This window comes from Pholcus phalangioides, unplaced genomic scaffold (assembly GCF_987345545.1).
Source record: "Pholcus phalangioides strain wild (caught in Gottingen) unplaced genomic scaffold, Ppha-v1.0 ptg000017l_1, whole genome shotgun sequence".
Classification (NCBI taxonomy): domain Eukaryota; kingdom Metazoa; phylum Arthropoda; class Arachnida; order Araneae; family Pholcidae; genus Pholcus; species Pholcus phalangioides.
In genome coordinates, this window is record NW_028301610.1 from 34,171,885 (window position 1) to 34,316,063 (window position 144,179).

A 144,179-nucleotide genomic window follows, 5' to 3' on the forward strand; every position below is an offset into this window, starting at 1 on the left:
CAGAATAGAACAGGTCCCTCCCCCTCCAGTAAACGGCATCTGCTGTTGATGTCCTCAAAATGGATATTGCGGTTTCCTTCCTTCAGAGCTGTTTTTTTCATGTTATCCTGGGGCAAGCTGGGCCATCGTTAGAATAGCACCTGCCCTGCTTGGAAGCAACCAAGATTAGTAGTATACGGAGCGCTTTGGCATAATTTTTAGGCACTCTCACTAGTGTTGGACCTTCCGGTCTTATCACTTCCCCTCCTTCTACCTCTTCGAGGGGGATTTTCTTTGTGATGATAATGTTGCTTTGCCCCTTTTCTTTTCCTTAGGTTGATGATGCTTTCTCGTTACCCACTAGTGTTCAAATAGTAAATTATACTGCTTCGCGATCTATGCTACGAGAACTCAGAGAAGAGCCTCTACTAATTTTATAAACAAATATTTATAAGTTATTTATGAAACGATCCAAAAAAAAAACGCTCACTTCCGTCCGCCTTAGTGAAATGGCGTTATTCTTCTTGGTCATCGTCTTCGGATCTTTAAGAGATTAAATACCAAAAATAAGAGAATGTGATCATACACACACATTTCCTCTCTCTCTCTCTCTCTCTTTTCTCTCCAATGATGTGTGTTTTGATGACGAAACAGTGATGGCAACCTCGTCTAGAACCCCTTAATAACGTTTTTATCACAGTTTTAATGTATTTATCCCTTTTTTTAAATAAAAGTATTATTTTATAGAATATACACTTTTACGATGCTTCTGACAAAAATAGGCACGAGAAGTCACGCACAGAATGTCGTGAAGAGTAACCACTCTTAAAATTTTATTGACACACATGATATCGGAAAATGTAGCTTATTTATTATTATTTTTTTTTAGCTTTTCTTATTCTCATCAGTAATCGAAAAATTCTGCTTCTCCTGGAAACAATGTCTTCAAAGAAAGTGTTTGGTGAACGGTAGCAGTTGGCGGCGTGAATTTAAATGTTTGTGCATGTGTATGGTATGAAATAGCGATGTATCTAAGGGAATGGGTACTCTGCCAGAATATAATCATCGAAATCTTTCTTAAAATCAGTAGTATAGGAAAAACGAATGCTTACTTATAGAGTGATAAAGAAACTCTCTTCTAAAATTTTCTCTACGCAGTTATATTGATATTATTGTATACAGTAAGAGTGCTTAGTGAGAAATATTTGAACAACTATATCTCATATTTAATTATTTTTATCTTTTAGTTGTTTTATCTTTTATCCATTCTTTTTTGTTAGTATTTATGCGTTCAATTCTATTATCATCGTATTTTTATTTATTTCGTCTTTCATTTCATTAATAATTTAATGTTTCAATTAATTTTTACACATTTACTAATACTATTTCATTTCCATTGTTAGTTACTTTTGAATTTTTTTTACCGTTATTATTTTATCTATTTGATTTTTATTATCTTTTGTAATTCTGTTTGCGTTATCCTTTTATTTTTCGTTTCATTCATTATTAATCATTCAAAATGTTTATTTTCTTTCATTTATTGTATTATTCTATTTATATTGTTAGTTTTTTCATTTATTTAGTTATTTTTAATCATTCAAAACTATTTATTTTTTTAAATAATTATTCCTCATTTTTATTATTTTAAAAACATTTTTACATTATTTTTTTTAAATTTATTTAAAATTTGCTTCAAATCATTATTTTAATTCTCAATTTTTCTTTAATGTTTCTTTTTTTAAAACGATTCAGCGTTAATGGAAATATAGTAGGTTGTAGAGGAACGGCAGCAAATGGTATGGAGTTGGAAAAAAAGTTAAAACGACTGACAACGCAAACTAATTACTAAGGCAGCGGTTCCCAACCAGGGGTACGCGAAAAGAAAATGGCAATGGCTGCCATCCATCTAAAAAAGAACAAAATAATTAAAAAACATTAAAAAGAATTTTTAAAAGTAGGTAGAGGTTTTTACTAATATTGTGAGTTGTAATATATTGACCTCCCTATCAATAAAATCTTCTATAGCAGAGGGGTTTTGTCCGCTGGAAGATTCGGCCTTCCCTGCTCCCGCCCAAACTATGATCGGGATTCGTGAACTCCATCCTCTCGACTCACTTTTCTTCGGTGATTGAGATTTGATTGTTGACACATGCGGGGCTGTGCATAAAAGCGAAGAATTAATTCAGGTTGTGTTTAACTTTTGTTGTGGACGTTTGTATTACGGCGTGCGCGTGTCATTCCCACAATTTTCCGCGTCAACTTTTCTACCAAGCACCTACTACTCATGCGATTTGCGCTATGGATCAGTGGCTAAAAACTAGATCTGCGCGGAAGTTGGCTGAAACACCAAAATGAAATACCGAGCACCTGTAAACGTGAAAACAGTTTGAATCTTCCAAAAGTGATTCTACCAAAGCCTCCTACTACATTAGCTATCGTATTGCGAGACGGGGAAAAAAATCACACTATTGGTAAAAATATGATGTCAGATGCATGTTTGCAGAGAAAAGTGCTCTTATAATGAGTTTAATACCTCTTTCACATAATAGGGTGTCTCGAAGAATGCAGGACATGTCAGACGGTGTTGAGAGCACAGTCATAAGTCACGTCAAAGGTTGTGAATTTTTTGTCTATCCAAGTCGACGAAAGTATCGGCGTTTCGCGCAATATTCTGTGCTACTTGTAATTGCTAAACACTTGAAAGAGAATTCGAAGTAAATCTTTTTGTCACCCATTGACGGGGTCGCACGACTGTTAAAGACTTATTTGAAGCAATTAATCATTATTTCGTTGAAAAATAATTCAATGGTCAAAATGCATTGGGCTCACAACAGATGGAGGAAAATCCACGGAAGGTTGCTGCTACTCAGGCCGTCGTGCACGCGTGTCAGAAGTCGCCCCCAAAACGAAATGGACTCACTGATATATTCACGGCCCTGCAACGAAACCGTTGCCTCCAAATTTGCGAAACGTTCTTGATGAAGCGATCAAGGTTTTCAACTTTGTCAAGGTGAATCCTGTCAACTACAAGTTGTTTAAATTGTTGTGGGCAGTCTCGTGTTAACGCACGGTCTAGGGGCCTCAAGAGAAGAGGGGCCTCACAAAAATGAGATCTGGTTGAAATTTTCCAGAATTTACCTGGTAGGGCCTCAGAAAAACCACTTGGCCCGGGGGCCCATGATGCTCTTAAGACGGCCCTGGTTGTGGGAAGACACGGACATCCTTCACAACGCTTTGCTTTTTGTACACGGAAGTTATGTGGCTGTCTCGGGATTAAGTCCTGATGTTGCTGTTCGAACTTCGGAACGAGGTTTAGCCCTTTTTTTAGGAAGTGTTTAAAACACTTCACGATTTCTTGTCACAAGCCGAGCTAAATTTAACAGTCGGCCACTTGGACGGATTAAAATCCTCGTTTTAAAAATATTTTTCAGAGCCGGAAATGGGTGATCGGTGGATATCTAATCTTTTCAAAGAAGACTATTTCGAACTGGCTTCACATTGTCGATTCCAGAAAAGGATAAATTGCTAGAGCTCGCATCAGATACCTCTCTGAACATCCTCTTCAATGACGGGATGGTGTACCTAGTCAGTTTTTGGGCTTGTCGCGGTGACGAATACGTTGAACTTTCTAGAAAAGTCATAATGTTTTTGTTGCCGTTTGTTAGCACAGAGCTTGTTGAACGGGCGTTTTCTTCATATAACTTTTACATGAGTTTGTATTTATCCTCTTTTGAGCTTAATTTTTCAAAACTTCGTAATTCAATACAGTCCCAAACACCACATTAATTTTTCCCCCAATCTTTGTGTTACTTTGTTTGCTTACTTGAAAAATAAAAAAAGCTAAATAATGAAAAATAGACCATTTAATTTAATTCAACGTGTACCTTTTTTTTACGTTTTCCGAAAACTGTAATGGGTGAAACAGATTGGGGGTGGGGGGGAGTCCGGAGGATTCGGGGTTGGGGGTACGCGGAAAGGAACCGAGCCAGCTGGGGGTACGCGGACTGAAAAAGGTTGGGAACTACTGTACTAAGGCAATCCGAGATCAATAGAAATTTAAGTTGTAAATAAATTTGATTCTTAAACTGTATTTTTCTTTTTGAGATACACTGTTTTAGGGTGCGTTTGAAATAATATTATGTACTTTAAAAAAAAGGGATTTTCGGATCCTTTCTTTGTATGGATGATCACGTGTTTGGCAAAAATAATTCTTAAAACAAGGAAAATAAGCACAGAAAACATCTAAAATCTATGAGGTTGAACACTATCAACTGGAGGGACTAAAGTAAAGGAATATGAATATATCGGCGAACCACAGTGATTGCGGGGGGAAAATAATGTATGTAGAGACATGCTTTAAAGTCGTCATAACATACATCATTGAGAAAAAAGAGAGACAGTAAGTGCCGAAACAGGAAAAAGGTGAGAATTCGGACAAAAACCGGGAATTGACACATAAAACACTTTCGTAGTGTATACAGTCAAACATCGTTAGTGCGTCACCCGTTTAACACGTCATTCCGCTTAACGGGTCACGTTTTGGAAGTCCCAATTGTCCTCAGTCAGGAATTGGCACAGCTATGGCTTACTCCGTTTAACGAGTCCCTCCGCTTACTAAGTCATATTTTTGTTCTCCCAAGAGTGACTCATTAACGAGGTTTGACTGTATATAGTAATACTTATAGTATTATCTATAGATATTTTAGGAAACTCAAGTTCTAATGAATTTAAAAATCTTTCATTTCCACAGAATGTGGTATCGAAAACAATGTAAATAGCAAAACTAAAAAGAAATTAATCAAATTGCTACTGTTACTTAGGGTGACCATACGTCCCGTATTTCCCGGGGCAGTCCCGGTATTTCCTGTTTTTTTCGCCGTCCCGACTTTTTGGCAAAAGTGTCCTGGTTTTTCCCGTATTTTACACGAAGCTTACTTGAATTTTTATTCTTTATTGAAGTCAAAGATTGACATTATTCTTCAACTCATAAATTATTTTATAATAATTACAACTGTTATGAGAATATTAATCTCTCACATTTGCCTTGGTGAACTTTTTTTTTTTTTCGTGGAATACATTTTAATCCACTGCAATTCGCAGTAATGCACCATTTCCCGCCATTGTGATTTTTCGCAATTTCAACAATATTTGGCAACTTTGTTTGGTTTTGGCGTCGTTTTTGACGATAATTGACGATGTCCCATATTTCCCCGTATTAGGAATCCCAATGTCCCGTATTTCTCTCGAAGAAATATGGTCAGCCCACTGTTACTTGAAAAGTCCAACTATTGATCGTGGTCCACCCCCGTTCTTTTCGAAGAAAGAAAAAGAAAGTCTAGGTACCATAAAAATGTAACCCATTGTCCACGGACCGAATGTGGCCCGGAGTCAACTGTTGTGGCTCACAACTTCAAATCTTATTTTGTAAAAATGAACCACGCGACACTTCCAGATCGTTCAAGAGACCCTGCGGCACAGATTCAGGTCATTCAAGTGGCTCGCGTCACATTCGCAGATCACCGCAGTACAGTTCCGTAGCCGGTCAATTTGTCGCGCCTCAATTCGTCGCGGTACAAGTTTGTCGCAGTGTCAATTCGTCGCGGTACAAATTTGTCGCAGCTCCAATTCGTAGCTGTACAAGTTTACCGCCGTGACGTCAATTTATATATTACAGCGCAGAATCAATTCGTCGATTCTTCACTGTACATGTTCCACGCCAGCTTGTATGTAGGTTTTTGTCTTACACGTGAAATAAGAACATGAACAAAAGTGTACACGCAGTTAACTGAAAATAATTATTTTTGTCAATGCAGAAAGGCCATCGAAATTAAAATTACAATATCAATTACATTTAAAACTGCATATAAAAGTTTTAATTATATTTGAAAATTCAGTTATAAAAATTTGACATGTTAAATAATTGATTTTTGCTGTGATAAAATTTCAATATCATGTGGAAAAATTTCGGTTTCTATGATACTCCCCAAATTACAGTGAACCTTTTAACCGTAAATTTCTATCCGCCCCATGGGCTCGAGAGTTTCTCCCCCCCCCCTTCGAGAGTCACCAACATTTACCATTACAGTATCTCCATAAGAACCTGAAATACGGGGTGATTATAAAACAACTATCCCGACATATGGGCCCCTAACTATCATACCATTCACAGAAACTGAATGAAATTTTGGCATAAGGTATTTTGAGGTATGCACTCAAGAATGATATGGAAAACAACAGTGTCACTCTAACAGTTACGGTTACAGTGAGAAAATTTCGAAAATATCAAATGGCAACACCAAGTTTTTTGTATTGGAATGCGATCTCCATACTGAAAAACACCAAATAGCGTTGGAATGGCACCTGTAGCACGAAAATCCCCGGAGCTAGGCAAGGACAAAGTAAAAAGGACTTTGCCGTGCACCAGAGCATTAATGTTCGTTTCATTCGTCACACCGTTTCTTCGGCTGAGATTCCAGCCTGATTAGTCCTCCACAAGGTCATGTGGAAAATTTGTGAAACATTATTTTATGCTGCTTCTCTGTCCTTATTGGTTGTCCTCACTTTTAGCCTATCTACCGCCGGGGATTTTCATGCTACAGTTGCCGTTCGAACGCTATTTAGGGTTTTTCACAATGGAGATCACATTCCAATACAAAAAACTTGTTGTTGCCATTTGATAATTTCGAAATTTTCTCACTGTAACCGTAACTGTTATAGTGACACTGTTGTTTTCCATATCATTCTTGAGCGCATACATCAAAATACCTTATGCCAAAATTTCATTCAGTTTCTGTGAATGGTATGATAGTTAGGGGCCCATATGTCGGGATAGTTTTTTTTATAATCACCCTGTATTTAATTAATTAATAATTCAATTAAATTAATATTTAATTTTCACTGTATAAGCCGCACTTCCCGCTTTTGTTGGGATTTCTATTTCTCACAGCAAAGGGAGTTGAACGCAGATCAAGGATAGAAATGTACAGTGCTTATGAATGACGATTCGATGAAGCTTTCATATTTCCCACAGGATGATCACCGACAAAAAGACTATATAATCACCAATAAGAAAGATGACTATGGGTCAGTCGCATAGATATAATATAACCATTAATCTTATGTTTATAATCAGTCGCATATCTTTGGCTGGCTTGTTTGAATATTTTCAAATAGTTTTCATTAGCGTCTAAGCTTTTGGTACAAGGTTGGTGCGCTTTCTACATATTTTTGTTGGCAAAAACATGAAATATTGCAAAACCGAACGTGGAAATATGTTGGTTTGCGTGTGTGTTTAAAAGTTTTTCCCCCATAATTCATGTTCCGAAATTAGAAAAACTTTTAATGCAATAGAATGAATTAGCCTATTATTAATTTTCTTTATTTGAGTCTTTTATTGTATCATAAAATAGAGATACAGATTATATGGATGACACAAAATTAATAATGTAGTACTTTTTAAATTAAATTGTTTGAATTCAATTTAAATTGCAATAAATTGAAATCTTCTCCTACGTATCTTAAAAAAAATAAATAAAATTATGGTAGTTCAAAATACCATCACTTATCATTCTTTAAATCATCATCGGGTTTTCACTGCGATATTCACATTATATAAGTGTTTATATAAAAATGATACTCAAAGCACTGAAAATAAATAATGGTTTAGATATTGTGGAGTGTTTATATATGTACGATACGAATTGTTTTTAAAATTATCCTAATAAATGTAGGCTATAATCAGAGGTGGATTTATAGTTTTCCCACCTGTGGGCTATTCAAACCTTTCCTCCCTTCTTCCTTTCTAATTCATGTTCTTGATCACCAATTACTTAATTTTGGTCACGCCCTTTCACTTGAACTTGTCATCTTGGGATAAAGCCCGCATACACCCTCCCCACCTAGGAAATATACCTCTGAACATAATCTTACATTGTCTGTTAATGTTAATTCACTTGTATTGTAAGAAGAAATTTCTACTAATCGTTGACTGGAGCCGTATGAGTGTCATGTACATGAAGTTACATAGAATCGGCTAATTAAAAGTCCGATTTCATTCTTTTTACTCGAGAGTTGTTACTTTAGAGTTGAAAAAAAAAATCAAAAATCGATTGACATTTGCAGTGGTGTCAGAGACAGAGATGCTGTTGGTGCCCAGGGTAATTTATGGAATGGGTATGAGCACCCAGAGAAATGATTCAGAAATCAAAATTTCCTACTTCAAGATCAATACAAGAACCCACAAGTTCCAAAACTTCCGGCATCCTTGGTCAGTCAAAGGTGCCAGAAATGGAAATCCCGACAAAAATGCAGCTTATATGGTAAAAATTAAATTTTAAAAATTTATTGGATCCCAATTTATTATCTTCGTGTACGTTCCAATGTCCCTTGATGACTTCAATGAATACTTTCCTTCATTTGTTAAAAATTAAAACAAAGATGGGAAGGACACGACGAATTGTCCCGCGACAAATTGACCTAGACCCGTACAGTTCCAGATCATCCAAGTTACCCCAGCTGCTGTTCCACTTCACTTAAATAACCTGTGGCACATTCCTAGATCACTTAAGTGACTCACAGCAGGGCTCCAGACCACTCAAGTACCCGCGGCACATTTACACGTCATTCAAGTGACCCGCGGCACATTCCTTGATCAGTAAATATGTCGCAAAATATTTACAGATCGTCACGGCACAGTTCCAGAGCACTCAATTGACCCATGGAACTTTTAAAAGATCACTCAAGTAACCTGCGTCACAGTTTCACATTCTCTAAGTATACTACTACTACTAAACCAGACATGTACCTCGTCCATATTCCTCTGCGGAACCTCTAACGAATTGGTACATGTTGGAGTGTACGTGTAGTGAAACCTGGCGTGAAGTTTGTTTTTGTGTAATGCTTGTTATATGTGTATTGCTGCCATCTGCCACCGGCTCTTCTTTAAGTATACTGCGGCACATTCCCAGATCATTTAGATGACCCGCGGAAAATTTACAGATCACTGCGGCACACTTCCAGAGTACTCAATTGACCCAGACATATTTACAGGTCAGCTTAAGTGACCCGCGACACATTTCAATGAAATGGCCCACACTCTACTGAATGTTGAACACCCTTGATGTAACACCTCCTGGAGTTACATTATACCCGAAGGATACAACGACTAGAATGGCCTGCATATTATGTTCATGAATGTTTTTTTTTTTTCATAGACAATGGCAGTCGTCAATAGCATACACATGAACCTAGTTATGCCTTAAAATACACATGCTAACCAATGGCACCTCGGAGTTATCTTATGTGGCCCAGGACGAATAACAAAACCACACAAGTGGCTCACGAACGACCATCAAATCATTTAAGTAGGACTCATTTCCAGATTACTTCAGTGGCCAGCGTCACATTTCCAGATCATTTACGCTTTGCCAACAGCATATATACAGATCACCTAAGCGACCCCAAGCACATTTTCAAATCACTTGAGCGATCCGCGGCAAACCCCCAGTTCACTTAAGTGGCTCGTAGCTTAGTTGCAGATTACTGTAAGTGTCTGGAGGCACATTAACATATCATTTGAGTGGCCCGCGGCACGCTTCGAGATCATTTGAGTGGCTCGCAGCACACAGATCCCCAAATGGTCTGCAATACATTAACACTTTAAGTGGCTCGATGCATTTTTTATAGATTATTTTAGTGGCACTCTTGACACATTTTTAGACCACTAAAGTGGCCCACTGCACACTTTCTGATCATCCAAGTGACTTGTGGCACATTTCCAGATGACTCAAGCGGCCCGCGGCACACTACAACTTAACTCAACCTTTTGCAGTGTGGGGCCCAACTTCATTGATTTGAAAACGTGTCGCGGGCCACTTAATTAAGTGATCTAGAACAACGCCGCAGATAATGTGTGATCTGTAAATGTGCCGCGGGTCACTCAAGTAATCTGGAAATATGCCGCGGGTCATTTAAATGAGGTAGGAATGCGCCGCGAGCCACTTAATTTATCTGCAAGTGTACCGAGGCACGCCATATTTAGGCCATGGATTGAGCACATGCTTAAAATAAGGGGCCGCTCAAGTATTACGTCAGAAAATTTTTAGCGATTTTGACCCCTTCTCCCGTTGTTAGGAAAAGTCAGCAAAACTCTGATTCTCCCGCTTTCAGCAAAATTTCGTCAGCGCTCTGCCCCCACCTCCTAACGCATAGTGGTGGGATCAGAGATGTACGTGGGGCTCGTGGTCTTCCCCCCCCCCCCAGACGATCAAAAATATATTTTTTAGTAATTAAAATTTCGAAAGAAAATATCTTATTACAATGAATTTCAGTTAATTTCAATATTATTTGAAGGCCAAGAACTCCAAATTTTTAAGAAATTTATTGTGACCCTACCTTTAAGTCCATAGGTAATCCTTGACCCGCGGTAAACACTTGGGCTGTGCGGCCCAAATGTGGCCTGTCCCTTTCAAACCTAATTTTGTAAAAATGAACCAAGCGGCACATTCACAGATCGCTTAAGTGACCCGTGACATAATTCCGGACCATTTAAGCGATCCGTGGCACATTTATAGATCCCTTGAGTGACATGTGGCACAGTTTTAGAGCACTGGCGCGGCCACAAGTGCGGTTCTATATCACTCAAGTTATCCTCGGCCCATTTTCAAATTACTTAAGTGATCCGCGGCATAATCACGGATCACTTGTATGACGCGCGGCACAGGACCAGAGCACTTGGATCCGCTAATTATTTAGAGATCACTAAAGTGGCTCTGTAGGGGACTCAATAGGGAGAATGTCAGTTCAGGTGCCCACAAACTAGCGAAAAGTTTTACTCGTTTTTGGCGCACCGAGTAAGATCACCACCGCCTAGAGATAGAAGGCCTCTGCAGTGTTTGCCATAAACGTCATTCAGACTACCTAGCAAGTTTGCCACATTTTGAACCACAGCATCCTATTTCGTTTCTTCTTATTTTGGCGTAGAATATACCTGATTGACTCACAAATATCGCATAGTGATTGGATGTGGGGCATAGAAATCGCCAATTCTGAGCCCGATCATTTCTTTTCCTCGCAACGATGATACTGGCACGAGCAGGGAATTTTTTTCCCCTGAATATTCTGAGGGAAAATGGAAAATGGACTACTTTTACTTGACGTCACAAGCAGAGTGCGAAGGCCTTCTATCTCTAGGTGGTGATGGTAAGATGCCATTAAGAATATTTCATATTTGTATAAAGGGTGGGTGCTGAAGTAAACATCCTAACACCTCTCTCCGTCGTCAAAGTCAGCAAATCGGAACACCCCCTCCCCCACCATCGATGCTGACGTAATACTTTAATGACTCCGAAGATAAAGAAACCCAAAGTTATTTCTGAAAGTTAAAAAAACTGGGTTTAGCAAGCGGCTAAACGGCTCGTCCCCCTCCCCCCCCCGTAACGTAAAACCAGACGGGGGATCGGGCTCTGTCCGTGACCTTCGAAAGTAACACTCACGTAGAAAGTGTCACTCACGTAGGTCACGATCGGAAAGACCCCTAGTCAAAGCTGTATTAAGAAGCTTTGCCCCTAGTAGAAACAGGTTCTTCTGCCATAATGTTAAGGAAACTCCATTACTCTGTACATTTTCCTTCTAGTTCTACGACACAAAGCATGTTGAGGAACATTTTTTTCCCATGAATTTCCAGTTTAAACATCAAATTAATAGTTGTTATATATGTTGTGAAATATGCCACAAACTTGTTCAGTAGTAAATTGTAGGGGAAACTACAAAAACGGCCCCAAAGTAAAGGTGTTCGGTTTTCCGAAAGAAGAGCAACTAAAAGGCAAGTGGTTGAATGCTATAAAGAGGAAAGACTTTACTCCAACAAAAAACAGCAAGGTGAGCTATGTATTTTTTTCTTCACGTGAAAAAAAATTATTACGCGCATGTTTTTTTTCTTTTAAATTGATTACGTATTTTATATTCTATCTCTATATTCTGATGTGATGTCCTAGCAGTAAGGGAGGATCTTCTGGGACCGGTATATAGTAAATTTATAGTGTAAAAAAATTTACACAGGCCTATTTAACACTGGCAATAGTGAAATATAATAATTACAATTTTGTATGCATTTACTTAATGATACGATTATATTAGTTGACATAGGCGTACGCAGAATTTTCTCGGGGTGGGGGGGTTTAAATTTTTTCTTACAAAATAACGCTATAATCTCGGCCCCCTTTGCGTATGCCAATGTTAGTTGATAATTATTGTTGATTTAATGATAACTCTACAATATATTTTCATTTTAAACGTATAGGTATGTGAGAAACATTTCAAAGAAGACGATATAATCAGTGAAGTGACGGAATATGATCCTAAATCAGGAAAGGAAATCACAGTGAAGCTTCAAGTGTCACGACCAAGAGCAGGAGCGATTCCCACAATTTTTCCTGATTGTCCGAGCTATATGTCTTCCTACAGTCGCAGTAGAGAAGCACCAGAAAAAAAGAAAAAAAGAAGAGAGTTTCAAAATTTCAATAAAGCTATAGAAGACAGCAGAAAAGAAAAAGAAAGGTTTGAGAAAGAACAATTTTTGAATACTTTAGATGATTTGAAATCAAAATTAAGTGTTATTGATAGTAAAGAGTGGAGCACAATAGTTAAAGAAAATAGTGTTATGTTTTTACTGATTGAGCAATCACCTGCTCCTCAGATTAGCTCATCAGTTGTAATTGACAATGAGTTAAATGTTTCTGCATATATTAGAAATGTGCCTGTACCAAAAATTGCAAATATAAATTTACCGGTGAAAATTAGTAGCTGCCAAACATTGAGTGAAATTTTGATAGCCTTAATTGCTGTGTGTAGCATTTCAAAATCTGATACTGGCAGTGATAATATCATTCTTCTTTTGAAAAATTTATTGGAATATTTTCTCAAAGAAAATTCTAAAGATGAGTTCTTAAATTTTTTTTATGATCAGATAGTTTTGAAATCGTCTAAAAAACCAATTTATTCCCCAGAAATGATAATATTCAGTACCTTGATTCACACCCTGTCACCTCATACATATAAATTCATTAGACAATCAAACAAACTAATTTTTCCCCATACATCAACTATTCAAAGGTTATGCTCAGACTCCAGCTTGAGTCCTCATAGTGAACAAAATGATTCTGACTTTCTTAACTATCTAAAACAAAAAGTACCACATTTAAAACCACCTGATCTAAACATAATCCTAATGATAGATGAAATTCATTTAAAATCATATTTGGACTATAAAGGAGGAAGTATTGTTGGCATGTCTCATGATTCATCAAAACTAGCATCCAGTGCTCAAGTGTTTATGATAGCCAGTGTTACTTCTTCCTATAAAGATGTTGCTCATGTGCTCCCCGTGAAAACAATAACTTTTGATAAATTACATAATTTCATTAAAAAGCTAATTCTTAACTTAGAAAATATTGGATTTCATGTGTTTTGTGTTATAACAGACAATAATGCCATTAACAGAAAATCTATGTCTCAGTTTGTTAATCCACCAAATTTTCAATGCATTTACCCACACCCTGTTGATCATGGAAGACCATTATTTTTTTTAATTGATCCTGTTCATCTTCTAAAAAGTATAAGAAATAATTGGATAAACCAAAAGAACCATCAAAAATGTATGTATTTTCCATCCTTTGATGGCATGACAGACGCTCAAAATTTTCACACTGCATCCTTTAATTCTCTCAGAAAATTGTATGAGTGTGAAATGAACGGCTTGATCAAATACGGCTATAACTTAACGTTAAAAGCTCTTTTCCCATCATGTCTTGAACGCCAAAATGTAAATTTAGTCCTAAAAATTTTCAATGAAAGTATCATTAATGCCCTTTTAGAAATTGGTGAAAAGAAAGAAATTCCACACTTCAAAGACACTGCAAACTATATAAATATTCATTTAAATTGGTGGAAAATAATGAATGTCAAATCCAAATACATTGGAATTCGATTAAATGATCAGCTCAAAACCCCATTAACTTATTCAGCTGATGATGAAAAGTTGATATTTTTGCATAACTTTTTGAATTGGTTGGAGGAATGGGAAAAGATGAAATGCACTACAGGCATGTTAACAAAAGAAACACACACTGCACTAAAAGTAACCACATATGCTATAATTGAAATAACATCATATTGTAAAAATGAGCTCAATATGGATTACATCCTTCCAGGAAAATTTCAGACTGACAATCTCGAGCTCAGATTCAGCTTATATCGACAAATGGCAGGCAGTCATTATCATATAACTATTCGTCAATTGTTTGAATCTGAAAACAAGCTGAGAATTCGAGCAAATATGAAACTAGGCATCATTTCAAAAAAATATACAATCCCTGTGAATGACATAATTTTAAATGATAATTTTGGAGATATAAATTCAATTGATGAAAGATCTGAAATAACCAATTTTGAAGTAGATGAAGTAAGAGAAAATGAAATTGAACAAGCACATGAATATTTACCTGTTTTGGCATACATAGCTGGGTACTGTGTATTCTCAGTTTTGAAAAACAGTAAATGCGATAGCTGTAAAACTATATTAACAGTCGATAAAGAATTTGATTTTGAAGAAATTCACAGTTTAATTATGAAATTCGATCGTGGTAAACTTCTTTTTCCATCATCTGCAGTAGTGAATGTGGTGTTATATAGTTATCTGATTATTGATAAATTACTTAGCAATAAAGAAAATGAATTATTGAAAAACAAAAACCATCGAAACCTTCTATTCAAGGTTTCAAAGAAATACATAACTGATGAAAATCTGTTTGTGTTTGATGAGTTTTGTTCTTTTGGACACAATGCAACAGAAATTTTAAGTAAAATTTTGTGGTCATCTACAAACATATTTTTGAACAACTTCTGTAAGCAAAGAAACGATTCTTCAGTCGAAAGAAAAAGTCAGAAGCGAAAATTAAATACTTTAATTTCGCAATAAGATGCTCTAGATGGATTCTTTAATCATTGGTGCTGTTACGTAATCGGTTATAAATACTTGTATTTTTTGCTTGTAATTAATGTGATTTTTGTGCATATTGTATATATAATATTTTATTTGTGTGTGTGTAACAGTAAATAAATTTCTAAATTTGAAATTTCAGATGTGCCAAACATTTGCTTTTATTATCTTGAAATAAAAAGTTTGTTATATCTGATCATTGATGTGTTTTAGTTTACTTACTCAAACATAATTTAGAGAGCTTTAAAATGCATATTGTTTTTTCAAAAACTGATATAATATTCTGACTATTGTTTTAATGTTCGCATTTATACACTTCTCAATCCTCTATAGCAGCGATTCTCAACCTTTTCTGACTCGCTTTTCAGTGTATACTTTCTATGGCGGAGCCCTGTTTAGTATATTATTTATTGGCGGTACCTTTTTAGGCCTCTTTTTTTTGTTAGTTTATCAAATTTACTGATTTATTTTATTATCGTCGAGTGGTCGCGGAGCCCGCACCGGTTGAGAACCGCTGTTTGGTGTATATCTGAATATACTTGGCAAATATATAGTCGGAAAAAGAAAACTCATTATACCAATTTATTTTAACGTATACGCAAATACAATACTTTTCATCCAGAAACAGTGGATCCCGTGTTGGCACATTTTTTGAGATTTTGCTGGTTGCTAAGCAAGATTTTATCGATTGAAAGATAACACGGTAAAATAAAGGCAAACTGTACGTTTCATCCTCAAAGCCATTGTAACTAATTAAAATGCCCATTAAACTTAATTAAATTCCTGTGTTGATGCAAGGTTTAAATTGGAAATATGCTATCACAAATTTCATCCGTATTTGAAGAAATATTCACTATGTTTTTATGGAAGTGAGCCACACACATCGAGGTTAATATTCCGTCAAAAACACAACCTTAAAAAGAAAAATCCAACAGCTAAAGAGAGAATTTTTCCCTGTCCAGCGACGCGATGCCCCACGAGTGCTGACGTCATTTTCGATTGAGGGGGCCTTGTTACTTTCGAAGGTCACGTTCCGATCGTGACCTTCGAAAGTAACAAGGCCCCCTCAATCGAAAATGACGTCAGCACTCGTGGGGCATCGCGTCGCTGGACAGGGAAAAATTCTCTCTTTAGCTGTTGGATTTTTCTTTTTAAGGTTGTGTTTTTGACGGAATATTAACCTCGATGTGTGTGGCTCACTTCCATAAAAACATAGTGAATATTTCTTCAAATACGGATGAAATTTGTGATAGCATATTTCCAATTTAAACCTTGCATCAACACAGGAATTTAATTAAGTTTAATGGGCATTTTAATTAGTTACAATGGCTTTGAGGATGAAACGTACAGTTTGCCTTTATTTTACCGTGTTATCTTTCAATCGATAAAATCTTGCTTAGCAACCAGCAAAATCTCAAAAAATGTGCCAACACGGGATCCACTGTTTCTGGATGAAAAGTATTGTATTTGCGTATACGTTAAAATAAATTGGTATAATGAGTTTTCTTTTTCCGACTATATATTTGCCAAGTATATTCAGATATACACCAAACAGCGGTTCTCAACCGGTGCGGGCTCCGCGACCACTCGACGATAATAAAATAAATCAGTAAATTTGATAAACTAACAAAAAAAAGAGGCCTAAAAAGGTACCGCCAATAAATAATATACTAAACAGGGCTCCGCCATAGAAAGTATACACTGAAAAGCGAGTCAGAAAAGGTTGAGAATCGCTGCTATAGAGGATTGAGAAGTGTATAAATGCGAACATTAAAACAATAGTCAGAATATTATATCAGTTTTTGAAAAAACAATATGCATTTTAAAGCTCTCTAAATTATGTTTGAGTAAGTAAACTAAAACACATCAATGATCAGATATAACAAACTTTTTATTTCAAGATAATAAAAGCAAATGTTTGGCACATCTGAAATTTCAAATTTAGAAATTTATTTACTGTTACACACACACAAATAAAATATTATATATACAATATGCACAAAAATCACATTAATTACAAGCAAAAAATACAAGTATTTATAACCGATTACGTAACAGCACCAATGATTAAAGAATCCATCTAGAGCATCTTATTGCGAAATTAAAGTATTTAATTTTCGCTTCTGACTTTTTCTTTCGACTGAAGAATCGTTTCTTTGCTTACAGAAGTTGTTCAAAAATATGTTTGTAGATGACCACAAAATTTTACTTAAAATTTCTGTTGCATTGTGTCCAAAAGAACAAAACTCATCAAACACAAACAGATTTTCATCAGTTATGTATTTCTTTGAAACCTTGAATAGAAGGTTTCGATGGTTTTTGTTTTTCAATAATTCATTTTCTTTATTGCTAAGTAATTTATCAATAATCAGATAACTATATAACACCACATTCACTACTGCAGATGATGGAAAAAGAAGTTTACCACGATCGAATTTCATAATTAAACTGTGAATTTCTTCAAAATCAAATTCTTTATCGACTGTTAATATAGTTTTACAGCTATCGCATTTACTGTTTTTCAAAACTGAGAATACACAGTACCCAGCTATGTATGCCAAAACAGGTAAATATTCATGTGCTTGTTCAATTTCATTTTCTCTTACTTCATCTACTTCAAAATTGGTTATTTCAGATCTTTCATCAATTGAATTTATATCTCCAAAATTATCATTTAAAATTATGTCATTCACAGGGATTGTATATTTTTTTGAAATGATGCCTAGTTTCATATTTGCTCGAATTCTCAGCTTGTTTTCAGATTCAAACAATTGACGAATAGTTATATGATAATGACTGCCTGCCATTTGTCGATATAAGCTGAATCTGAGCTCGAGATTGTCAGTCTGAAATTTTCCTGGAAGGATGTAATCCATATTGAGCTCATTTTTACAATATGATGTTATTTCAATTATAGCATATGTGGTTACTTTTAGTGCAGTGTGTGTTTCTTTTGTTAACATGCCTGTAGTGCATTTCATCTTTTCCCATTCCTCCAACCAATTCAAAAAGTTATGCAAAAATATCAACTTTTCATCATCAGCTGAATAAGTTAATGGGGTTTTGAGCTGATCATTTAATCGAATTCCAATGTATTTGGATTTGACATTCATTATTTTCCACCAATTTAAATGAATATTTATATAGTTTGCAGTGTCTTTGAAGTGTGGAATTTCTTTCTTTTCACCAATTTCTAAAAGGGCATTAATGATACTTTCATTGAAAATTTTTAGGACTAAATTTACATTTTGGCGTTCAAGACATGATGGGAAAAGAGCTTTTAACGTTAAGTTATAGCCGTATTTGATCAAGCCGTTCATTTCACACTCATACAATTTTCTGAGAGAATTAAAGGATGCAGTGTGAAAATTTTGAGCGTCTGTCATGCCATCAAAGGATGGAAAATACATACATTTTTGATGGTTCTTTTGGTTTATCCAATTATTTCTTATACTTTTTAGAAGATGAACAGGATCAATTAAAAAAAATAATGGTCTTCCATGATCAACAGGGTGTGGGTAAATGCATTGAAAATTTGGTGGATTAACAAACTGAGACATAGATTTTCTGTTAATGGCATTATTGTCTGTTATAACACAAAACACATGAAATCCAATATTTTCTAAGTTAAGAATTAGCTTTTTAATGAAATTATGTAATTTATCAAAAGTTATTGTTTTCACGGGGAGCACATGAGCAACATCTTTATAGGAAGAAGTAACACTGGCTATCATAAACACTTGAGCACTGGATGCTAGTTTTGATGAATCATGAGACATGCCAACAATACTTCCTCCTTTATAGTCCAAATATGATTTTAAATGAATTTCATCTATCATTAGGATTATGTTTAGATCAGGTGGTTTTAAATGTGGTACTTTTTGTTTTAGATAGTTAAGAAAGTCAGAATCATTTTGTTCACTATGAGGACTCAAGCTGGAGTCTGAGCATAACCTTTGAATAGTTGATGTATGGGGAAAAATTAGTTTGTTTGATTGTCTAATGAATTTATATGTATGAGGTGACAGGGTGTGAATCAAGGTACTGAATATTATCATTTCTGGGGAATAAATTGGTTTTTTAGACGATTTCAAAACTATCTGATCATAAAAAAAATTTAAGAACTCATCTTTAGAATTTTCTTTGAGAAAATATTCCAATAAATTTTTCAAAAGAAGAATGATATTATCACTGCCAGTATCAGATTTTGAAATGCTACACACAGCAATTAAGGCTATCAAAATTTCACTCAATGTTTGGCAGCTACTAATTTTCACCGGTAAATTTATATTTGCAATTTTTGGTACAGGCACATTTCTAATATATGCAGAAACATTTAACTCATTGTCAATTACAACTGATGAGCTAATCTGAGGAGCAGGTGATTGCTCAATCAGTAAAAACATAACACTATTTTCTTTAACTATTGTGCTCCACTCTTTACTATCAATAACACTTAATTTTGATTTCAAATCATCTAAAGTATTCAAAAATTGTTCTTTCTCAAACCTTTCTTTTTCTTTTCTGCTGTCTTCTATAGCTTTATTGAAATTTTGAAACTCTCTTCTTTTTTTCTTTTTTTCTGGTGCTTCTCTACTGCGACTGTAGGAAGACATATAGCTCGGACAATCAGGAAAAATTGTGGGAATCGCTCCTGCTCTTGGTCGTGACACTTGAAGCTTCACTGTGATTTCCTTTCCTGATTTAGGATCATATTCCGTCACTTCACTGATTATATCGTCTTCTTTGAAATGTTTCTCACATACCTATACGTTTAAAATGAAAATATATTGTAGAGTTATCATTAAATCAACAATAATTATCAACTAACATTGGCATACGCAAAGGGGGCCGAGATTATAGCGTTATTTTGTAAGAAAAAATTTAAACCCCCCCACCCCGAGAAAATTCTGCGTACGCCTATGTCAACTAATATAATCGTATCATTAAGTAAATGCATACAAAATTGTAATTATTATATTTCACTATTGCCAGTGTTAAATAGGCCTGTGTAAATTTTTTTACACTATAAATTTACTATATACCGGTCCCAGAAGATCCTCCCTTACTGCTAGGACATCACATCAGAATATAGAGATAGAATATAAAATACGTAATCAATTTAAAAGAAAAAAAACATGCGCGTAATAATTTTTTTTCACGTGAAGAAAAAAATACATAGCTCACCTTGCTGTTTTTTGTTGGAGTAAAGTCTTTCCTCTTTATAGCATTCAACCACTTGCCTTTTAGTTGCTCTTCTTTCGGAAAACCGAACACCTTTACTTTGGGGCCGTTTTTGTAGTTTCCCCTACAATTTACTACTGAACAAGTTTGTGGCATATTTCACAACATATATAACAACTATTAATTTGATGTTTAAACTGGAAATTCATGGGAAAAAAATGTTCCTCAACATGCTTTGTGTCGTAGAACTAGAAGGAAAATGTACAGAGTAATGGAGTTTCCTTAACATTATGGCAGAAGAACCTGTTTCTACTAGGGGCAAAGCTTCTTAATACAGCTTTGACTAGGGGTCTTTCCGATCCGGTTAGCCCCAAGGTTGGTGACGTCAGAGGTATGTTGATGGGGATTGAGTTGGCCTTGTCACTCACGTAGGTCACGTTCCGATCCGGTTAGCCCCAAGGTTGGTGACGTCAGAGGTATGTTGATGGGGATTGAGTTGGCCTTGTCACTCACGTAGGTCACGCTCTGTCCCGTAAAGCCGGGTTTTCTTAGAAGCAGGTTTTCCATGCCGAGCGCAACGTGAATCACCCAGCGCGACACGCCGTCCACTCACCAATAAGAAACGCACTGTTTCCTACGGAGCGCAATACGGCTCACGACAACGCTTTACGTCGGGCGTGATTGGCGGATTGCTTCTGGAGGAGTTGAATGCATCGTGTGCCGCGCGTTTCACCGACCTTCTCTTCATTTTTTTTTGTTGTTGTGTTCTCTTTCCCTTCCCTTCAAACCGGAGCATACAGCCGATGGAATAGCTGACCCCAGGGCCATATACTAAATATAGCCGCCCTGATCTGATGCGCCACGCTTGGAAAACACAAATGCGCGGCGTGATTATGCAACACATTTCTGCTGAAGCGAAATGATCCAGTTCGGTTTACGTGGCGCGAAACGCCTGCTAGGAAAACCCGGCTTTGAACGATCGTACGAGATACCGGGAGAGAAACCTATAACCTAAACCTATTATAGTCTCTCATGGAATGTCGTGTGTGGACAGAGCCTCCCCCCCCCCCCTTTTTTTGCCTTATTTACAGCAACCGATCTCCCAAACAGATTCGCTTTCCCCACTGGACATCAGTTTTTAGCACTTTGACTATATAGCGCGGGGGTGAAAAGATACAGCTGTTGTCATTCCCTGCTCCGGTGGAACTGAACATTTTCTTTTCCCCTCTCTTTTTCAGTAGCGAGTTGTGATGTGAATAAAGCACGTCAAAAAGGGATGGAAAGCAGTGACATTTTGCGGTTTCTCGGAATTTTCGTAGCGAGATATTGGCCGTAAACAACAGGAAGGGATAAAATAGGAATAGTAGGAGAGAATTGGAATAAAATAGGGCAACTGCGATGAAAGTAGGAAAATAGGAGGATATTTCTAAAAAATAGGAAAAATAGGAGGACATTTCTAAAAAATAGGAAAAATAGGAGGACATTTCTAAAAAATAGGAAAAATAGGAGGACATTTCTAAAAAATAGGAAAAATAGGAGGACATTTCTAAAAAATAGGAAAAATAGGAGCGCTGCGAGGTCTGCACATTGCACATCTGCAAATTCTAATTGTAGCTCTGGTGGAATATTTTCTATATCGACCGAGAATGGTGAGGAAAATATTTTCATTGAAATTTCGCTCTCGCGAAAGTCGGAAAATCTGCTTCTGGATTCCATTCTCAAATTTGAAATGCACTCTACATAATCGTCCGGTTTCCAAGTTGTAGATCTATTTACCAACTCCAACAATTTAGGAAAATACATGCAGTTTTTGTTTTGCAATTGGTGTTCCCAAAGGACCAATTTAGTTTCGAACTCTTTCGCGTTGTCATAAAGATTATGGACAAGTAGGTCTTTTCCCAGTAAGCGGTAGTTTAGATCAGTGGTTCTCAACCTTTTTTTTGTCTATGGCCCCCTTTCAACCATTTCTCATTCCTGTGGCACCCCTCGCAAACATGAATAATTTTCTACCCCCCCCCCGTTTTCCCATTAGATATCTTCTAATGGGAAAACGGGGGGGGGGTAGAAAATTATTATTATTATAACTATCTGTTATTCAAAAATTGTCTGAACTGTAAATACGTATGTTTGAATTTAATTTGATTAATTTTTAATTTATGAAAATAACGAAAAAGCAAAATAAACATAATAGAATACAGTAAAAAAAATAGAATACATTATTTCAATCAATGTAAACTCTGCGCTTGAAGACGTCATAATGTCATCAAGTTACTGTACTGGATGAAATTTGTATTATTTCCAAATTAGTTTTTTTTTGTGTAAAAGATTATGGTTTCATTGAGAAATGCCAGTTGTAGTTTCCAAAATACGCATTCTTATAGTGATAAAAATCGAAAAAAGTGGTAGCAAGCAGTTTTATTAATTCTCTTCATGCGGATAAAAGTAGTATATAATTAGGGAGTAGCCACACAAATGAATCACAATTGAAAAGTTCAATCTTTCACATCGTTTTCAACAATAATACATGTATCAAGGATATAGGTTCATGTTGTATGAATGGTTACTATGAATTTAAAAAAATGAACTAAAATATGTGTGAAAATTTTTTAAATATTTGGTTGAACCATTCATTCCAGAGAAATCATGTACGCAGTGACAAAACTGTTCATGTGAACATAATAATGATTCATTATCAGGATTTCAAGCCCACCGGAAAATATAAATAATCAGATTTTCAAATAAGAAAATTATCAGTTTGTTGATTTCGATACGGTGAAAATCTGACATTTTGTTGGATGACAAGCTATCTTCAGGTGGCTTTTTGGTTCATAATGTGGCCGCTCTCTCGGAGGCGAACGAAGCAACGTGCGAGTTGGTTTAAACACAGCACAATATTTGTTTTTTAAACACAACACAATATTTGTTTTTTAAACACAGCACAATATTTGTTTTTCAAACACAGCACAATATTTGTTTTTTAAACACAGCACAATATTTCACATAACAGTCCGCACTATATTTAATATACAGAGCGCATTGGTAACGGGGCATATGACATTTTACTGGCGAACCATTGGTCCTAGAGGAATACTTCCAGTTGGAAAAATTACACGAATAATGTGTAGTACCTCAGATATTGATTCATGTTGCCAGGGGTTGCATAATTATCAAAATAAAAAAGTTAACTTTTTATGCGGACACCCTGTACCGCAAAACCCAATTGGAAAGTTGTTTCCCTATCTCCAACAAAAAAATTCAACGTTTCTAAGTGTAATATTCATTGAGATATTCGAAGAAAGGTGGAAAAAAACCAGCATTAAATGCGGGGAAACCATTTTATCAGCATTTACTGCTGTTTTTAGCCAAATTTCCTCAATTTTTTGATTTTTTGAAGTCGCATATCTCGGTGAATATTGCATTTAGAAACGTGAAAATATTTTATTTGGCATCGGGAAAGACAGAGCAATAACTTAATTGGGTTCTTTGGTACACGGGGACGGTATAAAAAGTTGTTTTTTTATTTTATAACTATACAACCCCTTACAACATGAATGACATATCTGAGTTGGACACGTGATCTGAATACTTTTTCTAGCTGGAAGTATGTCTCTAAGACTAACGGCTCGCCAGTAAAGTGCCATACGCCCTGTTACCCATGCAGCCTGCATATACACGTAAAAAAATAATTTGAGACGATATACAGTCGACACGTATTTTAAAGAATACCGTTATAACGGGAAAAAAATCGTTTTCACGAAAACTTTTCTATATAATCCCCCGGATAAGTTTGACTGTATTTCCCCCAGAAAAAATCTGATAATTTTTGCACTAAAGTAATTGAACTTCGGCAATTTGATCTGAAAACAGTCCTTTTCACTTTTATAAATTTAGGAAGGAAACAAAAGGAAGAAAGGGTGGGTCGAAAAAAAGAAAAATTTCCAAGAGGGGCTCGGTTGTGCGTAAATGCCTCGATATTCCACTTGTGTTGCGCCTCACTCCCAGTTCCATGACAAAATTCCACATTTATGAGACGCTTGACTACGGTCACGATTAATCTCTATATATAGCTTTCAATATTAAAATATTTCATTTATACGAAGTACAATTTCAATAATTTGACATTTTAATTTTTACTCGAACTCCAAATCTTTGGCATTTAGACATCATTTCCAACTATCAAATCCACGCAGGTTTTTTTAGATTGTGAAAATACGTCGCTGAATTGGTTTTGCATGCGTATTATCAACACTAAAAACCATAAATTTTAGGTTGACAGATACAAAGAGACCATTGAGCGGGTTATGGACATTTCAAAGTGAAGACTTGTGTGAGAATTTATTTCACTTTTCTGAGAAATCAGCAGACACAATGAGTCACAAATTAACGGATTTAAATTGCTTTAAATGTGGTCATACGCCCTGTTAGAATTTTTTTTCTAATGTCCACAACATTGTTCTTGCAGGGTAGGAAAATTGCATTGAAATTATTTGGAATGTTGCAGGCCAGCAGCAGGCTTAAGTAGTAGGCTAGTTAATAGGAAGCATTACAGTACCAATTAAAAAAACTTTGAAGGTGTGGTGTCAATATTAGAGGAAGTCCCAATATATTATCTGCTTGGATTGCTTATAGAAACCAATCAGCAAAAATTACGTTTTTCCTGTAAAATTGAAAGGAATGGCATATGAACACTTGCGATTGAAACAACAGTAATTTTATGCAATTATAGTTTAAGTTATACAGCAATGTAGTTTTAAAAAATTAAATTTCGTGGGTATTATTCCCAGGGGTGGCTCGAAGTTACCTGCCGCCCGGGTGCGAAGAATCAAATGACGCCCCTAATGGCGACCCGAGCGGGAGGCTGACAGGGGACAGTGAAGGGGACCTCGAGATAAACCTGAGTGGCTTTCTTCTCAAAATAAAAAATCATCAGTTTACCGTGCAAAATGCGCTTGACCATACGTCCCGCTTTTAAAGGTCAAAAATTTCAGTTCAGAGAAAATTTTTTTTGTTAAGAATTGTTTGGATAAATTGTGAGGGAGGGGCATGCTCCCCCCCCCCCACCAAAGGTAGGGCTGACAGGGGTTCCGGCTTGGGGCCCGGGACTAAATCCTTAACTGTCAAAGGGCTCCATGGGAAATCTGGCTTTGGTCTCGCGAAAGATTCCAGCATTGGGGCCCTGACGCAGAATATAGGGGCTACGGGTAGGGGGGGGGGAAATAGGCAAGAGGCCCAAAAAATAAGTCCCGCATGGGTACAGATTTTGTCTCGAGCCGCCTCGATAGCTAACATTCTAGTTCCTGGTATTACGGTCATAGGATCTGTCTATTTTCTCAATGTTTCGTTGACGAGGTGTGTTCCATTGTCGAGGTGTGACTCAAAAGCGTGATGTCATGTGAATTTTTACAGTGTTAAATTTTGGGGTCTTAACTAAAGTCTACGCTGCCGCCCTCGCTTAAGCCGCCCCTGATTATTCCTCCTGTATGATTTTGTCTCTCGGAGTTCGTTATAACTGGATTCGACTTTATTTCATTTCAGCAGATTCGATGAATTGGTACGCCCCCCTCAAAATTCATTAAAAAAAACCCCAGAGCAAAATCATTCTTTATTCGATTTTTATAAATATATTCCCCATCAGACCACCCAGTGCCGGCTGAAGATAGCTTTGTACTAAACAAAATGGCTATCCGTCTGTAATTGCATGAAAACGATGGGTTTTTTACAAGCTTTCACTTTCCACCCGTCTACTTCTTGGATTACATTTACTACCAGCACTCAAAAGAATGTCAATGAATGGTCAACAAATCTTTGTCTGCTTTCTTTCTGGCAGTCCTCTTTGAATGAAAAGTCTTCAAACACACAATTTTCCGTCTTTACAGTTACTACATTTTGCTTAAACCTCTTCTATAGTTTGTGTCAGGGCCTACTGTCACCCCCCAAGTCGTAAAACCACCGAGATTACGTGAACCACTTTTTTATTTCCTTCCTCATGTTAATGTTACTCGAATAGCGGAAAACTTGCGAAAAATATATTCCATGCTTTTTTTTTTAAATTAAATTTTTTTAGTCAGAGTGACTAAAAAAAATTTAATTTCACAAACTTTTTTTTTCTTCGTGGCCCCCGTATCAGCAGCCGTGGCTCCCCTTTCGCGAGATTTTCATCCTTGGCCCCCCTGGAATATCCTAGGGCCCCCTTTTGAGAACCACTGGTTTAGATCATTCAGATGACCAGCGATATCGACAAGAAATGCGAAATCTCTCACCCCCTTTTTATCTTGAAACTCTCCAATAAGTTTTCCTTTGGGTTTTATGAATTCATCAACTTCCTCCTTCAAGGAAAACAGGCGCTGATGCATTAATTTTTCGGCATCTGACAATGAGATTACCCCTGTCTCTTCTGACCGGTCATAGAGGGAGTACCATCTGCAGTTATGGCAGATATGTTCCCTAAGTCCAACTCACATTTGGCTAATGTTTTTTCCAAACTTGAATATAAGTCGGAACTTCGTGTGGTATGCTTAAGTGCAACGACACTGCTTAACTCCTCGACAATTTTGAAGTTTTTGTCAATACCACGAATGAAAATGGCTGCTTGTGCGGTATCTGTTGCATCCGTCGATTCATCCATAGCTAGTGATTAAAGCAGAAAAATTCCTCATATTTGGATTTAAAGGTCTTGAATACATCTGCTGACAGATCCTCCACGCGTCTTGCTACTGTCACACCAGACAAACAATGTTCGAAACAGCTTGAGCCTGTGATGGGCAAAGCACATCAAGACTGAAGACATTCTTTAACGAATTCTCCACCAACGAAGGGCTTCCCACGTTTCGCAATTTTTTCTGCTATTATATAACTAACACGAACACAATTTTCAGACTATTCATTTCTTCCGAAGAATAGTGACTGTTGACAGTTCAGCTGCGATTTCAGTTCATCGAATTTTTCACTTCGAAAATGTCGTTTCAATCCATAATATTTATCACTATGCTTGGTATCGTAATGTCTCTTAATATTGTATTCTTTCATCATGGCTACGATCTCATTGTAAACAAACTGCTTCAGCCTTTTGTTCGACGAAAAAATAAAAGAATGACCACTTTTCTTGAAAAAATCTCACTTTTTCTTCAACTTTCCTTTTTTGCTATTACGGTTCGTCATTGTGCACTCGTTTAAAAACTAAAATACTTCAAAGACCAAAAACAGAAGTAAACTAACTGTACCACAATATTGTACAAATCCTTCTTTCAACCAATCAAGATGTATACATCCACCTGCTCACCCTTTCCCAACCATGCTCCCAAGAAATACGATACCATGGAAATTCCCTCCCACTCAAGGTGGATAGGATGTACTCGAAGTTATTTATGGTGAAGTGGTGTATGGTGTGGTTTTTTTTGCGTTAATGGCTTTATTAAAAAGCTAAATACTGTATACTGATCAGTCTGTCTTTGTTATAAGTCTATATGAAGCTGGGTGACTTTTTTTTTGTTGAAATCTGCATTTTACCCTATTTTTGAATGATATTGCGTCAATCGATCCAAATGTTTTGGCAGGCCACGTGTTGAAGACCCCTATTCTAGATTATTATAAAAAAATAATAGCGCTCTGTTGCTATGACGTCACAATTTGAGTTGTAGAATTTTTCTTTTTTTAAATATACATTAATAGCGGTGCATTGCATACAAAAAAATGTCCCGTTTTAAATTACGGTCACCATGCAAATGAAGAATAACGCCCCCTTGCGTTAACTCAAAAATGGCATTGATGAAAAAAAATAAAGTCCGTCAGGAGACAGCAAGTCTGGCTCGAAAAGTATGAAAATCGGGGGAGGGGGAACGACACTGCCGGTGGCGCCATGTAGCGGCGGAAATATCCTCAGTTATAGTGCTTCCTTGATCATGCATAGTTTTTAAATGTAATCGGGTATCTACAAATCTCAGCGAAAATCACGCGTTCAGAACCAACGTCTGCTATTGGTTGAAAACTTACCCCCTTCCCCTCCCACCAAGGGTGTTAGTACATGATGCATTTGTCGGTATCTAGAGGTGGAAAATAATATATTTTATAAACAGGAAAATATCACTTTTTTTGTACTCACTGAAGGAAAGAGTAGCAAATAACACTTTTCTATAAACAAGGTTATCACGTGATCCCAAATGTGAAAAAAAGAGTCGAACATAATTCAGTATATATAAGAAAGGATGACGACGTCATTCTGACAACTAGAGGGGCTAAGGCGACTGTATAAGGACCCTTATTCTAGTGGCTATAAGAGGGGGAAAAGGAATATATCGGCGAACCACAGTGATGGCAGGAGTGTAGGGGGGGGGGGCAATGCATGTAGAGACATGCTTTCGTCATCAAAACACACATCATTGGAGAGAAAAAGACAGGAAAGGGGTCATTCAAGTATTACGTCAGCATCGAGGGAAGGAGGGGTTTCGGATTTGCTGACTTTTGATGACAAGGGGGGGGGGGGAAGGGGGTTTTGAAGGTTGCTTACGTCATCAACCGCCCTTTTTGACGATATTAAATATTCAAAGCTGCTGACGAAATTTTACTGACGGGGGGGGGGGGTGTCAGTGTTTTGCTGACTTTTGCTGACAAGGGGGGTGGGGTCAAAAATGGCTAAAAATCTGCTTACGTAATACTTGAAAGGCCCCAAATGTGTGCGTGTGAGCATATTCTCTTATTTTCGGTATTTATTCTCTTAAAGATCCGAAGACGATGACCAAAAAGAATAACGCCATTTCACTAAGGCGGACGGAATTGCGCGGTTTTTTTTTTGGTTCGTTTCATAAATAACTTATATTTGTTTATAAAATTAATAGAGGCTCTTCTCTGAGTTCTCGTAGCATAGATCGAAGCAGCAAAATTTACTATTTGAACACTAGTGGGTAACCAGAAAGCATCATCAACCGAAGGAAAAGACAAGTGGCAAAGCAACATTATCATCACAAAGAAAATCCCCCGGAAGAGGTAGAGTGAGGGGAAGTGATAAGACCGGAAGGAGGGCCCATCACTATTGAGCATGCCGAAAAATTACGCGGAAGCGCCCCGTATACTACTAAGGTTTCTAGAATATATAAGCGGGCAACTTGGACTCGTGTGGGAATTTCGAGGGCGGTGGTCAAAGCGTGTAAAAATGTGTGGGAAAAAATACACACAAACACACACTCATACCAATGAATGAAAACATACAAAGTGATTCAGAAAATATGGGAAAAACCTTAAGAGGTGATAGTATACACCAATACAAACAATTGTCATCAAAGAATGCATGGTCCAACATGAAATGCAATCGCGCTAGCGCGTTTCAAAACGGAAGCTCCAGAAATGTTAAAATAGCATTCCTGTTGAAATTTATCGGGAGAAAAAGAACACCAAGCATGCAAATGTAACCTGGGGAAGAAGAAACCGTATGCAAATCTGCGTCACACTGAATAAAAGGCACCGACGCCAGCCCTGTGAAGTTATTCCAGCCTCCAACCGTTCTAACAGTTGTAACGCACGGGATATTGGCGCACTTTAGTAATACTGAAAAAGCAGACATGCCATTTCATTGACGGAGCTGCAAACGGAAGTACTACAGAGGCGGCACGAATGTACGGTGACCGTTTTCCCCACAGGCGGCTGCCCAATCCGAAAACATTTTTGTTACAACTGTTAGGACGGTGCACGCTGGAATAAGGGGCTGGCATCCGTGCCTTTCATTCACAGTGACGCAGATTTGCATACGGTTTCTTCCTTCCCAGGCTACATTTGCATACGTGGTGTCCTTTTTCTCCCGATAAATTTCAACAGGAATGCCGTTTTAACGTTTACGGAGTGGCCGTTTCGAAACGCGCGAGCGCGTTTGCGTTTCATGTTAGACCGAAAAGAATCCAGTCATCGGAACCGTGAACACGTGTGTTTGTGCTCCATAGTAAATTGATTTTTTAATATTTTCGAGGGATTTTTAAGTATCGCGTGATATGTCCGCGCATATAGGAATGTTTTCTGAACATATGGGAAGTTACGGCGAGTGAATCGAAAGCGGGGTTCGTGTGTTACGATCGTTAAAGGCTTCGTGGAAATAGCACGTGGTTTCCTTATAATGATAGGCCTAAGGAGCACTCCTGCTAAGTGGTTTCTACGCGGGAAAAGTCGCGTCTAACCAATCTGACGGAGAAAATCTTGATGGAATAGTGACAAGACGCAGGTAAAGCATCAACTTGTGTCACGCTGCGTTGTCAACAAAAAGGATTGTTTGTCATTACCGCAAACGCTGTTTCAAGTGAATAGTGGTGGTGGCTGGAAGCGAAATCAGAGACGTTCTGATTCTTACTGCTGCTGGAGGCTTCGGCGTTACCGACTACCGACAGACTGAATCCAGGAGAGGTTTTGATCGTGTGCTTGGACAACACAGGCGTGTGGAGAATATCCAGGACTTTATATTCCGGAACTTTAGTGAGAGTGATCAGGAATACCGGACGCTGGCGGCTGTGGGCAATTGAACAAGTCATCGGTAAAGAAAGTGTCAAGATCTCGTGAGGGCCGGCGGTCGATGATTATTCAGCGTAGTTACTTTTTGGTGGCCGAAAACTCCGGCGATGGTTTCTTCATAGCTGATAGCTGGAAAAGGGTGAGCAATTGTTATGGAGCGCCATTTCTGTTTTTTGGGGGTCTAGATAGTAGTTAATTTTCTGTACACGAACTTTGTTTTTGGGGGGGAATTGATTTTTCGGTGTCTCTAAAATTTCTAGAACATAAAATTTTTTGAGTGTTTTTCAGGGAATCTATAAATTTCTTTTTTGTGACGTATAATTTCGTAGGAGACATTAAAATTTAAAATGGAACGAGATTTCCATTGTGCTCTTGGCCATACGCCATCGGTCAATATCAAAGCAGCGTGGGCGGCGTTAATTTCTGTAACCAGATACGCTAACCCAACAGCAGATACTTTTGAGGAAAATGTTTTTGATAAGTTTCAAACATTGGTGGTAGAGATCAACAGACAATATGATGATAATTTGCCGATTGGTAGTACGGTGTGTAGGGATGCCGTTAGACTTAGAAAACTCATAGATCTATATCATAAATGTAATAGTGCTAAGAGTACTAAGGTGATGATCAAAAGACAGGTTGAACTAGTGGAAAAGGTCGTTGCATTCTTTCAAAATGAATGTAGTCATTTGCCTCAAAGTAAGGTAAACAGACGAAAATCAAAGGTAAATGCAAGAAGTGCGGCAAACTCAGAGGTTCATTTCTTTAGTTCTGAATCTGCATCAGATTGTGAGGGTATTTCTAGTGGTATTTTAAACTTAAAGGGATTCACATACACTACTACACAAACAAATACCCCAGAAAGTAAAAATGCTGATCTAACGGAGGAGAGAATTAATGAGTTAAGATCAGAAAATGTGGGCAAAGTTATAGCAAAAATAAGGGACAACAAGGGTCTGAATAGTGAAAACGAAGGAGTTTTAAATGATGATTCATCTATTATTGATGCTGTGCCTATGAAATCTGATCCCCCGATTATCGGTACGTTATTTGATGATACTGAAGAAAGATTAAGTGATACAGTGAAGGAGAAAGAACCTTCGACAGAAAAAAACATGGTGAATATGAAGATAGTGGCAAGTACATCTGGGAAACAGGACAATAATGCTAGAGCCCCCTCAGCTAAGGGTTTCTCCCAAAAGGGTATTGATGATTCAGACATAGAAAATACCGATGATGACGAAATTCCTCTAGACACCAATACAATTCAAGATGATGGTGAAAACAATTTTCAGACAGTAATTAATAAAGACACTAAAAAAGCAATAAAGAATAATTTCAAAACGCCTGATATATTTCTTACTGACTTCTTAAGACGACTGGACGGTTCTTAGGAATAAAGTAAATGAAGTCTGTGAAGGAGAATTCAAATGTTTGCAAAAAAGGGATACGTGGGTTCTTCAGATAGAATCAATACACGATTGGGCAAAAGTAAAAATTTTCCTTAGTGCAAATAACTATGAATATCACAGTTTCAGGATTAAAGACCAAGATGAATTAAAAATCGTCATAAAAAATGTACATGAATCCTGTAGCACAGAAATTATAAAAGAGAATCAGGAAAAATTGGGTTATGAAATATCCTCAATAAGCAAGTTGATAAGCTTCAGGAACAAGAAAACACTTCCAATGGTTTTAGTTGGTATGCCAAAGAAAAGTGAAAATGAAAAAATCTTTCAAATGGACAGTTTTTTTAATATGGCTGTAAGAGTTGAGTCTTATAAAAGAAGAGGATGGCCTATTCAATGTTATCGATGCCAGAGATATTTTCACAGTCAATCTTCGTGTAATAATTCCCCTAGATGCATGAAATGTAGCCAAGGTCATTTAACAAGGGACTGTTTGAAGAAAAGGGAAGATAGACCTGGTGTGTGTGTTAATTGTGCAGGAAATCATATCAGCTCCTGGTCGGGCTGTAAAATGAATCCGAGAAACAGAGGTTTTGGGATCCCTCAGAACCAAAATAGTGGCAAACATCAAGAAAATCCAAAAAAGACAAATCATGACTAAAATCCCAGTAAGGTATGGATCAGATTTGCCAATAAGTGAAGAAAGGAAAAAACTGGGTAATGGAAAGGCTATGGAGAATTATGAAGAAAAACAAGGGAAAAATATATAAAAATGAGTTATAATGATAGAACCTGGATAAATCCAAATTTGAAAGGAAAATGGAAAAATGGACTCAAAAATTCAAATTGGACAAATTCATCAAAAGAACAAGAAAATAAGAAAATTAATGGGTCTGATGGTGATAATTTTTGGAAAAAACAGCAGGAAGAGAGAAAAGAAGGTGAAGCTCTGAAATTCAATGAAAAAAACAAGACACAAGAGGTTCCATTCTCGAAAAACAGTGGTGGGAGACTGTTAGAACAAATTAAGGAGAATATAAGACCAAAAAATGGTGTACAAGGAAAATCAATTTAATGAAGACAGAAGAGCTTTTCCAACAAATGAAAGAATTTTTTGGCAGCAGAGAAAGGGTTTTGAACGAAATAATGATAAATTCCAAATAAAAGATCTGTCTTCAAATCAACACACAAAATGGGAAAATAGTGATAATAATGAAGAAAAAAGAAGTGAATCTAAATGGGATTTCTCACATATAATGGAAAAATTCATGAGAATAGTGATGGAATTTGGTTGGAGATTCATGGCAGCTTCAAATATAGAAATCAAGATAAATTTGTTAAAAGAAGCATTCAATAAATTCATACAAGAATTATTACAATGAATACAGAGGTAAGACCATTGGAAATTATCCATTGGAATGCAGATGGTGTAATCAACAAAATGGCAGAATTAAAAGAACTCCTAATTGGCAGGAAAACAGATATATGCTGTATCAGGGAGACACATTTAAAAGCTGGTTGGCAAGCTAAAATACAAAATTATAATTGTTTAAGAAAAGACAGGACTGATGGAAGAAATGGAGGAGTGGCAATTTATATAAAAAACAAATTCAATTATAGATTAGTGGACATAAATCCATCAAGTACAATGGAAACTATAGTGGCTGATATTCAAATTAATAATCGTAAACTTATCAGAGTAACTTCAATTTATAAACCACCAGGCAATACAGTTGACTTACAACATCTGAAACATATTTTCGACTGCAACCACACCTGCTTGATTATGGGTGATATGAACTGTAAAGACTATTCCTTCGGATGTAAAAAACACAATAGACAGGGGAGAACGCTAAAAAAAATTTGTGAAGAACAAAGAATTCAAGTGCGTCAGGGGAACCAACATTTCATCACAGAATCACCAGACATGATCCGGATATTTTAGACATTATTTGTTGTCAAAAAGACTGAACATATACGTCGAGCCAAAAGTGATAAATGCTTTGGACTCCAATACTATGGAGCACAAACACACGTGTTCACGGTTCCGATGACTGGATTCTTTTCGGTCTAACATGAAACGCAAACGCGCTCGCGCGTTTCAAAACGGCCACTCCGTAAACGTTAAAACGGCATTCCTGTTGAAATTTATCGGGAGAAAAAGAACACCACGCATGCAAATGTAGCCTGGGAAGGAAGAAACCGTATGCAAATCTGCGTCACTGTGAATGAAAGGCACGGATGCCAGCTCCTTATTCCAGCGTGCACCGTCCTAACAGTTGTAACAAAAATGTTTTCGGATTGGGCAGCCGCCTGTGGGGAAAACGCTCACCGTACATTCGTGCCGCCTCTGTAGTACTTCCGTTTGCAGCTCCGTCAATGAAATGGCATGTCTGCTTTTTCAGTATTACTAAAGTGCGCCAATATCCCGTGCGTTACAACTGTTAGAACGGTTGCACGCTGGAGTGTTGGATCACTTACCGGTTGAGATTAAAATGGACTTTGATATTCTTCATAAAGTGGTTAAAATCAGGAAAACAAATTGGAACGTATATCAGGATAAATTACAAGAATATCCTATCTTGGCTACAAATACCTGCTCAAGAGAAAATGCTGATGACATGCTAAATGAATTAACCAGATCTATTAAAGATTCTATAAACGATGCAACAACTGAAAAAACGGCAAATCCAAATCCATTGGGATTACCTAAATGGCTAAAAGAGGAGATACAAATCAAAAATAGACTTCGCAAGGTTTGGCAGAGAACAAGGGACCCTTTCTACAGAACACAATATAACAGAAAAGCGAGAACAGTCAAAACTGAAATTAGTAAATTACTAAATGGTCGCTTTTCTCAATGGTTAGAAGAGGCAAAACCAGAAGATGGCAGTTTATACAAAATATACTACAAGTTAAAATACAAAAAAAGACAAAAACTATTAGAGATTCTGCGGGAAGTCTCCTTTTCAACGATTCTGACAAAGTGGAGGAATTTGTGGACATTTATGAAAGACAATTTTCCCCCAACAATACCGTATCCCAAAATTTTATTGATGGTACGCATTCTGATGTTCAATACTTCTTATCTCAAAATATACCATTTGATAATTCAATATTTTATCCGGTAACAGCGCAAGAAATCCAGGATAATATCGCTGGAATAAAACCCAGAAAAGCTCCAGGATATGATGGATTAACATCTAAGGCATTAAAACTCATTACGCCGAACATCATTACATCAGTGGTCAATATTTTCAATTTACTAATGAAACTGCTTTATTTCCCGAATATATGGAAAAAAAGCTATCATAAAGGTTTTATTGAAAGAGGGGAAATCTGGCGGTTGAGAAACACTGGGGTGGGGGGCCCAATTATGGCCTATGTTCCTAATATCACCTCTACCACTGTTTCTCTTGATTAATGCTGGTAGCCGGTGGCCACTACCGGAACTACGAAGCTTTCTCCTTCAGTTGTTTGTGGAAACTAGACGCACCTGTGTTATTTTTTATTTTCTCTGGGAATTTTTTCTTATTTTCGTGTACGATGAGTTAATAAACACGTTTCATTACTTTTAGTATAATCAATAAAGTTCAAGTGATAGCGACCGTAACAGGGTACATTTTAGAGTAGTTTGTTTCTTGGTTTGCTATTCAATTCCGAGGGTGGAGGCCGCCACATTTGAGAGTTAGGTTGTTCCCAATATCGCCCATTTGAGTTCCAATTATCGCCCTAGGTAATATTACGAACACTTTCGAAGTAGGGTTTTTTTTCCAGGTGTCACATAGAAAGACGTGGAACAAGATTAAAATGAAAGAGATGCAATATAGCGGTAAAAACAATAGAGATGGGACTATTGAAAGCATCAGAAGCTTTTCAAGTACTTGGATCTACATTGAAAGACTACGTAAAAACCTGAAGATGAAGTCCAAAAATTACTTGATGTGCGACTAGGACGGAGCTCCTTTTTTTTTTTATCTCCTTATGTAGAAAATCAATTTGTTGAGCATTATTTATAAATGGATAAACTTATTATGGACTTACGACAAAGGATGGAACTTCAAAAAACTTGCCATTAGAAATAATTTACTCCACCCATTTTCTTAATAAAAAGTTCAGGTAGGAAATGTCCCCCTCCCCCCCTCTTTTTTTCAACAGATACCCTGACTTGTCTACGAAAAAGAAAAAAAAAAGGGAAAAGCACTATCACTTGAAAGTTTGTCAACTTCTGGCAAGACACTGGCAAAAACATCAGGCAAAGCTGTAAAGGAACCAGTTCCGAAAAAACGCAAATCGGAAAAATGGAAGGATGAAGAACCTCCATATGTGTCAACTGACGACAACGACAGTTGTGGCGAAGAAGATAATGATGCCCAAGGCTCAATTTGTGGAGGACTATACTCAAACGATTGTAATGGAGACATATGGTTAAAATGTTTGATATGTAACAGATGGTCCTACGAAAAATGCAATATGAGAAAGTAAAGAAAACAAAATGTTATGTAGAATGCTCTTAAGTTTTTTGTTTCAACATTTCTTTGATGTTGTATTTAGGAAAAGTTGTTAAAAGGGTACGTTAATTATATTTCTAAAAGTACAAAAAACTGTCTTGTATTATTTTCAGTTTTTTGTCTTAATTTCCACGTTTAATAAAGAAAGTATAATCATAACATAAATTTAACTTTATTGCAACCCATTTTAGACGTGGGCGATACTGAGAACACTTTTTTAATAAGAAAAATTTAGAGGTCACAAAAAATTTTTTTTTGGGTGTGTTAAAATTATCTGTTAGAGTTGTAATTCATTTAATTTTTAGATAACAGTCTAGACCAGCGGTTCTCAACCTTTTCTGACTCGCGGAGCCCTGTTTAACTCGAGGAGCCCTTTTTAGTATATTATTTATATGGCGGTACCCTTCAGGCCTCTTTTTTTGTTTATCAAATTTATGGATTTATTTTATTTTCCTCGAGTGGCCACGGAGCCGCTGGGAAGTGCACACGGAGCCCTTGGGGCTCCGCGGAGCACCGGTTGAGAACCGCTGGTCTAGACAATAGAATAGAACAATTTATACACAAATTGCACATGAATTAGTCTTGTAATTAAAATAATGGCTTAAGTGGGCGATATTTGGACCCCCTACCCTACATAAAATAACGTCCTGACTGACTGATTCATCATCGCCGAGCCAAAACCGCTGAAACTATAAATATGAAATTTGGTCAATAGTTTCATTTCATGATGAAGGGACTCACCAAGAAGTTTTTCAAAATTCGATCCCTAAGAGGGTTCAAATGTTAGAGAAATCATGCCGACCCGGAACCGCAGAAACTATAAATATGAAATTTCATCAGTTGTTTCATTTCATGATGTAAAGACTCAGTAAAAAGAGGTTCTGTGAAACTCGACCCGTAATGGGGAGGCTCATAAGGGGGTTAAAAGTTTATATGAGGCAATTAGAAAACACATTATGATCGTTCAATGAAGGCATCGCAGTATTTTCCTACACCAGTATTGGGTGTGTGACCTCAGGGTGTGTACAAGTCATAATGTCTGGATGAAATGAACAAATGTGTGGTGCAGACATCTGTGGGTGCCGATAAAGTATGTGACCCTTATCCCCTACATCCTGGAACAGGGGCCCCTAGGCTGCGATCTTCAGCGGACCCTCTCTATAGTGAATTAATAGTGTGAAAAAACAAAAAATGATGAGAATGGTCCAGGCCCCAGGGCTGGAGCTCCGTCAGCCACACCCTCATGGGCTGACCATGATAAAGCGACAGCTTTGCTGCAAGCTTTCGTATACAATACAGTGGATCTTACTATAACGATTTACTGCTCAGTACTACTTACTTTCCTATGGAGCCAGCTTTTATTACTAACACTCATCTTGATATTTCTCATTTGAAGCGTTTTCCCGTAAAAAATATGGTACGAAATGGTTGTTGAATGCCGTGTGTACTGAATACTGAACCACGCGATTTCGCTCTCTCCTCCAGTCCAAAAAAATTAGGGGGTTTCTTTTCCTTGCTTTTGAAAAAAGGCTACATTCTGCATCTGCCTTTTTTAAGGCGCTTACTGTCTTGAGGACACATCTCCTCGCAAAACTTCTATTCAGAGACGACATTGTTAGACTGGTTGGACCGAAAAATATTTATGATTCACATCTGACGAAATGCAGTTATTAGATTGTTATCTTTTAGTTAGTTAGTTGGACGTGGAGTGCGTACATAAAGGATTAAATTTTCGTCCACGTAAATGAATCCTCAAGATGGTTTCTTCTAGCCCGGAAGAACGGTAAGCAACACTAAAAATGTGCATTTTTATTTTGAGCAAGTTAACTATAGTAGTTAGTTAAAGTTAACTATAATAAATCTACGACCGAAAAGTTATGGCTCTGCCTTTAGGCCAGTTGCGATGTTTGATGCGGTGTTTCCAGGGCCGTAACTGTGTGTAAAATACGTTAGAAAGTATAGAGAATAGCGAGTTCGTTATATGTAGTTATTCTACAGTAGTTTTATACGTTGTTGTATGAGTTAGAGTTTCTCTCCCGGGATCCCACACCTAAAATGTAACCGGGAAATTCCCGGGAATCTACACTCCTTTCCCGGGATCCCGGAAAAAGAATACGGTTGAATCAGATCACATTTCTGTACTGAACTAAATATACCTAAGTAATGTATGCATTTTAAAAGCTGCAATCAGTATATTTTGAATAAAATTAATCGCATTAATAATAGATAAATTATTAAATTAATAAATTACGCACAGTGTAGTGACCCTTTTTGTCATTGACGAGATATCTAGTCAATCTTGCTTGCCTCTTATTTAAGAATTGACAAGCCCAGACATTTTGTTATGTTGAAAAAATTTCCAGTAATTTGACGGACAGTGAGAATTTGGAATAAATAAGTAACTTGAATACGATCTTTATTTTTCATTCATTTATCACACAACTAGTAGTCTGATAGGTTGCTGTAAGTTCAGGACAAGAAACCTTTTTGCAAAGGCAAATCTCGTTTTAAAACTAAGTGAATGAAATATTTTGTTTTTTTTAAAACATAAAATGTACATTGATCTCTCACTTAAGCGTCGGTGCAAGGGAACGAGAAGAAAAAAAACAAAAAAAAACAACGCATAAGTGAGAGAAGCATATAAGTGTATAGCATTACACAATCGAATCCCTTTATAACGAACTTCAAGACACCAGAGAAATCATCTTCGTTATAATGCAATTTCGTTATAAAGGAAATCGAGGTTTTTTTGTATTTTCCTACGTAAATTTATCTGGGGGATTAGGAAAGTTTTCGTTAAAACGGGATTTGACCAGGGCCAGTCTTAGACCTGGTGGCGCCCGGTGCAAAAACAATAGTCAGCGTCCCCCCCCCCCCCAGGTGCGAATCCAGAGTGATGTGTCAGAGGCATTTTTTGCTAGTTATTACTGTCCCGTATTTTACGGGACAGATTCATTCCACCATATTATCAGACTCTTGGTGTAGTGATTGTCCCCATCCCCCCCACACCTCTTGGTTGGATATTAAGGGACGAAGAATTCGGAAAACTTCTAGAATGGTATTACTGCTATTTAACTTGTAAACAAGCATAAAAACCCAACTTGATTGACTTAATTAAGAGATTTAAAAACATTAAAAAAAGGAAAACGTCATACATTTCTGCAGGGTACTCATCACATCTATGTACATATCTATCATGCATATCTACACTGCTCAAAACAATTAGGGGAGCACATGGTTTTAACAAAATTACGCAAAGATGTATACCGATAAGTAACATAAAATGAATCATCCATAATTTAAAGCCTAGCAGGAAACGGAAGAAGAAAACTTCATATGCAAATCAAAGTTCATGACGTCAAAAACCAGAAAAAGGAGATAAGGGCAGAAATCGGGATGTTGCAGAAACGTCTGTTTTACTGCCGTACCTGTGAAATTCGATTGCGCAGTATTGTTTTTTGAGACAAGGTGACTTGAGGATGTCTCAACAACGTGATTTACCGGAATCCATGGCATGGCGTGTTATAGGCAGACTGGAATCCGGGCAAACACAACGTAGTGTCGCGGACGCTGTTGGAGTCGCCAGAAGTGTTGTTGCAAGGCTGTGGAATCGATTCCAAGAAACAGGAAATGTTAGACGTCGACCAGGGCAAGGTCGGCCACGCGCCACTACAGCAACTGATGACCGGTATGTACGGTTAACAGCCCGTCGAAACAGAACAGAGAATGCTACGCAGCTGCAAAGACGGTTGCTCTTGGCAACAGGACGAAGGGTGTCCAGCCAAACAGTACGTAATCGGCTTCATGAGGGAGGGCTCTATGCACGTAGGCCAATGGTCTGCATTCCGTTGACCCCACGCCGCCGTGCGGCCCGAAGAAGAAGGGGCTGCTGAACATCGAGATTGGGAGCAACATGATTGGAGCCAAGTGCTGTTTACAGACGAGTCCCGATTCAGTCTGGAGTGTGACGTGTTCTGGTATGGAGGGACAGGGGCACTCGAAATAACCCCGCATTCGTTCGTGAAAGGTCACAGTACAGACGAGCTGGTTGGATGGTATGGGGTGGAATCAGCATAGGCGGACGTACGGACCTGCATATCATTCGGAATGGCACTTTGACGGCCCGAAGGTATGCAGACGAGATACTGCGACCTCATGTCATCCCTTACGCTGGAGCCATTGGAGATTCCTTTGTTTTCCAGGATGATAATGCCCGACCGCATAGAGCTCGTCTAGTGGAGAACATACTTGAAGCTGAAACAATACAGCGTATGGAATGGTCAGCGTGCTCTCCTGACCTGAATCCGAGCATGTCCCAAACATGCTCGGACGACGCATTGCTGCGTGACCAAGGCCGCCTGTTACTGTCCGAGACTTGCAGATTGCACTTCTTGAGGAGTGGAACAGTATTCCCCAAAGTCTGATCGATAACCTCATCGCATCCATGGCAAACAGGTGTGCAGCAGTCTTAGCTGTTCGAGGAGACCACGCGCCCTATTAAAACTCATGCATCATGTCTAAACAGTACTTTTTTTTATCGTTTACATGTAACCAAATTGTTGCCCTAAATCATGTTTTTTCCATATTTTCAAAGAATTAAAGCTTAATTCCAAATTTTTTTACGTCTTTTTTCTGTATTGCGCATTGATACGCGTGTACTATCCATTGTATGACAATACGTGGCTTTCTCGCACGGTTTTCTTCACTTTTTTGCTTGCTCCCCTAATTGTTTTGAGCAGTGTATATACATCTATCTTCTTCATGCTTATTTTGATTGAGTTTCATGGTAAAATTCGTGTAGTGCACGCATCACGCACGGGCTAGGATGATAAAAGTGGTTAAAGTGATATTTCTGATTTTTTCTTTCATATTTATAAAAACTCATGTACTTCATTTGAAATTATCCCTTTTAGACAGAGTACTAAGAAACAGAAGGGGCAGGCAAACACCAGCTTAAGCACCGGGCCTTGCAACTTGGGCAGGCCCGTAACTAATCCGAGGCAACTTGGGCAGTGCAACGAGCCGAATGGGGGGCGCTTGCAACTCCTCCTTTTTCTGAGCATAATCATTTCAAGGAGAAACCAAGAAAAGACTGGCCCCGAAAAAGCACGCTATGGCCCTTAGGAAGGAGCACGGCCGTCTTAAGAGCATCATAAGGCCCCCCCCCCCGGGCCAAGTAGTTTTTCTGAGTGGTTTTTCCAGTCATCTCTCATCTCGTGATAGGCGTCAGGATAGTTGAGTGCTGCTTGTGCTGGTACTAGGGGATTCCCACAATACCAGACAGGCGGACTGGAAGTCTCTGGGGATTTCATATAGCATAGCATATCTTTGAAAGAAAGTACGAAATCTAGCGCTTACGCTAAAGAATTTATCGTAGATATCTTTGAGAGTGTACCCGGACTGCATACGTTGCTGTATTTCGGTCATAGTGTTATACTTTTCAGGAACACCCACTGTGTAAACTGGTGATAAGCTAGTTTCTTCCTTGGAGCAGTAAGAAATGTTGTCTTCCAATGTTTCACGCATCACTTACCAGTGACACCTGGTATGCATAGTCTTAAGCTGGCTTAGTCTTTTTTTTTCTATTGAAGATAGCATATCCTCGATAATGAAAGGTACCGGATTCTACTTGCTCTACCTGGCACATGAACCTCTCGCAATCGTCAAGCCAAACCCACGGGTGGTCCTGTGCGTAGGGGTTGTTCAGAGTGAAGCACCAACGTTTTGCTTGTGTGCCCATTTCCAGGCGTAGGCGAATTGCGAGGTGTAGTATTACCAGAGCAATGTTATAGTAGGCGTCGTAGGTCCACAGGTGGTCCTAGAGATTCGACGCCCTTTTAGAGCATACCAAGTGCCACCGAGCTGCCCCTGGTTGAACTAATAGGAAAGTCTGGCGAGTCGGGAAATTGGCCAGTGATTGGGGGCGCTAAAGTGCATGGGTTTTCACATTCACTTCTTTTGGAGTCGAAACTTTGGTGAGAACAAATTATTCTACTAATCAATATATTAATTATTCAATTTTTTGAAATAACAAATAATTATTAATGATATTAGTTAAGTTCTATATATTAACAGTTTAATATTAATAATTTATCTGTTACAAAATACCTCTAAATTTACTTCAATTGCTCAGTTACAACCGAATCCCGGGAAATTCCAGGGATCTCGGGATTTGAGTATTCTAATTCCCGCTTTCCTGAAATTGAAAAAAACCCGGGAAACTTCAATCCTTAGTACAAATACTATGAGTATACTTGCGTGACGAGCAACGAAGCTACAGAGTTGCGGTGGATATCTTATCTGAGAGAAACTAAGAATAAATTTGACACTGTGTATGTATATATGTTTTATTTTCTTTTTGCTTTCTGTTCACACGTGTTTTTTAATTTTTTTAAAAATCTTTTTATTTATTTATATGCTTATATGATTCATATCAAATTGTAATTTGTGATTGCCAGTAAGGGCCATTTGGCTCCTTGGTAATTTTTTCTCCCCTTTTTTCTGTATTCCCCATTTCTTACTAATAATAAAGTATTATAATTAATAATAAGTTGGTAACACGCCGTCAATATTTATAGACACGCCGTTTGAGCTCTGAAAATAAAATCTAAAAATTTTAGGGTCTATCAGAATCAACTAATACTCTAGAGCAGCGGTTCTCAACCGGTGCTCCGCGGCTGCTCGAGGAAAATAAAAAAAAAACAGTAAAATTTTAAAAATAATTACATATTTTTAAACAGTAAAAATAAATCACTAACTTTGATGAATAATTACAAAGTTGGCCTACGGGGCTCCGCCATAGAAATTTTTTACTTAAAAGGGCTCCGCGAGTCAAAAAAGGTTGAGAACCACTGCTCTAAAGATTACAGAATGCATGATTCAGTGTTTCTGTAATCATAACACTGATACGCCACCTGCTGTTAATAACGAAATTCTTGTAAATTACAATATAACATGTGTCTCGAATTCTTTGTTCCTGAACACAGTTACTGCTGATGAACTAAACAGAATAATATCAAAACTTAGCTCTAAATCTTCCGTTGGTTTTCATAAGATAAGTATATGTATTTCGAGAGAAAATATCGAATTTTTAAAATTTTTTCGGTTATACCTAATAAATTTGATCTTTGAAAGCGCAATTTTTCCAGATCAACTAAAAATTCCAAAAGTAATTACATTATTTAAAAAGGGTGATCGAGCTGATCCCCTAAACTATCATCCCATATCAATTTTGCCAACCTTGAGTAAATCATTGAAAAAGCGATGTACAATAGAATTTCGAATTTTCTAGAAAACAATTGCTCCATATATGAAAAACAATTTGGATTTCGTAACAATGTGTCAATTAAAACTGCACTTATATGGTTCAGTGACAAAGTGTGATGCGCTATAGATGGTAATTTCACGTATTGAATATTCTTAGACTTTAAGAAAGCATTTGATTTCGTAAACCACAAAATTTTACTAAAACAACTCGCTCTCTATGGAATTCGTGATGTAGTATTAAATTTGTTTGAGAATTACCTCTCAAACAGGAAATATCGGAAATTTGTAAATATCGGAGTGTACAACTATAGTGTCAACAACGTCACTTGTGGGGTATCTCAGGGTTCTTGCCTTGGACCACTTTTATTTCTGGTCTATGTCAATGATATCTATAAAATATTCAGAAATCACAAAGTGTTTAAAAGGGCCGTGTCATCAGATACGCAAATTCAGGAAAACAAATTCCTCAAATCATAGATGAAATTATGATATGAACTTATTAAGAACCTGGCTATCAGTGAATAAGCTACAACTCAATGCTTCTAAATCAGTTTGCATACTTTTCAGACCTTGGCAAAAGCCATTGGACACTGTGCCATTGCCAATAAAATTCAAACAGAATGAGTAAAAGTTTGTTGATTCAGTTAAATACCTGGGAGTTTTCATTGATGACCATCTTTCATGGTCTAACCATATACTAGAAGCCAGCAAATCATTAAACTTCTATATATACATATTTTCGAAAGCAAGGCATTTCGTACCCTTTCTTATGTAATGTTTTTTTTCCCTCTAAATTAACTTATTGCTTGGAAGTATGGTCATCTGCCACTCAAACATCTCTACAACCCCTGATAATTGCTCAAAAGAAAATACTGAGGGTGACGAGCTGTGCCTCATTTAATGAGCCATAGGCTCCTCTTTTTAAACTGGCGAATTCTTCCGTTTGATAGCTTGGTAAAATATCGATTAGCTATACTACTGTATGAATCACTACATAAACCAACACATATTCCCTCTTTTCCTATCCCTGCACACAGATTTTTATCCAACAAGATTCTCCCCCAGAAACTGTATCCCAACCCCTACAGCGAGAACTAATTTCAAGAAAAATAAAGTTTTCTTCTGGGGTATTCATATTTGGAATTCTCTGCCATTGAGTGTTTGAAATAAATCCTTAGCATTGTTCAAAATGACTGTATTTAACCATCTTCTGGATGAAAATCCCTTGGAATGAACAGTGCACACGTGCTCGTCTGTACATATGTACAAAAGCACTTGTTATCACTGATAAGAGGTTTTATTTTCCTTCACCCTCTTGCCAAAAAACTATTTTCTTTAAATCCTATCTTTGTAAATGTTTCTCCCTTTATACATTGATTATAGGGAACAGGTGTTGGGAAAAAACAAACTGTTGAAGTGACATTACCAGATTTTCCAAGGGGCATGGGGGGGTCTTCCATTCGTGCCCTTATCAGTACCACTACTTTATCAATACCTTTTTATCTTCCCCCCCCCCATATCAACAAGCCTTGTCAAGTGACTTGCTTGGTCCTTCTTAAAAAATTATTCTTTTTGCTGACTCGTTCTTCTGAATTAATTATACAACCAATTTTATGAATTTTTCACAGAAACTCAGATAAACTCCTTTAATGGTGAAAGCAACTTTCCTTCTGTTCATTAATTGTGATTAGTAAAGTACTGCAATAGCAATGCCACATTAACAAATTAATAAATGGGAAGATAATAAATAAAATTTTAATAAAATTAATTTAACCTGATATCAAATTTTCATACATCAAATAATAAATAATTCAACAGGTAAATTTAAATGGAAACAATCTCGATTTGGTTGTGTAGATAGTTAACATCGTGTAGATTTTATTTATTTCACTTTTTATTTTTGTCTAGCTTTTTCTCTCCCTTCTATATTATTAAAAATTTGTCATTGAATTAAAGTGAAAGAACTGTGGCATGAAATTCTCTTATATTAGCTTTTGGTTTCCATAATTCCCTTTTCAGTTAAATTAATAAATATATTTGCACCTATTTGTCCGATATACTTCGTTCTTTTTATCTTTCTTTCAGGTCAAAAGAAATAAGATTTTTGTGTATAGCAAGAACAAAGATGTCATAGGGTTGAGAGTATTTTACTAGCTTTTAGCTACTGCTCTCTTCCCTGCCCCAGCTTTCTTCATCACATTATGAATTAACTGTTATACCGTGTATATTCAAATATTTTTTCTTTCTCTTGAATTTTCTTTCAAATATTGTAAAATATGTAATTTAATTGTAAACTCTAATTTGTATAGTATTATCGTAATTGACTGGGGACAAATAAATTATATGTTAAATAAAGTAGCCTATATATATAATATGTAATACAGTGTGCTAATGTAACAAAGATGTCAAAGAAATGAGGTCAGAGTCGCCATCTATGATCTAAATACAGAAATTGTGGAAAATCAAAAATTAAGTTTGAAACAAACTGAAATTACGTAAAAAAAAGAGGAAAAAAATACTGAAAAATAATTCAAAGAAATGGATCGCCTGACGTGTGAAAGTGTAAAGACCAAGTAATTGATGAGACTGAATTTATCTGCTGCAAAAAGTGTCATCGGTATTTGCATCCTGTTTGTGCAGGGATCACAGAGCTCAACTTCAGAAAAATGACAAAAGCGAAGAAAAATGACTATACTTGCAAAAATTGTGAGGACGGACAACCAAGCGAAAATAAGAAAGAAGCTAAGGACGACCAACTTCAGCAGAGACTTTGCAAGATGGAACAAATCATGGGTGATCTCAAAAACTAGAGATGAAAAATATAATTACAGAAGCCACAAATAAAATGATACACACACAAATACAACTGGAGAAGGAAGTTCAGGATATCACAAAGGCGATTGAGTTCAGTTCTAAGTGTGTTGAGGATTTGACAGATTTAGTACAACAGCTTAGTAAAGAAAACAAGGAAATGAAAATGGAAAACGAGGATTTGAAATCTGAAATGAAATGTCGTATAAACGAGCTGGAAACCAAGAGCAGAAGAAACAACAGAGATAAATGAGATCCCAAAAATGACAAATCAAAATGTTAGTGACATACTCCAGAAAGTTAAAACATGTTTGGATATCAAGGATAATACAGAAATAGAAAGTGCACATAGAGTACCAACAATAAACTTAAACCAATCATTGTGTGATTTCAAAAAGAAAACTAAAAACATATGGCTTCAAAAGGCGAAGAATCATTACAACCTAACAGCTGAAAAAATAAATCCTATTTTCAAAGACACCAAAATTTATATAAACGAACACCCGACAATGGAAAACAAGATCCTTTTCCATATGGTACGTCAAACAAAATTCAAGTTGAATTTCAAATTTGCTTGGGTAAAAGAGGGCAAGATATTCCTTCGGAGGGATGAGAACTCAAAAATAATGCGAATAAGAAATAAAGAGCAACTTCACAAATTAGAGTCAAGCCTACATAGAGATGAACATTGAAAACTTAATTGATAACCAGGAACAACAGCCTCTGGAGGAACTTAAAGATGCAAAAACCTTTTTAAATATACCCAACAAAATAAAAAAAGTTACTAACATTCCTAACATTGAATATACAAAGCTTGCAGACAAATTTTGATAATTTTCCAGTGTTTTTGAGGTCTTTAAATACAACTACTGATATATGTTTGTGCGAAATATGGATAGAAAGTTGTGAAGTCTACAACTACTGTATAAAAGACATAGAAAATATTGATTACAATTGTTTTATTAACTGTAGGACATATAACAGATCAGGAAGGGTATGAGTAATTATGTATGTAAACAAAAACATATCAAAACAATGCAGGAAAAACAATTCAAATTTGAAACAGCTGAGGGTTTCTGTATAAGACTTCTGGATTATGACATAGAAATATTACAGCTTTATTGCTCTCACTCATTCACAATTCTTCAATTCATTCAATAAGAATTAGAAACTTATATGAAATATGCTAAAAGAAATAGTTTAATAGTTGGAGATATAAATATTAATTTACATGGTAAAGATAGAGAAACATCACAATATCTGGACATAATATAAATAAATGGCTTTAGTACGTTACACAAATATATAACTAGAGAGATTAATGGAACTAAAATGTGCCTTGATCATGTCTTTTATAGAACTAAACAAAATACAACTCAGAAATTTAATGTATATAAAACTCACATAACTGACCATTATCCAATAATAGGATATATAAATTTTTTGGAAAATAAGGAAAAGAAATGAGCAAAATCAGTAAATAATGATAAATTATAAAAAATTTCATTTCTCACATAAACCTAAAAAGGTATCTTGGATGAGCACTGTATTAAAAATAAATACAGATGTCTCATGGATATTTTGACAATGAATTCGGGTCTATGGACCAAAAAGATAAAAAGAAATCTTAAAAAATTTGAAAAATAAATGGTTTAGCAAAGAAATAATTGAAAAAATAAACATCAAATAAAGATTATATAGAAAACATAAAAAACACCCATACATTTTATCCTATGAGATTGAATATAAAGATTATGACAAATTAAAAAAAAAATTATCAAAAAAAACAAAGCAAAAATATATTAAAGAAATGTTTGATACTTGTGAAAATAACAAAAGACTACAATGGAAGAGTACCAATGAACACATATGGAATAAAAATACGAAACAAAACACCTTACCAGAATTTCAAAAGACTAGAGATTTGGCTGAAAGTTTTAATAATGATTTTATTAGAAGAAATTTGGACGATATAGAAGAAACTGCAGACTGCCCTTGTACAATACAAGAAAATGTTTTTAATAATTCCAGTAACTATGTTTTTTTCAGAGACCTCTAATGAAACATTAAAAGGAATAATAACAGAATTAAAAGATAATAAAGCAAGTGGATATGACAAATTAACCCCAAAAATGATTATACAAATACAACGCCAGAACAGACAAAATGCCCAACGAGGTGGCTGATAAAAAGATGCCCATAAAAATATGGTTGTCATATATTTCAAAAATACAGCAACCCAATTAAAAATGCAATTAACACAAATTATAAACAATATATACACATGATAAAATATTATACAACGCCCATAAAGAATACTTATGGTTGTCTTATTCTAAGAATGGATAGCTTCTCCATTTATCCCAACATGTTTATCGTATTTCTTTTTAAACGTGTCAATTGTGTTACAATTTACTACCTCCGGGGGTAAGCTATTCCATTTATTAACAACCCTATTAGAGAAAAATTCCCTGTGACACCATAGCCTTGCATTGTCCCTCACCAATCGATACTGGTGTCCCCTTGTAAAAGCAGTCGATTGGCGGTGTACTAAAAGTTCATGGTCCATCCTATCAGGGGCGTAGCCAGAAATTTCGTTCGGGGGGGGGGGACCAAAGTGACAGAACAATGGATTTGGCCATCTTTTTCCCTTTTTTCGGTCATTTTCTCACATTTCGGGGGGGGGGGGACCAGACCCCCAAGTCCCCCCCCCCTGGCTAGGCACTTGCATCCTATCCATCCCATTGAAAATTTTCAACACTTCGATCATATCTCCTCGACACCTGCATTCATCCAATGTAACCATATTCAAAAAATGAAGTCTCTCTTCATAACTCAAGCCCTGTGTGCCAATAAGGACACGCGTAGCTCTTCTCTGTACCCCTTCAACCAAGTCTATGTCCCTCTGTAGGTATGGTCTCCAAAACCTTACAGCATACTCCAGTCCAGGACGAACTAAGCCTCAAAAAAGCGGAAGAATGACTTTAGGAGAACGCGAAGAGACCTTTTTGAAAATGAGACCAAGCATTCTATTCGCTTTTTTGACCACCGCTGAACAATGTTCAGAAAACCTAAGTCGCTCGTCAATGAGAATTCCCAAATCGGTGACCCTAGTTGCATCCGGGATAGTGACACCATTCAACTCGTAAGAGAACCGTGGGTTGTTCGAACCAAAATGAGCTACCATGTACTTATCTATGCTAAAGGTCATGCTCCATTCATTTGCCCATGCTGCAATCCTGTTTAAGTTGCTCTGGAGCAACTCCCTATCGCTTTCATTCCCGATTACCCCCATTAGCTTCACATCATCTGCGATTAAGATCATCTAATATCATTTAGATATATTAAAAAATATAGTTGATGCATCATTATTTCAAATGGATGTTTTTACAATGAGTTATAAATTGGATTTACAATAGAATATTTTAAGACAGGAAATATCAATTATTTAGTAAACTATAGACCGATATCAATTCTTCCAGTTTTTTCAAAAATAGAGAAATGCGTAAAAAAACTAATCGGCTTTTTAATGACAAATTTTTTTTTTGCCGCTAACAAAAAGACTTTCAAAACAACAAAAACACTGAAATGGCTATTGTTGAATTAGGAGTAATCATTTAAACAATGTATTTAATAACAATAAATACTTCATTAGTTTTCTTAGATTTAAAACGTGCATTAGATTATGTTGATTTAGATATTCTAACCAAAAAGTCTTTTCAGCAGGCATAAGAGGAAATGTGCTAAACTGGTTTAAAACATACTATTATAATAGGCAACAAGCTGTTATAATAAATGGTGAAGTCAGCACATTCCAGAAGGTAAAGAAAGGAGTCTCGCAAGGATCGGTCCTAGGGCCATCATTATTTCTTATTTATATCAATGATTTATGCAAAATGAGTTGAAATGGTAAATTAATTTCATTCGCAGATGATACTCCTTTATGTTGAAGATTCAGAAATGACAAGTTTAAAAGAAAAAGTTGAAGAGGACCTATTTAAGATAAATATATGGCTAAATAATAACAAATTAAAACTGAACACTCGAAAAACAATATATTTGCTTAAAAACTAAAACTATCAACCATAAAACTGATACACATAAAGATACACAATCACTGTTAGTGCCAATTCAGATTGCAATGCAATTGTCAAGAAATTGAAAGAGTTTATGACTATAACTATTTAGGAATTATAATACAGGATGATCTTAAATGGAATGTGCAGTGTGAAAAAATAGTTAAAAAAAATTAGGATCTATATGCAGCAATCCTATATAAACTCAAATACATGACTGATAAAAACTTTCTAAAGGACATCTTTTATGCATGGATTTATTCAATAATATATGGAATTTGTGTCTGGGGTGGGGCATACGATACAAATATACAAGGATTAAATAGCACTTATTATAAAATTAGATAACTAATAACAAGTACTAAAACTCTAACAACAATATAACAGAATGTCACACTAAACATAAGGCAAATCTATATCTATATATATAGAATTATATAATTCGTAACAGTAAATAATATAAGGTTAACCATGAAAAGCAATAGAACATCAACTCGATATAGGAATATTTATCAAGTGCCAGGAGTCAATAAAACATTATTTAAAAAGAGCTGCTGTTATAATGCCCCTAAAATACTAAATTTTTTTCATACAATGAACTGTATGAATATAAGCTCAAATTTCAATATTTACTCATTTGCAAAAGATATAAACTATGAAGAAATCATGCAGTAAATACAGACAATTGATAACGGTAACAAAATGCTTAACAAATGATGGATAACAGTAACAGTATGCAATACCGATTACACAAATAAGATGGAAAGTGGAGGTATACATAACTTGATATTAAATAATTCTTTGTGCTACTTTACATTAAAATAAAAAAGATAAAAGAATATTTTAAAAATAACATAAATTAAAAAATGAATGACGGTTGCCATGTGCCAACAAACAATAGATTATTTTTGTAAACCAACTGGAAGGACAGTATTTTCTGTTTTTGAATCAGATTATAGTTGTAGTGTTATTGTAAAATTAAAAAAAATAAAATGAAACTACAGTGAAATCTCAATATACGATATTCTGCAGACAAAGAAAAATATAGTAGAGGTATTATTGTTAAATCTAGAGTCTTTGACATTGAAATACCGACCATCAGGGCCGCAACTAGATGCTTGATCGGCCAAGGCAAGTCAACACCTACTAGAGATAGGCCTCCACACACCGCTTGTGACGTCAGCAAGTAGTCCATTTTTCCTTAGAATATTCAGGGAAAAAATTCCCTGTTCGTGCCAGTATCATCGTTGTAATCTCATGCGCCTGAGTGGCATGGTGGTAATATGCTTGTCTACCACACATTTTCACCATATCTACAGACAAAATGTTAGAAAACCCGTATTCTGTTCCCTGATTGGTCGATTTTATAGAAATGGTCAGGCATGGCCATTTATCGTTGGTGACAAAATAATATCATTAGCAAACATCCTAGAAAAAATACCGGCATAAAAATTAAATTTTTACCAGATTCCTGTGATGACTAAAGCAATTCACTGCTTATATAATCAGTTAAAAACATGAATTTATTAATGCAGATTATAAAAATTTCAATAGAAAAAAATGCAGGATTTTCTTAGCCCTCCCCCCTCAACTTGGGAGGGGGGCTATTTAATGTCTGCTTTGCCCAAGGTCCTTTCCATTGTTAAAGTTGAACCCCGAGATTCCAATCATAGGCATATACACTGAAGAGCCAAAAAAAAACTGGTGCACCTGCCTAATATCGTGTAGGGCCCCCGCAAGCCCGCAGAAGTGCCGCAACACGACGTGGCATGGACTCGACTAATGTCTGAAGTAGTGCTGGAGGTAATTGACACCATGAATCCTGCAGGGCTGTCCATAAATCCGTAGGAGTAAGAGGGGGGTGGAGATCTCCTCTGAACAGCACGTTGCAAGGCATCCCAGATATGTTCAATAATGTTCATGTCTGGGGATTTAGGTGGCCCGCGGAAGTGTCTTAAGTCAGAAGAGTGTTCCTGGAGCCACTTTGTAGCAATTCTGGACGTGTGGGGTGTCGCATTGCCCTGCTGAAATTGTCCAAGTAAGTCGGAATGCACAATGAACATGAATGGATGCAGGTGATCAGACAGGATGCTTACGTACCTGTCACCTGTCAGAGTCGTATCTAGACGTATCAGGGATCCCATATCACGCCAACTGCACACGCCCCATACCATCACAGAGCCTCCACCAACTTGAACAGTCCCCTGTTGACATGAAGGTGCCATGGATTCATGAGGTTGTCTCCATACCCGTACACGTCCATCAGCTCGAAGCAATTGGAACCGAGACTCGTCAGACCAGGCAACGTGTTTCCAGTCCTCAACAGTCCAATATCGGTGTTGTCGGGCCCAGGCGAGGCGTAAAGCTTTGTGTCATGCAGTCATCAAGGGTACACGAGTGGGCCTTCGGCTCCGAAAGCCCATATCGATGATGTTTCGTTGAACGGTTCGCACGCTGACACTTGTTGATGGCCCAGCATTGAAATCTGCAGCAATTTGCGGAAGGGTTGCATGTCTGTCACGTTTAATGATTCTCGCCAGTCGTCGTTGGTCCTGTTCTTGCATGATCTTTTTCCGGCCGCAGCGATGTCGAAGATTTAATTTTTTACCGGATTCCTGATATTCACGGTACACTCGTGAAAATCCAAATTTCATCGCTACCTCGGAGATGCTATGTCCCATCTCTCGTGCGCCGACTATAACACCACGTTCAAACTCACTTAAATCTCGATAACCTGCCATTGTAGCAGCAGTAACCGATCTAACAACTATGCCAGACACTTGTTGTGTTATATAGGCATTGCTGACCGCAGCGCCGTACTCTGATTGGTTCCATATCTCTTTATTTGCATATGATTCTCATCAGCCGTAGTTGGTCCCGTTCATGCATGATCTTTTTCCGGCCGAAGCGATGTCGTAGATTTAATTTTTTTACCGGATTCCCGATATTCACGGTACACTCGTGAAATGGTATTCAAATTATTAAAGTACGAGTGAGCAGAGAAATGAATTGAAGTTTAATGGATACACAAAAAAAGTCGTCCGAACTGAACGAACGCAAAACAACGAAGGTAAATAAAACATGTGTTGCCACAAATAAAGCATTAAAGTACATCACGGTTAACAGTTAGCAGGTAATTTTTAAATATTCAATATTCCCCCTAAAATTAAACATGCTAACAAATCAGTAGCTAGAAACATGAGGCTGCCAATAGCCTCGCTGTAAGGAACATCAAGGGCTGGAGCAGCAGACATCTCTGCTGTTAAACAACACTTTTCAATAGGCATGCCTACCGGGTTTGCATCTGTCATATTGAAACGGGCTAAGGTTCGTCTGCAATAAGATTCCTGATGGATGAAAATCGATCCATCATCCAAATAATTAATTTGCATACCCAAAAAGTACTTGGCATTATCTATTACAACTGCTAATTTACAAATACAAATACAACGCCACAACAGGCAAATTGCCCAACGAGGTGGCTGACTTAAGAACATCATGGATCCCCGAGCCATTTTTTGGAGGCCCTACCTACTACTGCTACACTACACATGCACCCCACCCACACTCCCCCCCCGCGGAACCCCCAACGAATCGGTACATGCGGGAATGTGCGTGTACGTGTAGTGAAACCTGACGTGAAGTTTTTTGTTTCTCTGTAATGCTTGTTATGTGTAGTGCTGCCATCTGCCACCAGTTTTTCTAACTATGAGCGAAGTGTTATGATTGAATGATTTATCGTTGTAGGACTGTTGCTCTCTGTGGCGAGACTTTTTAACGGGGAGATCGGCTCGCATTTGCGCCTCGAAGTTGGGAACCACAGAAAACCAACTTCAGCCGACCACCACTGTGGGGTTCGAACCCGGATCCTCGCATCGCGAGTCCGTCACAATAACCACTCGACCACCACAGCGGCTGAGTTGGATTTAGATCTGAGTTGGTCAAGAAATATATTTAGCATTTTCAAGTCCTTGGAAAATATCAGACCATCATCCACATAAAGGATAAGAAAAAAGGTTTCCTCTGCATTAGCAAACAAGCATGGATCTGAACTTGAAGATTTTAAGCCATGATTTCCTAGAAATTTGCTGAATTTTTCATTCCAGCACCTGGGGGACTGTTTCAGTCCATAGATGCTCTTCATCAATTTGCAGATTTGAACCATTCTCTAAACCTTCTGGCTGGTTCAAGTAGATTTCTTCTTTTAGTTCTCCATGAAGAAATGCTGTTTTGATGTCAAACTGAGCAACCTTTAATTTCTTCTTAGCAGCCACGCTTAACATCGTTCTCACAGTATCCCAGCGAACAACTAGACTGAACGTTTCAGTGTAATCTACACCAGGTATCTGTCCAAATCCTTTAGCGACCAGACGTGCCTTATATCTTGTCACTGCACCATCTGCATTTTTCTTAGCTTTGAACACCCATCGACTTCCTATGGCTATTCTATCACTTGGCAAATCCACCAGCTTCCATGTCTTGTTTTCAATTAGAGAATTCATCTCTTCTTGTAAAGCAGCTTGCCAATGACTTGAATCCTTTGATGACATTGCTTCTGTGTAAGTGACTGGTTCATCACATTCTGCCAGCATGACATAATCATCAAACTTGGATGGCTTCTTCAGCTTCGACCTGTCTCGTAAATTATATGTATCTGTGTCTGGCTGTGATTCAACTTGCTTGGAACCACCTGTCTCTTCGGTAACTTTTTCAGTAAACTCTGGATTGTTGATGAAAATCTGCTTGCTCCTGATTTCATTCTTGAACACAACGTCCCTCGAAAGCACTATTTCATCTTTACTGGGTATCCATACCCTGTAGCCATCTTTATCGCCACAATACCCAACAAAATATCCTTTCTGAGCTTTCTTATCAAACTTTTTTCTTTTCTGTTTTGGAACATGCACAAAACATTCAGCACCAAACACACGTAAATGATTGAATGGTGACTGTTTGTTATACCACAGTTCATAAGGAGATTTTTCCTCAACACTACTCTGTCCAGTTCGGTTGATAACATAGGCTGCGGTATTAACAGCTTCTGCCCATAGCTTTTCTGGCAACTCCTTGGAGTGTAGCATAGTGTCCTGGCGGCTTCCCCAAGAATCCGATTTTCCCTCTCAATTGCTCCATTTTGCTCTGGTGTGTATGGCATTGAGTTTCGGTGAATCAATCCAATTTCTTTTACAGTGGATTCAACTTCAGAATTCTTGAACTCTGGACCACCGTCAGTTAGTAGCTCTTTAACAGTATGACCTCGAGTTCGTGCTTCAGCAAGAAAATGCTTCACCTTTGAAGGAACTTCAGACTTTGCTTTCAAGAAGTATACCGATCTGTACCTCGAGAAGTCATCCTTGAATGTAACATAATATCTGCTTCCACCCAACGATTTTTCAGGCATCGGCCCACAGACATCTGCATGGATCAGTTCACCAACTGTAGTTGGCCTCGTTGTTCTGGTACCGAAACTGAGTCTATGCATTTTACCATATGCACATGCATCACAAAAATTTCGACTGAACTGAATGTCTATACCTTTACTTTTGAGGAATTTCTGTGCATGTTGATTGTTCTGGTGACCTAGTCGCTCATGCCAAAGATGAATATCAGAATTTTTCACAGCAAGACAAGCTTTAGAAATTATTACACTCATCAAAAGCCTGTACACACCACTGAGTTGACGAATTCCAACAGCAACAGTCTGCTTCCCATTTCGAACTCTCTTGTGCTTTGTGCAGCAACTTCGATGAGACCATGATTCAGAGCAGATCCCGATGAGAACAGATTCTGGTCAGATTTAGGGACATACCAAGCATTTTTCAATTGACCTGGTTTCCACTTCCCACATACCAGCATTTCCACATCAATCGTGCCGTATCCTTCAGCATACATGAAAGTTCCATCACAGAGACGAAGCGGTTTTGGCTCATCAAAAGGAACATACGAAGAGAAGAAAGCCAAACAAGTCGATATGTGATGAGAAGCCCCCGAATCAATTATCCAACAGTCCCTGTTAACATCTGTGACAGACATGAATGCTTGTCCCTGAGAACTCTGGTCAGAAGTTTCATAATCTTTACTTGAACTGCAGTTCTTTTTGATATGACCGACTTTCCCGCAGGAGTAGCACTTCACAATTTTCTTCTTCTGCTTTTGAGTTTTCAAAGTTTCGAGCTTTTTCTTAGCCATCAAACTAGCATTTTTTTTGCAATAAATGCTACAGTGCCCGGTTCGGAACTGCTAGATCTCTGTTCTTCAAGTCTCTGTTCGTGAAGCCTGAGATGTTCAGTCAAAGTCGCTACACTTCTTTCGTTATGCGGAACTGACTCCCAAGAGTTTTGGAACTCCAGGTACTCACTCGGAAGAGTATTGAGTATCTTATTCTGCAACATTGAAACAGGAAGACTTACATTTTCTTCTTTGAGCTCCTCTTGCAAATCTTGCCAAATTCATCGCAGTTTTGATACATGGGAGGCGATACTGTCCGCTGGATCCTTGGTGTAGTTAAATAGCTGCGAATACAGTAAGTCCAAGCGTCTCTCATTTTTCTGTTCGTATACAGTGTGCAATGCACTCCACATATCTCTGCCAGATTTGCAGGTAAGAATATGCTGCTTTGACTCACCACGAACACTCGACCCGATTATATATCGTGCAATAGCATCAGCCTCCTCAAAAGCTTTGACATCAGCGGCAAACTTCGTGCGTTCAGGCTCGGTTGCGTTTTAATCCAACGAAGCAGGATACGTGACTTGTCCCGAAACGACTGGCATCACTTTTTGGATAGTCAGCTGTAGTTCCACATCGAATTTCCAGCTTGTCCAGCTCTGTATACCTTCCAACTTATCGATGGAATGAAGCTTTTCCATTTTCCCACTTGAATTGGAAACTTAAGCTTGAAAAGTAAACAGATACTAAATTTTGTTTCCGAAGTCAAAATTCCGCAACTGTAGACACACGACCATTAAACAAACTCACTACGAAGTGGAGGGTCATTGGGCCCATAATCTATTCAAATTATTAAAGTACGAGTGAGCAGAGAAACGAATTGAAGTTTAATGGATACACAAAAAAAAAGCCGTCCGAACTGAACGAACGCAAAACAACGAATGTAAATAAAACATGTGTTGCCACAAATAAAGCATTAAAGTATATCACGGTTAACGGTTAGCAGGTAATTTTTAAATATTCAATGAATGGTAGTACGTGAAAATCCAAATTTCATCGCTACCTCGGATACTGTCCCATCTCTCGTGCGCCGACTATAACACCACGTTCAAACTCACTTAAATCTCGATAACCTGCCATTGTAGCAGCAGTAACCGATCTAACAACTATGCCAGACACTTGTTGTGTTATATAGGCATTGCCGACCGCAGCGCCGTACTCTGATTGGTTCCATATCTCTTTATTTGCATATGCATATCTGTAGCAGTTTTTTTGGCTCTTCAGTTTATATGAATTGGCATCATCCCACAAGGATGGGTCTGGTCTGACAGGGCTCCAGCTCAGGACGATTCTTTTAACCAGTTTTTTTTTCACAGTACAAATTTACTGTGGGAGGGGGGGGGGGTGCGAAAGATCCCAGTTGCAAGATGTGGGGTGATCTATATATTTTTTAATGTTATACTGTAAATGTGATAAATCTGGTGATCATGCACAATCAGCCTATTATGTATGTATTGGCATCACCGTGCCCCCCAGAACTTCAGGTCCATGTATGCCAATGGGGTGGATCAGACCATCTTAACATGAGTTCACCCAAGCCTGGCCCAGGGCTTCAAGAATTTCTACAGTAAGCATATAAATTCGTAGGCAAATCATTTTTAACCAGGTGGGTGGGGGCTTAGAAAAATCACCTTGCTCAAAGTCTCCGTGGTGCTAACATGAGACGTACCACACCCCCCACCAATAATATCCATGAGTCTCAGGTTCAGGCACCTGTGTTTAAGATCTGAAGTGTTCTCCCATAGCTAGAAATTTTTTTGTGGGGAAACTACAGCGATAAAATAATGCTCTTAACCAGTCTGTTTATCACATTTTGGGGAAGGGGGGTCTACCCCCTTTTAATGGCATTGTATATAACAACAACGATGGTTAGACTATACCCAGCATAATGAACACATTCTTGTATGTGATGAACGCATAATACGCAACTTCTTGAAAGTATAAGTATAATGAAAATCACATACTTGACTGTGATTTTCCCATTGGGCTGTTGAACAGCACTCTTGGACGCTCGCAAGCAATAGGCGAGATGAGTTTTAAATCATTATATATATTGGGAAATATGGAAATTCAGAGGCATCTCATTTTAGCCTGTGCGCCTCTGGATCGTTTCATCACCCCCTCAGAAGGTATGGGTTGACGAGGAGAAAAAAAATTAAGGGGCGCGAGATGGAACAAAAAGTTTTGGAAACTAATCTATAAAAGTTAGATAAAATCCCTTTTATAAAACTTTAAAAATTCAGCCAATAAGCTTATCGGTTGTATTTGCTCAAATGTAACCTATGAGCTTTATTGGTTGGATTTTTTAAGTTTCATAAAAGGGATTTTATCAAACTTTTATAGTGTAATACCAGTCTAACATAATATTTCAAAGTTCATTTTGTATACCTACACATATGAAAGCTATAAAAATAATTCTCAGGCTGGGATTACATTATAGAAGTGGCATAAATGTTCTTTTATAAAACTTGAAAAATACAACTAATAAGCTTATCAGTTACATTTGAGCAAATGTCACTGATAAGCTTATTGGTTGCATTTTTCAAGTTTCAGAAAAGTTTTATAAAATTTGAAAGTATTCTTGTCTGTTTTTTCCATGATTGATAAATGTCAATGCTGTGTTCAGAAAAGTGCTCTTGTAGCGAAACTGCGTGGATCACAGAATGCCCACTTCCATGGGTTGCTTATACGATGCAGTTCATTGGAAAATTTTGTCTATCAAAATGAGAATATTTTAAAAGTACAGTGAAACTTCTATGAAATGGTCGTTCGGTAGAAAGAAGAATAAGGCAGAGAGCCTGTGGTGTCTCACAATTTTGGATTTCATTGTCATAAAAGAAAAAATCTCATGCTCAATACATTTTACAATTCCCAAGAAGTAGGTGCATATACTTTGGACAGAACATAGAATACCAGATCATCCGATCAATTCTCTAATTTGTATTATAGGAGATCTGTTTTTTCCTTGTAGTGAGCACTACACACAATGAAAAGTAAAAGATTGCATTATTTTTTCCTCACATTATTTTATTCTCACTGTTTTTATACTGTATCTCAGTGTGCTAAAAAGTAAAGAAAGCTCCCAAAAAGCAAAAACTTTCACATCCTGTATCTATTCAGTAAAGATCATTGGTGATCTGTCGTATTTATCCTGTCCCATGGGGGGATTTTTAAATTGTCTTATCAGCTAGGATCAATTGTACAGCATTAGCCTTTGTCATCTTATTTACAATTTTTTTTAACCTGATAATGTCACACATGATTAGGAAATCTGATTGATCTGGAAAGGTATTTATGCTAATGTGTAAAGATTATAAGGTTATACAAAGAGAACTATATAAGGTGTTAATGTATGTAAATAAAACGCAGAAAAACTTGTTTTTTTCCCTTCAACTCTTATGGCCTAAGTTTGAAAGAAAAACAGCTTGACAAATGTGACAGGACTGCAGATCAGTCTGGATTAGAGAGTTAACTCAATTTTTTTTTTGGAAAAGATTCTCTGTGAACACTCCCTTTTTCAATCCCACCAGTGTCTCTTTTTACCCTCTCCCCAAAGGTAGGTTTTGTGGATGCCCATGGGAAAAAGCAAGCAGTAAAAAGAAAATTAGCACAACTGTATTGGCCACAGCTGATAATAACTGAATGAGGCACAACTAAATTCTAGTAAGAGGAAGAATTTCAAGAAAGAGACAAGAATTTCTCATTTTGTGACTGTCAAGTTATCTCTGTATCCGTCCATTAATGTAAGCCTCTTATCATTGTGGTATGTTATAAGCCACAAACAGAGGTAAACACAAATAAGCAATTGGTTGTTTCAAACAATGCTTGTTCCGTGACCTCACACATACCTACTTTCCCACCTCTATTTCCTTTCTCCTCGCTCTTCTTTTTTCACTTTTTGAGCCATGTGTGTTTCACAATGATTTTTGATGATTCAGTATAACATTCATACTATTTGGCAGGTTAAAGTTAGTGAGTAAAAGCAAACTCCATAAGGACATTTATGGTGGCTCTATTGAGTGAAGATGAATTCACAATGAGACAAGTCAACATCAAGTTCAGAGAGCGATTGCTCATTTTCATCCGAATCTTCCCAAGTAGTCGCCTGACGTCAAATATGACGTGAAAATTTGGTCATTTTCTCTGAATGACGTCAGTCAAAAAAAAAATCACGTCATTTCAAAGTCATTTAATGACCACGAACAATAAAGGTCAGGAAATAACGTGATTCTTGATGACCTTAATGAAATATCAGGTCATTTCATGACCTTATTAGCCATGAAGGTCATGAAATGACGTGATTTTTTATGGCGTAAACGATTTTGCGTCATAAAAATCATGAATTTCTTTCCAACTGAAAAATTCTGTTCCGGATGAAAATATCAAAATTATCCAAAATGTTTGTTAATGAACCTTCAGAGGGTGTTTCAAAATTACCCTAGGCCTATTCGTTACTGGTTTTCACAAGATAAATGAAGTACTTTTAATTGCGATTTTGTTTTGAATGGAAATGCAAAATTTTTCAATGAGTAATTGTTCATATAAATTTATCAACGTACGTTATATAAATTATAATTGCATCCATATAATGTTTTTTACGGACGATCAGAAGATCTGTGAAATCTGTCAAAAATTCAAAAAGATGCAACGAATTCATTGATCTAAAAAAATGAATTTTTTAAAAACTTTTTTTTTCGATAATTATAAATAACGCAAATAATTATATTTATAATTATATTAATATATTTTTCATGGATAAAAAAATAAAATAAAATGAAAAAAAAACTGCCATCGACTAAACTCGGCAAGAGATTAAACGGTAATTGTAATATAACTAATCAATACTTTTAAAGTCTTCATTAAATAACACCAGGTGGTTACTGCTACGATAGCGCGATCGGTTAAGGCATGGCGTGAGATACATAGGGACAATCCGGAGAGAAACTAGGTTCGACTCCGACCTGCGCGAGAAAGTGATACCTTTCCCCCCCCCCCCGTCTCTTCAAATAGCGCCATCTATCTTCTGAAAGTCTAACTATTTGGAAATGGTCATTTTTGACGTTTCCAAAATGGACATAATGACCATTTTATCACGTCATGTTTGAGACATTTTATGACTTCCAAAAAACGTTTTTATTGACGTCAGGCGACAGAGTGACATGAATTCCAGAGTGTAAGAGACTAGTGCAGACTTGTTGTAATGAAAACTTCACCACCACCTCAATTCTACTTCAGTAGGACCCCAGATATACAGTCGCACCATATAGCGTTTCAAATTCATTGAAATATTTCCTTTTTTTTTTATGAACAAGTTATTGAAAACATTGTAACGTGGACCAATGACTTTGCTACCGAGTATATTCAACAAAATAACCTAGCACCAAAATCAAGGATAGCGTGTTGATCCGACACGAACAATCCACAAAATAACTCCAAGTTTCTAAGTGCTATATTCACAAAGATATTCGAATAAAAAAAACGGAAGAAATTTGGAAAAGAACAGTGTGTAAAACAGTTTTTATGCATTTAACGTTGTTCTTTCCCAGATTTCCTCCACTTTTTGAATAGAGGTGCTATATAGCACTTAGAAACCATGGAATTTTTTGTTGGCATCAGGAGAGACAGGCCAACAACTTTCTAAAGCAAGATGATGATTAATAGAATAACAAGTGATGCTATTTTAAACTATCATAAATTTTTTTTCTTTTTTTTAACGATACGTAGGAGAAGATTTCAATTCATTGCAATTTAAATTAAATTCAAACAATTTAATTTAAAAAGTACTACATTATTAATTTTGTGTCATCCATATAATCTGTATCTCTATTTTATGATACAACAAAAGACTCAAATAAAGAAAATTAATAATAGGCTAATTCATTCAATTGCATTAAAAGTTTTTCTAATTTCGGAACATGAATTATGGGGGAAAAACATTTAAACACGACACGCAAACCAACATATCATTTCCACGTTCGGTTTTGCAATATGCCATGTTTTTGCCAACAGAAATATGTAGACCAAGCACACCAACCTTGTACCAAAAGCTTAGACGCTAATGAAAACTATGTGAAAGTATTCAAACAAGCCAGCCAAAGATATGCGACTGATTATAAACATAAGATTAATGGTTATATATCTTAATGGTTATTATATCTATGTGACTGAGCCACAGTCGTCTTTCTGATTGGTGATTACATGGTCTTTGTCGGTGCTCATCCCGTGGGCAATATGAAAACTGAATCTTCATTCATAAGCACTGTACATTTCTACCCTTGATCTGAGCCCAACTCCCTTCGCTGTAAGAAATAGAAATCCCAACAAAAGCAGGAAGTGTGACCTATACGGTGAAAATTAAATAGTAGTTTAATTGAATTATTAATTAATTAAATATTTCAGGTTCTTATCGAACCTGAATTTGTGATTTTGTAACCACAAATTTGCTCTATTGAAATAATGAAACATTCCTATGTGAGCAAAAAAAATGCTTAAGATTTGTTTTTTCAAAGTTCAAAGGATTTCATAGTGACATATTGATGAACTAGATTCTACCTCACGTAAGTTTGCTTTTATCTAAATGACATTTTTTTCCCTTCTTTTGTGTAATTAACTGTAGAAAAATCATCCACTGTCGTTTAAACTGGGAATGTTGCCAATAACTTTCAAGTTCAACTCTTAAATTAGGTAAAATTGTTGTGCAGATGTCATCCCGATTTCCATATGGTCAAGTTCGACATTCGATCCCACAAGGGTAGGGCCGACATGGGAACAGCCCTGGGGCCTGGGACAATTATCATAATTTTTTGGGGTTTTTTTCAAGCTGTACATTCACTACAGAAGGGGCAGTGAAAAGTTTTGCTTGGGGAGCAGATGCGTATAAAAATCAGTTGAGGCCCCGGATGCAAAAGTAAATACTGGACCCCTTAAATTAGAAGGGTGTGTGCCTGGTGCGTCCGCCCTTACATCCGCCTCTGTTGGGGCCGCCAAAAATCTCAGCCAATGGGGTGTGAGGGCATAGAACAGCCAAAGAAATTTAAACAACAGATATTCACTGACTAGCCAAGCATCTCTTCACATTAGTCTCGGCACCCCGTTCCCCAATTCTTGCTTTGCCCTCAGTGGAAAAAAACAGTTGAGGTTGTCAAAGAGAAATGAGGAAAAGTGATTTCCACTGTGAAAGTGAGAGCAGCTCTTAGGAATGTGCGACAGGAGTGGTTGCACCATGCTTTGTGGACACAAACGATATGCACAATACTTTGTTTACAAATGCACATTTTTCACATGAATAGGCACATATTTAATTTTGATTAAAACTTTCAGAGATTACATTTCTACCTACTTTATTTCACATCATCAGTAATGAATAAAGAAGGCCACATACACATATATATCATACAAAACATATGACACATTGAATAACACAGTTCGTGCCTGCCAATTTCCTCATTGAAACGTAGTCTCTAAATATTGCAATTAATTTTCTTTTATAGACTAAAAATAAAAAAACTCTTCTAAAGATAGAAAAAGATTAAATTATTTCTTTCATTAATTCTGAATTTATCTATTTCATTAATGCTGAAAAAATTTCTTTCATTAATGCTGGAATAATTTCATTAATTCTGGAATTTTTTCATTAATTCTGGAATTTTTTGGTCAATTATAGAATTATTTCTTTCATCAATTATGGAATTATTTCTTTCATCAATTATGGAATTATTTCTTTCATCAATTATGGAATTATTTCTTTCATCAATTATGGAATTATTTCTTTCATCAATTATGGAATTATTTCTTTCATCAATTATGGAATTATTTCTTTCATTACTTTTGGAATAATTGCTTTCATCAATTCTGGATTTGTTTGTTTCGCTTTGTTGTTCTTTTATCAATGCTGAAATTGTCTTTTATAAATTCTGGAATTATCTCTCATTAATTTTGGAATTATCTTTCATTAATTCTGTAATTTTTTTTCTTTTATTAATTCTGTAATTTTCTTTCATTAATTCTGTAATTTTCTTTCATTAATTCTGGAACTATCTCTTTCATTAATTCTGGAACTATCTCTTTCATTAATTTTGGAATTCTCATTAATTTTGGAATCATATCATCGATACTGAAATTATTTCTTTCATTTATTGTTTTAAACTCCTTTAAACAACTATGGATGCCATTAGAAAATAACGGAGATGCGCCAACATTCAATGCGTCACGTGATCTTCCAAGGAATGATGTAGACCAGTGGTTCTCAACCTGGGGCCATATGGCCCCCTTGCGGTCCTGGGATATTCTAAGGGGGTCACGGGAGAAAATCAGAAGAAAGGTGATCCACGACAGGTGGTGAGGGGAGTCATAGAGAGCTGTGAAGAGAAAAACTTTAAAAATGAAACATGGTTAAAAAATATTACCACTTTCAGAATCCATCAGATCCGTCCATAGAACCAGGGGCATCTTAACCCTTGGGTATGTGTGGGCATGACCCGGGTCTTTATGTATATAATGGAGGGAAAGGACTGCACTATATGGGATTTGGTACTATGATTTTCATATGTAAGCTGTTATTTCCAGCTAAGTATGGAGGGCCGCCAGAGCAACGGTTGATGTGTTGGAAGGGTAGAGTTATAGTGCAGGTTCGTTGGATTGTCCTGTATTTTACACAGACCATTTTTTACCATATAATTTGACTCCTGGAGGGATGATAATCCACCATTTGAATCCACGACTAGCCAGGATTCCAGAGATTGATCTGATTTATTAAAATTTTATTCATAATAAAAAAATAGAAAGTATCTCACTCTTGGATGAGGGTAGAGGGGGCCCTGGATAGGACGGGGGGGGGGGGCACAAGAAAAAATGTGATCCCTGGGGGAGCCATGAGCTCAAAAAGTTTTAGAAACTGATGTAGACCACTGACGTCATACCAGCAGCCGTACTAGAGGGCGCGGGGGGGGGGGGGGCAATTGCCCCGGGTGGCAATTTTTAGGTGAACACCGTTATAAAATTATCGAATTCTGAATTGGTGGGGGCGGCAAGGCAATACAAAAATCCTAGTTATGGCCCTGCGTCATACTCCCTCCAGTAATATAAGCTCAATGGATTTCAGCGCCGATTCACCATTGAAGCAAAGCTTGCATTTGGTAGCGTTTTTGTCTGGCACACTCAGCAACCAATCTTCATAGAAGGGATTTTTCAGCCACAAGTAATTAAAAGTACTTACACTTGCTACTAATTTTTTGTTTTCTTTCTGTAAAGAACCTTGTACAAGCGCTTCACATCACTCCTAAATAAATATTTTCTTGACAGCATGGACAGAGATACAGGGGGGGGGGCCTAGCGTGAAAGGTGAAGTTGACTAATCTAATGTATATATGCATATATGAATTGACACATCATTGTGCCCCCCCCCCTCCAGACTTCCAAGTCAATCTCCGCCTATGATTGACAGTAATCAGAGGAAGCTTCGCTCACTTATGAACTGAAAGGTTGAAATTATTTCGGCAAAAATTAGGAAACTTTTTTTTTCTAAGATATTGATTTCTCAAGTCCTCCAGAAAAAATACCTGGTACAAAAGTTTAATGACTTCCAACGACTCCAAATACGTCTACATACGATCAAAGGATACATGCTACCATAAAGCCGGGTTTTCCTAGAAGTGGGTTGCTGCAATACCTTCTAGAGCAGAAGGACTTCTACTCTAGAAGAAGGTATTGATTGTTGGGGACCAGAGCACGCCGACTGAGCTGAAGAAAAAAAAACAACGATCGGAGAAGTTAATTTTGAATTCTAACTTTAATTCCATAAAAGTTGCAAGGAAAAAAAACAAGATCATTTACGATCATAAAAAAAATAAGTAAAACGGCCGGCAAATAACAACCGGCAATCTCGGGGAGAAAAAAAACAATCCCGACATACACGCGTAAAAAAACCAGCCTACAGTATAAAGCCGAGCTCCCGTGAGAGTGAAAGCATGCCGCCGGTGATTTACATATTGCGTCGGGCCGAGCGGTTCCACGTGCACAGAGAATTAAAAGGGAAAAACCATTCTAACATAGGTTTTTGGCGCCGCATACACTGAACTGGATCATTTTGCATCCAGAAACATGTTACATAATCATACTACGCGTTTGTGTATTCCTACCGTGGCGCATCAGCTACTCTGCCATCGGCATGCTCTGGTTTGAAGGGAAGCATCGAGCTCGATGAAGGGAAGTGAAAGAAAACAAAAATGAAGAGAAGATCTGTAAAATGAGTGGTGCACAACGCATTTGACTCCTCCAGAAGCAGTTGGCCAATCACGGCCGACGTAAAACACTGCCGTGAGACTTGTTGCGCTCTCTCAGAAAACAGTCGAACTTGTTTTCTTATTGTTGTATCTGGCAACAAGATATAAAGACAGTGGTCAAGACCGTCCATGTGTGTGTTTACGTTCTGTATCAATCCCGGTCGCATTGCCGGTTGCTGCGTTGTGTCTTTGTCTATATTCAAATACATTAATTATTAATCAAGATTGTTCTCATTATGTTTTCATTAATAAATGTGTATGTTAGTATTTCATGTCTTTTAATCAGCCTCACCTCGGATAAAATAATTGGCGACGAGATAAAGAAACTTAGATTCCGGTAAGCCGCTTTCTCTTTGTTATTGAACTAAGATGAATCCTGAACAATTCGACAAATTTTTGGGCGCGTTTCAAACTCAACACCGTGAATTATTAGAAGCATTTTTTTCGACCCAGATGCAGTTAAAGCAACCGGCCATGATTCAAACATTCGATACTTTCGATCCAAAGAAAGAATTTTTCATAATGTATATTCAGCGCTTCAAAAATTTTCTTGATATGAAAAACGTGTCATCCACAAAGAATTGTGTGCTCAAATACTTCTGAACTCTGTAGGTGTCTCTAATTATAATACTTTAGCAGCATTGGTTTCGCCACGCCTACCGAACGAGCTCACATATGAAGAACTCATCAAAACATTTGAAGTCCATCTGTGTCTACCTCTCAGATGGAAAATCAAACAATCGCGGTTTATGTACCAACTCTGTGACAGGATATTATCAACTGTGAGTTCGTGTCACCTTGCCAATGCAAAACGTCTATAGCGGATATATTTCTACCTGCGCAGTTTGTTCGTGGAATTCATGACAATTCGATACGTGAGCAACTTTTACAGTCTAAAATTCTTGAATTCGATGACATCTTGAAGAGAGCAATAGCTCTTGAAGCATCAAAAATCAACTGTCGCAAACTTTCAAGGAAATCAACAAGTGAAACTTTTGATGAAGTCAACAAAGTTGTGAAATCCAGACCAACAAAACGTCACTCGAGTACCTCGCGAAACACAGCTGTATCTTATCCAAGAAGCAAGAACCGCCAGCGTTCCAAATCCAGTTCCAGAATAGACTTTGTAAAATTGGGTATACAAAATCTTTGTGTTCGTTGTGGTCGTGATAATCACATTGCAAATGATTACAAAACGAATCCAAAATCTCTCAAGTGTATGTGAATGTGAAGTACCAAGGGAAAACATCCCGTGAAGAACTCTACGTTGTTCCAGAGGAATATGATGCATTATTAGGACGTGTTTGGATAAGGCATCTAAAAATAAACCTAGAAGATATCAACTCTCAAAAACCAGCTGATTTGGGAACATTACAAGTTCAACAAACCAACTGTCTGGATAACATTATTTCTAAATACCAAAAAATTTTTGAAGAAAAAGTTGGTTGCATCCCAGGTTTCAAAGTCTCATTGCAGCTACGTGAAAATTGCAAACCAGTTTTCCATAAGGAACGCGAAGTTCCTTATGCCTTAAGCGAAAAAGTCAATCAAGAACTGGAAACGCTTGAATCCCAAGGAATCATATCCAAAGTTGCAACAAGTGATCGGGGATCACCGTTGGTAGTCATTCCTAAACCTGATGGAAATGTACGACTCTGTGTAGGCTACAAGATTGGTGTCAATGAGCGTCTTGTCAGTGCCAACTATCCAATTCGTCGAATTGATGAGATCCTGAACAGTCTGCGAAACTCAAAATATTTCTGCCGGCTAGATTTGTTCAAAGCCTATCTTCATGTTCCAGTAGATGAAGAAAGCAGTCAAATTCAAACTTTGTCTACTCATTGTGGAACTTACCACATGAATAGGCTATCTTTTGGCATCAAAACAGCACCTAGTGAATTCAACAGAATAATCGACCAAGTCCTTCAAGGGATACCCAAGACTATCTCGTACTTCGACGATATCATTGTGCATGGTACCACACGAGAAGAATGTGCTGGGAACCTTGAACTGTGCCTCCAGAGATTACAGGAATATGATCTTCACCAGAATAAGAATAAGTGTTCATTTTTTCAAGAATGTATCGAAAACCTAGGACATACTGTGGAGTTCAACAAAATTTCCAAAAGTTCTGAGAAAATTAGGGCAATTATGGAAATTCCACGTCCATCAAATGTGGAAGCATTACGCCGATTTCTCGGTATGGTCACATATTATTCAAGATTTCTACCAAATATTTCCTCTGTTACTTACCCCCTGCGACAACTCCTTCGAAAAAATTCAAAGTTCCAATGGTCAGTAGCATGTGAAGCAGCCTTTATCAAGCTGAAAATGGAAATGTCTAGTGACCGAACTCTAACTCCGAAAAAGTCAGTCTCATTCTTACCAACTACCGAATTTAATGATAGTGAGGATTCTGATGAACAGATTCAACAACAACCCAGATGGCAAGACTTTTATTGTCCAGGAATGTATCAGCAACACCCTAATGACTCCCAGAATTCAGATATTCAACCGCAACCAAGAAACAGCCAGCATGTACCAGTTGCCGCTGCGGTGGTTGAGTGGTCATAATGACGGACTCGCGTCGCGAGGATCCGGGTTCGAACCCCACCGTTACCGCAGTGGTGGTCGGCTGAAGTTGGTTTCCTGTGGTTCCCAACTTCGAGTCGCAAATGCAAGCCGATCTCCCCATAAAAAAGTCTCGCCACAGAGAGCAACCGGCCTACAACGATTAATTATTCAATCATTACACTTCACTCATAGTTAGAAAAAACTGGTGGAAGATGGCAGCACTACACATAACAAGCATTACACAGAAACAAACTTCACATCAGGTTTCACTACATGTACATGCACATTCCCGCATGTACCAATTCGTTAGAGGTTCCGCAAAGGAATATGGACGAGGTGCATGTCTGGGTTTAGTAGTAGTAGCATGTACCAGTTACAGACCAACCTGATACCCAGCTTCATAGGTTAACATGGCAACGCAGATCTCCATCATACCTGCAAGAGTATGTAACAGATTAACTGTTCAATTAAGCATGGGAGAACTGTTGTATCCGGCAACAAGATATAAAGACAGTGGTCAAGACCGTCCATGTGTGTGTTTACCTCCTGTATCAATCCCGGTCACATTGCCGGTTGTTGCGTTGTGTCTTTGTCTATATTCTATACATTAATTATTAATCAAGATTGTTCTCATTATGTTTTCGTTAATAAATGGTGTATGATAATATGGCATGTCCTTTAATCAGCCTCACCTCGGATAAAATACTTATTATTGGTGGGTGGAAGGTCGTGTCACGCTGGGCGATTCACTTCGCACGCGGCACAGAAAACCTGCTCCTACGAAAATCCGGCTTAAAAATAATGGGAAAAAACGTGCTTTAAATCCAATTATCCAGGGTTATTGGCTGCTAAGGCTTTTTCCCTGTGCTTAGCACTTTTTTAAGAACGTCACTTATGGAGTAAAAAAAAAAAAAAATGGCGAAAACTATTTCAGAAAACACAAATTTTTCAAGGACTCTTATGGATTTTCAAGGCTTTGAAAATGACCCTTTTTTTTTTCAAGGACCGTACGAACCATGCCCAGGGCCAAGTGATTTTTCTGATGTCCCACCTGGCAAATTCTCAAAAATTTTAACTGGTTCTCATTTTTGTGAGGCCCACATTCTCTTGATTCCCCTGGGCCGTGCCCAGGTGGGCCCATGCATTAAGACGGCACTGGTCTTGGGGCAGACATGGGACCCTATACCCCTCCTGCATAGGTTTGTTACATTTCACTGTAGTAAAAATCTTACCACTACTACAAAAGTAGCTTGAAGAACGGGTCATCGCTAAAATCAGATTCGAAAAAAAACGGTACACTACTTCAAAAAAAAAGGATGTATGGCCTGTACAGAGAAATGACTCGCATACTTTGAGCAACACCAATCATTTCTGATTTCCGGTGTCCCTGCTTATGAATATTAATGAACTAATATGAATATTAATGTTTACAATTCATTTATGAGTGACTCATAATAATTCCATCGAATTTTTTTATATTTTCGTGCATATTTAAATGAGTAGAATTAGTGGTAATCTTTTCAAAACTTGTCAAAGACGTCACCTTAGTTCCCTTTTCTAGTGAGATAGGTTTCACTGTGCGTGTGTGCGTGCGCATAGTGATACTTTGGCTTACAACATTTTCGGCTAACAAACATGATTGTCTCTGGTGTCTTCTTTCATTGATAAATCTTAAATGCTTCTGCAAAGTATGAAAAGTTGTATTCCCGGATTCACATTGGATCTAGATTGCAAGACAGCAAAATGAAAACAGAAGCCATTTCTAACAAAAACTATTTATTTTTTCACTATATTAACAATTAAATACTTTTAAAGGCCCGTTTACACGAGGCAAGTGATTAAGTTTGTAATTAAATTAAGTTACCGATTGTTCTTGAAGGCATCCACATGATAAGTGATTTAGTAGGCGCTCATTGGATAATTTTTATGGAGGCCAAGAGCAACTAGACCATGCACGCTTCAGTCTACTCAAATCCATGGAGAGAGACACACAACACACGGAAGAATAACAGTTATAATTTTTTATTTATCTATTTCTATTATTCATTCAGAGAGGTGTTTTTTTTAAAGCTCATAGCTTCCGTAACACAATTGATGAAGATGATCCGGTAGAACTTACGAATGCTGTGATCAGAGCCACATTATATGATATTTTTTTTTAAAGATAAATTTATTCATTTACTTTCACTTATACAAGAGGGGAAAAAAGAATACACAACATATTATAAACTGATATAAATATTGATTATATGATATTTTAATTGAGGTTAAAGAGAAGACTAATTATGTCAGGCGAAAAAATTATGGGAGAAGATTCTTGGCATTCATAGGAAATTCTTAGGGTTAAAATAACGAATTTTTATTATTTAATTTAACAAAAATTTGAAAATTTTGGGCATTATTTTTTAAAATTTAATGCAGATGCTGCTATCTTTATGTTAAATATTTGATTATGTATTTTCACAATAGATAGCAGCGAATTCATTCTGGATGAGAGAAATATTCCAAACCCTCCTCCAGTTTTTAATATATAATAAATCCTCCACACCAGCACCCGATATATATTTTTGAATCTTCAATTTTTTTAAACTCCTGACAGCATTTCGACCGAATATTCCATAGCTTTTTCCAGCATCGAATAATTTTTAGCTTGTTTGTTAAGGTAGTTTTCATTTCTATAGTTCAACAAAAATTCATGGCGAAGATATTCTTTAACAAACTTCAAGGTTGTGTCCTCTGGCCTCTTCACTATCCTATATTTCCGCGGAATTCTAGCGAAGCTGTAGGAGACGACGGAAAATAAACGGGTTCACGCTTGTGATCGAAACAACTCCCCGCCCCCCCCCCGAGAGAGAGCGAAAACACCCCTCTGAGTAGCAGGTCATGCCCACTGGCACATCCGCATAGGTCTACTTAACCGGAAAAAAAGAACCGTCTTTATTTCACTAAATTACTAAATCACTTATGCACTTGCTACTTACCAACTAAAGCCGTGTAAACTGCAATTATCGTCTGCATACACTGTAACGTACTTGACAACTTAAAATTTAGTTACCAACGTAATCACTTACTGTGTGTAAATGGGCCTTGACACACATTAAGAATTAAGTTCATCGGTTCGCTGGACAATTTTTCAGATCTAAACATTTTATGTGCAGCGTCACCACACACAGTCACTGCTTCGGAATAAACATTTATTACGACAACACATAATAATTATCTTGGTTAATAAAAAAGGAAGACAGACAGAAATTTTGAACCTCACACTTTCGATAACCCACCTGCAGCTCGTTCAAAAGTTTCTTAACTTTTTGATGTTCCGTCGCGGCGAACTTCTTTATGAGGCGATCCAACAAGGCTTGATATCGATTGATTGCCGGAGGATTTAATATCAGATCCCAGACAAAAGACAAGCACTCTCTGTCCAAGGAAGAGACCAAGGCTGCATTCTTTGCATCATCGTTAGTGATTCTACTTAGTAGAAAAGCACTGTTGCATCCATAGTTGTACATTGGATTTCCAAAATGGAGGTAGTCGAAGTGCAATCCTCGAAACTTGAGCATTTTCATCCATCATCGCTCAGCTCCCACGGGAGAGAGAGAAAGAAAAAAAAGAGAAGAGCAGGTGGTCACACCAGGACAGAAGAGCAGACGATGATGCGTGGGCGAGAGAGGCCTGTTTGAGGGAAGAATTTAGTTGTCGTAACCACAGACATAATGGAGGCTCGGAAAGAAGAAAATTTTCGAAAATGCATGAGATAAAATCTTAAATGAAGATGGACTTTCTTCAATGGGTAATGTTCCTTAACGTCGCTGGTCACCACTGCGGAGTCACCACACAGTCACTGCTTGAATATTTTGCGGTAAGCATCTACAAGGTGCTCAAGAACTCGTCAGTGACTTTGTTGCCGGAGAGTTCTTTCATCTTTCGCAGCAGTTGACTTGGCTGTCAGTTGATAAGCAGTCACTGACGAGTTCTTGCATACCTTGTGGATGCAACGCTTACCGCAAAATATTCAAGCAGTGTTATTGGTTTCCAGGGAGCCATTAGATCAACTTGCTGTGCTAGCCGACAAAGTGGATGAAGTCACTTTCCAAAATTATGTGTCGAATACAACCATCGTCGTCATAGCAATTGCAGTCGACTCAAGATCGAAACGATTCATCATCAGCCATCAAAATGATTACGCAACAAGTGGCAGAGCTAACGGCTACGTTGAAGACTTTCTAGAGGGAGATATCGTAATAACTCCCAACAGCGACGAGCTAGGCATTCAACATCTCGTTCAAGTCGAGCACGAGATATATGCTTCTATCACACAAATTCAGTGAGAAAGCCCGCCACTGCCATCAGCCCTGTAAATACCAGAAAAAAACAACAACCTTCCATCATCGCTCGTATGATGGAATCAGGCAGCAAATCCAGCAGGCTCTTCGTGATTGGCAGAGTTACGAGTGACCGTTTCCTTGTTGACTCTGGCAGTGAAGTTTCTGTTATACCGCCTGAGAAAAATTCGTCAGCACTATATCCCAGTTTCCATTTGTTCGCCGCAAACAACAGCAAGATTCTTGCCTATGGCTCCACGGTCAAGAAACTGGATTTAGGTCTCCGGAAACCTTTTCCCTGGACATTCCTCGTAGCTGACGTCACTTCAATACTTAGAGCTGATCAGCAACTTCCACCTAATCGCTGATGTGCAAAACCGACGACTCATCGATTCGCAAACATCATTATGGGTACTCGGATCGGTTAAGCCCACAACACAATATTCCATCACTACCATTGGAGATTCTGAATACAGTGCTATATTTCAAGAATTTCCAGATGTCTTCAACCCGGCAGAGATCGGTAAAACAATGAAACACGTGACGCGACACCATATCATCACTCTCATTTTTATCGCTGTTTCCTACCACATGCAGCTGAGACACAAGCGCCACTGCATGATCTATTGAAAGGTTCTAAAAAAAAAAGACAAAACAAAAGTTGTGTAGTCTACATAAACTTTGCAAGCATTTAAAGATTGTAAAAAGCTACTAGCTGATGCCGCATTGCTGGCACATCCATCCCTGTCTGCCCAATTAGCTCTACACGTAGATGCTTCTGACTATGCTATAGGTGGTGCACTGCACCAGGTGAGGGACAATGCTCTTCAACCGTTTGGTTTTTTCTCTCGTAAACTTTCACCCACCGAAACACGGTATAGTGCATACGATCGCGAACTTTTTGCCATATATTCTTCCATAAAATTTTGCAGATACATGCTTGAAGCTCGTGAGTTTATACTTTTTCAGTGGCCATAAACCACTGTGCTATGCGTTTCGACAAAAAAGTGACCTAGACAGCTAAGGCATTTAGATTATATATCTCACACAAATGCCATATTCCTGGATCACAAAATATTTCCGCTGATATCTTATCACGCATAACAGCAATTTCAGTTGCTGGACCTCTCGATTTTAGCCATCACTGAGCAACAAGAGGGAGATAAAGAACTAGAAGAACTTCTAAAGAGCAAATCAGCTTTGCAACTGAAGAAAGTGTTTCTTCCAGATGCAGCTAAAGCGCTCTACTGCGATTTATCAACAGGTGCAGTTCGACCTTATATTCCACAAAATTTTTGATATGATATATTTTGGCATATGCACAAACTGTCACACCCAGGAATTAGACGTACTATTGATTTGGTCAGAAAGCTATTCATTTGGCCATGTCTAGCTAACAGGGTTTAAGCTGGATAAAAAATTCCTTTCGCGAAAATGAGGGGAAAAGCTTTAGCCAAATGCTACAATGCTAAAGGACCATTCAAGTATTACGTCAGCAGATTTTTAGCCATTTTTGACCCCTCCACCCCCTTCTCAGCAAAATTTCGTCAGCAGCTTAGAATATTTCATACCTTCAAAAAGGGAGGTTGATGACATCATCAAAAGTCAGCAAATCCGAAACCCCCCCCCTTTCCCTGATGCTGACGTATACTTGAATGACCCCTAATGTAATGATTGATGGTTGGATGTCTACTCGTTGTGTATCTCGTGTACGCATTTTTGCGAAAGTGGCTACTACTTTTTTTGCATTCTGCGATTTTCTTTCGCATTTTGCGAAAAATGCGACTGTAGCTTAAACCCTGCTAGCTAAAGACTGTGCTAAATGGACAAAAATGTGCATACCATGCCAAAGATCTAAAGTGCACGAGATCCACACTACAATCGTTTGTGAAACCTTCCCAACGATTTCAACATATTCATCTGGATATCATTGGCCTACTGCCAATTTCCGATGAATATTCTTATTGCTCAACAATGATAGACCAATTTTCACGATGGCCAGAAGCGGTACCTCTCCACGACATTACAGCAACCACAGTAGCTGCAGCTTTTCTTTCCACCTGGATTTCTCAATACGACACACCTTTAACAGTAACAACTGATCAAGGTTGCCAATTCGAATCGCAGCTATTCCGGGAGCTTTCCAAATTCATTGGTGCAAAACGGGTGAGGACAACTGGATACCATCCACAAGTGAATGGTATGTTGGAAGAGTGGCATCGCCCTCTCAAAGCTGCGTTGAAATTCAACCAAACCCATAAATGGACTGAAGCATTACTTACAGTTCTACTCGGTCTTCGGTGCTCTCTGAAACAAGATTTGGGGTGCACACCTGCAGAACTACTATACGGAGAAACTTTACGATTACCTGGTAAGTTTATCCAAGCACGAGCTAATTCCAACTCAACTGACGCTAACAAGTTTCTGCAAATGCTGAGAACTCATGTCCAAGCCTTCCACCCATGACCAATCAAAAGACATGGAGGACATCGTACATTTATTCACCATGATTTGAAAGCTACTTCCCACGTTTTCGTAAGAACTGATAGGGTGAAACGTCCTCTATAACAGCCATTTAAAGGACCATACAGAGTGATCAGCCGGACGGACAAAGTGTTCAATGTGGACATAAGAGGAAAAACTGTCAGTGTCAGTCGATTGGCTTAAACCAGCATTTCTTATCAATCCGACGTGGAGCCGGTATCCGTATCTCCAGATGTACCAACTGCAGTTCCGACTGACAGACTCACAACTGATTCTGCTGATCAAGTCAGAACCACTTGTTCTGGGCGTACTGTTCACTTTCCAGATCGTCTACAGTGCTCGTGATCACCGATGTTACTCCACAGTACGCGATCACCTCTCACTACTCGTGATCACTGGAGAAGGAGTGTCCCACGCAGATAACCCCCCAAGATTCGGGTCAACGACCTCGAGTGTGTCACATGATCCTGGGTACTGGAGACGAACGTCTGGAAAACAGCAAAGCAGAGAATCACTACACACGAAAGCATGAGGTTCAAAATTTCTATGTCTGTCTTCCTTTTTATTAACCAAGATAATCATTATGTATCATCGTAATAAATGTTTATTCTGAAGCAGTGACTGTGTGGTGACTCCGTAGTCAGAAAAAAAAAATCAAAGTTTTATTACAATAAAATTTTTCGATCTCACCCATAAGATCCAACAGTCCTCAATATAAAATTGAGCATTTCAGTCCTCTGACGACACAAGAATCATCGGCTTTCCTCAGGAACCAGTTCGTCAGTTATGGAAGCAAAGCTATGGCGTAGATGAATTAACCAAGTTCCCTGAGTGGTTATCCAATGGCAGTTTTGGCAAACTGTGTTACCTCCAAGCCTTAGTGCGTTGTCGTAGAGGATCGCCGAATATGCAGACTTCATCGGACATTCTCGATCACCACAACACGACATCGTGTAAACTTTGAAATCCGTAACAACCACCATAGGAAAAGGACCCTATTGTCCTCAACGATATCGCCCCACTTGGTCTGCAATAGAGCTCAAAGTAAACATTATTTTGTAAAGTACCAGCCGGTAAAACAACCTCGGCACGATTAATTAGCAAATTCACTTCATGTTAGCTTCAATCGGAATGTGAACTATGTCTCCGGATACAAAAAATACGTCACAGTCGAAATATCAGTGGAATTTACATATTTCAAATTGAAACAATCGGTACTCCAAAATGACAACAAAACAACCGAGATGAGTCTGTCGCAATCGCCGATAATCGTGATCAACCTCTGGGAAAAAAGTAAATTATTTATACATTAACAAAATGTTTAACCCAAACCACCGACCAGATTGAATCAAAGGTGGACTTTTGCGCAGGGGGTCTAATGATACGTTACACTTCACCGAGCACCACAATCCTTGAAAGCAGCAGATTTAAGACTTTTTCAGTCCAGAGTCTTACAAACGTTTGAGGCATTTTGATTTTTAAATTTACTTAAATCACTTAAATTCTCACGTCACTTCAAATATTCATCACCTGTGTGTAGGGTACTACTTCCATTAGGATACTGGGTTCTCGGACCTGCATCCATAGTATCTCCATTAATGCCTTGCAAGTCAGTAGCTGAAGACTGGGCTTGTTGCCTGTTGCTTTCTTCTCTCTCGTGTCTCCAGCTTTTATCCCAAAATTCTGACTTCTGATCTGCCATTACTATTATATAAAATGATAAAGAAAACAAAAGTCTGAGTGTTTAAGAGCATATTACCACCATTTAAAAAAAGACTGCAATTTTTCTTTATTCATTATCAATACTGTTGTCATGATTCAGTCATCGTTCCAGGTTGTATTGCTTCTTTCCAATTTTTTTCTTTTATTTAGCTATTTTGTTACGTAGGGTGACAGCTGAATAGAGGTTGTATGACAGGAGAAACACATTTCAGGGGCGTGACAAAATAGTGGTTTTCACTGTCACAAAAAAATTGTATGCTAAATTTATTTTCAATGTCCAAAAAAACCGATACATATACAGTGAAACCTCGCTACAACAATAGTTGATATAACGATAAATTCCTATACAACGGTATTTTTCCAAATTTTGTTTGGAATAACCTATAGTCTGTAATGTTAAACTTCTCTCAATACAACAATATTCTTTACTATGATAAATCGCCACAAAAGAAATGTTTATTATTTTTATTTGTTTCACTCAAAAGTGTATATACTCTTCAGTATATTTATATATATATAACTCATCTCACATGTTTTAAGTTCTTCCAAGGATGTCTAATAATTTCTGTATTGGGCATCACCTAATCAGTGAAAGTGTTCAGTATTGCTCCTTTTTGTGTGATACACCAAAGTGTATTGCAATAAACCCCTTTACAGGGACAATACACATAACTTGAATTTATTTTATCAGCTAATCGATTAAAATATTTTGCAGCAAACAAATACTTGAAAGTGTATTTTTAGTAATACTAAGAATGTTGGTTTAGAAAAGTTCCCAAACTGCAGCATAAATATGATGACAAATGATAATGTTGACTCTCCACATAACAATAATTCCTCTACAAAGATATTTTTTCTCAGTCCGGTATCATCATGTACATCAAGGTTTCACTGTATTTTATGTAGATTTTGGAATACCAAATCATCCAATCAATTCCTTAATCTGCATTATACAGGATCTGTTCTTTCTTTATAGCAAGTACTGCACAAGGTTCTTCCCCATATTTCTTTCTCTCTCACTGATGTTCTACTGTATCTCTACGTGTTAAAAAGTGAAGAAAGTATCCACAAAGCCAAAACTTTCACATCCTTTACCTATTTAGTAAAGATCATAGGTTATTTATCTGGTTTACCCTGTCTCCCCGGAACCAAATTTTTAAAATGTCGTATCAGCTAGTAGCAATCATATAGCATTAGCCTTTGTCATCCTACTTACAAATGTTTCCAACCTAATAGTGTCACACATGAACAGAAAACTTGATTAATGGTTATACAAAGACAATTACCACCTCTGAATGCATTGGGAAGGAAAAAATGCAAATCTTTTTTTTTAAAACTATTATCTATAAGGAAGTGGCAGTGGACAGGTTGGCCACTGACTGCATACAGAGGTGGCTGCAGAATAGGGCGAATTCTGTACTGTAATATGTCTATGAAGCCTATTGTTCATTCCAAGAAAACCTTCTCGCAAACAGAAGATGGCCATCTATGGAAGTTTCACTGTATAAATATATTGATTGCATACTATTTCATTTAGATTTATGTCAAAATATAATCTGAATTGTTGCAGAGCAGGTTTTGTGTCAACATTGAAACAAACTGCAGATGAGTTGGTAAGATTCGATGAAATGTCTTGCTTCACCCAATCAAATGTTCTGGCGTTGTTTTGCTCTTGTGAGTGCACGTCTGTAAAGAACTAGTTCTTAGGGGTTCATCACTTTCCAAACTGTAAGAAAATTTATTAGCTTCCTGATGAAAATATCCCATGCTTATAATCTATAGTTCTGTTCACATGTAGTAAAAAGCGCAACAACACATTCAGGCATACATTAATTCATTAGAAATTCTTCAGAGCAGCAGGGGTGGCTTGAGCCTACCGGCAGCCTGGATGCGAAGCCTCATATGCCGATCCTGGCAGGAGGCTGACAGGGCTTCAGTGAATGGCAGAGTTTAAGCTGGATAAAAAATTCCTTTAGCAAAAAATCAAAAATGGGGAAAAAGCTTTAGCAAAATGCTACAATGCTAATGATTGATGGATGGATGTCTACTCGTTTTGTAAACTCCTGTATTTTTGCAAAAGTGGCTACTACTTCTTTTGCATTTTCCGAAAAATGTGACAGTAGCTTCAACCCTGGTGAGGAGGACCTCGAGATAAACCTGATTTTCCTTCAGAAAAAAGCCGCACATCATTGCTCACCGTGCAAATTGTACGTGACCATGTCCTGCTTTTGAAGTAGAATTTTTTTTTTTGTTCCAGAATTATTTTACCATTCTTAATAATGCCAGATAACTTAATCCTTGAAACAGCACTTATTTTTGTGAACCCCCCCCCCCCAATCATCACTTATCTTGTGAAGATATATAATGAAGAAATTTTTTTCAAAGGTGTTTCTGGTACTCCGGGGACCGCACCAGTGAGAAGCCAAATTTTTCATTTGTTTTCATTTGACTATTGTGGAACAAATTCTGGGTGAGGGCATAGCCCGGCCTCTAGGCTGGGTTCTTTTGCGGGCCCCCAGTCAGACTTTTCACAAGCCCTTCTAATATATAGTTAATTTATAGAATGAAAAGCCAAAAAATGAGAATTGTCCCAGGCCTTCCCAGTTCTACCCTTCTGTGGGCACGGGTGAGAGAACCAGAATGTACACTTGCCTCTTGTGATAGAGTTCAGGGGCAGCGATTGGCTGAATTCGAGGTGAATGGGTAAAAAAAGTTCCAACTTTTAGATTAAAACCTTAAAAATTATTTTAAAATTAGATTAATTTTTTGAAATAAGTTCACAACAAAAGAAATTAAACCAAAGTTGATTGATAAAGGAAGCCATTCTTATACAATGCACTTTAATTAACAGTTGAAGGCACACATTTACATATTTACTAATAATCATAAGCGTACACAGTTTTCTCAAGGGGGGGGGGGTTTACATTTTTTCCTGCAAAACAACACTATAATCTTGGCTTGAGGGGGGGGGGTGACCCCCCCCCCTGCATACTCCAATGCAAATAATCAATCTATAAATTCCCTTCTGACTGATTTTACATTTCGTTAAAAAAATCTTAGCCCTTTCAATATCTTCTGATCAAATTTAAAAAGCAAATTAGATTCTCTCATTAAATTTTGGGTTAGATAATACAATTGAAAGCCGATGTAGATGAACCCAAAATTGCAAAAGAACCACGGCTATACCAGCACCTTCTAGAGAAGAAAGCCTGACCCCGAGATTTGTGACGTCATCTATATCTGTCCTAGAATGGTCTTCCCTGTAAGATCGTTTTCCAACAGCACCACACACTGTATTGCCATGTTATATACACTGCTCAAAACAATTAGGGGAGCACATGGTTTTAACAAAATTACACGAAGATGTATACCGATAAGTAACATAAAATGAATCATCCATAATTTAAAGCCTAGCAGGAAACGGAAGAAGAAAACTTCATATGCAAATCAAAGTTCATGACGTCAAAAACCAGAAAAAGGAGATAAGGGCAGAAATCGGGATGTTGCAGAAACGTCTGTTTTACTGCCGTAACTGTGAAATTCGATTGCGCAGTATTTTTTTTTTTGAGACAAGGTGACTTGAAGATGTCTCAACAACGTGATTTACCGGAATCCATGGCATGGCGTGTTATAGGCAGACTGGAATCCGGGCAAACACAACGTAGTGTCGCGGACGCTGTTGGAGTCGCCAGAAGTGTTGTTGCAAGGCTGTGGAATCGATTCCAAGAAACAGGAAATGTTAGACGTCGACCAGGGCAAGGTCGGCCACGCGCCACTACAGCAACTGATGACCGGTATGTACGGTTAACAGCCCGTCAAAACAGAACAGAGAATGCTACGCAGCTGCAAAGACGGTTGCTCTTGGCAACAGGACGAAGGGTGTCCAGCCAAACAGTACGTAATCGGCTTCATGAGGGAGGGCTCTATGCACGTAGGCCAATGGTCTGCATTCCGTTGACCCCACGCCGCCGTGCGGCCCGAAGAAGAAGGGGCTGCTGAACATCGAGATTGGGAGCAACATGATTGGAGCCAAGTGCTGTTTACAGACGAGTCCCGATTCAGTCTGGAGTGTGACGTGTTCTGGTATGGAGGGACAGGGGCACTCGAAATAACCCCACATTCGTTCGTGAAAGGTCACAATACAGACGAGCTGGTTGGATGGTATGGGGTGGAATCAGCATAGGCGGACGTACGGACCTGCATATCATTCGGAATGGCATTTTGACGGCCCGAAGGTATGCAGACGAGATACTGCGACCTCATGTCATCCCTTACGCTGGAGCCATTGGAGATTCCTTTGTTTTCCAGGATGATAATGCCCGACCGCATAGAGCTCGTCTGGTGGAGAACATGCTTGAAGCTGAAACAATACAGCATATGGAATGGCCAGCGTGCTCTCCTGACCTGAATCCAATCGAGCATGTTTGGGACATGCTCGGACGACGCATTGCTGCTCGACCAAGGCCGCCTGTTACTGTCCGAGACTTGCAGATTGCACTTCTTGAGGAGTGGAACAGTATTCCCCAAAGTCTGATCGATAACCTCATCGCATCCATGGCAAACAGGTGTGCAGCAGTCTTAGCTGTTCGAGGAGACCACACGCCCTATTAAAACTCATGCATCATGTCTAAACAGTACTTTTTTTTATCGTTTACATGGAACCAAATTGTTGCCCTAAATCATCTTTTTTCCATATTTTCAAAGAATTAAAGCTTAATTCTAAATTTTTTTACGTCTTTTTTTCTGTATTGCGCATTGATACGCGTGTACTATCCATTGTATGCCAATACGTGGCTGTCTCATACGGTTTTCTTCACTCTTTTGCTTGCTCCCCTAATTGTTTTGACCCACATTGCTATTATATTTTTTCTTAATGTTATAAAAAAATAGGTTGAATTAGCAAAGAATTGAGCACTTGAATAGACGAGTTTATACTTATAATTCAACATTATTTTCAAGTATCAATTAGGGACAGAGTTTTTATGAAAACTTAACAATATTTGAAAAAATTACCCTTTGACCTCAAAATTTCCCCAAGAGAATTAATTTTTCGGAATATCATTTCTGTTAATTTTAACTAAAAAAATATCCATTGAATACAAAAATAAATTTGAGACCAATTCAACTATATAATATCCTTTATTTTTCATTAAGATATATAGTGATTATTGAATGTCTATTTTCAGTCATTTAAAAAAATATATATACAAACTTTTCATGCAATGTGTATTTTATTAAAAAGAAGGAAAAACGAATGAATAAACAAATATACTTTGCTTTGCTCCTTCCAGAAAATTTTAATGCAAACTGTGGATTAGATATAGATTATTGCATGATGCTCATTCGTACACAAATACATAACATTCTATGCTAAGATATGATTCACGTAGTAGAAATCTATTTAAAAAAAAAAAAAAATTGTCACCAGTTTCTTCTTTGCATAAAATTGTTTTATTATTTATAACTTCCCTTAAAAATTTCATTTTTATTTGAAGATTCTTTAGAAATAAGCCAGAAAAAAAATCAAACCAAGAATAATATGTAGATTAATTTTGAGAATTATGTTATGAAGCAAAGTCTGATCTATGTTCAAAACAACAAAATATGAACCTGATGATAGGTACCTATTTATAAGCTGGGGTAGCAAAATTCTATCCAATGTTTTTCACTACACACATGGAATTACACAAGAAATGAAACCCGCTAGCTGAATTTAAAAACAATCTTTAATTGAATATTTGCATTAAACATGAATTCAACATCATTTTTAAGTATCTCAGTCATGATGTAATTATATAGAACATAACTAACAACTACAGGAGTTGGACACGACAAACCCCTTTAACCAAATTGTGTATGATTATATATGAAACTTCCATCGTTTAAACACATTTCTTTTTCAGTAGTTAGATACTCTTTCCACTCTGAGCATTTAAGTTTTTTCATCAAAGCATGTGAACAAAATATATATTCAGAACTCGATGCCAATTTTCTGTGAAGGACTAAAATTATAACCACCATCATTTATGTATAACTTTTTTAAAAAAAAAGAAGGGAGGTGTAAATGGACCAGTAATGAGACACTTATTTCAAAGATTTAAAAATAAAAAATGAATTTAAGGGAAATTTGAAATTTTGAGCTGATAATGATGGATAAATGTTTGACTGATATTGATTGAATAAATTGAAGTAATTGAGTAAATATTATTTCAAGTTTGGAAGCTAACTAATTAAATGTTAAGTGGTCCATTACTTATACATTTACTGAACTTGATCAAAACACTGAAGTTTCCTCTTTGCACATTTTTCATTCCTAATTTACCCTTTTTTCTTTGTCACCAAATCATTTTTATTCATACACAGATTTTTGAGTAAAATATTAGATGAAATCCATAAAATTTGTTGAGCAATATCAGCTTTCCTGTGACCATTACAACATTCATATGCATTTCCTAAAATTTCAAACTCTTCCAAGAGATGGTGAAAGTAGTATTTACAAGAACTTCTCTATGCTTTGCTCTCAACATATAAATTCAACATAATTTTTCAGTAACAATGTAATTATATAGAACATAATTAACTACTACAGGAGTTGGACACGTCAAACCCCCTTTATCCAAATTTTGTATGGGTATGAAACTTTCATTTAAACACATTTCTTTTTCAATAGTTAAATTCTCCGAATGTAAAGAGTACCTGAGTTTTTTCATTAAAGCATGTGAACAATATCCAGCTATGTACATGAACACTTTTAAATATTTAGTGGCTGCCTTTATGTCATCATCTACTATGCAAACATTTTCACCTTTGCATTCACACAAATTAACTGGAACATCCTCCTGTTCCAGTGTAAATGTTCCACCTATAAGCGTAATGTCAGCTGATGCCAAGCTTTGCACGCTGTTTCTTTTCACACTCAAAGACCAGCCTTAGAGTGACATTGTATTGAGCACCGGCTAATTGTCTGTATTTGCCAAACCTAGCCTACAACAAATCATCCATTTGGATTTTTCCAGGCAAAATATATACAAATCCCAATTCTTCAATACAGTATTTTGTTAATTCCAACTAACTGATTTCCAACTAATTTCTAGCTGTTGTTGTCTGTTTGAGAGTCTCATGAGTTTCCTTTGAGTTCTTCCTTTGAGCCCTTCTGTGAGACAATTCATTACTTTGCAACTATTCAACCACACAAGGAAATCTAGAAAATCAACCTTTTCATCATGATCTCCTTGCATAGGGGTCATAAACAGGTCCTTTTGATTTCTGCCTTTAGAAGCACTTTTTACATTCATTATCTCTCACCACTTTATGATTACTCTGATAAATTCAGCAGTATCAGTAAAATGAGGGATATTTCTGTCTGGACCTAATATAGTTAAAGCCTCGCAAACAAACTTATTGAAGACTGAGTACAAGTTTGACGTTTTGTCTCTCTAAATTAGAAGGTCTTAGAGATTTCCATGTTAGCCCTCTTGCATATGAGACAACATTTGCAGAGTCTATGTCATACGGTTGTCTCAATGACGCAAAAGATGCTGTACAAAAATTGTCAACTGAAACAAAGTTCAGGTAAAAATAGCACTTGCCATCATTTCTTTGATTCAACCAGTTATTTTTGATATTTTTTAACAAATGCACACTATCTATAACAAAAATAGTGTTCTCGATGGACACTGAGGATGTTTATACACATATAAATTCTTATGTGGCTTTGTGAACAAGCTCTTTGCTTTTCTATTGAAAGCATTGTTATCAGTGATAACACTAATAACTGTAAAACCAATATTTTTTAAACCTAAAATAACTTTTAGGATAACATTATGTAACAATACATGATTTATCTTGAACACAGGTAAAATATGCACAACTTCTTTAAAAGGGGACATTAAGCTTGAAACCATAAACACAAAAGCACTCTTCGCAGCTTCTTCTGTGTTGAAGGCCATGCTAACAACAGAACCTCCCTTATAATCAAAATAAGGTTTGATGTAAATTTCGTCAACAAGAAGAATAACTTTTTTTATTGGCATCAGAAATATATTTTGCTCTGGCTTTTATGTACATCAAGAAATTTTGACTCATCTCCTCGGTTGGTGAAACCGGTAGTCGCTGACTAATTTTCCTCAAAGTTGATGGATGAGGCAGTATCATTTTATTGCTAGATCTCATAAATTTGTAAGCATGTGGCGAAATTGAATGTAACAGAGTAGCAAATACTATGATATCATTAGAGTATTTCAAGTTGTTTTTTTGCACGAAGACCAATCTTAATTTGTTCCTCTTCTAAGTTTATCAGTAATTCATTTTCATCAGTCTTCAAAGAAGACAGAGCATCATTTAAGAAATCTATTTTAGAGGAATTTTTCTCACACATAGGATTCATACTTTTAAGTGTGTCTAATATGTCAATTAAATCATTGAAATTTGTCAACTTACATGGGAGGGTAAATTTTGAAATCTTTTTCAATGCAATACTTTTTAGATAAACAGAAACATCAAGATTACTTACAACCACTGAATGTGAAATCTGTGGGTATGGTTATATATCCAAATGATAAACACAAAATTTGTCCCTTTGATTCGACACTTCATAAAAATTGTCAAGATCAAATGTTTCAACACATTGCTGTAGATTTTCCATACTGCTGATTTGTCTCTGTTGAGAATATGTTGCTGCATCAGCCACACTTTCCTCAAGGGCCTTTTTTAAGTGTTCATTCTCTCTCAGTGTTTTTTTGGAGTTTGGAGATAACCTTCGTTCAGTAGGAAGTGCCATAGAAGTTGCGGGATATCCTTCGAAGATGCATGGCACAAGCGTTCTTCTTTCTTCTCTTAATTTTCAACAGAGCTGTTAAAGTCTTGCTACTTTTCTCGTCAAAAGCCGAAGATTGTGTTTCCAAATCTGTGGCCAGAAAATGCAGTTCACGTACCTAGACATAAAATAAGCATAATCAGACTGATGGCTATTGGTAATAGCATGAAATTAATTTAGTCTCTTTCCATTAATCTGACCATTACTTGTTCTCCATAAGAGATGGGACGAATAATCTGCTACTAAATTATATAATGCATTACCAGTTAAATAATTATTATATGCTACTATTATAGCTAGTTAAATACTAGTTCATAAATTATATGGTGCATTACTAGTTAGGAGTAAATAATGATTTACATTTCTTTAATTGGATATGAAATTGTAATTAATTTAAAAACAAAAATAATTTTGAAAGTAATATTAACGTACTATGTATCATGGTCAAATTTTATTGTCAGTATCATGGCAATATTTCCCAATTACCAGTTTTCAATATCTATTGAAATAAAAAAATTCCATACTTAAAATTCAATATCATTTAAAATTACCAATAATTTCATTTTCTAATTAAAAACACTGATTTCATTTGCAATTGTGATGGATTTTAAGAAAATTAATGTTCGGTCACGGAATATTTGATATCTGGCCTAAACATTAGCTGAATATTTGGTACTCGGTTATTCCGCCGAATCACCATTTGTCCCATCTCTATTCTTAATACATTACTCAGTCGAAGTTAACTTTTTTGCATTTCGCTTTGTTTTTTTTAAAAATTTTTCTCAAAGAATAAAACAATATAATTTGTTACGAAATGAGCACTTACACTACTGCGATCATTGGGTACGAAGTCCTTTCTTTGGATGGCATTCAACCACTTCCTCTTCAGATCTTCACACTTTGGAAATGAAAATACAGATACTTTTGGTCATGACAGATAATTTCCTCTGCAATATGGGACACAGTGGACATAAGCCAAAGGTCTAATTTTTTTCCATACAATAAATGTATTTGAAAGATGTCCTTACAAATTCTGGTCTGAAAACCCACTTGGCGGTACATGAACAGCAATTGCTTGGAAAGGGGAGGCACTTTCAGCATCCCATATCCTGAAGCCGGATCCCCAGGCTGAGATTTTTCGAAGAGCTCAAGCCAGGCCCGTCATTTGGGGGTGGGGGGGTCCTTCCCTGGGTTTTGAAAATGCACTAAAAATGGCATATATATATATATATATATATATATATATATATATACACAATGACATGTATACAAATATATATATACCTACATTGAGCACATGTGCTTTGCCCCCCCCCCCCCGGAAAAAGTTGAAATGACGGCCCTGGCCCAAGCTCAAGTTTTTACATGAGCTCTAAAACAAATTTGTAGTATAACAAAATACAAAAATAACAACTCTCTCAGGGCTGGAGCCCGGTTAGCCCCCTCTCCTTCTCATGGAGAGGCTACGATTTTTAGATACTCACTTCTAAAACAGAAGTGTTCAACCTTTTTCTAGTCGCGAGAACTGCCTGTACCCATCATAAAAAAAGAACAACACCCTTACGGTAAGTTTGACGTTCCCATACTTGAAATCGGGATGATCTCAGTCCTTCGACCCGATTTGTACAAAGTATTTACTTGGGCCGTTGACCAAGTGATCATATGAAAATCGGACATGAGCATCGAGCACTCTGGATGCTTCAAAGAGCGCAGCGGTGCTCGTGAGTAACGGGTTAAAGATGCTTGCTCTAAAAGTAGCTTTGAGCATGATCGCATGAGCTCGAACATTCTTTTGTGTTGGCATTTTGGTACTTTGGAAGGATTTCGAGGATGGGGGTGTCAGTGAGTTTGGATGAAGAGAAGTACAATTTACTCTTTTCTTTTATTATATACTGAATATCGTCCTATGAAGGGGTATCCACGACCACCACAAAGGGTCCGTGGAATACAGAAGTACCCCTTCCTCAAACCAATAGAAATCTCGTCGTTCTTCCATTCACGTTGACTTTCCATTTTGATGTTTGTGAAAAAAAGAGACAGACAAAATTCCCAATCCCAATGGGAAATGTTTTGTTATGTTCTTTCATTGTCAAACATATGGTTAGCTGTTTTCTCAGTGCTTCTTCCCACCCCACTATCATCTGTGCATGTTGTCTTTTATTTGGCGGAACTTGCCAGCATACCAAACAAAACCTGCTGTTTCCTTCCAGGCATAACAATCACCATTTGAACCACCCCACTTTAAAATGTCACTGACAGACGAATGTCAGTGTGCTCGTTATGACTAAACAAAAAACCAAAAAGAGAAAGAAAGAAAACTTGCCTAGGCTAATCTCCCAGATCTCTTTCATATTTTTAGAAGAAAAAATGTTTCGACTGTGAAACTCTATCTGTAGAACTATATTGGACTGATGATTCTAGGAGAAAACTAATTTCTGTTAGATTGGGTGCGGTAACTTCCCTAAATTACCATATAAGGATCGTTTGAGGTGTCACGAGTTCGATACTCAACTCCTCCTTGTCAGAAACATTCCTGACACAGGGGAAACGACCACATGACCACAGAAAAAGATTTCCACTGGAGAAGTCCCACACCAAAGTGCACCAGCCTCTCGGTGAGTATAAAAAAGGCCACCATTTGGAATCTGTAATAAATTGTAGGTCCCGGTCTGATTAGCCCTCGTGTGCAGAAAATGACAGTGGTGCGACAAATATCCGAAACATAAATATACAGAAAACAAATATACGATAAAACTATACATTTTATCTAGCTGAGAAAACATTTGCGAATTTTCGGAGTCTCTTTACTGATGCACCAAAGGGACACTGAACCAATGTTTCGCGTGGATGAAAATTTTCTCTTTGCTCACCCTGCCCAAAATATACAGCAGCGGCTCTCAATTTTTTTTGTGATGCAAGCTCTTTTTAGTACATTATTTCCATGACGAAGCATCGCACACAAGCCTCTTTCTAGTTATCAGATTCACTGATTTATTTTATTGCCCTGGAGCAACCGCGAGCTCCCGAGAAGTGCACATGGAACCATAAGGGCTCCGCGGAACACTAGTTGAGAACCACTGTTGTACAGTGTTTCTGAAAAAATATAAACAGGAAAAAAAAAATCAAAAAATATTTTTTTACAAATACATTTTTAATTTTTTATATCCTTAAGAGAAGGGGGACCTCCCCCCCGTACACCGGTATGAGCACTCACGGGTTGAAAATACTTCCAACGCCCCTGTCAACAACCCTAGTGGAGCAAATACAGTCGAACCTTGATTTAACACCACCATCCCACCCATAGAATTTTGACGTTATATCAGATCATAGTCATAATAGCGTTTCGGAGAGGCTGTATTACATAAATTCACATGTTTATTAAGAAATGTTGTATTTCAGTGTCTTATTTATGTTGCACCATGAATAAAATAACCTATTTTATACACATTCAATTTTAAGTTGAGAAAATTCATAAAAACTGTAAACTGTACAATCACTTGAATATTTCTCAATATAAAACTTAACAGAAACATACTTCCCTCTGAAATTATTGTAATTTCAGCGACACATTTCATATGTGCAAAAACAAAATAGGGGGGGGGGAAGGAAGGTGGCATTGTTTTTAGTCCATACCATACTGGTTTTTCTCGAGAAATATCTTGCTATGTGTATGAGTAATTTTCTTTATAATCATAATTTTTTCAGATACTATTGAAAGAACAACTCTTTTTGACATAATTGAATTGAGCAAATTAAAATAGATGATTTCTTAATGGCTACCTGTACCAAAATTTGACCGGTGCAAGTAAAAACATGTACTGTTCGAAAACTTGTCTTGGCTATATAAATGAGAGGGAGGTCATTAAAAAAAAACCTTTAGAAGCTTTGCTAACTGAAAAGCAATATTAATTCTTCGAAATAGTTAATATCATATTTACTGATGAGCAAATTTTGTGAATTGAAATATTAAAACAATTAATATACTTGACTACAAATAATATACTTTTTAACTAGCGAGACCATACAACACTGCAAAATTTCTATGTTAATTTAAATAGGGGTTCCCCGATCCACAAGAGGTTGCTAAAAATGTGTTTTAGAGCGAAGCTGAAAGAAGAGTGAAAATATAAAATAAGCTGTGTGCCAATAGGTTTTTTCACTTCATCTGTCTGACCAAAATTTTAGGGTAAAAACATGGCTCGAAAAATTGAAAAACATTTTAGGTGCCGGCCAAATTTCTTGGCAGCCAAGCATATTTTTAGGAGAAATAATCCAAAGTAAAAAAAATTATATTCAACCTTTTCAGCACTTAGTGATGATCTTCACATGTTGGAAGATGCAGACATAAACTCCAAATATTTTGTGATCTGCATAGAAAATTTTAGGTGTCAGTATGATTTTTTTTTTTGCAATGTTGGCTCCTAAGATTTGTCAAGCCCTAGGAAAATACATTTAGACATGAACAAGTGCATCTGTGTGCAATGCCAGGCCTCCCTTGCAAAACACAGTTGATATATTTTGGATCCTACTGTGATAAAATGGTGGCAAGTCGACTTTATGTCCACAAAGTGCTATTGTGCACAAATTATCTCTACTTATACAACTAAAGACCGTGTTATAATTTGAAATACAGTACATTTAAAAAGATTGATAAGCATAATAAAAGGGTTTTTTCTTTCTCTTTCTTATTTCAGGTAAATCAACATTTGAAGATGCAGATGAAAATGAATGAATCTCAAAAAATTATATTCTTAAAAGGTACGATTTCTAAGAAAAGTACAACAAATAAATTGTGATTATGATAACTCTCTATGAATATATGTTTGAAATAAAATGTTTTTGTATGCCAAATCATGTGTGCAAGTTGTTATTTAATTCATGTTTCTATTATTCATCTTCTAATCAACTCAAATGAAATATACGGTCACATGAAAGTTATCAGGTGAAGTTATTTGTTGGAAGCTAAATATGAAACAGATAAATTGATGAAAGATCTTTAATATAAACGTATATATATTTTAAATATTGAAGTATTCACTTGCATTAACAGGTAAGTGCTCATTCATAGAAAATCATGTTCTGATAATATTTTTTAATACTGAGGAAAAACCCATAATTTAAAATACAGAACTACAATACGCAGCAAGGCAGTTAATTCTTTTAATTGTAAATTATCAATAATTTAATATTTTAGTTGCTCAAAAAAGAATTTGCAATTCATTGTTACAATGAATTTAAAAGGAATAAAAATGGATTTATTCCTTTTAAAATCATTTAACAAATTGGTCTTTAAAAGTGGCACTCAATATAAAAAATAGTATTGAGCTGGGGCCTCAAGTAGGGCCAGAGGCGAATAGGGGGGGGGGGGGCCAAAAATCTACAATTATTTTGCATAATAACCCTTTCAAGAAGAGCCGCCCCCCCCCCCGCCCCAAAAAAAAAGGAAAGTGCCCCGAAAAGGCACAATACGGCCATAGGCTCAACTAGTGCCGGTAACCTTAATTTAAAATCTTACATTTTGTTGCAAGAATTTTTTTTTCAAGTTTTGATTTCATCAGCATACGACCCACTTATATGCAGCTGGGGTCCCAGATACTCGCTTCTTCAAGTATCCAAAAGTGGGGTTCATGAGCTCGGACAAGAAAAATACTTTTATTATTTTTACTATACTGAATCTTATTCTAAAAAAAAGTCGCAAGATGAAAAATGCAACGTCCTCATACGTTTACAAAATAATTAAACTAGCTAGCGATATTAGAGTAAAAAAAATTACAAAGCACGGGTGACAAAAAATTTATGGCGAGTCCCTCGGAAAAAAAAATTTGTTTACAATCAGTTGTAAACATGAAATTGCTGCCACCACCCACTGCGGAAAAACGATTGTTAAATAATTAGTAGTAGTTGTAGGCTTCAAACGGCATCCCGATTGGTTAGAGATCTGTTACTCACGAAACCAAAAATGTTCTCCCCCTCTAACTACTGTTTCACGTCACGTGACCTTAAGGACCGGTAGTTCATAGTACCGCTTAACTACTAGTAGTTGAAGCGGTCCTCCGACCGGTAGTTCATTAGGACTAGTAGTTACTAAGGACTGCAGAGATAGTTTACCCCCTGGTTGCTTAGAAAGGGGCGCTGTATGTGCTATCTGGGACAGTGTTCAGTTAGAACATTTTGTTAGGGGCCTTGAAGAAAATCCCTTTTTTGGATCTTTTTCCAAACTTCTCCGAAGGGAATCCAGACATCTCTTTACTGTCATCTTTGAATGTCCAAGATGTGGATGCTGGTCTACCTTCAGCGGCATCTTGAACATGCATCTACCATCGTTGTTGTGGGAGTAGTTATGCAATAAGTCTTTTTCACATTGGATGGCTTCAGGACTAAGGCAGAGGTCATTCACCTCTTCTATTTCCCAGCATTTCTTCAAGTTGTCCTCTGAGGATTCTGTCAATATGTGAACGTAGAAATATGATTCCCTTCTTGTGGGACTCTGCCAGTTGCGATCCAGCCGAAAACGGTTTCTTGAAGTAATAGTCCTGAGTTTAAATTTATCCTTCCCTCCTTGAGTCATTGGAAGAAGTTCTCTGCTCCAAGCAATATAGGCCTATCTTGTCTGGAAAGTGAAAATTGGCATCTGCATATTTGACCTGGCTTGGAAGACAGAGGGAGGCAGCATTGACAGGCCTCATTGGAGTTAAACCAGTGATCTTTGGAACCAAGAGAAGCTCCATCTCCTTAGCATTAGATCTCTCCTTGTTAACAATAGTAGCTTGTATTTTCTTGCTGATGATGTTTGTTGCTCCGTTCAACAACCCTGACACATGGAGATGTGTGTTCTTTCTTCTTTTAGCCCCAGTGATCTTGCACACGAGGTGGTAATGAAGTTTGATTGTGAGGTAGAATCGAATAGTGTCCTGCAGGGTCTTTTTTCCCCGTTGACAGTCATGATGCTTATCACCACCGTCGACAATAGAGTTTGCTTACAGCAATCTGAAACAAAACACCCAGATGTTGAACTGGGAGGGTCGAGCTCAGCTGAGGGGGTCATCCTCTTTCCTGGACAAGGGTGATATATTTTTTGTCACACCAGCTGCAACTTCTTGCTTGACAACTGGCTATCCGATGTGAATTCGAGAGACAATTGTAACACAGCCCTTACCCTTTTACTAAGTTAGGGTAAAAGTTAGGGTGCTAGAGGGTCCGGTTATAACGGACCCTCTGGTCGTCGAGCCACCTGTTGATGAAGAAGCAATCTCCACGAACAACGACATTTTGGAGGGCGAATGGGTGGTCGTGGATGAGGTAGAGGGGGATAGTGATAGGGGTTTAATCATCGGCGATTCTATGGTTAGGGAACTTGGGAACCGAGTGTGTAGGGATTTTCGGGGTTTCGAGCGCTGTTGTCTTCCTGGGGGGAAGATTGGCAACGTTCGAGACGTTTTTCATCGCCGAAAGTTGCCCTTGCGGGTGATTCTGTGGGTGGGAACAAATCAGGTAGGAGCGAATATTAGTGAGTCTCTGTCAGAATACCGGGATTTACTATTATCCGCTAGGGAGGGGGGTTCAGATGTGGCAGTGATTCCAGTGCTGCCAAGGGGTAGTAGGGGATATAGGAGTAGGATCCACCAATTCAATATAGGCCTGAAGGACATTTGCTCCTCACTTGGGGTCACGTTCTTGGAGCTTCCCGCATTTACCGATAGGTGGCTTCGTTCGGATGGGATCCATCTAAATAAGAGAGGGGTCTGGGAGGTTTACGATAGTCTTAGGTCAGGTTTTTTACTCCCAGACCACGTAGTCGGGAATGCGGGTTAGTTAATGATAATCACAACAGTACTGACGGGGAATTACCCACCTCTGACTTGGATGGCTTCTCGATTGACAACAAACCACCGGGCAAATTAAAATGTGTGTTAATAAATGCCAGGAGCTTGGGTAACAAGAAAGATTTTTTAGAAACTATGATAGTTGTGGAGGACTTGGATCTTATAGCCATTACAGAATCTTGGGCAAGCGATGGGGATGAATCTTTCTTACACATCTCCGGATACGATACTTTTTTGAGAAATAGATCTGATAGGAAAGGGGGTGGAGTGTTGATATACGTGAAATCATGTTTGAAGGTAATGTTTGAGTGTAACGTGCAGAGAAGTGATATTGAAACCATATGGGTTGAACTTGAGAACAAAAGACGTCATAAGCTTATTGTTGGAGTTTGTTACAATCCACCGAATAGGGATCAAAATTATATCGCCAAAATGCATGATGAAATTTCTTACATGTGTAAGCGAAAGAGGGTTCTCATACTAGGGGATTTCAATTACCCGGGTATTGATTGGGAGAACCTTTCATCTGGAAATCAGTATGAAAGAGACTTTCTTAAGTTGGTGCTCGAAAATTTTTTGTATCAGCATGTATCAGAAGCCACTAGGGGTACTGCTATTTTGGATTTAGTTCTTACTAGTTCTGAGGATCTAGTTGAACATGTTTCGGTGGGGGAAGAGTTTTCTTCCAGTGATCATCGTATCGTCAGATTTCTCTGTAACTTTTCCTCGGGTAAGGTTGATAACAAAAGACTGGTTCCTTGTTTTCGGAGAACTGACTTTGATGTTTTGCGAAAAAGGTTAGCGGTAGTTTTCAAAGACCGGTTGGAATCAGTAGGGGTGGTAAGTCAATGGGAAGAATTTAGTACGAAGCTGTCCTCTGTTTTGCACGACGTCATACCCTTTGTTCGAAAAAAGCGTGTTTGTACATCACACCCTCTATGGTTCACGGATAGCGTGCGGAACCTTTATCTTGAAAAGAAAAGAGCATTCAGAGAGTATAAAAGTGGACGAGGTGACATATCATTGTTCACTGATAAAAGAAGACTGTTGAAGAAAGCGATAAGGGATAGTAAAAAGCAAGTTGAATCTAGGTTGGCAGATAACATTGGCTCTGACCCAAAATCATTTTTTCGATACGTCAATAATGGATGTAAGGGGACAGTTGGCCCCCTCTCGATAGGAGGCTCAAAAGTAGAGAGCAATGTAGGCATGTGTAGTGCTTTCAATGACTTTTTCGCGTCGGTTTTTAATGGAGATAATGATATTCGATATACGGGTGTTGCATGGGGTAATAAAACGCTCAACGATATTCAAGTGGAAGACGTGGAGGTCCTAAATCTTCTAAGAAATGTATGTGCAAGCAAAGCACCAGGACCAGATGATATCTATCCCAGGGTTCTCAGGGAAGGTGCTAATGAATTGTTGGGGCCAGTCGCACAGATATACAGGAGTAGTGTTGCTGAGGGTATCGTCCCGAGAGATTGGAAACTGGCTAACGTTGTTCCGATATTTAAGAAGGGTAGTAGAGAAGTGGTGTCTAATTATCGTCCAGTGAGTTTGACGAGCTCCCTCTCGAAAATTTTGGAAATTATCATCAAAAGGCAGTTTGTGAAGTGGATAGACGAGAATAATGTATTGTCGGATAATCAGCATGGGTTCAGGAAGGGGAAGTCATGTGTAACTAACCTCCTTTGCTTCTATGATTACGTGACTAAGGCTTTGGGTAAGAGCAAAAATGTCGACGTTGTTTACCTTGATTTCCAGAAGGCATTCGATCGGGTCCAACATGGCAAACTCTTGAAGCGTTTACACGAGATTGGAATAGGGGGCAACTTGCTGAATTGGATAGAATCGTGGTTAAGAGATAGGTCGCAACGAGTTATGGTGAACGGGGAATTCTCTGGTTGGACAGACGTCACAAGTGGAGTTCCTCAGGGAAGTGTCCTTGGCCCCATACTTTTTTCACTTTTTATCGATAAACTCGATCAGGGTATCGATGGAATTACTAGCAAATTCGCAGATGATGTGAAGCTAATGGGGGTAATCGGGAATGAAAGCGATAGGGAGTTGCTCCAGACCAACTTAAACAAGATTGCAGCATGGGCAAATGAATGGAGCATGACGTTTAGCGTAGATAAGTGCATGGTCGCTCATTTTGGTTCGAACAACCCACGGTTCTCTTACGAGTTGAATGGTGTCACTATCCCGGATGCAACTAGAGTCACCGATTTGGGAATTCTCATTGACGAGCGACTTAAGTTTTCTGAACATTGTTCAGCGGTTGTCAAAAAATCGAATAGAATGCTTGGTCTCATTTTCAAAAAGGTCTCTTCGCGTTCTCCTAAAGTCATTCTTCCTCTTTTTCGAGGCTTAGTTCGTCCTGGACTGGAGTATGCTGTAAGGTTTTGGAGACCATACCTACAGAGGGACATAGACTTGGTTGAAGGGGTGCAGAGAAGAGCTACGCGTGTCCTTATTGGCACACAGGGCTTGAGTTATGAAGAAAGACTTCATTTTTTGAATATGTTTACATTGGATGAACGCAGGTGTCGAGGAGATATGATCGAAGTGTTCAAAATTTTCAATGGGATGGATAGGATGGACCATGAACTTTTAGTACACCGCCAATCGACTGCTTTTACAAGGGGACACCAGTATCGATTGGTGAGGGACAATGCAAGTGTCGCGAATCAGTGTATGAGTGTATGTGCGTGGGAGAGAGAAGATGTTTTTCTCATATATTTTGTGGTGTCAGATTTGACCCAGACGATTGTGACGTCATTAACGAAACCCCTCTCCCTCTGTGTTTTGTTTTTGCTTTTTCTCTCTCTCTGTCTGTAGTGTACAAGATATAGTTGAAACGATGCTTTCGGCTCGAATGGAAGCAGTCTTTTTTCGAATGTGCTAGAGAATTTGTACAGTATGTATCATGTGTATTAAATAATATTTTAATCAAGTTCATCCTTCGTGTCAAAAGACAACTGCGTTTGTTTCTCGGGTAGAGATGCACAGTTGAAAGAAATTTCGAATGAACCCTTCATAACATTTTTTGGCGCCCGAACAGGGACACGAAGGACATCGTGAACTTACGAACACAGATACATAGTGCTTTCTTTTTTTTTTTATTTTGAGTTTCGCTGAGCCGACCATGGAAGCACTGAAAGTAAAAAGAAAATCTCTTCGCACGTCGCTGACGGTAGCAATGAACGCTATTGCAGAAGAGCTGCAAAAAGACACTTGTGATTCAGAAAATCTTCAAGTTCTTCTCAATCAGATGTGCGATAAATTTGAGAGATTGGATTCCGTCCAAACAAGCATTTCTGAACTGTTTGAGGAAGAAGAATTTGAAAGAGACTTCCTTCAAGCTGAAACCTACCGTGATCGATTTCTAGCTCTCAAATTGAGACTAGAAAACAAGGTTTTTTCACAAGGAGCGAAATCGCAACTCGATGACGATAGCGTGGTGAGTGTAGCTGCTTTTACAACAAAGCGAAAGTTCAAGCTTCCGAAACTGGAACTAAAAAAGTTTTCTGGGGATGCCAGAGAATATCTTGGATTCTGGAGCCAGTTTGAAAAAATTCACGAAGATCCGGATATCGCTACGGAAGACAAGTTTCACTATCTCTCGCATTGTATGGTTCCGAATTCTCGAGCTTCGCAGGTCATCAACAGTTTTCCAATGACAGCGGAGAACTACGAAAAGGCTATTACGCAAATGAAGAATCGCTTCGGTCGTGAGGATACACTAATCCAAGTTTATGTGCGCGATCTTCTTCATCTTGTCTTGAGCAACAACAGTGGTTCCAGGAAGGAGTTCAAGCTCGCAGATCTATACGACAGCCTGGAGACAAAATTACGATCATTAGAGACTCTAGGTGTCACTGAGGATAAATTTGCAAGTATTCTTTTTCCACTAGTTGAATCATGCCTTCCTGTGGATATCTTGAGAGTTTGGGAAAGAGAGCGAGGAAAGATAGAAGGTAAGAGTGACTTGGATTCTATCTTAGAATTTTTGAGAAACGAAGTGATATCGGAAGAGCGAGTTGCTTTGGCTCATGCCGGACTTGGCTTTGAAAAAACCAAGAGACCAAACAAGCTCGTCGCTGAAGAGCTTTGTATTGCCACAGCTAATGATTTAATGGTCCATCATAAGATTGATAAACAACGCATGCTTAAAAAGACTGACGAATCTTGTATATTTTGTGGTAAATTTCATTCGTCAGATAAGTGTTTTAAGACAAGCTCACTATCATACGATGAAAAGCGAAATTTGATTATGAAAAGGGGAGCTTGTTTTGCATGCCTTAAGAGAAATCATATCTCGCGAAACTGTAGAGCCAAAGTCAGATGTTCTAATTGCAATAGAAGACATTTGTCAGTAATGTGTCAAGGAGACTTTCCCACTGAGGTTAAAAATGTAGAATTAGAAAGTACTAAATTAGAGAAGGGAGATAACGTACTGACAAATCAAGCAACCGATTCTGATGTTTTATTGCAGACTCTGATAGTTAGAGTAAAGCATGGTGATCGAGAGAAATCTATTAGAGCCATCATTGATACCGGGTCCGAGAGAACATATTTGAAAAAAGATGTCATTGATTTTTTGAAACTTGACAGTTGTGACGAGATTAAATTGGTCCATAAACTGTTTGGTGGTGTTGAGACAAAAGAAAAATTACACCATAAATACAAAGTTCATGTTAAGAGTCTTAACAACCAATGGAGTTGCAATATGTTCTGTTTAGATCAGACAAAAATATGTTCCGATATCAGGAGTATATCAAACGGTCCATGGATCAGTGAACTGACCAAATGTGGTATTCATATCACTGACATGGAAAATCTATCATATCGCGTTGAACCCGATATCAAATTGCTTATAGGTGCAGATATAGCTGGTAAATTGCTAACGGGAAATATTAAATCATTGAAAAGTGGTCCAGTTGCTGTACAAACCCATCTGGGATGGACTCTAATGGGAAAAATGCCCAGAGTAATTGAGAAAAACACTCCAAATCATGCTTTGTTAACAACATCGTTATTTCTCAATGCTTACTGTACAGAATTATGGAGATTGGACACTTTAGGCATCACTGATCCCGTTGAGTCACAAACAACATCTGAAATCCATGAGCAGACAATACAATATTTCAAAAATACCTTAAATGTTGATTGTGATGGAAGGTATGAAGTTGCATTGCCGTGGATATTGGATAATTCGCATTTGCCCACAAACAAAGGCTTGGCAGAGAAACGACTTTCAACTACTTATAAGAAACTAATTGTTTCGAATAAAACTGATATCTATCAGGAAGTTTTTGATTCGTGGTTGAAAGAGCAAATTATCGAAAGGGTGACTGACGAAAAACAAATGCAGGTTCATTTTCTCCCGCATAGACCAGTATTCAAGGAATCGAGTGAGACTACAAAAGTGAGACCTGTTTTTGACGCATCAGCTCACGTTACTGGGTCTCCTTCACTGAACGACTGCTTATGTAAGGGTCCAAATTTAATCGAGATAATTCCAACGTTATTGAATCGCTTCCGGAAATTTCCTATTGCAGTAACCTCTGACATTGAAAAAGCTTTTCTACAGATTAGTGTTAGAGAAAAAGATAGAGATTATTTGCGATTTTTGTGGAAAAGGGATAAAGATCAGATAGTTGTGTACAGGCATAAGCGTGTAGTGTTCGGAGTCAATTGCAGTCCTTTCTTATTAGCTGCTACACTGAATCATCATCTTGACAAGGCTCCTGATGGCCTATCCACTACAGCTAGAACTCTGAAAGAATCTTTTTACGTAGACAACTGTGTGTGCAGCCTGAACTCAGTTGATGATGCGAATAAGTTTATAATAGAATCGCAACTACTTCTTTCATCCGCAAAATTCAATCTAAGAGACTGGAGGTCCAATCATTCCCTTGGTATTATCACTACATCACATAGTACGGATCCCGTTCCAGTTCTTGGCCTAAACTGGGATTCAGAGAATGACCTACTTTCCTGCAGAGTCGAGCTACCGGAAGAAGAGAAAATTGTAGCTACGAAACGAGTTTTGCTTTCATTGGCAAATAGAGTATTCGATCCCATTGGATTTACTTCATCGGTCACTTTGCTTCCTAAGTTAATTTTACAAGAGTGCTGGAAACTAGAGTTGAAGTGGGATGAAAATTTACCCGACCATTTGGCCAAACAATTTTGGAAATGGGTAAAAGGCATACGATTGATTCCTACTATTAGTATACCGAGATGGGTGAATCTAGGTCGATTTACTGATAAGAAAGTCAGTATTCACATATTTTGTGACGCAAGCAAATATGCTTATTCTACTTGCATTTTTTTGAGAATCGAAACAACGGACTGTGTTTCAGTGAATTTCGTTCAATCACGTACCAGAGTTGCTCCGTTGAAGAGCATAACAATTCCTCGCTTAGAACTTTTAGCATGTTGTATTGGGGCGAGATTAGGCAGCACCGTTATTTCTGACATGGACATACCGGAACTGAAGGTTTACTATTGGAGTGACTCGACAACTGCTTTAAGTTGGATCCAAAGAGATGTACACTGGGGTGTATTCGTTTATAATCGTGTACTTGAAATAAGAAAGTTAACTCATATAAACGAATGGAGGCATATCGCTGGAAAACAAAATCCTGCTGACCTTCCCTCAAGAGGTTGTTCGGTTGAACATCTATTAAATCTAAGATGGTGGGAGGGACCAGCATGGTTGAGTGAGCCCGAGTCTACTTGGCAACGGGTTGTCGAATTGCCAGATGAAGAAGTTGTCAATTCTGAAAAGCGAAAAGGTGTATTGATTGCACATAATGAAAGTTCGAAACCAGATAACTGGTATTACAGGTATTTTTCATCGTACTTGAAAATAGTACGAATGCTGGCTTGGATCCTAAGGTTCATCAATAATTTGAAAAAATTGGATGTTTCGAAAGAGTTGGACATCAACTGTTTTGAAATACAGCGCGCAGAAAGAATGCTTGTTATACTGATTCAGAAGGAAGCATTCAAGGGTTTCGATGATGAAAAAATACGAGTATTGAGGCCAGTCGTTGATGAATTTGGTATAATCAGAATAAAAACGCCAGTTATGTACAGAAAAGACACCAAAAACTTCAGATATCCAGTCCTTCTGCCTTCGGATCATCCAGTTGTACATACCCTGATTTCGTGGAAACATAAGGAACTTCTATATGCCGGAGTTTCTCTCTTGATGAGCAGTTTACGTGAAAAATATTGGATCATAAAAGCAAGGAAAACGGTTCGGTTTGTTGTTCAACGTTGTGTGACATGTAAGAGGTTCAATGCACGTAAAGTAGAGTCTGTTCCTATAGCCTTGCCGGAAAACAGAGTGCAAGACGCAGCAGTATTTCAGATAGTGGGAGTTGATCTGGCCGGTCCATTGTATCTGAAAGAGGGCCAGAAATCATGGATCGTGTTATATACATGTGCGGTGTACCGAGCTGTACACTTAGAGCTTGTGACATCACTATCAACTGAAGCCTTTCTCCAAAGCTTGCGACGTTTCATTGCTAGGAGGGGAAGACCATCCACAATCTATTCGGACAATGGAACAAATTTCGTTGGAGCGAATAAGGCATTCTCAAGCATTAACTGGGATGAGATCTCTGCTGCAGTGGCTATTCAAAGGATTAGTTGGAAATTTAATCCTCCTACTGCTGCTTGGTGGGGAGGATGGTGGGAGCGGTTGATCCAAATGGTAAAACGCATCCTAAGAAGAGTATTAGGACGAGCATCTCTATCCTACGAAGAGCTGATCACAGCACTCTGTGATTGTGAGTCTGTTGTCAATGACAGACCTCTTACGTATGTGACAGAAGATGTTGAAGATCTGGCACCGTTGACACCATCGATGTTCCTGATGGAGATACGATCATCAAGCGTTGCGGACCTGGATGCTGTGAATACCAAAGAGTTGAATAAAAGAGCCTTATACCGACAGAAGTTGCGAGATTTGCTAAGACAAAGATTTCGTTCAGAATATCTGGGACAGTTGCGTCAACAAACGTTCCGTAGAGGAAAAGTCAAGTCTCTCTCTGTTGGTGATGTTGTTCTCGTAGAAAGTGACAGAAAACGTTCATACTGGTCCTTGGCTCGTGTGATAGATCTGATTCCAGGGAAAGATGGTCACACTAGACTTGTTCGAGTAAAAACGGACACTGGTGAACTTCTGAGACCGATTCAGAGGCTTTACCATATGGAGATCGAACATAAACTGGAAGAACAATCGCCCCCGGATCCAGTTTTGCGAACAAAAAGCGGAAGAAAAGTGACTGTTCCTGAACGTTTGAGTTATAGTTAAATTTTATTGCGTACTTTGTGATGATTTTTTTTTTAATGATTTCGATATTTTAATATGCTATTCGGAATTTTTTACATTTTTTTGAGAGTTCATGTCATTATGCTTCGAGAAAACTCTTTATCATTTATTTTGGTAAGTATTGTGATATATCTGAATATTTTTGTGAAAATTTTATGCAATTAGTATAATGTTTATTTTGATCTGAGAATATTGAGTTTGATTGGCATAAACTCAAGGTGGGAGGATGTCGCGAATCAGTGTATGAGTGTATGTGCGTGGGAGAGAGAAGATGTTTTTCTCATATATTTTGTGGTGTCAGATTTGACCCAGACGATTGTGACGTCATTAACGAAACCCCTCTCCCTCTGTGTTTTGTTTTTGCTTTTTCTCTCTCTCTGTCTGTAGTGTACAAGATATAGTTGAAACGATGCTTTCGGCTCGAATGGAAGCAGTCTTTTTTCGAATGTGCTAGAGAATTTGTACAGTATGTATCATGTGTATTAAATAATATTTTAATCAAGTTCATCCTTCGTGTCAAAAGACAACTGCATTTGTTTCTCGGGTAGAGATGCACAGTTGAAAGAAATTTCGAATGAACCCTTCATAACAGCAAGGTTATGGTGTCGCAGGGAATTTTTCTCCAATAGGGTTGTTAATAAATGGAATAGCTTACCCCCGGAGGTAGTAAATTGTAACACAATTGACACGTTTAAAAAGAAATACGATAAACATGTTGGGGTAAATCGAGAAGCTATCCATTCTTAGAATAAGACAACCATAAGTATTCTTTATGGGCATTGTATAATATTTTTTCATGTGTATATAGTGTTTGTAATTTGTGTTAATTGCATTTTTAATTGGGTTGCTGTATTTTTGAAACATATGACAACCATATTTTTATGGGCATCTTTTTATCAGCCACCTCGTTGGGCATTTTGCCTGTTGTGGTGTTGTATTTGTATTTGTATAAATGGAAGTGTTCCAATGTTGGCATCTTAAATTGCATGTTAAAAGAAAAAAAAGGAAAGGTAGAATATATATGTATTTATATTACTTTACGATCAGAGCAAGTAAACATATGTTGACATTCCTTTAGAGTTTCAATGAGAACACAATGTATCATAGCAATCCCCAAAGCAGTATGTTTTGCAACGAGCCCTCGGCTGACGAAATTTTTGAAGTAAAAATTCCCATATCAGTGTTTTTTTATATTTTTCTTAAATTTCTTTCAGATTTTTTCTGCAGTAACAATAATTGTTCTGTGACATGCACAGCAGATTTCAGCATATTCTGCTTTGGAGAGAGCAATGCCATGAAATATTTAAGTGGAAGCCAAGCAGCATGTGCTATAAGAATGCTCTGAATCGATCCACCCAAATCACACAGACACATCAAAAATACTTGCATTGCCCCTCTAAGAATTGTTGTGGCGCTGCGATTGTAACAGATTTGTGTGTGAGTGGAAAAAGAGGAATATTTATTACCTTATGGTCAGAGCGAGTAAACATATGTTGACATTCTTTTAGAGTTTCAATGAAAACCCATTGTCACAGCAATGCCATGAAATATTTCATTGTGAGACAAGCAACGAAATAATAGGAATGTATAATTTTTGGGTGGATTTAATTACAGTCATCCCATCAAAAAATACCTGCATTGTGTTTAAAGGAATAATTATAGTGGAAGGGTGATGGAGAAATCGCCACCGGTTTGTGTGCAGGCAGGAGAAGAAAAAAAGTGAACAAAAAAGAAAAGACCATCGCATTTATTCATTGCCCCATGGTCAGAACAAGTAAATGTTCCATTAGAATTTCAATGGGTACCCGTTGTCCAAGCGATTTCATGGAATATTCCTTCGCGAGCCAAGCCACGTGCACGATGTGTAATTTGGACGGATCGAATTACAGTCGTTCCTTTAAGTTTTTCAACAAAAACTGAAATGTAGCGCTGGATATGGAACAGGAAAATGTCCATAAAAGCAGGGTTTACAGCAAAATCATGAAAAGTTGCTGGATGATTTCCACTAATATCCTCTAACCAAAACTAAAAAAACTCCGACTTTCCCTGACCAAAACTCTGGAAAAAAGAAATATAATTCAGGATATATAATTTAACTATCATTACAATATTGATGAACAGTGTTAAACACTCACCGACAACAAGATGTTTAACATGTACAAGTCGTTTTAACGACTAGGATATGGTTTCATGACTCTTTGGAACGATGGGTCAACCTTTCACCAGTAACTTACACTGCTGTAAGTAAACAAGCAGTCTTGACTTCACTTGACTTGACTTGAATGATTAGTGTTCTCTATACTAAACAAGCAGTTCAAGTGTCTCTACGGACGCTAAGAACAACCAACACCATCAATTTTTTTTATCTTGCATTTGTTGACCATAATACCTGTATTTCATGGACCATTCCTACGCTGACTATATTTACTCATGGAGGAATGAATAACAGGAGGTGACATCAGGAACGAAAATTGAAGCCGTTGTGGCAACCCTATGGGCTGACGAGTAAGCCCAAACAAACCGCTCTTTTCCCTATACTTAACATGTGTTTTGCCGGATCGAATTCTCTTAAAATATTAATAACTAAATAAATTTAAGCACCATGACTGTTTAATGCGTCTTCAGGTAATCTACAGGATCCAATAATGGGGAAAGATAAAACTTTATCCTTGTATAAGGGGTATTTATATTTTTAATTTATTTTTGAAAGGGGAAGATCATTTTTCACTCTCAACTCGTCATAAGTTTTTAGTTCAGTGCTTCAATTTATTTTAAAAATTCGATGTATGACATTAATGTCTATGGAAATATGATTAATTAAAATAATATGAAGCTGCAATAAAATGCAATTTCATAATTTTTTTCTTTTAACTGTTTGTTTTGCCTTTTTGTTTCGTTCATCATTATGATAGATCCGGGACATTTCGAAAGTGTTTGAGGCCCGTGGGCGCTCGTCTTAAGCTTTACATGAAGAATTTTGATTTCTGAATCAATCCTGATGTGCTCGAGCACCTTCTGACAGGGCCGTAGCTAGGATTTTTGGCACCCGGGGCAAACAGCATTTTGCCGCCCCCGTGCCTCAAACATGGGCGGAGATACGGGGGGGGGGCAAAGGTGGAGTCGACTGATCTAATGTATATATGAGCTGACATCATCATCATCGTGCCCCCCCCCAGCAATAATGACCTTGCCCCCCCCCCCAGACTTTCAAGTCAATCTCCGCCTATGGCCTCAAAGTACTGGAAGTGCTCGAGCGTCCTCCGCCACTGTGTATTTATGGTTTTGCTGCCTGTAGGCTGAACGAATTTCGCCACCCTTCTTCCGTTCCAGTCTCATATTCTTGAATACGTATTACTGGAAATATATGCCACCCATCCGAACTTTCCGCTATGTAGATGTATTGAGAAAAAAATATTAAAAAATAAAAAACTTTTTTTTACGAGCCGCGATAAGTCATCTCTCTGGTCTATAGTGTTTGTAAAAATAATCTGGGCTTTTTTTTCCCTCTTCATTTTGTACCAATTACTTTGCTTTTAAAGTGGTACGCGTACGAAAATTTGACAAAAAAGTTTCGAATTGAATTCTAAATTGAAATCTAAAATTGTGTCTGTGTTCGTCGAGTTTTTGCCTGGAATGGAGAAATATTTCAACAATATTTTAATATAAACAGCTGAAAAGCGTTATATATGCTAATGTTTTGCATACATAATATGTTTTTCGCAAAAAAAGGCAGATTTTTTTTCAAACACCGCTTGTTCAAGTGTCTTTAAACATTGTATTTCTCTCAGCACTGAGGTATTACATGTTTTGGCATAATATTTTTAAAATTAAAATGCCAAGAAGAAATTTTGTGGCACAAGATATGGGTAAATTTTGGTTATTTTTGCAAAAGGTTCCATGTTGTAGAAGTTGATATTCGAAAACAAATAACAACTAAAATTGCAAAAGCTCACGTTCAATTGTATAAATATATCCAAAGAATTTGAGAAAAAAAAATCGAGTTCCTAAAGTGAATAGTAAATTTTTAAATGATTTTTAAAAATGGGGATGTTTCTCATAGGAAAGCATGGGAAGCCACGGTTTGTTTGGGCTTACTTGGTCCCTTTAATAGAGCGATCACTGGCTTCATCTGGCAACCCAGATTCCACATGCTTTCTCAACGGAGGCGCTGGTCGCGTCACCTCCTGTTATTCATTCCTCCATGATATTTACTCGAGGAAAAAGACGTTGCCAATTATTGCTAAAAATGATGCCAAAACCACTGAGCTATAAGTAAACTGGAGTGAAGATTGCCTATACAATAACACAGACGTGCGCGAGCCGACGCGGAAGAATACAAAAGTGGGCGTGGTGGAGCGAAACGGGCAAAACATTGCTATTTTCGCATGTAAACAAAACTGTAAGGGGAAACTTCCATTTCGGGTGTTTTTTTCAGTTGTTTTCATATTATTTCATTAGTATAGTCGTCCATCTGTACATACACAAATGCTGATGTCATGTTCTGCCTATAATTGCACCAACCGATGGGGAAAACTGAAGAAAGATGGAAATAAACTTCGGTTTCATAGGTGAGTACACGTGGTTTTATATTAAAAGATGCATTCATTTTTATACTATAATTGTAAAATTAAACGCATGTAGTTTTCATTTCACGTTCAATTTCTGTTTAATGAGCATAATTCAAAATAACAAATTAATATCACATGAATTTTAAACTTCAAAAATATTTTTTGAAATCGTGTAGAAATTGTTTATTACTGTTGGGGTTAGAATTTTTATCACAGAAATACTGACGAAATATGCTTCATATGCATTTATGTCTGAAAAAGCTGATAATGCCTTAAAGAACTAAAATTATCCCGTGTAAATATCAAAGAAACAAATGACCTAAACTTTTCTATTTCTGGTAAAAATAATTTTGGAAAAATAATGTGAGAATGAGAAGTAGTAAAATGCAATTAGTATTATTTACATCATCAGTTTTTGCTAAATATGAAAAGCGAAATATGCAAAATCATAATCATCAAAGTGTTATAATTATGTTCACATCTAATTATATTGTTAATGTATTATAATCATCAAACAATTATCATTGTTAAGCTACTATTATGAACAATGATTGATTGATTCTATTGATATCTTGAGAAGCCTGGTAATGAATATACTTTTTTTTTAAATAAAGGGTCCCTCTTCGAAACCCAGAAGTTCTTAAACAATGGGTGGAAGCTGTGAAGGAAGGTCTTGCCATCCTACTAAAACATTTGTTGTTTGAGCTTAGAATTTCGCAGCTGACAGCTATAAGTCCTTTTCTCAACGCTATTTGAAAGAACGTGCTGTTTCTACTATATTCAATTTTCCACATCGCCCTCAACCTTTGCAGAAGCGACGCTGATCACTTATTAAATGTCCTCCACTGGTAAGATATTAAGTTATTTTTCCTTGTTTAAGTGGTTTCAAACTTTAAGTACAATCGGCCCCACTTAAATGGTTATCAACAGTTCTGGCACATAATATTGGATTAACCAGTGTATTCAATTATGCGGCGAACAATCAAATTGCAATTGTGCACCATAGTACACAGCTTTTATATTGTAATATGTATATATATATTATTATATATAGTTATAAATATATATATTCATATCATTTCAAAATCTTTGGCAACTTCTGTGTTTCGCGTAAAAATTAGAAACAATTTTATTTGCAAACTCTATAATGGAAAATTACAGTGAAACCTCCTAACAGCGGCCACTAACAGGCCCATCCAAAATAATTTGAGCCTTCTTTCCAGGGCATTTTTATGTTCAGTCCGATAGCTGAAGACGTTCTTGTGAAAAAACTGCCTTGAAAATCAACTTGAATTTTTTTTTTAAATTTTTCTCAATGTGCTAATTATATTTTTTCAACTCCGTGTCAAGTGTTCGTTCGGAAATAGTTGATCGGAGGTTACTTGTAATGTTAAGTCTGAGACAGAATCCTTTGGTTTCAACAAAATATGGCAGTAGTTCGGAGGTGGCCATTATAAGAGGTTTACTGTATATGAAATTAATATTTTAATTAGGATTTTTTTTTTTTTTTGCAGATTTTTAAAAGGTTGAAAACTGCTGTTCACAATCATGACAACATGGCGAACACTGATGAATCAGATGTTCAAAATGAATTTGAAGCAGCTGCTACAGCATTATCCTTTGTCAACAGTCTACTGGCTACAGTCACTTTGTTAAGGGAGGATTGCCCTAATTTTCCAGGCCAGATCAGTTCTGAAGTGACGAAGTCAGATAGTCCCACCAAAGCTGAACTGAGGTGCAAAATAAAACTGCTCCAGTAAAGATTGAAACGGAGGGACAAAAAAATATCAGATCTTACGTCAATGTTAACAACGGTGCAAAAAGTATGTGGAATGCCCATGCAAACTGTTACCTTGTTAAAAGACACTTTTGGAGTTGTCCCATTTGAACTCCTAGTATATCAGCTAAAAAATAAAAATGTGAAACAGAGTAGGAGACGATATACATCGTGTATGAAAGAATTTGCACTTACTTTATATTTTTATTCTCCTTGTTCATATAATTATATATAAATTTGTGTAAAAAGTTTATTCTCCACCCAGCATCGATGGGTAGAGAATCATGGATGAGCTCTACCGAATGTTATCCAGGTTTCATGAGCGAAGCTTTCTCATATGTTGAAAATGTTACAGCACAAGGAAGCACTCCTCTGGATTGTGCCCTAATAATTGACTGTCTATTAGGATAGGTCCTGTAAGATTTGATTTGTGTGACTTACATGTTCTTCCATGTCAACTCCCCAATTAATGAATACACAATGCCCTGCTTTCTTCATGTTGGCACCTCTGGTCGTCCCCCACTTGAGCTTCGATTGCATAATTGTGAAAATGCCAATTTAACGCAGTTTTTTTGGATAGTTTCAAGTTCATTTAAATTCTAATGTATCGCCTGTGAAATATCTTTTATTGAAATTTTGGGCCATCACCTGGTCATCTTCCTTAATGTGTTGATTACTGCTGAGCTATGTATGCAATAATTATTACAAAGTCTTAATTAGAGGAAAAAGTGTTAGTTTCTGGTACCCTTGCAATGTGAGAAAACATGGCAGTTGTAGTCATGATGAAAATAAATCTAATGAAAATGTTAAAGAATGTCGTCTTATATATGCTGTGAATAATTGTATATGTTGGAAAGGGAAAAATCCCTTCAAATTTAGAGTTTGTCTGTGTAAAATACTAGACAAAGGTTTGCATTGTAACTAAGTAATTATTTGATAGCAAACATGCGAGTGCTCTTGTGAATTGTGATTTTAATATTCCAAATTATTCTCTGTGGACCTGTTTGTAAATTGTTTATTGGAAAAAACTTGTATGTGCACATTGTTGTATATATGTTTGAAAAAAAATATTAAACACTTTTTTTTCTCTCTAATTTTTATTTCATTTCTTGCATTGAAAGTTCTTTTTTTAGCAGTTAATTCGCGGAAATATTCACTGATACGAATTTTCGAAGTGGAAGCCTTCACCAAAATGAAAAAGACGATATTAGAAATGTATGTTGTTTTTTTTATAAAAAAAATAGTTCCTCTTAAGTTTTGGAAAAGAAAGGGTATTTCGTATACGAAAGTAAGTATTCATTTTTATACATTTTTTAGAAGATAAAGAATACATAATTATTGGCCGAGAAGTGAAAAAAAACGGAATGTACATGTCTTGTATTTGGAATTGCCCCATTGCATTAACATGGTCAGGAAATGTTTTGCGCGGTTCGCTCCAAAAGGGTGATGCGGTCGCGTAGAACGACGGCTCGCGCAGTCCTCACTCCACTTTACTTATAGCTCAGTGGCCAAAACTAAGCAAAGTTGCCAACTCAAATTAAAATCACAGAAAAGTTGCTAATGAGGCTTTTCGAATAGACGTCATAATCATCATCAGCATCACTCCTGAGGGACATACACTGGATGATCCCCGTAGAGATCAATGTTAAAATTGCCGATTTTAGCGTAGAAATGAGGAAATTTAGTGGGGTTTTCTGTCACATCAATAATTTTAAAAATTGAATTGAATCTTTGGTTTTCGAAACATTGAGCTCGCTTAGAGGTACAAAGCCTAGAAAATTAAATATAAAATAACGAGCCAGACCCACTTTTGAGGTGGATATTCATGCAATGACATTGATTTCAAATTTTTATTTATATCTTCTCAAGCGGGAAAATGAGAATTAATGTCTCCGTGTTGTCTTATATTATCCAATTGCATCAATCCATATAGTTCAGGATGTTTTTAAATTAGTTATAGGCCCATATAAATTACATCGAAGAACCGCAGCTTTAATCAAGCATTTTTTGAAGAAAAAACAGACAGATCGATAACTTCAAGTTAAAAAAGAATTCAAAATTTCTAGCTCCCATTATATATATATATATATATATATATATAAACAAGAAAAACGATTCATTTTTATGTTTCTTTAATTTAGATTTGTTTCTTTCATGAATCGCATAGGAAGTCGCCATATTGGTTATCTTGTATGTCCAAAGCTGCATTAAGAGTTAACTTACAAGCGGCTTTGTGTATATCCCTCAAAATATCACGTGATCCAAAAAGCCTCATCGCGGGAAATGAAACGCCACTTCGATGCGAGATGAATATTCTTATTTGTAGTCGTAATATAATTTCTGAGTTAGGAAGATAATTTTATTCGTTGATTTGATGAATAAAATGAATAATAAATTTTAGTACTTTTCGATAAAAGTCAAGTTGGCTTCGTTGAAAATAAAATACGCGAAAAACCGGGACGCTAATTTCACAAATGCACTACGATTACACTATTTCGGCCAATCACGTCTCTTCTTGGTCTACGATAATTCCCATTACTGTACGATATGCCGGTCACAAGGCGGCTTCACTATGTAATTACTGGAATGTATTCTGACAGATTAATACGCTGCAAGCCAAACAAACATTCTTTATTTTAATTCGCGTAAGGGAAAAATCAAAATTCCGTGGTTAATGGCAGCGAATGATGATGGCGGCAATACATTTCGAAAAAGGCGAAATTTTTGCTTCACTAAAAGTATATGCTTTTGTAGTGAACAGTTTTAGGACCTTTTACATGTCAACTGAATTGGTGTAGGTCATTGTGTATCAGACTATAAACCTGAAGACCATGGTTCTCATCTAGTTTGAAAAAAAGTTATCTTTTTTTTTCTACTTGCCCGAAAATGATTTAAAAACCTTTTAATTTTCTTTGCTGATGCAATACATTGTACAATATATTTTGCGACTTTTAAAATACAAGTATATAATAAATCAATTAAATATTATAACAAAGTTATAGTTGCCGCTGTGGTGGTCGAGTGGTTATAGTGCGGACTCGTGATGCGAGGATCCGGGTTCGAACCCCACAGTGGTGGTCGGCTGAAGTTGGTTTTCTGTGGTTCCCAACTTCAAGGCGCAAATGCGAGCCGATCTCCCCGTTAAAAAGTCTCGCCACAGAGAGCAACAGTCCTACAACGGTAAATCATTCAACCATAACACTTCACTCATAGTTAGAAAAACTGGGGGCAGATGACAGCACTTCACATAACAAGCATTACACAGAAACAAAAAACTTAACGTCAGGTTGCACTACACGTACACGCACATTCCCGAATGTACCGATTCGTTGGGGGTTCGTTGGGGGGTTTCGCGGAGGGGGGTGCATTTGGGGTGTAGCAGTAGTAGGTAGGGCCTCCAAAAAATGGCTCGGGGATCCATGATGTTCTTAAGTCAGCCACCTCGTTGGGCAATTTGCCTGTTGTGGCGTCGTATTTGTATTTGTATTTGTAAAAGCATATAAGAAAAATTAAGAACAATATATAATATTCTAAAAAATGTAGATATCTTTTAATATCTTTTCTCTTACGAAGTTCCGAGATATTTTTAAATATTTTATTAAATATCACGATTATTAACGTGCATAATATATTTTTTACAATATAATTTTTCTGTTTATTTATAGTAGATTCGCTACCGAAAAATTCATTGATAAATTGGAAAAATATTTTACTAAAATTTGCAAAAATTTTCGTGATCCGCTTTTAGCTGTTTGAATATTTCAGTTTGTGCTCAGTGTATAAATTTGTTGGCTTAAAAAATAAAATCGTTTATATTGCATTGAAAATATAGCGCGATTGCACATTTTTGAAATACCTCGCGGAACAGTGGTGGAAATATTATGTACCTTGTACTGTTCGGCGATCCGATACGAAAAGAAAATATCGTAGGGTTACGTGAATTATCGTAGAGGCTGGAGAAAGGAAGACACGTGATTGGCTGTGTGGAAAAAAATTACAAAAAAAAAAAAAAAAAAAATCGTGTAATCCCGGAATAGCGGTGCAATTTCGAATTATGCAACCGGGACATTTTTGCAAAAAAAAGTCGGAACGTAAAAGAAAACGACTGCTACTAGAACATTTCCATATCTGTTTACATTTTTACTCTGAATTGTGTTCCTCTACAAATACAGTTAAACCTCGTTAGTGCCTCACTCGGGTAACGCGCCACTCCGCTTACCGGATCACTTTTTGGAAATCGCAATTGTACCCAATGGGGTTCTATTGTTACTAATCTCGTGAAGCGCCACTCAACTCCGCTTGAGAACTCACTTTTGTGAAAGCACTCTTTTGGAAAGTTACAATTCAAATCGGAAAATTTTCGTAGAATATACTGGACTAGCTGTAACCTACGGCTTTGCTCCTGTGAATTTGGTCATCTGAGAATTGTTCTGCTATGATTGCCCCCATATAACATTTTCATCACGTTGGGAGTTAAATTTTCAGAAATCCCGTCGTAGTGGTTCTCTGTATTATAAAATATAATACTAACCAAATTTTTTATATTTATAGCTTCCGCTGTTTGGACTCAACGATGATTGCGCCATATAACCTTTGAAACCCCACCCCCACATATGACCCCTTAGATTTTTAATTTTGAAATATCCTTCTTTAGTGATTCCTCTACATTACAAACTAAAACCAAATTTAATAATTATAGCTTCAGCGGTTTCAGCTCAGTATGATTTAGCTATATAATCTTTGAACCCTCTTAACCTCCTTAGGGGTCGAATTTCAAAAAATCCCCTTCTTAGTTTGTTTTACGTCATGAAGTTGAGTTGCGTTTTCTAATCGATTCAGGCGCGGCATGTTCCGTCTTTCCCGTGAATCACAAACGTGATCGCAAACCAGCTGTGGACGAAAACTTCATTTTATACGCTGCCAATGGAACCGCTATTAAAACATATGGCAATAAACATTTAGTGGTCGAGTTGGATTTACGCAGAAACTTTCTTTGGTCATTTGCTATTGCCAATGTTTCTAGCCCTATCTTGGGAGCTGATATTATGCAACGGTTCGAGTTATTACTTGATATCAAGAACCGTCGACTCATTGATCAATTGACATCTCTTAGCGCACAAGGTAATATTTTGCCTGGTCAACCTCCTGGTTTGAAGATCATTTTTGGTACTACCCGGTACCATCAGCTACTGTCCGAATACCCAGACATTACGCAGACTGCTCTCAATCAAGTTCCTATTGATCATTCATCAACACACTGTATTCTCACTGATGGTCCACCTGTAGCTTCAAAAGCCAGACATCTTAGCCCAGAGAAGTTAGACGCAGTACGACAAGAATTTCAGATGCTCTTGGCTCAGGGTATAGTTCGCTTGTCCTCAAGTCCTTGGGCGAGTTCCATTCATCTTGTTCCGAAGAAAGATGGATCCTGGCGTGTCTGCGGAGACTTTCGTAGGCTCAACGCCGTTACAATCCCGAACCGATACCCACTGCCACATATCCAAGATTTTGGCATGGAGCTGAATGGTGAAAATTTTTCTCCAAATTGGATCTCGTGAGAGCTTACAACAAAATTCCAGTTAATGAGAAAGATATACAAAAAACAGCTGTTACTCCGATAGGACTTTCTGAATACACTCATATGTGACTTTCGGTTTAAGAAATGCAGGCCAGACTTTCCAGCCATTCATTGACGAAGTCGTTCGTGGCCTCAATTGCTACGTCTACCTTGATGATATTTTAGTGACTAAAGAAAGCGAAACCACGCATCTGCAGGGTTGGGACTTGCGCAAAAGTTTTGAACGTCTCAATAAATATCGCGTTGCCCTCAATGTCAAGAAGTTGTGAGTTCTTACTTCAGTACTTACTTCAAATTACGTAACAAGTGCTAATCACACGAGGATATTGGCGTATTGGCGACGAGATATCCTGCGCGACGGAGTCACTGGCGACATTGCGTATTAGACGAACAAAACATTTGTAGCTTGACTCTATAGTATTTCCTCATATTTTCGTCGGTCTGTGCTGTACGATGGGTGACCACAGGTTGGATTTCACTTGCATTTTCTGTAGAAACATTCCCTAATGTAGCCCATAATCTCCCTCGACTGAAATATGTCTAATGTATATGTTGCGGTAAAAGCCCGAAGAGTGGTAAAACCTAGGTTTTACCAAGTCGAGTTAGTACCTTAGAGAAGAAACAATATGGAGAAAGCAAGTCTATTCATTTCTTTCATGCAGCGCCCGCCAACATAACACCACGTGACTGCAGTTGGTGGAGTTGCAGTGGCAGGCAACTATCTCTAATTTGGCGACGTGTTTTATTTTCCTTCTACTCTTTTCAGTTCGATAGTTTTTAAAGTTTTCTTAGAGGACCTCCGCGGTAAACGTCCGAGAAATTGACAATTTTTTTTAAATCGCAATTTGAATTCAACGAGTTTGAAGTTGAGGCCTTTGAGAAATTCAGTGAATGTTAAATAAAATATAAGCTTATTACTTATATTATAAAATATAAGATATTTATGGGCATCTTTTTATCAGCCACCTCGTTGGGCATTTTGCCTGTTGTGGCGTTGTATTTGTATTTTATATATATTTATTTTTAAATATGATAACTGGTAGTATATTTGGGAATTGAAAAAAAAATTAATATTAATTTAGCATGTTTTTCTTTGTGGTTAGTGTAAATTTAAAATTATATTTTTTAATCAGTATAAATTAACTTCATTTAATTAAAATAATTTGTAATGATGATTTTTTGAAACCTCATGTTTCACGTGCCAAAAGAAATTTACGAAAAAAATTATTTCTGTTCATGGGAAAAAAAATTCCAGATCGAATTAGGATCGAAAATTAGGATAAATTTCCAAAAATTTAATTTATAAAAAGTCATAAAAAATTAGATTTCTTTGCAAACAAATGTTTAAAAATACTGTGGCACTCATTAGACCTTTTAATTTCCAAAGATGTTAATTTCATACAAAAATTTATCTGTTTCAGTCATCAAAACACGAATCTCATTTGGCGAAAAAATGCGGTCGCCAAGAGAAACATGTAAGCATACACGGACAGCATTCAAATAAAAGGATCAAATTGCAACAAATTTCAGATATAACTTCAAAAATGAGCAGTTATTCGATTAATTATTAATAGCCTCATAAGTTAAGACAAATATTGTTGAAAAATATGCAAGATCGTAAATCTTATCACGCTAGAAAACACGCGCTTTGATGAAATTTCTTCACACGCGCGAGCTTAATACCTTATTTATTCAAAAACATTCAAATATTTAATAATAATACACACACATCTGTGGAAAGTGAAGAGTCCTCCTTTGACTTGTTTTTCGGAACAGCCGTAAGCACAACACGCAGTTACCATTTTCCACGAAGATTTCAAACTAATTCACTCACCTCGGCCTCCTCACCCACCTCGTGCATGCTTACCATAGAAAATGGCCGTAGAATGAACAGGGAAGGACGGCAGTCACGTGACACAATGTTTGCGGAGAAACCCTTATTTCTCCCTTATCTACCCTTTCTCTCTCTCTACCCTTATTTCTCCTCTAAAGCCGAGTTTTCCTAGGAGTAAAACTTCTGCGCTGTATGCAGCGTGAAAATGCTGATTGGTTAAAAACCTGAAATTCAGGTTTTTTGACCAATCACAGTTTTCACGCTGGACACGCAGGAGCAGGTTTCACATTGCGCGCTCAGCGTGAAACACTGATTGGTCAAAAAACCTGAATTTCAGGATTTTAACCAATCAGCGTTTTCACGCCGCAAACGGCGCAAAAGTTCTACTCCTAGGAAAACCCGGCTTAAGGTTGGTACAAGCCCGAAAAACGCTTGTAAACGTATACATTTCGGGCTTTTACCAAACACTTCGGTAAATGCTGACATTTAGCAACTTCCATGAAAATTAGTAAAAATGTGATTTTTCTAATTTTCATAAATTCGAAAGCTTGTCATTTGTTAATCACAACGATCCAGAGGCTCATTATGATCATAATTAATTAACTAATTGGTCATTCAAATTCGTGAAATTGGTAAAAATGCGATTTTCCAAATTTTTATAAATTTGTAAACTTGTCATTTATTAATCACAACGATACTGATGCTAATTAAAATCATAATTAATTAACTATTTAGTCATTCAAGTTCATGAATTTTTCTAATTTCCCGCACGCCAACGAGTGCACATGTTCCGGATATTTTAATGATAATTGGCAGTAAACTGTACAGCTCATTTCGGGCTTTTTTCACCTCGGCAACAACCAAAACCAATTGGAAAATTTAGGAAAAAATATGTTAATTATTAAAAATATGTTATTATGATTGATACAGTTGTGATATCAATCGTAATAACTGTAATTTAAAAATTCTGAAAATGATTCATTACGATTGTCTTGGCAAATTCGTCGAATTGAATTTATAGTAATTTTACCAGCTAATGTTTTTCAGAATAGCCAAAACCTTATTCCTATTAATTATCTTTAAACGAATTTCCAATAAAAGTTGGTTCAAAGAATTATTCTCTAAATCAGTGATCACGTGGGCGATGGAAAGTTCCAGGGGGGGGCGGTAGAAGCTACGGGTATAACGTAAGATCCTATGAGTTAGATTGCGTTGGGGGGCGGTGGGAGAAAAAAATTCTGAAGAAGGGGGCGATGGGACAAAAAAGGTTGGGAAACTATGCTCTAAACTAAATCATTGTCATTCTTTAAGCAGCGTGGGTTCCAAGCGCAGTGGATAGTTGTTCCATTTCATTTTCTGCAATTTTTGAAACTGCTAGAAATCCTGTGTGCTAAAAAAAAAAGCCAGCCAGGTTGAAAACCACTTGTCTGAACTATCATGTATGAATACCTTTTTACTCCTTTTTTACAAAAAAAAATGGCTAAATTTTGTCGGATATTGTTATCTACTCTACGAGAAGTTTTGAAGCTCTTTTATAGTGTGCTTTACTCTAGATATTTTGAAAGGCCTCATGTGAGGCATTATCTTATTAGCGCTGCCCCCCTCTCAGGGGCGGCCCGAGCTTATCCGCCACCCGGGACCATTGTGAGACAGTTTAGTTTTATCCAAGGATGATGTCACTCTCCACACGAAGGCTTTTTTTAACAGCCGGCTGATACGAAGATATGTGTATTTAGGAAAGAAAGAAAATTCATTCGCCCTCTTTGCGGGAAATCGAACCCACGTCCTTTCACTTTCCGGGTGATCGCCCTGGACTACTAGACCAGTGGTTCTCAACAGGGGGCCACATGGCTCCCTAGTGGTACTGTGATATTTCAAGGGAGGTCACGGAAGAAAATGGAGAAAGTGGCCATGACAGGTGGTTAGGAGGGCTGCAGAGAGCTGAGAAGAAAAATTAAGGTGTGAAGAAATAAAGCGTTTATATTAGTGACTATACACTTACAGAATCCAACAAAACCACCCATAAAACCAGGGCTGTCTTAAGGCAAGGAAGCACCCGGGCTTCCCTATCCTAGGGTCAGTGCCGTCTTAAGGCATGGGCCCACCCGGGCACGGCCCGGGGGCCTCAAGCGAAGAGGGGCCTCACAAAAATGAAATATGGTTGAAATTTTCGAAATTTGTTTGGTAGGGCCTCAGAAACATCAATTGGCCCGGGGGCCCATGATACTCTTAAGACGGCCCTGTCTAGGGCAGGTTCCCTAGGATGGGGTTTTTCGCTGGCCCCCGGCTAGATTTTCATAGACCCCTTCTCTATATAAAATTTATAGTGTGAAAGATAAAAAAATGATGAAAACCCTATCAGGCCCCGAGCTGCAGCTCTGTCAGTCCCACTCTTGTGAGGGGTCATGCCCGGGGGTCTCATGCCCATAAGTGACCCCACTTTATGATATTTTGTATAGTACAATAAATTTTTAAAATAAGTAGGAAAAATGCAGGCTGTTTATTTCCAGCTAAGTATGGTACTACCATAGCATCACTTTGTCTAGGGAGCCCATGATGTTGAGACGGTCTTGAATAGAACTCGGACTGTTGGGGAGCTCAATAAATTCTAGGCCAGTGGTCTGGAGGCCAATCTTCTTTGAAAAATGTTCGTGCAGTATAAATTCATTGACAAAATCTATTCCATACGTATAAATGATCTTGCTTCTAGATGAGGGTAGAAGACTCTGGATAAGACAGGGGAGCCACGAGAAAAAAAATATGGTTCAAAGGGGGCCATGGGCAAAAAAGGTTAAGAAACTCTGCACTACACTAAAAAGGCAACGACTACCTCAATCTTTCCTTGGAGCTCGTGTGCACTGAACGGGACCATACATGGACGGTCGGACCTAACTCAGCCCAAAGCTTGCAATTGCTGACCCTGCCACCAAATGGTGACTTATAAGAGGATGGGGTCACTCTCCGCTCTCCATAAGACGGTTTTTTAACAGCTGGCTGATGCGGAGGTAAATTCAAGAAAGAAAATTCAACTAGCCTTGCGGGGAATTGAATCCACTTCCTCTCACTTGCCGGGTGAGCACACTAGACTACAAAGTCACCGAATCCTCTTCCCTTGCAGCTCGTGTGCGCTCAACGGGACCGTACATGGACAGCCATACTTAGCATGGACTGATGTCAAAACTTTCGTAACAGAGTATTTAATTGCCATCTGATGGTAGTGTCAGAAATTGCGAGCTTTCTCCTGAGTTAGGTCGGGATGTCCATGTACGGCCTCATTCAGCACACACAAGCTCTAAGCAAAGAGGATTCGTTGGCTTTGCGGTATAGTACGCTCACCCTGCAATTGAGAGGACGTAGGTCTCCGCAAGGGAACTTGAATTTTCTTTCCTGGATTTATCTTCCAGCTGCCAAACCTTCGTAGTAATAGCGGCGAGAGACATCAACTTCGGGTATTATCAAAGCCTTTGCAAGTAGTAAAAGAAAAGCGTTAGCGGGAGGGGGGAGAGACCTTCAATGCTCGTGCTTAGAAATATTCATACTGTAATTCTGCCTCAGAGATTTAGCTTAATAACTTCGGAAATATAAAATTCCATTTGGTTATGTATTTATTTACATATAGATTCAATATCGAGTAAAATATACTTATAAGGACCGGGTGGTGGGGACAACAAAACCATTCAAGTGCTCAGGGCCTCCAATTATCTTAATCCGGCCCTGTTAAGGCTCTTACACACGCTCAGCTAGATGCTGTCTTTTTAATCTCCTCTATCCATCCTAGAATATGCCAATCTTAAATGGATGGACTTAAATTCTGTTTGGGACATTTTCGTAGCGGAACTGGGAGGTATGACTAAGGCGACCATTCCTCCTGTATTTCCCGGGACATTCTCGTATTTTCACGCAATTTTTCCCATGCCGACTTTTTCGTAAAAATGTTTCGGTTTTTTCACGTATCCTCCATGAAGCCAACTTTAAGGTTTAGTCTTTATTGAAATCAATGATTGAAATTGCTGTATTTTCAACTCATAAATTATGATAATAACGACTATAAATAAGAAAATTCATCTCACATATTTGTCATCATTTTATCATAACTTTTTAGTTCGCAAAGATGTCACAATTCTTATTTGGCAAACCACTCGAAGATGTAATAAGATTTTTGGATTTCATCGATAACTGATTCCATTATGATAGCTTGTCTACGGATTTGAAATAATACCAAACAAGCACAATACTTCTTTCGTTCTTGACTTCACATTTGTGTGAATCTAATTTTTCTATAACAAATATAAAAAATAAAAACTTATCACAGCTGGAATTCCCTCGATGAGTACTCTCGAATACCCTCCCTCCTTCATCAAGGTTTTTTTTTAAGCATTTCCATAAATTCTGTAACTATGTAAGATTTTTCGTTGGCGGGCACAGCAAAAAGCTTCGAAGGCCACATGTGGCCAGTGGGCCATGTGTTGAAAGTTCCTTGGCTAAAGTCTCCGAAGAATACATGAAAAAAAACGAACGAGTGGACAGTATAAGTGAGTATAAACATTCCAAAAGTGATTGTTGGGCTCAGGAACCATTGTTGCCCGACGATTTGTTTTTACCATTTCGAGCATTTGCCCAGCTTTGAAGAACTTTCAAACTAGCCTACGATTCAATACCGGTCCTGTTTGGTATATGTGCAGAATTTGGTAACGATTGGTTTCTGGCACAACTCACTAGGTAGTAAATTGCCCATGGCGATAGACCTGCGTTGTGCTCGGCTTAAAAAAAGTATAAGCGAGCACGCACAAATATCTGTCTCAATATTAGAAAGGAACTGTTTCAATATCAGAAAGGATTTGTTTCAATATTAGGAAGGATCTGTTTCAATATTAGAAAGGATTCGCTTTACTCTCTACCAACGGTAAAGTTTCACACCACACAAAGAAGATTAAGTCGTTTTCAAGGGAGTATGCATGCGGTACTTCAGAGATTTCAGAAGGAGCTGATACAGATTACCGATCAAAACCAGCTACAGCAGCATGCTACAAGACTGATGGAAGTAATAAGCATTAACTGCAAGACTATCTTAGGTTGTACAAAACTACCCACTCACATCCTAAGGGTATTAAATGGTGGACGGAGGAGCTCAAACGACAAAAAAAGGAAGTACGGGCCATCGAGAGAAAACTAAACCGTATGAAGAGTACTGGACAAGATATCCATGACACTATGACTTTCTTTCGAAGGGCTCGAGCACTTTTCAAACGAGCAGTAATGCAAACCCAATCCAGCTCCTGGAATAGGCTATGCACGCAAGCTACTATGGCATATGGTATGCCCTGTAAGGCAGTATTTCGGTCCAGGCGAACGCAGATGCAACTTCCAGTGTAGTCCAGCTCCACACCGAAAATATATAGCAGAGCAGGCCTTGCAAGATTAGCAAGCAAGCTTGCCTCTGTGGCAAGCCCTTTTCCAGAGGTGGGGACATCAATAACGATCCAAAACGACCATCTGAGCAGCCCTCTTGGATAGCCACCATTTGAGGAAAACGAAATCTTACGAATAATACAGGGTGATTCAGAAAAGATGGGAAAAGCTTTAAGAGGTGATAGTACACACGAATACAAACAATTGTCATCAGAGAATGCATGGTCTAACATGAAACGCAAACTCGCTTACGCCTTTCAAAACTGCCGCTCCACAAACGTTAAAACGGCATTCCTGTTGAAAATTATCGGGAGAAAAAGAACACCATGCATGCAAATGTAACCTGGGGAAGAAAAAGAAACAGTATGCAAATCTGCGTTACAGTGAATAAAAGACGCGGACGCCAGCCCTGTGTAATTATTCCAGTGTACAACCGTTGTAACAGTTGCAACGTACGGGATAATGGCGGGCTGGCGTTCACGCCTTTTATTCACTGTGATGCAGATTTGCGTACGGTTTCTTCTTCTTCCCTAGGTTACATTTGCATGCATGGTGTTCTTTTCTCCCGATAAACTTCAACAGGAATGCCGTTTTAATGTTTGCCGAGCGGCCGTTTCGAAACGCGCTAGCGCGTTTGTGTTTCATGTTAGACCATGCATTATTTTATGACAATTGTTTGTATTGGTGTGTACTATCGCCTCCTAAAGCTTTTCTCATCTTTTCTGAATGATCCTGTAGATGGACTCATCCCGAAAAAAAGCAGCAGGGCCAGAAAATCTCACCAATCGCATAGTACAAGCCCAAGGTTTCTAGAATATATAAGGTTAAGTATTAGCAAGCACGCGCTTCAGAATGAAACTGGTTTTGACGTCACCCACATGTGACCCACTCAAACGGGAACATAATGTAAAATTGTTGGTTTTTCATGAATTTTTTCGCATAGTTTTCCCGCTCAGAACTTCACCATTTTTTTTGAGCAGATGCTACAAAAACCACTTATTGTCAAAATATTTTTTTTTTATTTTTTAAAAATTTATTTGATTTTTAATGAATTTTTTTCCCAACTCATGTATGCAATGTTAAGTCAATGGAAGCAGCTTCTCTCTTCCACGAGAGGGAAATTCTAGAAACCATGAGGGAAATTATCAGGGACGCGTCTTTACGGAGAAAAAAACATACAGGGAAAGAAAAATATTAGATACATTTGAAAGTGTTTAATAATTTTGGTTGAATTAAAAAAAAATTATTGGTAATAACAGTTATTATTAATTATGATTTATTATTTATTATTATTTATTTATTATTATTTATTTATTATTATTATTTATTATTATTTATTATTATTTATTATTATTTATTATTTATTATTTATTATTATTTATTATTATTACACATTGCATTCAAGGATTGAAATCATCCTGATTTCATGCATTCGTATGTCAAACTTGCTGTAAGGGTGCTCTTCTTTTGATGATGAGTACAGGCAGTGCTCACGACTAGAAAAAGGTTGAAGAACACTACTTTATAATACGTTTGGTTAAACCTAGCATGCACAACTTCCGGCCCCCAAGGGCCGAAATTGGGCAGCTGCAAAGGGTGCGATCGCACCGGGCCGTAAAAACTGCATTGATTATGTATAATATTTTACGCTAACCACATACTTTAAAAAGTAAGAACTTGAAATTCTATTGAATCCATTGATGAAAAATATGTCGATTTATTAAAAGACACATACATATGGTAGTGAATCTGCAACCCACCCACATCCTTGGATGGGGGCCTTAATTTTTAGCTTCTTTGGTTGAAATTCAAGAAAATTTATATTTTTATGTATTTATAAACATAAGACCGATAACTAAAGCCCCTACAGCCCGGTCTGCCTTTCCCCATGCCTTAACACTGTGATGAGCCCTCGGTGCAAGGGACTCACCCTATCAGACTTGAAGCGCCAGTCATCCCGATTCAAAATCTTATTTCACAGTATTAGACATCAGGGCCGCAATCAGATGCTTGGTCAGCCGGGGCAAGCATGCATTTTGGCGCCCCCTCATAATGTTGAAGGAGAGATTAAAGAGTGAAATTTGCGCCCCCTCTAGCACAGCGCCCGGGGCACCAGACCCGCTTGCAACCCCTACCGTTGCAGCCCTGTTAGACATTATATTGTTTTACATATTTCTCGTGAACGTGAAGCTTTGTAACCACCTGCACTGCCCATACCCAGTCTGCCCATGGGCTAGAACGACCCTACTTATTGGGGCCTCCTCCTCGGAAAGATTTTTTACGGATCCAAATTCGAAGACCCTCCCCCGCCCCTAAAAGAAATTTCGGTGGATTTATAGAGCAAACATTAGTTAACCTCTGGGCCCAACCCCTATCACCAGGACCGCAAAACTGTTCTTGCACATGCTGAATGACTAAATCCGGTCCTGACCCCGGGCCATAGTCACTGGAACCTGGGGTTGAGGCAGTTCGAGCCCCTCCCTAATAAATTTTACGAGGGGGCTGAGCTCCCCCCCTAATCAATAAATATACAATGCAACAACCACTGCCCCTCCCGCATAAGGGCTAGAGTCCCGTATATACGGAACGACCAGTCCCCCACCTATAGTGGTGGGATGACAAGAGATTTCATACGGCTCGCGAAAAAGTGTTGTTAAGAAAATACCTAGTGCTTACAACACGATAATTGTACCAGAGAGAGTTTGTGGCCCGCAGCTAAAAAGTACACGCCTGGGTAACACGTATGCGAAATCGAATTATATTATATAATGCACTAATGATTGTGATGCAGTAGTAACTATGCAGAAATTATTCAAGCATCAATTAAACATTTTGAAATTAATTTTATCCCTGTTTTCATTGTCATATGGCCCGCAAACCGAAGAGTTTGACCATCCATGTCGGGCCCAAATCAGACATGGGGGGTATCCGTGACCTGGATCAAAGACGTTTTGTTAATCAGTGAACGCATGTTGTTTAAATGTTGGAGCTCCTGGGCAGGCTGTAATCCGGAGGGGAACGGGTGGGTCTGGTGCTCCGGATCCTGGGCTAAATTTTCGACATTACAAGGAAATGCCAAAATGTTTGCTCCAACTGACCAAGTATCTATTTGCGGTCCTGTCCCAGAGCAAATGTTTCACTTTCCCATGCGGGAATCAGGCCCTGTTCTATGTTCTACAAGTAATGGGGGCAACCGATGCTTGGTCAGCCAAGCAAGTACATATTCTGGCGTTCCCTTGTAATCAGGGTCGCAACTAGGGGAGGGGGCAGGTGGGTCTCGTGCCCAGGGCATGCTCCCCCACAAGGGGTGGGCTGGCAAAGCTCCAGCCCTGGGGCCCCGGGACGATTTTCATTATTTTTTGTTTTTCACGCTATAAATCCATCATAAAAGGGCCCGTGAAAGTCTGGTCGGGGGGGGGGATCCGCAAATTCCAGCCTAGGGGTCCCACTCCAGGATGTGGGGGCCATGGCCCAGGGCGCTGGACCAGAGGGGGTGCAAATTTTATTCCCAAACCTCTCCTTCAAAATTACAAGGGGGCGCTAAAATGCGCACTTGCCCCGGGTGACCAAGCATCTAGTTGCGGCCCTGCTTGTAATGTTGATTGAAGGAGAGGTGAAAAGATGAAATTTGCCCCCCCCCCCCAGACTAAACCCGCCAGACTAAACCCGCCTGCTCTCCCCTAGTTGCGGCTCTGAGTGTAAAGCCGAATTATAATAAAAGATGAAAAAACAAAACTTATTCCAATTTATACATTCCCACTGAACGTTGAATATCAAAAGGCCCATTTTACCCATTTATGGGTAAAATGTTTTCCCCCATTCTGATAATTCCCTTTCCGTTTCCCTTTTCGATTTTACAAACGTGCATACTTCCCATTGAATTAACATTGCATACATGGGTCGAAAAAAAAAATCCGTCAAAAATAAAAAAACTTTCAAAAAATAAAAAAAATATATTTTGATAATCAGCGGTATTTGTGGCATCTACTCTGAAAAAATGACAGAGTTTTGTGAATTAGAACTATGCAAAAAAAATTACCAAAAAACAGTAATTTTACTCGGTGTTCCAACGGGAGACGGTCGCGTGAGGAATCGGGTGACGTCACTTGATTTTTCGAAAAGAGTAGCTAGAAAACCGGTTTTAGGGCACCCCCTGGTACAAACCATTGTACGTGCCAATATTAACTATTTCAAGAATTTCTTCAGTCACTTCTTACAACTCTGTACTTTTCCTCCAGCATTCAAACCTAGAAGGGTGGTGTTTCTTTCCAAGAGGGGACTTGGCGTAACGAACTCGATTCGTTCCATTACGATGACTTCCAATTTGGGAAAGGTTCTTGAAAGGCTTCTTATACAAAGATTCACCTACTATGTTGAGCGGGACGGCCTCTTTCATCCTCTTCAATTTGTGGGGTCGTGAGGGTCGTTTAACGTATGATGCCCTTCATCATCTAATGTAACAGATTGAGAATAAGAGGAAGGAGCACCTATTCACAGCCGTTATCTCCCTCGACATTGAGAGAGCTTTCAGTTGTGTGCGTCATGAGGTAATAGCTAATAACCTTCAAACGATGTCTATTCCTCTTCAGCTAAGAAAAATGTTGGAGGAAATTTTCTCGGGACGCACCATCACTCTTAACACAAGTACAGCACCAACATCCAAGATGTTGGTTTGAGGTTGCCTTCAGGGCTCACGAAGTGGCCCGCTTTTTGGAATACTGCATTCGATTCATTACTTCGATTCCAGTGGGGCCTCGGGGTCACAGCATAAGCCCTTGAAGATGACTTCCTTCTCTTGGTGTCTGCTAAAACCCACTGAAATTACAGCCTCTGCCGACGCTGCGTTGATACCGATCTCCGAATGGTTACAACAAAATGACCTGCAAGTGGAACCATCCAAATCATGATTTCTATGGCAAAACAAGCGTAAAAAGTTCCATTATCAAAACTAACGGGGAAAAAATTTTAAGTTTGCCAAAAAAGGTCTCAAAATTTTAGGAATACGGTTAGTCAACAAGCTAATTTTTTTAGCACGCGCACATTACTTACTTAGAAAAACGATCAATACCCTGGATCATTTCTGACGATTATTGGGTGCAGAGTGGGGATACCATCGTAATCTGAAGAACACCCTCTACAGAACTGTACTGTATCGACAGATTACCCTTGGGGCTCCCATCTAGTTTTCTTCCCCCCTCTTCTCGGCTCCTGACAAAGATGGACGTGATTCAAAGACAAGCTCTAATTTATATCACGCGAACATATCGAACCATGGCCACAACGGTTTTACAGATTGCTACTGGCAAACCTCCCACTAGGCCTGGCTATAAAATCTTTTAAAATTTATGAAAATTAGAGAAATCGCATTTTTACTCATTTTTACGAATTTCAGGATCGCTGTGATTAATATATGACAAGCTTTCAAATTTATGAAAATCAGAAAATTAGCAGTTTTACCAATTTTCATGAAAGTTGCTAAATGTCAGCATTTACCGAAGTGCTTGGTGAAAGCCCGAAATGTATACGTTTACAAGCGTTTTTCGGGCTTTTACCAACTCGACTTGGTAACCACTCTTCGGGCTTTTACCGTAACATATATATAGGTCATACTCACAAGTTCGGGGATATAGCGAAATGCCATGCCCCTCCAAAAAGATAAACACAGTTATATTTTTTCTTTCGGTGCGGAAACAACATGGTCTGCTCTTATCGAAATAAAACTTCTTCAACTTATAAGACTACCCTCGTTCAAAATAATAGATATTTACTCAAAATAATGGAATTTGACTCTAGGTAATCACTCGCTCATCAGGGCTCACACATTCCTTAAATTGTGACGTCTCTATAATTTAGGTGTGTCAGGAGTTAATTCCAGATGTCTCTTATTTCCTCATTCCGTAGAATTTGGAATACGATTTCTGTAATTCTCTGTGGCCGAAACAGCGCCGTCTCAACGCACGGGCCCACCCGGGCACGGCTAGTGAAAAGGAAATCTGGATCAAATTTAGTCTACAACAGTGTTTCCTGAAGTGGGCAATATCGCTCCCGGAAGCCATAGAAGCAATAGATTTAGCATAGTATCCTACGGGTTCACTTCAGTTAGGGGCGATGAGAGAAAAAAATTTATAATGAAGGGGGCGATGTAATAAAAACTATGGGGGAACTATGGTCTACAATGAACGGTTTTTAACGTGTGACTGTGTGTGTGGAGATATACTTATAATTTTCTTCCATTTTGTCTTTTATAGCGAAGATAATAGTTATTTATAATATTATAATAATAATACAATCTTCTTCGCTGCTAGAATCGCTGAAATTTGATTTTTTTTTTAATCCTAGTCAAATAAAGTACAGGAAGATAAGAAGTGAATTGAACACTTTGTCGTTTTTACTGAATTTCCCGGTTTATGAGATTTTCTTTAGTAGCGCCGTGTGAGGAGGCCCTTTAGAAAAAAAATCTCGTCTCTGTGGTATAATGGTCAGTGCACTTCCCCGGTTTGCAAGACGGCCGGAGTTCGATTCCCGTAAGAAACAACAAAGCTTTTTTCCCCAAGTTCACCTCGGTATAATATCTAGATATTGATTTGATGCATCGTGGGTCGAGAAAAAAATCATTATACATCTCAACCTATGTTATGTTTAACGATTTCGAATGAAACCTGATAATCGTCCCGTATAATACTAAATGTCCGTATTACTCTTCATCTTGGACATTCTTTGTGATCTTATTAAGAAAAAGTACAGTATATTGTCTGCTGAACACTTGAAAGAAAAAACCAAACTGAATGCCCAGCGGAGTTATGAATATAGCTTAACCCTCAGGGTGTTCCATCAGCTACAGATGATGAGCGTAGTACCGTGATCATCATCCCCCGTGTGTGATCCAATTTTTTTCTTTTTAACATTAAGTTCTTAAAATGACGTATAGATGGCGTACACACATATAATTTAGCTTTTTTTCCCTCCCCCTCTTATTTCCTAACAGCGGTTCTCAATCGGTGCTCCGCGGAGTCAATGAAGCTAAATGTGCACTCCTCAGGGGCTCCGTGGCAGCTCGAGGAAAAAAAACAGTGAATTTGAAAAAAATAAGTTTTAATATTTTTTAATAATAAAAGTAAGTCAGTAACTTTGATGAATAAATAAAAAATGGACCTACGGGGCTCCGCGAGAAAAAAAAATAAAAAAAATCCGAGAACCGCTGCTCTGGCAGATTTGGTTGCACTATATACTGTATAACAGCCGGGGTGCGCATTGTTGAGTAGTGATAGAGTGCCTACCTGTCTTTCCCCAATCGCAGTTCTGTCGAAGATTGTGGGTTCGAACCCAGATTCTATGTTTAAATCATGCCTTTTTTTTTCCCATTGTATTATACAATCAAACCTGTACGAAACGGAACGTCTCAAAAGAGATAGAAATAATATTCCATTTTAGACAGGTTTCCGCTTTATAGAGGTACCCATAAAAGCATTAATCAATGAAGAGACTATTTTTCGATTCCGTCCGAAGACAGGTTTCCATCTCATACAGTATTTCAGAAGCTGGGCTGGAAGAGATCTGGGCAACGGGATAAGTCCAGTGGCAAAGTTCTGGCGTTCATTCATTCAGAAGTCTGAGTTTACAATTTTTTTTCTCGACAGAATTTGATTTAAGAATTATATTTCCTTAGAGTAAATTTCCCGCCACCAACTACAGCCGCTCTTATTCAGCCTATGGATCAGCAGGTCGTTTCAAACTTTACGAAACTCTGGAGAAAAGAATTTTTTGAAATATGTTTTGCAATAATATCTGACATAAAACTAAGTTAGTAACTTCTGGAAACATGATAAAATAATTCTACATTGTATAGTTGTTATTTACAAAGCTTGGCAGCCAGTGTCTTACAGAGAACCATCAATTTGACTTGGAGTATATTTTGTGGCCAAATAGTGTTGCAAACGGAAATTTTGAGGGCTTTGACACGAGATTATAATGATTCATACTCACGAAACCAGACTTTGCCCTGGCATCGTTTTCATTCCGTTTTTTTTAATTTTTTCGGTGTTGGTTTAATAACCATTGGTTATGCACAGGAGCTGTTGTAAAAGTTCTCACTAGAAATATTCGGAGTCCCAAGAACGGATTAATTCATTTCACTTTGATTCCTATGGGAAAAATTATTTCTGTTTGCGAACATTCGGATTTCAGGAACGAATTAAATTCTTAAACCAAGGTTTGACTGCATTTCCTTTCCTTCAGTATGGTTTTGATATCCATCAACACCAGACTTCATTCCTTTTTAAATGTTTTAGCCCTAATTCAATCGATTCCTTTTTATCAGAAGTTTAACTTTGTGAAATACGTACTGGAAATCACGATTTTTCAGATGGTTTTGTTACTTCATTAGATTTCTATTGAGGTCTGTTAATATACTGTATGTTGGATTATCGAAACACAAAACCTATTTAGATTCCCACTCTTGACACTTACTAATTTATGAAAACTGCAAAACCGCGGCAAAAAACAAAACTGATATTCCAGGGAAATTCTGCTGCAAAAATATATGCATCAAAGAATGTCATATGGTGAACCATCAATTTGGCTTGGAGTATATTTTGCGGCCAAATAGTGTTGCATATGATAAGCCACCAGCAAAACCGTAGCCAGGAATATTTTCCGGAGGTACTAAATTGACACTACAGTGATCTTGATTATGTGACTGCATATATACATATGTATATCAATAATTTTCTCACATTTTCCGGGAAGGGTAGGCATTGTTCTTTTCCTGGCTACGTTCTTGCACCACAACTATCATATATTTTCATTAGCCTATACCAACAACATTTGCAGGTATTTCTCTAATTTTAGCTTCTTCAATCAATCATAAATTATTAAGTCTGTAATGAAAATTGAAATAAAATTGCGCAATTTTATCGAATTTTAAATGGCAGGTAGACAGGAAGAAAATAAAATGGTGAATAATTAAAAATAAATTATTTATGATTGATTGGAATTTTGAATACCTAGGCATAAAAATACAGGGTGAAAACTTAGCCCGTTTCACATCAAATAGCTGGTGAACCGTTGAAAAAATCTACAATATAAGCACGTTATTTGAATTTTTTTTTTAAATTGTGTGATATATATGTCTCTATAACTAAACGTTCACGAGTTACTTGAGATGAAACAGACTTTGGTTTTCACCTTGCATATATATATATTAAATAGTACAGAAAAATTATCAATCACGAGCACAAAAGAAACACGATAAAATATTTAAATTTATAATTTTTTTATGAAGCTTATAAAAATAATACAAAAATTACAAAATGAAGTTGGTGAAAATCGCACTCAATCACATCAGCGTTTGTTTGGTAAAAAAAAGAAAATCAGCATGTATACAATAAATATGCATACAGTAATGACAAAATACATGGATGATGACTAGGGCTCTGGTCATAATTTAAGAAAAATAATAAACAACAAACATTTTCTATAATGGAATGTGAATTTTCACAGTTGTATTCAACATCAAACAAATTGCGAGAAACATTAAGTATATCTACTTATAAATTGTAAACGATAGCATTACAACAAATCTCTACTTTGAGGGAATTTCCACACATCGAATGATGACTAAGCTCTGTACCCAAATTAAAACAATATATAAACGACAATATTTCAATATAATGAAATGTGACTCATTTCACAGTCCAACAACAAATACATTTCAAGGAACAAATATCATATATTTTATGAGTCGCATGCACACAAACAATCCTGGATAACTCAATCAATCAATCCTCCGCAAGTAATATCTTAAACATATAATATACGGATAATTTATAATTTGCATAATTTTAATATTGTTTTGGGTGAATTGTAAGTCTTTCTCAGTGAAGAGTGTGTGTGTGTGAACACTCAAAATTGTTCTCAGTTATCGTTTGAATTTTTAGTGAAGACCAAAACAGAGTTTTTCTCTTTCTAAGGTGGCCCAAAAAAACCCAAGCGGTTGGACACCGTCGTCCCAAACTATATAAAAATATCTAAATTGCAAAATAAATTTTGTGAAAATCTCACACAAAACGAAAAAAAAAATAAACATTAATAAAACACATACATGTTCATAAAGAATGACAAAAAAAATGAAATTATTATTATTATTAAAATTACTATTAAAAAAATCAAATTATTTAAAACATTGATAACATCTTTCGTTTACATTCTAAAAATTTTTCTGTTCAATCTTATCATTTTTACTACGCTGTATCGCTTTTCAAGATCGCTTTTCATATTCTATACATTTATTTACTTTGAACACGCATGCAAACATCTTGATACAGCTTGAATGATATAGTTATAACATGAATGAGATATGGTTATGGCATGAATGAGATATGGTTATGGCATGAATGAGATATGGTTATGGCATGAATGAGATATGGTTATGGCATGAATGATCTTGATATAACATGAATGATCTCGATATAACATGAATGATCTCGATATAACATGAATGATCTCGATATAACATGAATGATCTCGATATAACATGAATGATCTCGATATAACATGAACGATATGGTTTTAGCATGAACGATATGGTTTTAGCATGAACGATTTCGATATAACATAAATGAATGAATATTTCACAATAACAAGTACAGTAAAACTTGTCCAAAGCAGAATCACAATTCAACATGTCTCCGTATAAGGCATCAATTCAAATTCACAACAATCAAGGATAGCTCTAGGGCCGTGTGACCCGCTGCACTGGGCACCGAATCTGGAGTGAAGCCAGTGTTTCAAATAACATGGCAAGAAATGCTATATAGGCTTGACATTCTCCGCGTCACTGAAGGTGTGTGTGCATGCAGGGATTTTGCAGTAAGTAAAAAAAAAAATTGGACTATTCTTTTTCAAATGCTTTAAGCCATTTGTCTCTACCTTTAATAGCTCCTTTTAAACATGTTTTCGAAAGGGGACCGTACTTCTGGACCACCCTGTATTTTTAAAAATTTTTTAAAGGTTGGATTTCTTTCTGTATAATCTAGAGAAGAGCAAATTTAGAACTTTGCTTATATTGCAAACATTATTTTTAAATATTTGTCTTCAATTATCATTTTAAAGGAATGGAACTATGGCCCGTGATGCACATGCTACTAAGTGGCAAGAAAGCATATGCAAACAATGAGATTATTAGTAACACTTGTGCGAATGTAAAAAATAACCTCATTGGTTCCATGTGCTTGAAAGTGGCAGGCTTTCGTGCTACTTAGTAGCATGTACATCACGGCCCTATATCACTAATAAATTCACCGTCTTTTTAGTGGTGATTTTTTCTGTACATTACAACTCTTACAAATAGTGCACATTTTTGACGTTCCTTTTGGACAAGTTTTACCGTAATAATTAAACAAAGCACAAATGATACATTCTGGGTATTATGAACAGCACCAGAAGAACCTAATTTTTTATACTACCTAGTTTTTGTATTAACGAAATTATTTCAGACCTAGAGCCCTGCACAACCACCTCAGTGAACCATTTACGGATGTCATCAGATACATTTCGTTTTTTCAAGTAATTTTCGTAATAACGAAATACAAAGATGCCGCAATCATACCCGTTTGATTGGGTAAGAAGAAGTGGCGTGGCAATTTCAAATTCTCGATCGCCAATATCAACTTCAAGTTTGTCACAATATATAGAAAAAAAAAAATTCAATCTATCCAGGACAAGGTTTTTTCGGGCAAGTCTCCCGTTTTCAAGGGAGTCTAAAATTATTATTTTTGGGCACAGAGTCGCATCAGTCGACGTACAATATTCAGGGAATGGATATTCCAAAATTGCTAACAGCCAATGTTTTGGCGATTCCACATTAATTGGAATCACCCATGTTTTTTTTAAATATAAATTAACATATTTCAAGAATGATTCCAGTTTTTCAAACGATTTATCCCTGGGCAAGTTATTTTGTTTACAAAAATTTAAGGTGGAAAAAAAAAATGTTGAAAACAAATGCATTTCATTTTTTTCAGATAAATTCAATAAAATGTCTCTATAATACAATAATAAAAAATTAATGACATTATCATTTAGGTACTGACCGGGTCCTAAAGAAAGTAAGTCATAATCAAGTAACTGAATAGAACCTCGATCAGCCCTATATTCCAAAACTATGTCCTTTCGTACATCTTGAGATAGTTCATCAGAGGAAGAGATTAATATTTCTTCTTCGATATCTTCCTGATCAGAATCTGATGAAATGTCTATGATCTCGTGCTTCTGAATTTCTTTAAGGAAAAAAGAAAATTATTAAATATATATAATATAATAATGTAATAATGTAATTTTTTTTTATAAGCGGATATTTCATAGGTCTGAATATACACAGGATCCCGTTTATTATGTTCCCACTTGGAACGTTTTCCCGTTTAGTATGTCTTATTTTCGTGTTCCTAACTTTTACTGGCATTCATCGAGATCTCCCGTTTAAAACGTTTTCGGTTACTATATACAGGCTGTAAAAAAGTTTTCTAAAGACGTGCAGTGTTACTTAAAATCTGAAATTTCATTTCAGGGGTCGTACACATAAGAAAATGGGGGAATTAACTTTTCATACAGTCCCCGTGCGGTCAAAAACCCAATTAGGAAGTTGTTGCCCTGTATCTTCTGTTGCCAACAAAAAAAATTACACGTTTCTAAGAGCAATATTCACTGAGATATTCGAATTCAAAATAACGGAGGAAAGATGGGAAAAAACAGTGTTAAATGCGGAAAAACCGTTTTACTTGTATTTGTCGTGACCCATAGCTCAAAAACCCTTGGCTGTAAATGAATTTGTACGACTTATCTCGGAAGCCCCTGAGGATCAAACTTAATTGGTGACCCATAGATCAAGAATCTCTGGCTGTAAATAGATGCATACGACCTTATCGGAAGATACCACGAATCATATGTGGGGGTCGAGTCCCTGGCTGTAAGTGTATTTGTACAACCTATCTCGGAAGCCTTTGAGACTCAACGTGTGTAGTGACCCATAGAACAAGAACGCCCCCTGATTGCAAGTGGATTCGTACGACCCATGTCGGAAGTCCATACGACCCAAGTTTGGGTCGTGACCCATAACTCAAAAATCCCTGGCTGTAAATGGATTCGTGCGATCCTTCTCGGAACACCTGTCAAATCTAGTTTGGGTCACGACCCATAGCACAGGAGACCCTGGGTGTTAGTGGATTTGAATGATCCATCTCGTGAGACCTTGCGACCTAAGTTTGAGTTGCGACCCGTGCGTTAAGAACCCTTGCTCTATAACAATGAAAATTTTCTTGATCCTTTCAGTTTTCCCATGCAAACAATGTTATTCTAACGGACTTGAATCCTTTAACGATCAGGGACGAGATATCTCGTTCTAACGCAAAAATGGAAGGTTATTTTTTTCTTCCACATAGGCCTATAACGGGGGGGTCATCAACCTTTCAAACACTGCGGGCCACCAACTCGTGCAATTTAACGAAATCTTAATAGGAGTCAATGAGCCCCGAGTTAAGCAGGGAAAAAAATAATTGAAGAATTGAATTTATTTATTCTGAAATTATTATTTTTTTTATCAATTATCAATTTCGATTAGTTCCAAAATAATTTTTTTCACTAATTCTGAAAACGTTTTCGAATAATTACTGATTGAATTAATTAATTTTGAGATTAATTTTTAATATTAAATCACTTTGAATGATTCTTTGATAGATAATTTCGGAATTAACGAAATAAATATTCTCTATATATCGTGAAATCGTTTGTTTCAATAATTATTCAATTACCCTTTTATTGATTGTGAAATCATTTCTATCAGAAATTACTAAGTTATTTTTTTTACTACTTCTGAAATTGTTTCAAAAATTATTTCTTTCGGTAATTCAGAATTTTCATCAATTCTGGAATTATTTCTTTCATTTATTCTAGAATTATTTCTTTCATTTATTCTAGAATTATTTCTTTCATTTATTCTAGAATTATTTCTTTCATTTATTCTAGAATTATTTCTTTCATTTATTCTAGAATTATTTCTTTCATTTATTCTAGAATTATTTCTTTCATTTATTCTAGAATTATGCCTTCCATCAATTTCGAAATTATTTCTTCCATCCCTCAGACAGAGCCGCAACTAAGGGAAGACAGAAGGGTCTGGTGCCCCGCACGCGGGACCAGGAAGGGCGCTGAGTTTACACTTTTTCAGTTAAAAAGTACGGGGATGGGGGGGGGGGGAAAGGGAATCCTGTGTGCAGGAAAAAACAGCTCTAAATGCAGAAAAACGTTTTTCTTTATTTTATTATTATTATTTTGCTCTTTCGATCAGACGAAAATCGCAACGATTTTCCAGGTCCGTTGTCAGAAATTTCTCCAGGTTTTAGAACAAAAATGGGTAATTTTTCCCTGACTTTTTTTTTAGTGAAACTTTTTTCCCCTGACAAATTCCAGGTTTTTCTTGACACTTACGAACCCGGATAACCGCAAAAAATAGGTTGAATTACGCGTCATCGCTGAAATGAAATGCCGATTTCAAACGAACAAAGAAATGGATCATTCTATTTCAAAAAGTAGGGTCAATGGTGTGAAAAAATTAAGGACGAGACGGTTTTTTTCGAATGTAACGTCGGGAAAAAAGGTTTCCAAATCGACATAAATAATACCATAAGATCCCCAGGACGTAAGAACATGGGAAAAGTAAACAAAAGCTTTCCAAAAAAAAGAGAAATTCAAAGGATAAAAAGGAACTTTATTGAAAAATTAACTTCGAGCACAATTGGACAGAAGTTCGGAACGTCCATGTGACAAGTGACTGGATAGAAAAATCCTGCCTTTAGTAGGGGATAGAGGGCCATTCAAGTATTACGTCAGCAATTTTTTAGCCATTTTTTTGATTCCCTCCCCTTGTCAGCAAAAGTCAGCAAAACACTGACCCCCCCACCTTGTCAGCAAAATTTCGTCAGCAGCTTAGAATATTTCATATCTTCAAAAAAAGGTGGTTGATGACGTAAGCAACCTTCAACCCTCCCCCCTGTCGTCAAAAGTCAGAAAATCAGAACCCCCCCCCCCGATGCTGACATATACTTGAATATAATATATAATACTTGAATGACCCCTAGGATTACCCCTGACTGCTATAAAGAATTTAAATTGTCTGTCCGTGTTGAGTACAAGGTTGTCAACGAGCTGTTGAGGCATTGCTGCCCATTCCTGTTGTAGCGCCAAAAACAGCTCCGGAATCGTTGCTGGCGGCTGGTGACGTGCTGCCAAACGTCTCCCTAGAGCAGAGTTCTTCAACCTTTTCCTAATCGCGAGCACCGGCTGTGCCAATCATCAAGAGAAGAGCACCCTTACGGCAAGTTTGGCATGGTGCTCACGAGCAACGGGTTGAAGATGCCTGCCTTAGAGTGTCCCACACGTGTTCGGTTGGATATAGATCCGGGAACCTTACCGGCAAATCCATGGGTTGAACATCATATCTCCACTCTCCAACAGCTCTGCGACAGCCACTGTACGATGAGGTGTAGCATTGTCGTCGTCCATGAAGAAAAACTGAGTACCTTTAAAAAAGACGCACGTGAGGAAGGAGAACCTCTGTACAATAATGGGCACCAGTGACTGAACCACCTTGGAAGATGTACGGATATCAAGCCCCCCAAAAGAGAACGAGTATGTGTATGCGTCCAGAATCACTAGTCAGCCTAAATTTGTTTTCATCCCTAGAGTACTCGACCTCAATTTTTCAGCTTTGTCCTTAATTTTTGCACACCAGTGTATATGTTAACGTCATGACCTGTACAAAGAAATGTCTCACACATTTTGAGCGGCGTTCCCGCTGTTTCAAAATTTTGATCGATTCCAAGAAAAAAAAAAATACACCTACCAGGAACTGAAGCTGAGTTAGGGATATGCGGAGGAGGAGCAACACATGACGGTTCCTGGCTCTTAACCTCTTGAGCAGAGGGCGCTTCTTGTCTCTGAAAATAATATTGCAAAAATCAGCAAATTGTAGTACATGAGATAAGCTAAAGGATCATTTCATATCTTGAATAGTACTAGACAGCATACAAATCTAAACCACCTCTGTTTAGGTCCTTGAATGGAGGAACTTTTACATAAGCATTAGTTTTACTCTTTTGGCCGCTCACATGCATCCACACACTCCGGGTCACTCACGTGCTCGCACACACTCTAGGTCAAAGGTTCTTAACCTTAATCAGCCGCGACCCAAAATCAACAACAGAATCAGCTTCGCGACCGATGGCACTATTTGTTTTTCGAAATTAGTGAAACCAGTGATCCAATAAGTCATAACACAGCAGTAAATGGAATTTTACGACTCACTCATCTAGGGAGCCCCTGCGAGTCAAGTTTGAACTGTGACCTATAGCTCAGGAATCCCTGGCTGCAAGTGAATTTTTACGACCCATCCCGGAAACCTGTGAGAACCAAGTTTGGGTCATGACACCTAGCTCAAGAATTCCTGGCTGCAAGTGAATTTGAACGACACATCTCTCTTGTAAGCCCCGATTGGGTCGCGACCCATAGGCTAAGAGCCCCTGCTCTAGGTCACTAACGTACTTGCACACGCTATAGGTCACTCACATGCTTGCGCACACTCTAGGTCACTCTTTTAGTTACTCACATTCTTGAAGGCTTCTTAGGTCACTCACATTCTTGAAGGCTTCTTAGGTCACTCACATTCTTGAAGGCTTCTTAGGTCACTCACATGCTTGCACACTCTTTTAGTCACGCACGTGCTTGCACACTCTTTAGGTCAGTCACTGACTTCACCCTTCGCCCTCTAAGTCACTATTTTGTTTACTCACTGACCTGACCCCTAACTCTCGCTGTCACTCTGAGATGATTCACATACTTTCACACCCTTTTAGTCACTCACATGCTTGCACACATTTTGGGTCACTTCCATGCTTGCACATTCTTTCAGTCAAAAAATACGCATTTGAAAGTACACAAGAAAATCATGAAAAGTGTGAAAATATGAATTAAAATATGGTTAATTACAGAAATATGCAGTTTTTTAAATATGGCTTAAAAATTCTTCAATATTCACTAAAGGAAATATACATTATATGTATATCGAAAATATACATGAAATGAAAAAAATATGCTGCATTTTTAAAAATGCTGAAGTTTTCCTAAAAATGATAAACATGTCCAAAAAGGAAAAATAAGCATAAAAAGAGAAATATGCACGAAAATAAAAAGAAAATATGTATATTAAAAGCACTGAAGTATGGCCTAACCTATGCGCAAAAAATGAACATATTTGCTTAGAAGTGCAAAAATATGCATTTAAAAGTGCCCAAAAATTTGCACTAAAATGAATAATAATCAATGGCAAATTATTTTCTTGAAAATGTTAAAGATTTTTGATTAAATTTGAAGCATAGAAAGATGGAACTAATCTTGCACACATTAGTACAGGGGTTCTTAACCTATGAGCCAAAACTGCGACCCAAAACTAGGTCGCAGAGGCTTTCGAGATGGGCCATTGTCCGAATCCAAACAGTCCTAATCCACTAACAGACGGGAGCTCTGAGCTTTTGTTCCGACCGAAACTTGATTCGCAGGGATTTCTGAGAAAGGTCGTACGAATCTACTTACAGCAGTGATTCTAAGGCTATTGAGAGAGAGATCACGAACCAAACTACTTCACTCGCAGGGGTTCTGAGATGAATCCTACAAATCCACTAACAGCTTGGAGATCTTGAACTATGGGTCACGACCCTAACTGTGGACTCACAGGAGCTTCCAAGAGACTCGTAAAAGTCGACTAACACCCGGAGATTCTTGAACTATGGATCACGACCTAAACTTGATTCGCTAAGCTTTCGAGATGGGTCACACAAATTCACTTGCCAGGGATTCTTGACGTATCGATCATAACCGAAACATCATTCGAAAGGGCTTCCGAGATGGGTCTCGTACAAGTACAAATCCACCAACTGTCAGGGGATCTTGAGCTTTGAGTCACGATCCAGTCTCGATTCGTAGTGGCTTCCTAGATGGGTCGTAAAAATCCACTTGCAGTCCTGTTATAAATGCACTTATTGCGTCACTCTGGTTTCACTAATTTCGAAAAACAAAGCTTCATGGGTCACGAAGCTGTTTAAAATCGTCCAACAAAGAAACGAGGTCACGTGGAAGACTGGTTTTTTTCCCCACGGTCTAGCTCAACGGCATCTAAAGCCATAAAAATAGCGTGCGATTACATACCCACTTATGAATTTGCATATGATCCGGGCTGTAGGCATTACTAATGTGAATTACAAGGGATGAATAATTTTATCAAGTTCTGCCTGCGGATCACCTATGCCAACATAAATCCGTCCCTGATCGCGACTCGAAATAATTAAGAACCCCTAATATAAAGCGACTTCAAGGAAAGAAGAGAACCTCCAGAGGACTCTTGGCTACAAAAAAAAGCACGAAATCTTCATGGACAAAAAAAATTACTTACAAGTTTCTCTGACTGCTCCGACTGGACACATCTACTGCCTCTCGCAGTCTGTGCGTCGTGTAGACTGTTTACTGCAGTGCAGAGCAGCTTCTCCTGTATGTCCTTCTTCAACTGGTTCCTCAGTTCGTTGATAACCAGTTTTGAAACTTCATTGGTCGTATCGATGATTTCCGTGTAGTTTGACCAGATCTTGTATTTCTGTAGACTCAAAAATGGTGAAGGACATCTTTCCTGCTCGGAAATCAGTTGACCAACTACTTCTGAAAATACAGCAAAAAAACAATAATTTTGTTGCGTCATGTTTAACCAAACATTAATTATATTTTGTCATTTAATATATTTTCGAAAAAACATCAACATGAAAACAGAGGCGTATTCTCATGGGGGGGGGGGAGGGTGCCAAAGCGGCTGTAGCACAGGGCGATAAGTAAGTTTGGAAGGGCAGCAAGCAAGTTTGGGTAGGGAAGAAAATTAGAGTTGGATGGTATAGAAAGGGCGGTGAAACCGAAAATATGTCTGCCTCTGCCTACAGCAGGGGTGCTCAACCTTTAGGAGAGTGCGGGCCACTTCATTGATTGGAAAAACGTGTCGTGGGACTACTTAAGTAATCTGGAACAGCTCCGCAGATCACCTTGAAATGTGCCGTGGCCGCTTGAGTGATGTAGAACACTGCCGCAGGTAACTTAAGTGACGTGGACTTGCACCGTTGGCCGCTTAAGTGACCTGAGTTATCTGTAAATATGCCGCGAGTCACGTAAGTGATCTGTAAATGTGCTGCGGGCCACTCTAGTGATCTGGAACTGTGCCACGGGTTGCTTAAGTGGTCTGTGAATATGAAGTGGGTCGCATAAGTAGTCTGTAAATGAGTCGCTTTGTTCATTTTCACAAAATTATGTTTGATATGAGATCACGAGCCACATGAGATGACTCCGACGGCCACATTCGCCCCGCGAGACATTGGTGGAGCATGTATGGCCTAGAGAGCGAGGGACCATGTCAGTGATCGATCAAAGGAGTGACATGGAAAGGGTGCATGCATGTGAGTGACCAAAACAGCGTTCAAGTGTGTAAATGACCGAAAGGATGATCCAGAGAACGAGATGCCAGGTCGGTGAGTGACAAAAAGGGTGTGCAATTATGTGTATGACTGAAAAAGATCATACGGATTAATGATCTTCAAAAAAGGATTTTATTCAAATGAGGCTCATTTGAATAAAATGTTAATAAATTAATTTGAATAAGCAATGATCTGTAGCATCCATTGAAATTAATATTCAAAATATGCCCCCAATTAAGAGAAATTGGAGATTTCTCGTGCACACACTTCCACGCTTTTCTGAAGGTAAGAATTTTTTCAAACTTTTTCAAATTTTAAGAATGAGCATTGAATTGTCCGGCAGAATAGATTACGAGCGTGTAAAACTAAAGCAGAGAGTACTATAACTGAATATTCTTTTTCTCAACGGCCGAATACGCAAATACAATGCTCTACCTCGGCTAACGAAGATAAATCGTCCCACAATCACATTCGTAAGCTGAGCTGAAATCTTCGTTAACCGAAACGCAATTTCCCATAGGTTTCTAAGAAAAATCATTTAATTTGTTCCATCTACCGCTCAAAATTTGAAGATAAGTTTCATAAAAATTCTGTGGAAAAAGACAAAAACTGACTGAAATCATAATTGTATATATGAGAATTTACAAAAAGATGAGAAATTGAGGATCGGTTCATTTTACACTATGTACACAACCTTAGACATAGAATAGTATACCATACAACATAATTTAATATAGTCACTACGTATTCCCAAGAGATCTTTACGATCTGTCCATGGAATTTGTAAGTGTGTTATTCTTACTCTATATACACAACTCAAGTCGGGTCATTGGTGTTCACCTATGAGATGTGATTGGCTCTATTCTCTGTCTCACGCATGCAGATGAAAAAAAATATAAGCTTCTAGAACCGTGGTTCCATGAGCGGAGATACAGCGGAGGGACGGGGAGCACAGTGTGGGTGGCAATTACTCCCCCCCCCCCCCAGCGTGATTGATCCAATGTGCATGCGTATATATGAATTGATATCATCAGCATCATCATACCCTAAGAAATCATCATCGTGCCTCTTCCCAGACATTCAAATATATCTACGTCTATGATTGGTTCTCAGAATTTTGTGACCCGCAGCTCCTTTGTTAAATTCATGTTTCTTCAGGCGGCTCTCCAGAATGGTTTCGTAGATATTTTCACTTATAAACGAATCACTCCAAAACGTTAATAGCCACACAAATCGAGATTGCCGCGACGACCACTTTGAGAAACACTGTCCTAGATTGTCTTGACTGCTCAGTTTGATGCTAAAGAGTCTCGCACTGGAAGAACGTGTATCATATCATTTTTATGTCAAGAATCTTACTCTGTGCGCTTCGAGTCAACAGAAGTTCAAACATTCTAGTGACTTTTTTTAGTACACCTCTCTTCTCTTAGCATAATCTTTTAGTTTACATGAACATCATTGCGACGCCCCTGCAAGTCGTAACACACACTTTGGCCACTGGGTGCATCCATATCAACAAAAAATGTTCGTTCGTCGAATTCGTATTCGTTTTAGCCAAGTCTTTCTTTTCTTTTTCTTTCTTTCAAACCGAGCACAACTGCGGTCTATCGCCACGGGCGATTTACTACCTAATGAGTTGTGTGAACCGAAAGTGTAAGTCTGTGTGTATGCGTACCTAACAGTGTGAGTGCGTATCTAATGCAGGATTTTCCAACTGGTGCCCCGCGGAACCCTAGTGTTAAAGAGAGCATTTTTTGGCGTTCCGCGGAATCAAAAATGACGGAACCCTAAAGATCCCGTAACCCTGACAGCTTCAAAATTTTTCTTGTTACTGTCTTACCTGAAGCAATGTCTTATTTTCATGGAGAACGTGCTGGAAAAAAATTTGCGATGATCGACGATGAGATGCTTACGTCAGACGCACAGCCGCGGTTGGTGTAGTGGTTAACGAAAGAGATTCTAGCGTTGAAGGTTGTGGGTTTGAATCCAGCTCATATCGAATTTAGCCTTTTCTTTCCTCCCTTCCATCTTCAATTCTTGATCTCTTAAATTAATTTTAATTGTTCTGGTTCTGATCCTTCTAGTAAAAAGTTGGAACACGGGTGCAAGCTCTTTCATCAGAAGATTATCCGCGAAGGAAAGA

At 37.7% G+C, this 144,179-nt stretch overlaps 1 protein-coding gene and 3 long non-coding RNA genes across 4 annotated transcripts; 2 read left to right on the top strand and 2 right to left on the bottom strand.

Annotated features, from left to right (window-relative positions):
* The first annotated feature begins 11,506 nt into the window (after positions 1–11,506).
* Positions 11,507–15,173, top strand: LOC149072944 (uncharacterized). Its single transcript, XR_016194429.1, has 2 exons — positions 11,507–11,856; positions 12,278–15,173. It is a non-coding gene; the product is annotated as an uncharacterized LOC149072944 (long non-coding RNA).
* Positions 15,174–16,844: 1,671 nt separating this feature from the next.
* On the bottom strand, positions 16,845–20,603 carry LOC149072945 (uncharacterized). The gene is made up of 2 exons (XR_016194428.1): positions 20,162–20,603; positions 16,845–19,740 (listed from the first exon to the last, which is right to left on the bottom strand). It is a non-coding gene; the product is annotated as an uncharacterized LOC149072945 (long non-coding RNA).
* Positions 20,604–51,221: 30,618 nt separating this feature from the next.
* Positions 51,222–105,588, bottom strand: LOC149072946 (uncharacterized). The gene is made up of 3 exons (XR_016194345.1): positions 105,456–105,588; positions 78,138–78,311; positions 51,222–52,144 (listed from the first exon to the last, which is right to left on the bottom strand). It is a non-coding gene; the product is annotated as an uncharacterized LOC149072946 (long non-coding RNA).
* LOC149072947 (uncharacterized) lies at positions 98,116–103,302 on the top strand. The gene has a single exon (XM_089247253.1). It carries the CDS (start codon positions 98,116–98,118, stop codon positions 103,300–103,302), a length of 5,187 nt encoding a protein of 1,728 aa, XP_089103379.1.
* Positions 105,589–144,179: the final 38,591 nt, after the last annotated feature.

Excerpts from the sequence above, each read along its gene's own strand:
- LOC149072947 (XM_089247253.1), top strand. The coding sequence starts at position 98,116 with ATGGAAGCACTGAAAGTAAAAAGAAAATCTCTTCGCACGTCGCTGACG.